The sequence below is a fragment of the Arvicanthis niloticus genome, chromosome X, assembly GCF_011762505.2.
Source record: "Arvicanthis niloticus isolate mArvNil1 chromosome X, mArvNil1.pat.X, whole genome shotgun sequence".
Classification (NCBI taxonomy): Eukaryota; Metazoa; Chordata; class Mammalia; order Rodentia; family Muridae; genus Arvicanthis; species Arvicanthis niloticus.
The window spans coordinates 85,345,890-85,490,068 of record NC_047679.1 but is presented as its reverse complement, the minus strand read 5'-3'; the positions used below and the strand labels follow the sequence as shown (position 1 = coordinate 85,490,068).

The window sequence follows — 144,179 nt, the reverse complement described above, 5'->3', positions numbered from 1 at the left end:
TCATAAAGGCAGGGAGAGGGGGCATGGGATAGGGGGTTTCTGGAGGGGAGACCTTGAGGGAAGATAATGTTTAAAATGTAAATAAAGAAAATATTCAATAAAAGAAAAAATATTCTTGCAAGAAATCAAAATAGATCCAGAAATGGAATGCTATCTTGGGCTCTTAGATAAGAAAAAAAATATATTGTTAAGATGATATTATTCTTCTTATCAATTTGTATACTCATTGCAATTTTTATCAAGATTTTAACAACAACCCTCTCCTTCTATACAAATGAATCCTAAAAGGCATGTTGAATTATAAGGAACGGCAAAGCTGTGAGGCTCATATATCTCCATTTCAGAGCCCATAGAGACCTATCTTGACAACAAACCAGTATGACACTAACACTTACAAGCATGCAGACTAATCACTGGAATAGAAATGAGAATCTAGAAATAGCTCACACTTTTATGGTGAATTGACTTTTTTTTAGCAGGTACTCCATGACCATTAATATACAAATGGTGGTCTGGTTAAGGGAATAGATACTAAGGCAACTAGTTACCATATGAAAAAGAGTAAAGTAGGATTCTGATAGCTAATAAAAAAATCTATCCTTGGTGCAAAAACTTCAGAATTAAAGATTTCCTAACCAACAAAAGACCTATTGAGACCTGTTAGCTAAAATGATTAAATAAATCGTCCAACAAAGATCAAAGGAAGGTTCCTTCTTTCATATTCAACAAAACTGGTTCAGATAGTGCCAGAAGGTACCAAGTAAGCTGCAAAGGGAAGGACACAACCGATAATCTTACCTGACCATAAAATCTATGAACCATAGAAATGACCAGATGACAAGATATTTATATAAAGGTGTAACCAAGCTACTCACAACTTGGTGGCAATCAATCTAATTGGATGTACGACCTACTCAACAAATCATATCTGGTACTAGAAAGTTAGCCAACTACATTGGGATAATGAGATTACAGACCTTAGAGGAGAACCCACTACCAGCATTTTACTGAACTGGCATATTCATATATGTGTGTATAACCTTATACATATACTTTATTACAAAAGTGAAAATAAATAAAAAAATTTGTATATCAAAATTAGCCAGAGTAACCTAATACCACCACCTTACTAAACCAGTATAATTACTAACTGCATTCTAAATTCTTATCCTTCAAAGATAAGTTTAACTCCCACTTTTCATCAAAGAACCTTCTCTTTGCAGCAGATGGAGAGTATTACAGAAAGTCAAAATTGGTCAAAATGGAGAGAGAGCAACTCATATATATATATATATATATATATATATATATATTATATATATATGTAAGATATATATATATATATCTTACATGTTACAACTCCTCAAGTCCTATACTCAAGGACCAAGGAACATCATATAAGGACTTCTGAGAGAAGGAGAATTATTTTTTCCCATAAAAGTTTAAATTAAAATCAATTAAAACTTTAAGGAAAAGTTATAAAATAAATCTGATCCTGAAACTTAAAAAGAAAAAAAAGACAAAGCAGATCATCAAAGATGGTCCTGTGAGTAAAGTGAACTATTGGGTGAATGGAAGGAGAAAAGACATTTGAGCAAATAATAATGGTGAAAACTTGCTGAAATTTTAAAGGATATAATTATACATTTACAAAGCAGAGACGAGCAGGTGGCTCTTTAGGTAAAGTCTTTGTTTTGAAACCACAAGGACCTGAATTTAGATCACTAACAAATACACAAAAGCCTAGTATGGAGGAATACACTTGCAATCCAAGCTTTGGGATTCTCTGGATTGGTAGTCTATCCAATCAGTGAGGACCATGTTCAGTGAGGGACCATGTCTCTACAAGTAACCTTGAGAATGATATAAGAAGGGCCTCCGCTTCTCTGGATCCATCCTGGTAGTTGAGGCAGACTCCCAGCGGGTCTGCATCCTTGGGGATACCATATCATCAGACATCCCTGGGAGGCCAGTGTCCTCAGGGAGACAGGTAAGGCCAGTGGCGCACCGCCCTACGCCCCAGACCCACAGCTGGGGGTAGGAAGCTTGCAGGACCCCCCTACAGGTACCCAACCCCGCCCCTGAGGAACTCCACTCCCCTTCCACTCTTCTCTGGATCCATCCCAGTAGCTGAGGCAGAAACCCAGTGGGGTCTGCACCCTTGTAGAGACTTTATTTATCCTGAGACATCCCTGGGAGGCCAGTGTCCTCAGGGAGGCAGACAACCAGAGGGTCTGCACCCTTGTGGAAACTGTATCCTGAGACATCCCTGAGAGGCCAGTGTCCTCAGGGAGTCAGGTAGGGCCAGTTGTGCACCGCCATATGCACCAGAGCCACAGCTGGGAGTAGGAAGCTCTCAGGACACCCCCCCCCCCAGGTATCCAAACACTGCCCTTGTGGAATTCTACTCCCCCTCGCTCCTCTCTGGATCCCGGGGGCAGGAGCAGGCATCCAGTGGGTCTATACCCTTGTGGAAATGAAAGACCCCCAAAAGGGGACCCTCACCCAAGTCTGGACCTGCACAAACCCAAGGAAACACAAGAGACCTTCTCGATGCATTTGCAGAGGAGGTTTAATGACGAGGGCACTCGGGCCGGAACATATCTCACGCAGGAGATAGAGGTTCCGACCCAGAACCCAGGAATCTTGGGATATTTATGGGTAGGGGTTGGGGAGAGCAGGAAAATTTGGCGCGGTTACATATGATTGGTTGCACTTTCGCTCAGCTACACATGATTGGTTGCACTTTTGTGCGGCTACACATGATTGGTTGTTCTACAAATTTTGAACATAGCACTGGGAAGACCAAGGGAGGGAGGGGTAACCAAGAACAGTGGAACATTTCAGAGGAATCCAGCCCAAATGATCTAGAGTCATGTGAAAATCACTCTGCACACTCATTCTTCTCAAAAATGTGGTTTTTACTATGTCATTGTGTCCTATCCTGCCATTTCAGATTAACTATCTTTACTTTTTGCGGCTATAGCCCCACCTAGGTGGCAGCATCTTTATCTGTAGTCAGGAATGTGTCTTCCTGCCTTGGGCCTCTCTCACCCATAGGTGGGCCTATTGTTTGAGGCTTGATTCAGGGAATAATGTCCTCCCATCTGGAATGTGCTCCGGGGAAGTGAAGGCCTGAAATCTTATTTTCAGTTCCTTGTTCTGGAATCTGCACTTTTATGCCCAAGGTCTAAGGGCAAAAATTCTTCACATATTTCATAAAATGGCCTTTATAATTTTTCACTCTACAGAAACTGCATCCGGAGTCAGCCCAGAGAGGTCAGTGTCCTCAGAGAGGCAGACACCCAGTGGGCCTGCACTCTTGTGGAAACAATATACTGAGATATCCTCAGAGCAGGGGACACCATACCCAGAGTCATCCTAGAGGAACCACGGAACCTAGAGCAGCAGTCACTTTATCCTGAGACATTCTAGACGAACCACTGCACTCAGAGCAGCGAACACCTAGTTGGTCTGCTCTCAAGAAGACACCTTACCCTGAGACATCCTAGAGGAGACACTGCACTCAGAGTTGCTGGAGCTCAGGATCACAGGATCACAGAGACATCTGGACCCTGAGGAGTTCTGACACAAGCAAGATAACTGGAAAGACAGTCCCCAGTCAGATACAGTGAGTGGAGGTAGCTCTAGAGTTAACCAAATGGCAAAAGGCAAGCTCAGCAACTTAAACAACAGAAACCAAAGTTACTTGGCATCACCAGAACCCAGTTCTCCCACCATAGCAAGCCCTGAACACATCACACAGGAAAAACAGGACACAGAATTAAAATCACTTCTCATGATGATGTTAAAGGACTTTAAGAAGGTCATAAATAACACTCTCAAAGAATTTGAGGAGAACACAGGTAAACAGGTAGAAGCCCTTAAAGAAATGCAAGAAAACACAAACAAACAGATGAAGGAATTAAACAAAACTGTCCAGGATCTAAAAATGGAAGTAGAAGCAATAAAGAAATCTCAAAGGGAGACTACCCTAGAGATAGAAAACCTAAGAAAAAGACCAGAGGTCATAGATGCAAGCATTACCAACAGAATACAAGAGATAGAAGAGAGAATCTCATATACAGAAGATACCATGGAAAACATTGACACAACTGTCAAAGAAAACGCAAAATGCAAAAAGCTCCTAACCCAAAACATCCAGGAAATCCAGGACACAATGAGAAGACCAAACCTAAGGATAATAGGTATAGATGAGGGTGAAGACTCCCAACTTAAAGGGCCAGTAAATATCTTCAACAAAATTATAGAGGAAAACTTCCCTAACCTAAAGAAAGAGATGTCCTTAAATATACAAGAAGCCTACAGAACCCCAAATAGACTAGACCAGAAAAGAAATACCTCCCGTCACATAATCAAAACATCAAATATACAAAACAAAGAAAAAAAAATACTAAAAGCAGTAAGGGAAAAAGGTGAAGTAACATATAAAGGCAGACCTATAAGAATTACACCAGACTTCTCACCAGAGACTATAAAAGCCAGAAGATCCTGGACTGATATCATACAGACCCTAAGAGAACACAAATGCCAGACCAAACTACTTTACCCAGCAAAACTCTTAATCAATATTGATGGAGAAACCAAAATATTCCATGACAAATCCAAATTTACACAATATCTTACCACAAATCCAGCCCTTCAAAGGATAATTGGTAGAAAACTCCAACACAAGAAGGGAAACTACAACCTAGAAAAAACAAGAAAGTAATCTTCCAACAATCCTAAAAGAAGGTAGCTATACAAACACAACACCACTGCCAATAACAAAAATAACAGGAAACAACATTCATCTTTCTTTAATATCTCTTAATATCAATGAACTCAATTCTCCAATAAAAAGACATAGACTATCAGATTGGATACATAAACAGGACCCAACATTTTGCTGCATACAGGAAATGCACCTCTGTGAAAAAGACAGACACTACCTCAGAGTAAAAGGTTGGAAAACAATCTTCCAAGCAAATGGCCCCAAGAAAAAAGCTGGAGTAGCGATTCTAATATCAAAAAGAAATTGTTTTCCAACCAAAAGTAATCAAAAAAGATAAAGAAGGACACTTCATATACATCAAAGAAAAAATTTACCAAGATGAACTTGCAATTCTGAACATCTATGCTCCAAATGCAAGGGCACCCACATACATAAAAGAAATTTTACTAAAGATTTAAGCATACTTTGCACCTCATACAATAATAGTGGGAGATTTCAACACCCCACTCTCAGCTATGGACAGATTGTGGAAACAGAAACTAAACCGAGACAGAATGAAACTAACAGAAGTTATGAACCAATTGGACTTAACTGACATCTATAGAACATTTCATCCTAAAACAAAAGAATATACCTTTTTCTCAGCATCTCATGGTACCTTCTCCAAAATAGACCATATAATTGGTCACAAAACAGGCCTTAACAGATACAAAAAACTGAAATAATCCCTTGTACCCTATCAGACCACCATGGACTAAGACTGGTCTTTGATATGGACAAAAACAAGGGAAAGCCCACATACACGTGGAAACTAAACAATACTCTACTCAATGATAACTTGGTCAAGGAAGAAATAAAGAAAGAAATTAAAGACTTTTTAGAGTTAAATGAAAATGAGGACACATCATATCAAAATTTGTGGGACTCCATGAAAGCAGTACTAAGAGGGAAAATCATAGCTCTAAGTGCACACAAAAAGAAAATGGAAAGAGCATACATTAATAACTTGACAGCACACCTGAAAGTGTTAGAACAAAAAGTAGCTAATATATCCAAGAGGATTAGATGGTAGGAAATAAACTCCGGGCTGACATCAACCAAGTTGAAACAAAAAGAACTATACAAAATATCAACAAAACCGGGAGCTGGTTCTTTGAGGAAATCAACAAGATAGACAAACCTTTAGCCAGACTAACCAAAGGGCGCAGAGACAGTACTCAAATTAATAAAATCAGAACTGAAAAGGGAGACATAACAACAGAAACAGAGGAAATTAAAAAAAAAAAATCGACACATCCTATTACAAAGACCTATACTCAACAAAATTGGAAAATCTGGATGAAATGGACAATTTTCTAGATAGATACCAGGTACCAAAGTTAAATGTGGAGCAGCCAAACAATCTAAACAGTCCAATAACCCCTAAAGAAATAGAAGCAGTTATTAAAAATCTCCCCACCAAAAAAGTCTGGGGCCAAATGGTTTTAGTGCAGAATTCTATCAGACCTTCCAGGAAGACCTAATACCAATTCTCTTCAAACTATTCCACAGAATAGAAACAGAAGGAACACTACCCAATTCGTTCTATGAAGCTACAATTATGCTCATACCTAAGCCTCACAAAGACCCAACAAAGACAGAGAACTACAGACCAATCTCTCTCATGAATATTGATGCAAAAATACTCAATAAAATTCTTGCAAACTGAATCCAACAACACATTAAAGCAATCATCCATCATGATCAAGTGGGCTTTATCCCAGGAATGCAGGGATGGTTCAATATTTGGAAATCCATCAATGTAATCCACTACATAAATAAACTCAAAGAAAAAAACCACATGATCATCTCACTAGATGCTGAGAAAGCATTTGACAAAATTCAACATCCCTTCATGTTAAAAGTCTTGGAAAGATTAGGAATTCAAGGTCCATACCTAAACATAGTAAAAGCAATATACAGCAAGCCAGTAGCCAACATCAAACTAAATGGACAGAAACTTGAAGCAATCCCACTAAGATCAGGGACTAGATAAGACTGCCCACTCTCACCTTAACTATTTAATATAGTACTAGAAGTTTTAGCTAGAGCAATTAGACAACAAAAGGCAGTCAAAGGGATACAAATAGGAAAGGAAGAAGTCAAAATTTCACTATTTGCGGATGATATGATAGTATACTTAAGTGACCCTAAAACTTCCACCAGAGAACTCCTAAACCTGATAAACAACTTCAGTAAAGTGGCTGGATATAAAATCAACTCAAACAAATCAGTAACCTTCATATACTCAAAAGATAAACAGACTGAGAAAGAAATTAGGGAAATGACACCCTTCATAATAGTTACAAATAATATAAAATATCTTGGAGTGAATCTAATCAAGCAAGTGAAAGATCTGTATGACAAGAACTTCAAGTCTCTGAAGAAAGAAAGAGAAGAAGATCTCAGAATATGAAAAGATCTCCCATGCTCCTGGATTGGCAGGATTAATTTAGTAAAAATGGCCATCTTGCCAAAAGCAATCTATAGATTCAATGCAATCCCCATCAAAATTCCAAATCAATTCATCATAGAGATAGAAAGAGCAATTTTCAAATTTATTTGGAACAACAAAAAACCCAGGATAGCAAGAACTATTCTCAACAACAAAGAACTTCTGGGGTAATCAACGTCCCTGACCTCAAACTATACTACATGGCAATAGTAATAAAAACTGCATGGTATTGGTGAGACAGGCAGGAAGATCAATGGAATAGAAGTGAAGCCCCAGAAATGAGCCCACATACCTATGGTCACTTGATCTTTGACAAAGGAGCTAAAACCATCCAGTGGAAAAAGGACAGCATTTTCAGCAAATGGTGCTGGTTCAACTCGAGGGCAACATGTAGAAGGATGCAAATCAATCCATACATATCTCCTTGTACAAAGCTCAAATCTAAGTGGATAAAAGACCTTCACTTAAAACCAGATACACTGAAACTAATAGAAGAGAAGGTGGGGAAGACCCTCGAATACCTAGGCACAGGGGAAAAGTTCCTGAACAGAACACCAATGTCTTATGCTCTAAGATCAAGAACTGACAAATAGGACCTCATAAAATAACAAAGCTTCTGTAAGGCAAAGGTCATTGTCAATAAGACAAAATGGCAACCAACATATTGGTAAAAGATCCTAACCAATCCTACATCCGATAGAGGGCTAATATCCAAGATATAAAAAGAACTCAAGAAACTATACTATAGACAACCATATAACCCTATTAAAAATGGGGTACAGAGCTAAACAAAGAATTTTCAGCAGATTAAACTCAAATGGCTGAGAAGCACCTTAAGAAATGCTCAACATCCTTAGTCATCAGGGAAATGCAAATCAAAACAACCCTGAGATACTACCTCACACCAATCAGAATGGCTAAGATAAAAAACTCAGGTGATGGTAGATGCTGGCGAGGATGTGAAGAAAAAGGAACACTCCTCCATTGTTGGTGGGATTGCAAGCTTGTACAACCACTCTGGAAATCAGTCTGTTAGTTCCTCAGAACTGGTCATAGCATTACTGGAGGATCTAGCTAAACCACTCCTGGGCATATACCCAGAAGATGCTCCAACATATAATGAGGACATATGCTCCACTATGTTCATAGCAGCCTTATTTATAATAGCCATAAGCTGGACAGAACCAAAATGTCCCTCAACAGATTAATGGATAAAAAAAATGTGGTACATCTACACAATGGAGTATTATTCAGCTATTAAAAATAATGAATTCAAGAAATTTATAGGCAAATGGATGGATCTAGAAAGTATCATCCTTAGTGAGTTAACCCAATCACAAAAGAACACACATGGTATTTACTCACTGTTAAGCGGATGTTAGCCCAAAAGCTTGAAATAGTGAAGACTCAACCAGCAGACCACATGAAGCACATGAAGAAAGAAGACCAAGAGGGGGTGCCTCAGTTCTACTTAGGATGAGTAACAAAAATACTCAAGGGAGCAAATATGGAAACAAAACATGAGACAGAAACTGAAGGAGGAGCCATCAGGAGACTATTCCACCTGGGTATCCATCCCATGTACAGTCACCTAAGCTAGACACTGATGTGAATGGCTGAAGTGCATGCTGTCAAGAACATGATATAGCTGTCTCCTTAGATGTCTGCCAAAGACTAACACATTCAGAGGACGATGCTCACAGCTAACCACTGATATGATCAAGGGTTTCCCAATGGAGAACTTAGAGAGAAGATTGAAGGAGCAGAAAGAGTTTGTGACCCCAGGAGGAAAGCAACAATACCAAACAACCAGAGCCCCCCAGGGTCTAAACCACCAGCCTGGGAGCACATAGGGATGGACCCATGACTCCAGCGGTTTTATGTAGGGGAGGATGGCCTTGTCGGGCATAGGTGGGAGAGGAATTTCTTGGTCCCATAAAAAATGAACACAGAATGAGGGGGAAGTGACGGTGGGGAGGGGGTAGTGGGGGGTAGGTACAGGCACTGCCTCATAGAAGCATGAGGGGGGATGGGATAGGAGGTTTCTGGGTGGTGGGAGGAAGTGGGGTAAGGGGATAAAATCTGAAAGATAAATATAATACCCAATTTAAAAAAAGAGAGATTAAAAAAAGGAGAAAAAGAGAAAAGAGAGAAAAAAGAAAAAAAATAGGAGATTTAATAACACGAATGGAAGGATTTAGAAATTTAGGAGGCAGTTTATGTTAATGGAAACAACATCACAGAAACTGGAAAATCACACCCTCATTGAAACACGAGGAGGGGGGATGGGATAAGGGGCTCCTGGGTGGTGGGGGGAATGGGATAAGGGGATAGAATTTGAAACATAAATATTATAACCAATCAAAAAAGAAAAAGAAATAAAAGTTGTTAGAACCAACATCTTTAAAAAAATGTCAGCCCTCTAGGAAAAAAATTTTTTTTTCTTGATACTAAAACTTGTTCTGAGAATTGTATATTGCAGAATACACAGCCTTGGTGTATCTACTCATCAAGCAAACTGAGCAGACCCTCTCAAACCTCCCATGTCCTGGAATTCCAACTGGATGCAGTGAAGACACAGTGTCAGAGGCTTATCAATCTACTCTTCCCCCCACCCCTCTTCTAATATCTCAACGCCCATAATCAGCTTGAAGAAGTTAAGGAAGAATCAGCGCCCCTATTCACTGGGCTTGGGGACTAAGGTGGTTAATATTGGACTGTCTTTCTAGGGAAAAGTAGAGGTTTTGTTGGAACAGGGAGGATTAACTAGGATGTATTGCATAGCCACAAGCTATTGATAGAAATCTGTATAATTAGTATCAAGATGAAGTTATAATCTCTTAAATGGTACAAAATTTACTTTGATTTCAAATTTAAGGTTTTCATTGGTAAGGGTTTCTTATTGATATAAAAATGAGATGAATATTGGTACTCGCATAGGCATTGTGCCTGTATAACACATTTAGGAATACAAGGCTTAGACCCAGTCCTTCTTTAACTTTTTAAACAGATTTGAGATGGTTAGCCTGTGAGTTAAGGGACTATAGCAAATTCATGGCTTGGAGTTTATTGTTAGGGTGTTCTTTATGTTTTATTTAGAAATAGCTGAGAGGAGTTAACAGACAGCAGTCCAGTTTATCTTACATGGATAGTTGGTTTTCAATACGTCAGAAGTCCACAGAATTGATATTACAAACATTTCTATATTAATGTTCATTTTGATTAGAGACCTGTCTGCTCCTGACAGCTTCCTGTCTTGGATTCTAAGAAGAAATTGAGCATCCTTGGAGTTACTCCATTTGTGCAGAGACAGCCACAAGGCAAGAATTGCCTCTCTCCATCTACAGACAAATTACTGTCCAGAAAAGAACACTTGCAGAATAGTTGACTGATTATATCTGCCTAGACAGAGTAATCATCCCTTAATAATGCTGCATCACTAAGGTCTGTCAGATGATTCTGGGCCAGAAGGCTAAAGATTTGATGCTCCAATGTTCTGTAGTATAGGGGCTGTCCAGGTGTTCAGCGATCTCTATAAATTGGCTAAGTTTTAGAAGCTATGTTTTATGCTTCCCATAATTTCAGTTAACTCATTCATTCTAGATTTCTGACGGGGTTGAAGACCTATAGTCTCATAGCCAATCCTGGCTATTTACCTTGAGAGAAAAGATCTGAGTGGAAGGTTTTCAGCTGACATTTATTCTAAGCCAAGAAAAAAACCAGGTTCAAAACTCAGTGTTTTAGTTAGGAGAGATGACAGAGGTTCTCATTAGTCAACAAAATGATGGACTGGGTATTAGGATTATCTTGTACCTCACTGGTACAAATAGGAATAATTATGCTCTAATTGTATTTTGAGAGAAAATAATTATGCTCTAATTGTATTTTAACAGGAAGGGTGATATGTAGGAGGAGCTAAGGGGGAAGGAGTACCGAGAGGAAGAGATGGAGTAAGGAGAGGAGAAGATGAAGGAGAAGAGAAGCAAGGTGATGAGAGAGAGAAAGGGAGGGGAGGGCATGGAGGCAGATGTCCATGTGTCTCCACCAGTCAAAGACAGTTTATATATCTAGGTTGGGTATTGGGTTACACTTCTGATTGAGCATTACCAAATGTATAAAGCCTTTGACTAACACTTTAAAAAATTGTATAAAAGCAAAAAGAAAAAGGGGACATGAGATTGGAGTTTTCTAGGGAGGGGAAATGGGGAAAGGGAATGGCATCTGAAATGTAAATAAAATATAAAATAAAAAAATGGAAAAAAAGAAGGGCCTACAAGTTTACCTCTGGCCTCCATGTGAATATATACAGCTGAACATATACCACACACACACACACACACACACACACACTGACACATGCCCATGGAAAAGACAGAGTAGAGAGTTGTAAACAGAGAAAACACCCTTTCAAATATCCAGCCTTCCATTTGGACAAATATATTGTTAACAAACAGTGGCTTATCCATAGTTTGTGTTTCTCAAATTGACTTAAGTCTTGATGGATTTTGTGACTTGTTGTGGAAGGGATTTGTACTACAACTGAGTCAAGAAGATGGAGAGGCAGATAGTCCATCCCATCATCACGTTTCTCAGTTTGTTGGCTTCATGCAGGATATTCCAGAGTGAAAGACCAAAATGAGCCTAGAACTCTGAATTACTATGTACCACAGACACATAAGCCTCTTCACATCATAATGACATCAAGAAGAAAATAAAGAAAAATGGCTGCTTTTACAGTTTTGCCAAACTAGGGAAAGAAATACTCTGAATTTCTTTCCTCCTTTGTGTATAGCAGTGTTATAATTGTATAGAAAAAAGAAGAAGAAACAAAATCCAGGAAATATGTTAATGAAGTTTGTAGGTATTGTGTGAAATAATTTTCTAGAAGACAAATTTCTCCTCTAGCTAGAATGACAGCAGTTTCTGTCTTCCTGGGATAGTATTCCTGGGTAAATTTTAATTCTTTGAGGTTCATAGCTTCAATAGTCTGATAGACAAAGCAAGAGGTACATTTGTCTCTCTTTATAATGTCTTCTCTCTTGTCATGGAACTTACAAAAACATTCATTTGTCATGAACAACTGCATTAGATTCATACACAAGAGTGAAACAAACCACTAATTTATTAAGCCATAGAAACAGTAATAATGTTGATAAAACATTACTCAGAAGTAGAAATGCACCAATATTATCCCCACTATAGAGATAATTCAAAGGCACACAGGTATTTAGTGAGTTTACTATGCAGTCCAACTATCTCATCTGGACTATGGTTTTATCCACCTCCTGGGAAATGCTTGTAACAAGGGCAATGGCAGCAATAGTGACCTCTTTCCAAAGTTACTTCGCGTTGCAGCAGAAAGTCAGCCAGTCACAAGGCAAATAGAAAGCAATAAACAAATGTAGTCAGAAACCTTTACTTAGTTTTGAGAAGGACTCACTAGTTTCCAAGAAGCCAGTTAGGAAGTTGAAATATGATACTAGAATCACAACATCTCCATCAAAAGGAAGGGCTTTAAACATCCTCTAGATGACTCATGCATTGATTATTGCATTTGACAAACATCAGTGGAAGTGCCAGAAGGGCATGTTTTGTATAAGACAGAACAAAACAGACCTCCACATGGATTGGGCATTCTAAGTGTGGCATGAAAAGTAAAGTTCAGCAGTGTGATGAGAACCTATTGAAAATGGATAGCTACTCGGAAAGAAAGAGTCAGTTTTCTACGGGGATGTGGATCTTATGAGACTATGCACGCTTCAGTAGAGGGTTCTACATTCGTGTCTAAACAGACAGTACTAAACGTACTCAGTAAGCTTAAAAATGAGAGCACATGTGGTGTGGGGAGCTAGGGGAGAAGTTGGAGAGGAAGGAATGGGAATAGAATTGATCAAAACAGGTGAAATTTGTTTATAAAACTCTCAATACAAAAATTAAGCAAAAGACCCATGAGAATAATAATGGTCATTCACAGGTAGCTCTGCAAGCTGGAGACACAAAAACTCCTCTCTCTCTCTCTCTCTCTCTCTCTCTCTCTCTCTCTCTCTCTCTCTCTCTCTCTCTCTCTCTCTCTCCCCGTGTGTGTGTGTGTGTGTGTGTGTGTGTGTGTGTGTGTGTGTGTGTTTCTCTTTCTCTCTCTTATCTCTCTGACGTATTACACTTCCCAGAATCTGGATGAAATGCCCAAAAACTATGTAAGTTGATTTTTTGCCTACTCCTATCATGTATTTGTTTTGTGTCTCTGCAAATGATTAACTTCACTGAGAGAGTTTTGCAAGGCCCTGCTTCAGTTTATATCTCCCTTCCTCATGGTATTGTGACAGATGTTATATTTGTTCTCCATTCTGCTACTGATGAACCCAGGGCCTATTTTTTTTTTTTTTTTTTTTTTTTTTTTGCTTTTTGTGAGTTTATTATGCAGTCTACTCTAGGAAAAATCCCCCATGAGGTTGCTTCACTTATTTCCTGACTGCAGACTCAATGTTTGCATCCCCAGCCCCCAGTTCACTGAGAGCAGAGCCAGGATCAGAATGTAGGGATTTTTCTAAGTCAAAGATACATGAGTAAAAATCCTTATTCCACTATTTATTTACTATGGGAATTTAGCAAATCACATAATGGTAGGTAACATGAAATAGATTTAATTCTCAAAAGCCATTCTGGATCATTACCCAGATCCAAATAGGGAGATGGCACTTTTTCAGTTTAACTTTACTCAAGGAGGAGTTTCAAAGTCTCAGAGAATCCAACAATTAATGTTTAGGTGTGTTGCAATACTTCTGATGTTCCTACAAACATACTAGGTAGTTAGCAGCAGTTAGTTAGGCTTGAACAGTATAGGGTGAAAAGTAGAGGTAAAGGTGGAGATAGGGATATAGGGCATTTAAAATTTAATTTTATATGCTTCACTTTTCCAACTAGCACATGTAAAGATTATACAATTTTCAACCTACAGATTTTTCCCTTCCAAAAGCATTTTCTTAGGTGATTCATTTAAATGATCTCTCTCTTTCAACTGGATAAAATCTCCATGATGTGCCCTTCTCTTTCAAATAGTTTGTAATTAGTTTATATTGCATGGACCAGAGATCAATTTCATTACCACTTGAAGCAATCTGAGGACTTCTGTACAAAGACATCAACACAACTTGTATAGCATTATAAAATGAACAAGAAGAAACTAGACCAGGAGTTTGTGGATGTTTATGTGTAGTGGCATATGTGAATGCATTAGCATGTACATAAGTATGCAGATACCATAAGTTAACATCTGATATCTTGCTTCATCACTTCACCATCTAATTAATTAATTAGTTAATTAATTTTGAAACATGCCCTTACTATGAAGCCCCTACCTACCATAATATTTGCTAGGTAGACTAGGCTGCTGGCCTGAAACTCACAGAGATCTGCCTCCCAATCACTAGGACTAAAGGTCTGCATCAACATGTCTGGTTTGGCCACAATTTTTATTGGTTTTGTAGATTGATCTCCCTTTGAATCTGGGGTTTACAGACTCAGTTGGATCCACTGGCCAGCAGAAATTCCCTGAGGTACTTCTTCAGAACAAGAATTACAAATTTATGGTTTCCAGTTCTTTCTGCATGGGTGATGGAAATCTGAACTCAGGTCCTCTTGCTTGTGTGGCAAGCATTTTGTTGACTGAGCTATGTTTCCTGCTCTAAAGATGGAAAAAATAAAAAAGTGGATCACATACTTCCAACATACAATATACATTATACAGAAAATGCATTTTCATTCCTAAAGGGAGGAAACAGAGCATAGTGATATAATATTGAATGAAAATATGACTAAAAAACCAGCAGGGCAAACTCCAAATTCTCTATCTCCATATCTGATGCCAAAATGCTCTTTAGATCTCCAACTCCTATCAACTTTGTTGATTGCAACACATTTCTCCTGAGCTGGTTCCACACTAGGTGTTCCACTTTCCTTGGCAGGTAGTCCAGGATCCTGGTATTCCTAAAATTGGAGTCTTGAAATGCTTCAATTTTGATGCTTCATGCATTGGCCTCTCTGAGCCTTTATGCAGAGGCTGACCTGCCTTATATCTGGCCTCAGCAGTTTTCCTTAACCATGGAGGAAGATTGCACAACCTCTTTTATTTTTTGACTCTCAAGTCAGAGTGGCCCTGAAACTTCCAACTTCTACTGATAGCAAGGGATAAAACCTGGACCTCTGGTTGTAGGAATATAAATATGACCCCATAGACATTGGAAGCTAGAGCATTGATTTGCTTTGCTCTGCCTCCCTATTCTTCACTGATGACAAACGTATGTTGGTTCACCTTACATTGTGTTGCTGAGCTCTGCTTGTGGTGATGCCAAAGAACTTCTCATGAGGTTCTTGTAGCTCCTTGCGGCTTATGTAGCCTCAGGCTGGTTGACAAGCCTTGCGCTTTCTTCAGGATTGAACTGTACCTGCTGGTTCATGCCTGGTGTCTGCCTGCCAAGAAGACTGGACTGCAGCTTCTGAGTTGTATTTGGTGTTTGCTCTGGAACTGAATTTGCTGATATCTTTACAACAAAGATCAGACTTGCCCCAAAAGAACTTTCTCAATAGGTCTTCTTCCCCCCATGTCCTAATAACTTTTCTTTTCCATTACCTGTGGTGGGTGGTGGGGTAGAGGAGTGATTGAATGCTTATTAAAGTAGGATGAGAAAAATGTATGCCTGTACCTGGATGACTTGTATTTGCAGAAGACTTGACTTGTTGATGGTTTCCTTCATGGCTGAAATTTTCCTTAAATTCCTTTTTACAAGATGAAAGTTTATCTGTGTGGGGCCTTGTTCTGAGGTCATTACTCCCTTTATTCCATTTAGTTCAGGCTATTCTTTAAACTTTTTATCTCCTTGAGTACAGAATCTGGCTCCAACATCACCCTTCCTGGTGTTCTTTGTCTCCTCACACTGTACATTTTGTATTTTTCTTGTCCTACTTACAATGAACGTCTCTATTAGATTGATTAATACTAACCATGTGACTCTAGTCAATACTAGACTGTATTGAAATCTCTTCAGCAAATCCCCATTAATCAAAAATTCTACAATTTAGCCTTGGGCAGAAGACAAAGGCAAAAAGCAGCCACATTCTTTACTAAAATATCACAATAATGGTCTCCAGGCCACTTATTAATATTCTTTCCTCTGTGCTGGGCTGTCATTATTTTCATTGTTCTCAGCACCAGTGTCTATGCTCTACTTAGATGGCCCAGCCTAAAGGATTCAATTGTTTTTTCCAGGTCAAAGTCCCTGGGTGAAGGTGGAGAGTAGGGAATCAAATGTGGTAGTTTGAGTGAGATTTACCCGAATAGGTTGTTGGTCTATTTGCATTCTTGGTCCCCAGTTAGTGAGTTATGTTGAAAGACGTGTGTTACTGGGAGTGGGATTTGAGGTTTAAAAAGTCTACATCCAACCCAGGGTTTCTCTCTCTCTCTCTCTCTCTCTCTCTCTCTCTCTCTCTCTCTCTCTCTCTCTCTCTCTCTCTCTCTCTCTCCTGCCAGTGGATCAGGATTTACTTCTCAGCTACTTCTCTAACACAATGCTCATGTGCTGCCATGTGTCCTACCGATATGATCAGGGACTCACCCTCTGAAACTGTAAGAAAAGCCTCAGCTAAATGCTTTCTTTACTAAGAGTTGCTGAGGTCACAGTGTCTCTTCCATGCAATAGAACAGCGACTAACCTAATGTATGTGGGTGTTTTGCCTGCATGTATGTCTATGGACAACATATATGCAATGTCCACAGTGGCCAGAAGTAGCCATGAACCCCACTGGAACTAGAATTACAGATGGCTGTGAGTCATCTTGTGGGTATCAGAAGCAAAACCAGGGACTCTTGCAAGAGCAGCCTGCATTCTTAACTTCTAAGCCATCTTTCCAGCCCCCAAAAATATCTTCATGGAAAAGGAATATTGTCTCTACATAGGCAACCTCTTAGAGAGTGTTGTCAATTTTGGTAGAATTGTTGACACTTAGCTGGCAAGAGGCCTAACTCTTCCAGGGTGAGGGGTTACTTTCCCTTTCCATGCTCCCTTGAACTTCCCAGTGTTTCTATCCTGCTTCAAAGATATCTGACAGAAACATTAAGAATAGAAAATTGTGTTTCAAGGTGTTTTAGACCACCACATGAGGGTATGCCCTTCCCTAATCACTAGATCTGCCAAAGAGGCCTCACCTCCTCAATATCCCATAGCTTCCTAAAATAATGTCACCATCTGGGAACAAGGGTTTAACATGTAAGTATGTTGGGGACATATTAGATTCAAAATAATACTTGCTAACTACTTTGTCCTTTGAACACACTTAAGTGGAAAAGTCTCAACATTTATTTAATTGCACTTTCTTTTATGCCTCTACCTCAAATCATGTTTAGAGAAAATATATAATGAATTGATATTTACGCTAAGCTTTAATTCTGTGAGAATAAGTTTTATTTTACTTACCCATGAAATCTTTCTTACATTTGTCTGTCTTCAAACTTTCAGCAGAATGAAGAATTTTCCGATTTATCTCTATTGCTATCTACTTAGCAACATTGTGCCCATATCATCTAATGCTTATTTGAATATGAACTTCTCTTACTCTGGTCTAAAGCCAATATTGCTTACAACTATTATAGTATGTCCTTTTGTGTACTTCTTACTTGGGCTACATCTATTTTTCTTTTTATTTCTTTCACATATATTTTTTACTTTAGTGGATTGTTCATATGTACATGTCTATGTCTATATCTTATTTTCTTTTATCTTATAGGGAATTATTTCATGATGTCACTTCCTTGATTACTCACTCCACATCCTTGCACTTAACTTGCAAAGCAGAACTTAAAATTTTAACAGCATGAGTTTCCAATTTCTCCATATCCACTAATTTTATCTTACCCCATTTCCTCTTGGCGTTTTATTGTCACCAGAGTTGATAAGTTCAGAGCCTGGGTCTTAATAGACTAGGCTTTGGCCTTCATTCTTCCTAAGCCATGTAAAGATACAAATGTGGATGTTTAAACAAGTGTCCTCATAGGCTCAGATAATTGAAAGCTTGGTCTCCAACTCATGGTACTGTTCAGAGAGGTTATGAGGAAGTGCAGCCTTGTTGGAGAAAGTTCATCATTAGAGTCAGCTTGAAGAGTTCATGGTGTCACCTCTCTTCCAGTTTGTTCTGTTTCCAGCCTGTCAATGAAAAGGTGAGCTCTCAGCTTCCTGCTTCTAGCGCTATGCCTACTCCCTGCTGCCATGCTTCCTTTGCGGTGATGGACTCTTACTCCTCTGAAACCCTAACCTGAACTCTTCTTTTCCATAAGCTGTGGGTTATGGTGGTTTCTTTTTTCACATCAACAGAAGTGTATCTAATACAAGTAATGGTGAAAAGCAAGGAAAGATTTATTTAATGTGATCACAGTGGCAAGAGGAACAAAAAAGTAGTCCAGTAATGTCCCACCTCTCTCAAATCCATCTCTGGGACACTGGCTTGAGGCTCAGGTTTATATAGGGTAGAAGTCTTAAACTTTCCTGGTCATGAAGTGGTTAATACTTACCTGTGAACCATTGTGCATAATCAGTGCATCATCATCCCTCTGCTCCTTGTATTCAGTGTATGTAAAGTTGTCAGTCCTATGTGCGATCATTTGGTAAGTGAAGTAGGCCTTGTGGTGGGCCTCAGAGTATCAGACCTTTTCTTCACTTATGGGAGGCTCCTGAGGAAATCCCAATTTCTTGAGGTCAATTGTCTTAACTGCCTAATAGATGAAGCACAAGTGTCTTTCAAATTATCTTCACTCCTGCAAAGATGTTTCCAATCCCACCTCCTCTTGTCTCATCTCATCGTTATCTTATAGCATTTCTGTATTTTCCCCTACATGAATGTTCATATTTTATTACAATTTACATGAAGAAAAATAATTGTATTGAAAGTATACAGTTATATGAGTTTTCACACATGTATGCAGTCTCAAAATACATCTTCAAGAAATAGTACACATCCCCCAGAGAGTTTCCACATTCCTTTCAACTCAAGCTCAATCAAATGTTGTTTCCATGTTTATAGTTATAAATTAGTTTAATCTATTCTTAAATTCAAATGAATTCAACATCTCATGGGTAAATCCTTTCACATCTAGATTATCAAAATCCTGACATCCTTTATGCTAACTTTGGGTTTGAGCCTCATAGATCCCTTGTTTTAGTGGTGAATTCCCACACTCTTTCCTCAAATGCTCCACTAAAGCTACGGAATGGTCCTTCCAAGCTAGTCTCCCTATTGGCTCAACCAAATGGTATTCAACCTGTTCCTCATTCTCCGTGGTTTGTGAAGCTAATCAAAATAGCCAAAATAGCCTCCTGTGGAAAATAGAAATCATTCCATTCATCTTTCACTAGAGACTTCACCCATCAAAGCTCTGCTAGTCTGCTCTACTCCCTCCCATGTTCAAACGTTGTGCGGTCCCACACAGCACATGATATCTTCTTTCACAAGGTTGTGGGTGTTTATGCCAAATAAACAGCTGTCAAGTCATCTGTTGAGAGTCAGATGTTTTGTATTCATCCATTCCTAGAATCCTTGGCATGATTTGCTCTGTAGTGAACACACTGAGTAGGAGTGGATAAGTCTCAATTTTATTTTTTTAACATTACTATTCTAGCTTTATTTCTGTTGCTGTCATAAATACCCTGAGAAAAAGCAACTTTGATGAGAAAAGGGATTATTTAGCTTACAATTCCAGGTTACAGTCCATTATTGTGATTAGTCAGGACAGGGACTTTAAACATCACATTCACAATTAAGAGCAGATAAAGAATAAACATGTGTGTTTAAAAGTATGTATAAGTATATTACATAAGTATAAACATATGTAAAGAATAACCACAACCTTGTTTTGGTTTCTTTTATTGTGTTGTCTCTCTGCTTAGTATTTAGCTAGCCCTGTCTATTCTAACACAGTCTAGAGCTGGAGAGCAGGGGATGGTGCCACTTACAATAGGCATGATCTCCCTACATCAATTAACATTCAAGTCAATCTCTTCTATAGATGTGCCTATAGGCCAATCTGATCTTTATGGATTTCCTCAATTTAAACTCTTCCCAGGTGTTCTAGATTGTTCCAAGTCAACAGTTACATCTAACAAGTACAGTTACTTACACTGTTGTATGTAGCACCAGCTTACTTCCTGTATTGGTAAAGATCATTCTACTGTACAAAAAACACTAGAGTTTGCTTATTTAATTACCTTTTCATGGACAAGGGGTTAATTTTCACATATGAGGCTAGTATACATGAAAGCTGCTATTAACATTGTTATGAAATCTTTTGTGAGCCCAGGTTTTCCTTTCTCTACAATAAACACAGTGAATAAATTGTTGGATCCTGTGTTAAGAATGTGTCTAACTTCATGGAAAGCTGCTGTTTACTAAAGCAGTTATACTGATTGGTGTATCACTTAACGTCACACTTGCCAACAGTAATGCCAATTAATGCCAATCTTTTTAATTCTAGCTATTATAGAAAGTGTAATTTTTTAAACTTTAATGCTGCTTTTATTTTCAATTTACAAAAATTTGGCTTTATTTTAAGCTTCTCACTATATTGATTACATGTTAACCCTTATTCCTCTGCCACAGGTTTCTTTCTGTTCTTTTTTAATTAAATGTTTTATTTAATGGTCATGCATATATATACATACATATATATATGTATATAAGTACATGTACATGCACACACATATATATGGATACACACACAAACACACACACACCCCACAACACACACACACACACACACCCCACAACACACACACACACACACACACACACACACACACACACACACACACACACACACACATATATATCCATGGAGTTTAATTAATACCCATGGAGTTCACTCAGTGCTTCCACTATGGACATGGGTGCAGAGCCATCTGCTGGAACATGGGGAGCCAATCAGTTGCTTCACCCTTGAAGAAAACTAACTCTCTTCCAGCTGTGCATTGCCAATAGCTTCTCAGATTGAGGTGGGAATTCATGAACCCCTCCTCATCCACGTTGGGATTTGGGTTGGCTCCATTTTATGGAAGGCTTTTACATGAATTAACAGCTGTTGTGAGTTTATGTGTGCAATTGTGCTGTCCAGCAAATACATGTTCCACTAGGGACACCTACTTCCTCTCTCTCTTAACAGTGTTTCTACTCCCTGAACCTTGGGGGAATGAAGTATGTTATAGATGTCACATTTAGAGCAAAGCAGTCCACACAGTCTCGTATTCTGTGCATTAATAGTTAAGAGTTACTTCAGAAAGAAGCTTCTCTGACAAGAGTTGATAGGTACCCTAATCTTAGTAGAAATGTAAGAACTTAGGGGCCAGATTATTATCCATTTAGCAGCATAAAAGAACTAAGTTCTTCCCTAGGGCCTATGACATAACCAGTACATGTTCTGGGCTCCATTAATAGTATTGAGCATAGGAGTCCCTCTTGTGTCAAGGACTTTCAATCCAATCAGAACATGGCTGGTAACACCATAACATTTATACCACTATTGTTTCAGTGTGCATGTCTTGCCAATACAGTTATTATTATAACTCACAGGGTACATGGCTGGCTAAGGTTGATAATGTCTTTTCTCCCCAGGTAGTGTGACTAGAACTGCTGAGCTTTAAGATTGGGAATGACTTGAATTCTTCATGTCCTATGACCCAGGCACATACTATCTTCAACAACCTCAGTCTACTGATGATTTTGGAGATGTTTCACAACTTTCAAAGATTTCATGTTCTAGAGCACCGTTTGCTTTATAAAAGCAACAAAGTGGGGCTGAGGATGGAGTTCAGAGGTACAACAATTTCTTGGAATGAACAAGATCAGGAGTTCAAACCCTAGAGCTGCAAAAAGAAACTGACTAGAAAAGAGTTCCATTCTTTCCATATTCCACCAATAATTAGCATCTTACTTTCATGCTGTACATTTCATATAATTAAGAGAAAAATAGTTTTATATTATTAATAGCTAAAAATAATAGATTACATTAACTTTAATTATAGAGCTTACATAAGTCTAAGGATTTGATATATGTAATTACATGTACCCAGGATATTTTCATCACCATCTAAGTATCCCACCAGCCTCTCCTAAGTCTTTGATAATCACTGACCTCTTACATTTTCTATATTTTTGTCTTGTACATAATTTCATTTATTTTGGTTGTATAGTAATTTGTTTTTGTAAACTGGCTTTATTATTGTAGCAATGTGTAGCTAATTTTCTCCCATTTTATCTTTTCATAGCTTGATAGCTCATTTATTTTTATTGTTAAATAAAGCCCACAATTTGGTTGCTTGTTCACTTCTTGAAGGATAAGTTTTTTTTTTCTTCTAGCTCTGACAGTACTGGATTAAACTGCTAGAAGTAGTGATGTACAGATTTTTGTGTTGACATAGGTGGTTAAATTGTGAGGGTTAAATTAAAAGCATTTTAAGGAAAATTTAAACTGTCTTCCAAAGTGATATACTATTTTATATTTTTACCTGTCCTTAAGAAAAGAGCTTATCATCAGAATTTGTTATTAGCAACTTCAGAAAAAATATTTTGGCATATTCACAAGTTTGAGTTGATATATTTATCTAATTTTAGTTTTCATTTTTCATATGGCATATTATAAAAAGCATCCTTTTATAAACATGTATAAGTCTTTTGCCATTTTAAAATTATTTAATCAAACTAAAATGTGTGTGATACAAAATTTACCATGTTGACTAGTTTTAAATTTATCACTCAGTGTGTCAGTGGATATTGTTTACTTTATGTTTTTGTATAATCAATCTCCAGAATGACATCATCTACACAAAATGAAACTTTAAGCACAGTAAAGAGTATGCTATTTTCTCACCCACCTACATTATCTTCAGTGCTTAGACACCATTAAATTTTCTTTATCTATACATTTGATTACTATAGTTATTTCTCATATATGAGAAATATATATATATGTAAATACATACAAATACATAAAATATAAACATATATTTCTCATATACACACACACATATATGTAGTCCCACAATATTTGTATATAATTTTGTACCTTTAACATTTGATTGTTCTATGAGATTGATGTGATGGCTCAGGTCAATAGTTAAAGACAGCTTGCTGTCCAAGCCTGAAGATCCAGTGAGCAATGGTACTGCACACACCATTACCCCAGAGTTGGATGAAGACAGAAAGATCTCTGGGACTGCTGCTTCTACCTAAGTGTGTGTATGTGTGTGTGTGTGTGTGTGTGTGTGTAGTGGAGGGGGCTGGGTAATATGATCTTAAGATTCAGGATGTATCTTGTCATAAAGAACTAAGGCATAAACTACATACATACAGCACACTCATATGCAAGTGCAAGAATTTATTTATTCTAATGTGAAAAACATGTGCCAACATGAAGATTGGTGTTCAGATCCCAAGCACTCACATAAACAAATAACAGAAATAAAAGAGGTTCTATCATTTCTACAGTATGGGGATGTGCTGGTTAGTTTTCATAAATTTGCACAAGCTAGTCACCTGGGAAGATAAAGCCTTGACTGAGGATTTGCCTACATCAGATCGGCCCATAGGCAAGCCTATAGGTGCATTTTCTTGATTAATGATTGGTATGGGAGGGCACAGGCCATTGTGGGCAGTGCCACTCCTCGGTATGTGGTCCTGGGTTGTATAAGCCTGTAGCCTAAGCAAACCACAGGGAGCAACCAGTAAGCAGCTGTGCTCTGTGGCTTCTACTCTGGTTCCTGCATTTTGTTCCTGCCATGGCTTCCTTTGTTTGTGGATTATGATGTAAAACATCAAGTAAGCAATATATACCTGCTCTCCCAAGTTGCTTTTGATCAAAGTGTCACAATAGAAACCTAACTACAACAGAAGGAAACTCTTACTAAAAGTGACCCATTTGCAAGATGCTTATCCTATTTTGAAAACACAGTAATGCATCAGGGAGCTAGACCTGTGTACTTGTCAATAATCTTGGCATTCTGAGTTAGGTCCCTGGGATTCATGTGGTGGAAGAAGAAAACATGTTGCTCACCTGAAATCAAAGTGCATACCCTCCCTAGGAAAACAAACAAACAAACAAACAAACAAACAAACAAAGGTAAATGAAAGACACATAAAGAAGAACATAAAACTTAGCATCTGAACAATTGGGCACTATAGCCAATCATGGAAAGCTTCTTAGTTACTCTGTTTTATCCAGATGAAATGTTGTAATAGTGTTAGGATTCCCCAGAGGCTCCTGTGATGGCACTTCTCTCTTTTCTATTATCTGCAGTTTCTCCCTTTTCCATAGTTCTAAGGATTTATCAGAGAACTAGCTTTCATTCTCATTGATTGTTCCCACTGTTTCTTAGTTTTCATTTTTATTCATTTCTCCTCTGATCCTCATTAACTTAAATTGGGTTTCACTTTCCTGTAGGTTGAAGTTGGGGTTAGTTTTTAATACTGGAGGCTCCATACTCTTTGTTTCTGACTTCTACCTTTATAGTTAAACACAATCACACAGCACATACATGAACTGGTATGACTTGGGTTTGATAAAAACATCATCTATCAAAATGAGGGTGTTGAATTTGCCTTGGGAATTTCACTTTAGTTTGCTGACTACAGGTTAGGCAAAAGGATAGACATTTCCATTCCTCTTAAAGGAGAGTGGTATGAGGACATAGCTATAGCTTTAATTAAATTTACTGCTCAGCTTATGAGGCTAATTCCCAATTGCACCACTGCTGCTACTATTAATTTGACATTATTCGATTTGGAAGACACTTAGGCTATAGCACCTAATATTTTAGGTTTGTTTGGATTCTTGTTTGCACAGCCTAAAATCCAGGAACATAATTACTGCAGTTTTTCTCTGTCTTCTATCCTATTTTCCACTGATATAATCTGGACAAATATTCAGGATGTATTTGTACAGTGAATCATTGGTCCATGTGAATTCTGTTTGCATCTGGGGCTCATCTAGTTCATATATACAGCCTATTTTTAGCCCAGCACACAGAGTACTCTTTTCATAGTGCACATTACATTGTGTACCTCTCCTGTTTCAACTCCCTTCAATCGAGTAAAATTTCATTTAGAGGCAAAGACAGTGTCTTTATAATTGCTTTCAAGGCCTTCAGCTTCTGTGTGCTGCATTTACTGTTCTCCAGCTAATCTCTGCTCCTAGAATATACCTTTTGCCTTTTTACTCTACCAGCTTCTCCTTATTGATTTTCTGCTGATACACCAAGTACACTCTTATTTGAGGTTCTTTGCTCTGGCTCTAACCCACTTGTTTTTCCCCAGATATCTGCTTGACTATGTTTTCCGCTTCAAATCTCTTCTTAAAAATCAATTTCTCAGTTAAGACTTGCCAACACAAAAGCTACTTAAAATTGCACACAGTTGGTATGTTTTAGCTTTGTATTTTTTCCCTCAGAATCAAGATTTATATATTATGACGTAGATGAACCTTAAAGAGAATATACTAAGTTAAACAAAGCAGCCGCAAAAGAACAATTTCTACATGATTCCATTTCCATGACACGTATAAGGCATTCAAACACTAGAAGCAGAAAGGAGATTGATAGTTGCCAGGTGCTGGAGGAGTGAGGAGAGAGGAGCTGCAGCAGCTAGTCTCAGTTGCTGTGCTTGCAATCTTGCCAGATGGAAAAGCTCCAGAGATCTGCTGGAAGCAATGAACACACACTACTTTATTGTACACTTCAAATTTTATGCTGTGTCTTTCCACACACACACACACACACACACACATACACACACACACGTGCACACACACACACACACACATACACACACACACACACACACAGAGAGAGAGAGAGAGAGAGAGAGAGAGAGAGAGAGAGAGAGAGGAACTGAACAGCCTCAAATTAAATTTAACCAACTAAACAAAAATAAAATAAAAGGAAACAGATCATTTTGACCTTCGGCTTCAATCTTTAACACACAAAAAGCCAAGCACTCACTATTCCAGTGCTCACAAAACCTGAAGTTGAATGAACTCAAAACAAACAATATTTTTTTCCACTCTAACTGTTTGTGTTTCTTTTTTTTTCATCAAATATATAATAATAATAAAAAAAAAAAAACAGAGAGGCTATCAACCTGAGAGGGAGAATAAGAGAAGGTTTTGAAAGTAGGCAGTTCTACAGTCCTGAAAGTAAGAAAGAATTAAAAACATTTAAAACAATTATCAAGCTGAATTTTCAGGGCAAATGCCACACTTCAATATGGAGAGACAGAGAATTCAGAGAGTCCCAGGCAAGTTTTTACCAGGGACAGAAAACAATCAACTGCTGGGAACACATAAGTGCTAACGTGGAATGTTGCGAGAAGGAGAAACCTCTGGAGGAAAAGAATCACAGGGCAAGGCCATTACAGTTTTCTGACTTTTATCTCCAGAAATCTGTCAGCTTTTACATAATGGAAAGCCCAAAAGAAATAACTTTGCTCTGGCGGGAGAAGAAGTAGTCATTGCCAAGACATGCTCTCCATAGGAACAGCTTTTACCAGAGCTTCATGACATCTGAAAATGTATCCCATTGGCTCCAGCATCCTCCAATCTCTCTGTCTGTCTCTGTCTCTGTCTCTGTCTTTCTGTCTCTCTCTCTCTCTAGTTAACTTTTTAACATTTTTATTTAAATTTTTATGTGATATGTTTCTGATCATATACTTTACCTTCTTCCAACTTCTTCCATATCCTCCTTGCCTCTTTAGCCACTCAACCTTATCCTCTCTTCCTCTCCCTCCCCCTCTCCCTATCCCTCTCTCTCTCAAAAGGCCCAAAATAGAAACATTAACAAACCCAAATACAAAAGTCAAAACAGAAAAACTAACAAAAGGCAAAAATCAATAAGACCAAAAAAAAAAAAAAAAAAAGGAGTAGAAGAAGAAAGAAAGAAAGAAAGAAGGAAAGAAAGAAAAAAAAAGAAAAGAAACAAAGATTATGAAGTCTAAAACAGTCTGCCCTGGAATGTGGTTATTATACCTAGTATTATTATTACATTAGAGAAAACTGTATTTTTTTTCCTCTTTTTTCCGGTAGGTATCAATTGTAAATATGTTCTTGGTTAGGCATGGGACTTTACGTCTGTCTTCCTTTCCTTCTCAGTGCTGAGATTTTTTTTGTGGGGGGGGGTCAGGTCTTATATATGCTACCATTTTGCTGGAATGGTGTCCTTTTTTTTTCATGTTTTGCCTACATGCATGTCTGTGTGAGGTGTTGGATCCTCTGGAACTGGAGTTACAACAGTTGTGAGCTGCCACATGGGTGGTGCTCAGAGTTAACCTGGGTTCTCTGGAAGAACAGCCAGAGTACTTTATTTATTTACATCCCAAACACTACCCCCCCCAGTCTCCCCTCACAGAGACCATTCCCCGATGCCCCATTCCATGCTACTCTGAGAGAGTTCCCACCACTATTTAACCCCACCCTGATGCATCAAGTCTCTGCCAGAGTAGGTGTATCCTTTCTCACTGAGGCTAGACAAGGCAACCTTGTTGGGGAATGAATAATGCAGGCAAGCTACTGCTTTAGGGAAAGCCTCTGCTCCACTTGTTGGAGGACCCACATGGAGAGTGAGCTGCATGTCTTCTACGTGTGTACCTGGGACCTCAGTAGTAGCTCAGTCTCTGAGAGCTCCCAGAGGTCCAGGTTATTTGACTCTGTATGTCCTCCTGTGGGGGTCTCATCCCTGCCAGGTCCTTCAATCCTTCCCCCAACCTTTCATAAGCAACACTGACCTCCATCCAATGGTTGACTGTAAGTATTTGCATCTGTCTGAGTCAGCTGCTAGGCAGAGCCTCTCAGAGGACAGTCATGCTAGGTTCCTGTCTGCGAGCACAACAGAGTATCATTAACAATGTCAGTTATTGGTGCTTGCCCATGGGATAGGTTTCAGTTATTGGTTGGCCATTTCTTCAGTCTCTGCTTCATCTTTGTCCCTGCATTTCTTTTATACAGGACAAATTTTGGATAGAATGTTTTCAGAGTGTGTTGGTGTCCTTATCCCTCTACTGGAGGTCCTGCTCAGCCACAATAGGTGACCTTTTCAGGTTCCATGTCCCCACTGTTAGGCATCTTGCTTAAGGTCACCAGCATTGACTCCAGGGAGCCTCCTCCCATATCAGATCTCTGGGACATTCTAAAGATTCCCCTCACCCCTAACCCTAGGCAGCTGCAAATTCCATTCATTCCTGGCCATCTGGGCCTCTCTTCTATCTCTCTGCACATCTGATCCTGCTCCACGCTCCCCTCTTCTATCCACTTCCCCCCCCCCTTTGCCTCTGATGACTATTTTGTTCTCCCTCCCAAGAGTGATTTAAGCATCCTCTCAAGGGCCTTTCTTCTTGTTTAATTTCACTGGGTCTGTGGGGTGTATTACTGCTATTCTGTGCTTTATGGCGAATATTCATTTATCAGTGAGTACATACCATGCACGCGTCCTTTTGGGTCTGGGTTACCTCACTCAGGATATTTTCTAGTTTCATCTATTTGCCTGCAAAATTCATGATGTCCTTGTTTTTAATAGCTGAATTGAATTCCACAAAACTCAAGTTCAAGTGAACTTCGGACATAAAATCAGACGCACTAAATCTCATAGAAGATAAAATGGGAAATGCCCTTGAATGCATTGGTACAGGAGATAATTTCCTGAAAAGTATACCAATGGCTCAGGCTCTAAGATCAAAAATTGATAAATGGGACCTTATAAAAAGGAAAAGTTTCTGTAAGGAAACAGACATTGTCAATAAGACAAAACAGCAGCCTACAGATTGTGAAAAGATCTTCACTAACCCTGCATCCAACTGAGGGCTAATATCCAAAATATATAAAGAACTCAAGAAGTTACACTCCAACAAACCATATAACCCAGTTAAAAGATGGTGTACAGAGCTGAACACAATTCTCAACGGAGCAATCTCAAATGATTAAAAAAACATTAAAAATCCTCGACATTCTTAGCATGAAAATGCAAATCAAAATGACTCTGAGATTCCACCTTCCCCAACCAGAATGGCTAAGATCAAAACTCAAGGGACAGCACTTTCTGGTGAGGATGTCTTTAAATGAGAACATTTCTCCATTGCTGGTGGGATTGCAAACTTGTATAACTACTCTGGAAACCAATCTGGTAGTTTCTCAGAAAATTGGAAATAGTCTACCTTAAGAGCCAGTTGTAGCTCTCCTAGGCATATACCCAAATGATGCTCTACCATACCCCAAGGACTCTGAACTGTGTTCATAGCAGCTTTATTTATAATAGCCAGAATCTGGAAACAACCCAAATGTTCCTCAACTGAAGAATGGATACAGAAAATGTGGTTCATTTACACAGTGTAGGCAGACATAAAAAGATTAACAAGGAAGTTAAGATTGTGAAACCAGTAAAATGAAATTTTGGAAAAGCTCTGCCTGGTGGTACAGGTCTGTACTCCTAATTACTTTGAGGTGAAGGTAGGAAGATTGTAAATCCAAAGCCTGCTGAGGCTACAGAGTGAATTCAAGGCTGCCTAGGAAACTTAATGAAATCCTGTCTCAAATAAGCTAAAAGAAGCTGAGGATTTAGCTCATTTGTATAGTGCTTTCTTACCACGGGCAAGGGCTTCAATCAACCTTGAATATCACAGAATTGAGTAAAACATAAAGACAAAATGAATAATGAAAGTATTCATTGTCTGGCTATTTTACAGTGGTTCTCAACTTGTGGATTGTGACACCTTTAGGGGTGTTGAATTATCCTTTCACAGGAGACACCTAAGATCACCAGAAAACACGGATATTTATATTTTGGTTCACAACAGTGGCAAATTTACAGTTATGTAGTAGCAAGATAAATAATTTTATGGATGGGGGTTACCACAACATGAGGAACTGTATTTAAGGGCTGCAGCACCAGGGAGGTTGCTATGCATTGCTCAAAGAACATAATGATGTTTTTCAGGGAAAATGGATTTCATAAATCAAAACTTGATTTCATATAAAAATTGGAAGAATGCCAGAAAAAAAGATTAAGCAAAGTCAAAATAAAATTTTCAGTTTTCCTTATTCTTAGTAGAAATAAAAGGCAAAAGATTGATTAAAATAATAAGAACAACAATGCCTTGTGGATTTATGGAAATAGGATATGAATGGGAGGTAAAAGCACCATGAATGACAGATATGTGTGTTGCATAAGGAGTGGTAAAGTGTTATTTGAAGAGAAGTTTAGGGCTAATTAAAACTCCTACTGAAATTTAAGATTACCTAAGAAGTTTAAAAGTAAATGAAATGTAGGCTCAAGTAAAACCAGAAGACTACAGAGAGCAAGTCCAATGGATGTAAAAGGCAGACATGCAAGTCACTCTTACTATTCTAAATGTACTAGTTGTCATAAAGGAGATATCCTGAACATACCAATTAAAGCACATAAAGTCAATGCAAAAGAGGGCCTGAGTACATATTGTTTATAAAACTTTAATTAGTCTATTAATCAGGTTTTCACTATGTTGCCTGGACTGGTCACACAATTCTAGGTTCCAGTGATCCTTCTCTTTCAGCATCCTGGGTAGAGACTACAGGGGTTAACTATCAAATCCAGCTAGCAAAACTATCTTAAATAAGGAGACAGCTAAATAAGGGATGACAAATATATATGTGATTTGTTTTTTAAAAAAGAGGTACTTTCTATTAATTTCAGTAAAGCAAATTTCAGGATCAGGATGATTATTACAGATAAGAACAGGCATTACAGATAGTAAATATGTCAACCATCCAGAAATAGTAATCCTTAAATTGTATTCAGTTAACAATACAGCATCAAAGTAGGAGACACAGAACTGCTAAAACTATGAATAGCAATAGATAAATCCACCTTTTGGAGATGTCATAAAACTGTCAGTAGTCAATAGATTAAGCATCCAGAAGGTTGGTAAGAATTCAGTAAATCAGAAATGCACTAGTAAAATCAACTTGATGGAATTGACACTGACAAAATACTCCCTGTATTATCTCATATTATTGGCCACTAATTACATCTTGAACTAGTACTCAGTAAGCAATAGATGGCTGGGAAATTACCCAATCTAAGGAGATTAAAAAACATATTTCTAAATAAAACATGGATCAAAGAACTCCCAATGGAAATCTAAAAATATTTTGAATTACACTGACATGAAAATAAAGGTCCTTCCGGTTTGTGCCTGCACCTTGAGCAGTCATAGGACATCAGCTCTGCACCCAATCTTCCAAAACCCAGAGGAGGCTGGACTCCCAGGAGCTCTAACATGCCCAGGATTGTAGAAAAACAAACAAACAAACAAACAAACAAACAAACAAACACCTACATAATGGAACTAGCTATCTCAGTCAAACAGTTGAGACATTTTGGCAGTAATTTAATATTAACCAAATTACTGAGATTATTTATAATTGTCAAGGACAAGAGACTGTGGAAGGGGCTCATGGAAATTTAAAACAATATCTTCATAAAAAAGGGGGAGGGGAGATGTGTCCCTATATACCACAAATTTATTTAAATCATGTTCTTTTTTATTTTAATTTTTTAAAAAAAATTGGATGTCAAGGAACTTTCTGCTGAGTGTCTATGGCACTCTACAACTAGGCATACTTATGCATAGTTGAAAGGAAAGGATCCACTTACTGGCATATGTCATGATCTCAATGAGGTATTTAATATGGGGAAGAGGGCATGCTTGCGTTTTTTTTTGTTTGTTTGTTTTTTGTTTTGTTTGTTTGTTTGTTTTTTGGGGGGTTTTTTGTTCTTTTTTTTTTTTTTCAGGATACTGAAGGAGCATAGTGGCGTCCTCAGTGACAGGTGAGACATACTTATGTCAGGACAAAGAATGACTCTGACCTATAAACTTGCTGAGTGCCCTGACTATGGTGACTGGGAAGGTGTATTGGACATATGTTTTCAACCCACCATTGCTTACCTATACCCCTTATGAGACAAGCTGCCTTGCCTCAAGTTTTTAGACCTTGTGGAACAGAGAATCAAAAAGAGAAGTTATAATGACTCCTGTATTTTTCTTAAATGTGACCAGTTATTCAGACTCAATCATGGACTGGTCTAGAAATGAATCCAATATTGGAAATAATAGTCTTCATTTGGAAGTCTGGTTCTGGACATTTTCAGAGACATACATGAAAATTAGCTTCAGTTGTCTATGGTGTTATGTTAGCAAAAGATAAAGTTCGGGCAGGATCTGTGTTTCAAACTGGTGTTAGCACACATGTTAAGGCTCCTTTAATTGTCAAGTTAAAATTACTTTTGTTTCTTTTACAGTATTTAATATAAGTTGAATTGATTGTACACCTTCTAATTGTGTTACTGTGATGAAATCCAGCATGTCAGTTATGGAGGTCTATCAACCAGCTTTTGTTTTATTTCCCTGAGTATCACAGAACCTTGCTATTCTAAAAATAGCTTGCAAGTACTGGAAGAAATGAGTCAGGCTTTAAGCAGAAGCAATAGGGTAATGGGCTTGATTATTGCTGGTATAACAGCTTTAATTACATTAATTCCTAGCACCACTGCTTCTGCAATTGCTTTGACACAAGAAGTTAAAACAGCTACTTTTGCTAACCATTTAGCAAAAAATGTTACTAATGTGTTGAGTAAACAAGAGGATTTAGATAGGCATTTGGAACAATAGATTGATATTCTTTATTCTATTCAAATTATTGGAAGGAGGTTCAGTATTTAAGAGTAAGGAGTCATCTCGAGTGTCATGCCAAATACCATCAGATTCATGTTAGTTCTAAAATTTACAGTAGTAGTCAATATAATTAGGAAAAATTTTAAAGACACTTGCAGTGTGTTTGGCATAATTCTAACACCTCTCTGGATGTTTTAACTTTGCATAGTGAACTTATGAATTCAAAGAATGCTGCTCTGCTGAGTGTTTATATACTGCTGATAAAATTACCCATGGCCTGAGGTCAGTATTTCTATTTTGGTCAAGCTTCAGGAATGACATATATAGCTTGATCATGCTACCCCATTTTGTCCTTGGAATACTTTTATTCCTACCCATCATATTAAAGCTTGTGTCTAACAACATCAACATGCTGGCAGCCAAAGTATATGCCTTGAACCTGAAAATGGACCCCCAGACATATTTATTAATTTAACACACTGTCAAGTCAAGGACGGGTAAGATTCTGCACAGAGCCTTACTAACCTAAGACATAAGTGCATTGCTTTTGATAATGCATGTTCCATGATGGGTATTGAAGGCATTCTTGTCAGAATGACCCAAGACAGCCTCTTTCTAGTTAGTGAAATAAAAAAGGAGAAGCTGAGAGCTTTTATAGCTGCTTGGCAAGAATCTGACATGGGCTAAGGACAAGGAAATGGGGTACTTGGCAGGAATATGACACTTGCCAAGGACAGGAAAGTAGGCTTCAGGCAGGAATCTGACATTCGGTTAGAACAAAGAAGTAATTTCAGGCAGGAATCTAAATCTTAGGTAGAACAAGGAGGTACCCTTCAGACATGAAAGTGACTTTGGGCTAGGACACGAAAGTTGGCTCAGATATTTTGGTCATCCTGATAAGCCCTTAGAAATAGTGATCATGGGAGTGTTCGTGGAATTTTGTTTATTGCCTTGCTTGTTCTTTGACTGTTTGTGTTTATTGTATTGCTTGTTCCTTGACTATTTGCATCTATTGTATTGCTAGTTCCTCAACCTAGAACTGACCTTAATACTTGCTTATAAATAAAATGGTATAAAAGCATAAAGAAAGAGGGTATAAGATAGGGGGTTCTAGGGAAGGGAAATGGGGAAAGGGGATGACATCTGTATTGTAAATAAATAAAATATCCAACAAATAAGAAAAGAAAGGTATAAAATTTATTTAAGATTCAGTTCTAATGTTCACATATAAATATATTATATTGCATATAATATATTATATCTGAATATTATTTTATATGATATGTAATATGTATATGTATATGTATATGTATATCTCTATCTCTATCTCTATCTCTATCTCTATCTCTATCTCTATCTATGGACTTGGTAGGAGAAGTGCTCCCCTAATGAAAAATGTATTAAAAGACTTAAGAAAATTCACTAGTTTCTTAGCTAATTTAAAATATCATTTTGCTGGGTGTGTTAGCACAAGTCTTTCATGTCAGCTCTTGGGAAGTAGAAGGGACAGGATCTATGAGTTCATTGCTAGCCTGGTCTACATAGCAATTTTCAGGACTGTGAGTACTATATAGTAAGTTCCTGTCTCAAAAGAAGCAAACAAACAAAAGCAAACAAACAAAAAACCCTGCTAAATTGAAAAGAACAACAAAAAGCAAAACAACACCAAAAATAAAATATAACATATGTAATATAATTAATATAATGTAATATGATAAATATATGATAAATAATTATATGTTTTTGTTTTTATTTTTAAAAAATGTTTAATTTTTAAAAGATTCTTATTTATTATTGTGTGTATCTAAGTACACTTTAGCCATTTTCAGATACACCAGAAGAGGGCACTAGAACCCATCACAGATGGTTGTAAGCCACTAGGTGGCTGCTGGGAATTGAGTTAAGGACCTCTGAATGAACAGTCAAATCTCTTAATCACTGAGCTGTCTCTCCAGCTCCTCTGTATAGGTTTTTATAAGGAGGTTGAATATAGGTACCCTGCATAGGCGGATAATGCTAATCCCAGAAACCACCACAGATTCACTTGGTCTTCTGTAGATCCACAACCCCATCTAAGAATACTGACTTGGCTAATTGCAACTAAGGTTTGGTGCTATTATTTGAATATTAAGGTTGAAATTCAGTGTGGGATTGCGTTCTGCTCTTTTGCTGGGCATGACCACTGGGGAGGCGAAATGTGGGGAGCTTGACTGTGCTTATCCCATACAGCTGCTCAGAGAGTGCTGGGCTTCGGGAACTTGCTGAACACCTCTCCAGAGGTGAGAAAGTGATGTCTGAGATTTGGGAAAGGCTAAGCTGGTATTCCCCAATGCATGGAGCACCCAGTGAACAGCACAAAGGAGTCAGTAACAAAGAGTTGGGGCTCAACAAGTCATGCCAATGCCAGGACTGTTGGAGGCCTGCAGTCTGGGGACAGCATCTAGCCTGGGGCTGAGACTGGGAGTTCCAGTTTAGCTCATTGGTGATTGTCCTTAGCTTGAGAGAGAAAATATGAAATAAGATGGAAGTTAAAAGCATAGGCTTGATTTCATATATTGTTGCTGTGACACTAAAACTCTTCTATACAACATAATCTAGTAATACTTTCGGGGGAGAGAAGCATTTAAAGGTTTACAGTATAGCTCAATGATATGTCTCACAGCTAATATGTGTAAATCCCTTAGTGTAATCTCCAGCACTACAAAAAGGAAAACAGTCCCTGAATTTGAGTCTATATAGTGGTGCATGTTTTTAATCCCAGCACTCTGGAGGGATTGACAAGTGAGTGGATCTCTGAGTTTGAGGCCTACCTGGTCCATAGAGTAAGTTCTAGGACAACCGTGGCTTTTATTCAGAGAAACCTTGTTTCAACAAGAAAACAAAACAAAAAAGACTTAAGAATTAAACTTTAATGCTTCTCGTCAAGTTATTTTACTTTTCCAATCCTTATTTTTCTCTCTATGAAGCTAAAGTAACTGCATAAACTATAGAAATTAATTTGCTATAATTTGGTCACAGCAATGTACATAAATGAATAAATTTAATAATTTTAACAGACAGAAAAGTCTGTGTTATACACATATTTACCTAAAATATACACTAACCCATATGCAATGGTTTGTAGTGAATAAATTCAATATATTTGTAGCACAGTGTATAGCTTTTCAGAAACTTTGACTTTTTAGAGGGACCTTAAAATCAGGAAAATCTATTTTAAATCAATTGACTTTGGGCATCTTTATTAATATTCTTTCTTCACACTAAAAGTATTTTTGAGCAAGGTGTATGGTGTCCAGGCTGGCTTTCAATTGCTATAATGTCTGTATATTATAATTTAATAATGACAGTAGTTATGGAACCACAACCTTCTGAGGAGCTCAGAGGATATGTGTACGTGACCCACTGGCTGAAAACAAAATCAAGCTTTTGGGGTGTAATCACAGGACTCAGAAAGCAGAATCAGGAGGACTAGAAGATCATAGCTATGGCAGGTTCCAATAGCAGGACCCTGTGTAAAGAAGTACCGCCCTCATCCTCACTGCCAAGGCTCCTTCTACTTCTCAGCAATCTTCTTCAGTCGGGTATATGTTGTATAATAAACATGTCTCCTCACCACATTCTCCCCAATCTATCTTTATCACTACTTTCTATTACATTTGTGTCTGTTTTCCCCAATATAATTTTATTTCTCCTTTTCCCTAATATGTTCATTCATGTTTTAGGTGACTAGATGAAATCTATGAATGACACCCAGTTGTGGCAAACAAATTGTCCCTAGATTCTGCTAAATGTTCCCAGAGAGCAAAATTTCTGTGAGACAATACCTCTCTTTGTTATCACTACTCTAGATAACAAGATACTGAAATATTAGACAAAAAAATGGTGTTTTTAATTATAAATGTGAAGTGGCTCACAAAAATATATCAAATATAATATAAATTTCAGGCATTTATCCTTTCAATATTTCTAGTATATCAAGGATTTAGATATGTTTACAATACCCATAGATCATAGGAAACTAAAATGCAATGAGAAAGGTATTTTAACTAAAATGACAACATTCTTTAATGTTGCAGTTATGTGACAATCTTGGAGTTGTTATAAATAATATGATATGCAAAGGGATAATCAAATTAAATGTTCCATATGTCTTTCATCCCTAGGCATTCGACAGTGTCATATCCTCCACCCTATAACACATTAGCTTCTGAATACTCATTTTGAAGAAGATGCTGAAATGTTAGGAGTAAAATAGGCTATATTTTCCTCCTACTCTTAAAAAATTCCATCATTTTATGTAACAATATAAATAAATTCAGGATTCATGTTTCTCAAACATGAGCTTATAGCACCACTTAGTGGTTTGTATGGTTTATAGAAACAGGTGTAAAGATGATTTGAAGAGGTTCAAGTGGTCCTAGGACTACAGGCTCCTTCTGCTTTCTACGTTTGGTCTAATACTTTAAACAAGCTACAGAAGACCTTCCAAATCCAAATATCAAATGGTTGTCCCACGGAAACTCAGGTAAGCACTGTGGTCCCACTCATCTGCTCTAGGTCAGGTGCCTCCTCTGTCTCACCCTATACTATTGTAATCCAGCAACAGGAATTAGACCAGTAGGGGAGTTAGAGAAAGAAACAATGAGAATTAGGATAAAGGAGATTTGAGTAAGGGGACAGTACTCAGTCATGCCTTGTAGAAAACAGAAATAGGACTTTCTCAGGAGAGGGGCTTTCCCAGCATTTTATAGTTAAAATAATACCTATGTTGTAGAAACAATTTGGAAAAATTCTAAAAAATAGGCAATGTAGTTTTCCCTCCATGTTTGTAATTACCTTTATTCATTGGGGATATTTGTCACATTATTTACTTGACAAATAATTTTGCTCTCTGAAACCAGTAAATAAAATTAAAGCAAAGTTTATTCAATGGAAAGAAAATTCAGAGTGGTGAAAAGAGAAATAAAACAGAAAATAAATTATTTTGATTACCAAAAATACATATATAGATCTGAATGATCATTGGGCATACTTAGACTTTTATATGGATACGTGTGTTTCAGTAATTCACTAAATTCTATTTTTACAGTTTGTGTAAGCCATAGACATTGCAATTCAAATGCAAACATAAGCAAAATAGAGTGATAAATGTCTTAAATTCATTCATTTATTTGTTAAATTGTTACCAATTAATCAAAAGTTACTTAATAAAAAGCCCTCTGAGCTGAGCTTGATGGTATATGCCTATAATTCCAGTGCTTGAGAAGTAGAAGGAGGAAGATGAAGAATATTCTAGGTTATATCACAAGTTAGAGGTCATCCCAGGCTCCATAAGTTCTTTCCTAAATAAAACAAGTCAAAAGATAGTATCTACTTATGACTAAGTACTCCAGGAGTCCAAAGGGATTAAAATATGAAAACTGGGTATTTTACTCACCTAGGTAGCATTTCCCTCCTTAAAGGCAACATTTGTTAATGTTAAAAGTTATGTAATAAAATCTACTATATATTTTTCTATTATTTTACATCTATTTTTTCACCTTGCATTAACACTGCTTGGATTGAGTGGTACTTGCAGTTGCACAATGAGAGAGGGCATGACCATGATATCCTTTGGCCCTTGTTAGTCCAAGTAGTAGAAACTAACCACATTGAGCCTGTGTGTGTGTGTGTGTGTGTGTGTGTGAGAGAGAGAGAGAGAGAGAGAGAGAGAGAGAGAGAGAGAGAGAGAGAGAGAGAGAGAGAGATAAGAGAGATGAGAGAGAAGGAGAAGTAGAGGGAGACACAGAGATAACAGGAAAACCAAAACAGAACAGAGAGATGTACACAGAAAACAGAATGGGAACTGTATAAGCTGAAGTCAGGCCTTTTCTCCAGGGCTAAAGGATTTAATAATCTCTGAGGCATACTTTCCTGCCTAATTTAGAGTTGACCAGTTTGAACAAACAGGAAAGCTGATAGGCCCACAACTTTGATGTGAAGAGGTCCTGATCTGGTCCTTGTCAGACTGGACAACCAGCAGTGGGGCCCTGCTGGTAGGAGAAAAGGTTTGCCTGTCCTTCAGACCTTTGTCAGGAGTGTAAGGAAGTTTGTCATCTTTACTATCTACTTATGGCCTCTCTTTTTGTCTGACACATCTGTAATCCTCCTCTTCTGCATATCACCAAAATTGAGGAAGGAGGATGGTTCATGACCTGTGATAGTGAATTACAGAATCAAGTAAGAATGCTTCTCATTCATTCTGCTGCACATCACATCATTCTTTTGACAAAGCAATCAAATCTTTTCATGGACCTTGATCATATATATTAAATCCTGTGAGCTAATAAATCCTAAGATAGCTGGCCCTTGCTGGAATGCATAGACGTTGTTGACCTTTGTAGATCCTGCCCCCTTTCTATAGCATGCTTCCTTCTATAATGCTAAGCTCTGAATATTTCATTGTGGGTCTCTGTTCTGGAGGGCATCCCATGAGGATCTCCAGCCCGGCTCGGTACAGGGTGCGAGCAGGGAGGGTCCACTACTGCTGCTGCCTTTGCCTGCATCTCTGCTGTCTGGCCTGACCTGGTATGGGAGGTCCGGGCCAAGGGGAGAGAGTGCTGCCTCCACCACTGCCTCCGACCACATCTCCACAGTTGCAGCTGCCCAGTTGCTCCCAGGTGCTTCACTCCAAGCCGGTCAGGGGCATGGGGAGGGGAGAATCCCGAAGGCATTTCGGGAGAGCAAACCTGGCATTTCGGGAGAGCAAACCTCTTCCCAAGTGTTACAGCCCTAGTGTTACAACAGCTCTTGCGACAGAAACTCTTGGACTATGGGATGATACTCGAGCACTTTTTACTTCTCCTGAATAGAGTCCTTATATACAGTTTTGGGGTGGGTTAGGGTCTTGCAACAGATAAAGCCTATTGGCTTGGTCTGAAAGCTTGGAGATACCTCATCTACAAGTGAGAGAGCCTGAGGCACTGTTCCTCCTGACTGATGGCCACAGATCTCTCTGTGGGAGGGGCTGTGGAGGGCTGAAGCTAAATGAAAAAAAAACCGGTGCCTGGTAGCAGAACTGAACACCTGCTGTATGATAAAGGTCCAGGGTTCGAGGCCTATGCCCGACCAGGCACCCAGCTGCTTCTCACAGCCCACCGACACACATTTCATAAGCTTACTTACCAAAGCATCTGAAATGTGTGCAAGTGAATCTAAATAAGTTATGATGGGGAAATTAATCCTTACAGGGTGCAATGATAGGGATACATTTAAAAATCTCAGGAATATTCTGGTTGGGTGAGGCACAGATGGTAACTAACAAAATAAATGAGGAAAAATCCTGCAAAAGCTTATACCTATAAACATTAAGATAATTGTTAGAATTTTGAGAGAAGGTACTTTGAATAGGTGGATAATGCTGCTCCTAGAAGCTATAAGGTTAGTATATGACAATCTCAGTGCCACTGGTTACTACCTTTCTGTGAGTTGCTAGCAAGGGAGGTTTCTGGATCCACATAGCATGTTATTATCACTGCTGCTGGTTGTATGATAGAACAAGATAGTAAGTCCTTTTTTGTTGTAGATATGACAATGATGGAATCTCTGGCAGAAGGACATAAAGAAATATAATTTGGATTGAATAGAATGTTTGCTTTCAGCTAGTTATCATTCTCATTATTGGAAGGTGTTATACACGCTGCTAGGAAGAACTGTCATAAAGTTCTGTTCTGGTATGGACGTGACATGTTAAATCCATCAGCATCTCAAAATGTGCTCAATGCTTTAACGATGGTAGTAATGTTATGGGTACAACCATATTTTTCAAATTGAATTTAAGGCTCACTCCAGAAGGGCCCCACAGTTGATATTGTAAGATAAACATCTCTGACTGCCCCAGAGGGAAACTGTTTTGTTCTTACTGTTCTTGTTTTGTTAAATGATATGTATCGGAAGCCATCTAGAAAAGGTCAAGGCATGCAAGTACGTTGTTTGGAGGTGGCCCACAGTTTTGCAGGGTCTGCGATCTGTGAGCTTTGAGACTCAATCCCAGGATTGCTTCTTGCTGCTAATATGCCTTTCCTTCCAGTATTAAATAACCTAATGGTTCTCGGGCAGCAGTCCATTCTATTGGGCAAACTTCCTTCAGATCACCATGAAGATGTAATCTTAGGTAGCAATGCTATATAGACAAATAATGATTCCGCAGTTTCTGATAATGATTTTATAGAACTCTTAAATTGACACAAGTAATCTCAAGCCCCCTATAGATTAAAACTACAAATAGAGCTCTATAAACCTTTACATGGCATGGGATAATTGTACTAAGATAAGAAAGCAGGCTTGGAACAAATTTGTGATTGCGAAAAACATTCATTCTAGGTCAGGTCCAAGGATGAAGCCACAGATGTGCAGTAGACAAAGCAAGGCCATGCGAAACTGTTGCTTTGGATTTATAATGAGCTTATGATTGAAACATTGCTTTGAACTTAATATCCACATACTTCTGTAACTCCTCTTTTATGTAAGATTTTATCTATTAGGTAATTTTATAAAGAACTTTTGTCTAAGATGTTATAAGAAGGTCAGAGAGAAGAAATAGTGTGGGTTTTGGGGGCTCTGAATATGTCTGCTTGTTTGTATGTGCATACATACATACATGTGTAGGTATATGTGTATGTATGTAGGTATGCATGAACACTTATGGAATTCTCGAGACAGGTGGTCAGGTTGGCCAGAATGTGTGTGTCTGTGTGTCTATGCGTGTGCTTGAATTCTCCTTTTCTTTCTCTTCTTTTATCTCTGGCTTTCACAGAGATGTTGAACTCTGAGTCTCTTGACTGATCAGTGAGGGGCCTGTGAGTTGTAGAACAAAGGGCCAGAGTAGTTAGCTTTATACCTTAATTCACTGCTGCTAAGAGTAGGAGTCGATTGCCAGAAACCAGCAGCTTTTAGCCACAAAACAGCAAGAGAGTAAAATTTCTAGAGGCCATCAGCTTTTGACCCCCAGAACAATAAGAATTACAAGGCCAGAGAGTACCAGTTTTTGGCCTTTTACCAACCAAATGTTGTGTCCCATCTCAGTACCTCTCCATGATGGGAAGGTCTTTGGCAGATATGATGTACCTATCAAATTGCATTTTAAAGATTTCTGTTTATGATCCTCAATTATTGCTGCTGTATCTTGTTCCGTGGAGCTTTTTGTGGTGGGCGGTAATTATTGTAGATACTCACAATCAGTTGTACTTTTGATTAGAAAATTTACAATTGCTGTGTCATAGTGACCCAATGATAAGCCCTAAATGGGAGAAAATGATCAAACATCTCTATTGTTCCCATTAAGGTTTTTGGGTCATTGTGGAAGCCAGATGAGAAAAAAGTGTAAAAGCTGAAGGACATGGGAAATATGAAATACTTTCCAGATGACACATGGCTGTTTTACCACTGTGAAATCAGATCAGCTGTGAATACCCACAGGAAACCTTCACAAGACTGGGGCCATTGGTGCTTCCATCTAAAACTGTGGTTCTCAGCCTCATAATGCTGTGACCCTTAAATACAATTGCTCATGTTGTGGTGTCCCCCAACCATAAAATTATTTCTTTGCTATTCCATAACTGTAATTTCACTTCTGCTATGACTTGTAATAAAAATATCTGATATGGGTTGAAGCCTCTGGAGGTTAAGGCCTTCGGGTTGATAGTTGCTATTTTAGAAGGAAGGTCTGGGGGCAGTAATTAAAGCCTCACTGAGATTCCAGCCACTCCAGCTTGCACCCATCTTTTAGGTGTATGCAATTCTGGTTTATCTTCATGAGATCCCATGATGTGCTAGAACACACAGAAAACAGAAAATTAACTAAAGTGGGAAACTCCATCAATGTGACTTTCAGGAAGTTACCAACCTTGTTTGTTTAGTCCTATTTGGGTTTGTTTTTTTGTATCCTACATTGTTATTATTGTTACTGTTACTATTACTACTGTTATTATTATTATAAGATGCTTGTTTCTTCTATTCTAATGAGAGAAAGAAAGGGTATGGGTTTGGTGGGTGGGGGAAGTGGGAAGGATCTAGGAGTAGTTGAGGGAGGGGAACCATAATCAAAATTGTATGACAAAATAATTAACATTTGAAAATTAAAATTAAAAATTAAAAACTGAAAGAAAGAAACAAAATGCCAAAACAAGGCCAGAAATTTTTATGTGTGCCTTTAGTCCTAATACTCTGGAGGCAGAGACAGGATCTATGAGTTTGAGGCCAGCCTGATCTATATAGGTAGTTCCAGATCAGGCCTAGACAATGAGATCATCTCTCAAGAGAAAAACAAAAAGTCAGAGCAAGTTCAACAAGATGAAACACGCATAGAAAGCCTGAGCTCCATCGTTAGAACCCATGTAATGGTGGAAGGAGAGAACTGACCCCACCATATTTTCCTATTATGTCTACAAACCTCATATCAATCACAAATGGCACATCACACATGTGCATTGGCACATCGATGCCACACATATGTAACATCATACATAAAAGTTAACAAAATCTTTTAAAAGGGGAAAAAAGCTCATCAACGAAGCCGCTAACAACTCAGTATCCCCACTCTAGTTCTTGAAATGTGAGCAGAATGAGCAGTGATGTGGCTGAAGGAACTTGGCGCTCAGGACTACAAGAAGCCACTCTTCATTCCATGTACTTAGAATAGGCAAGCATAATAAGGGACAATGTTTTCACCTTGAAACCAAACTCCTTTGATTTACGGTGTTACACAATTAATTTTAAGCAGTTCAGACAGATACTTGCATATACACATAAGCACATTCTTTGAATGGAAGCCCATCATATAACCTATAGCTGATAAACAGCTACAAATACAGATCTAGTTATATGGAGGATTCTCTGTGTGTGCACATATATACAGACCAATAAGAAAAAGACACACTTGTTAGGAAGCTTCCATCCACTTCATTTACCTTTTGAATTATTTCAGCTCTCAACTCTAAGTTGAGAAAAGCAGATCATATTTTCTAATTTGCACTAGCAGGTTAGTACAAGGAGACCTAATATCGTGGCAACTATATAGATATGTGCCATAGGACACATGTGGTCCTGCTGCAGTTGTAGGAGAGTAGATGGCTCTATTTGCTGTCATCTTGTTCCACACTCTATTCAAGACATTCATTCATTCATTCATTCATTCACTCAGCAATTCAGTCCATTGTTTGGGGGTATGTGAATATGTGTGTGGTATATTTACCTGTGTGCATTATTCAATCAAGTGTGTTCACTTACAGGCTTATGGAGATCAGAGGAGGACTATCGGATGTTTTGCTCTAAAATTCCCCACCTTATTTTCTTTATACATGGTCTCTCACTGAACTCTGAGCTAGGATGGTATCCAAGAAACCCTGGAGATCTTCTTGACTCTGTATACCATTGTGTTGGGGTTACAGGCACATAATGCCATACTTGGCTTTTCCCATGAGGGCTTAGCATTTGAACTTCACTCTTCATAATTGCACATTAAATACTCTTATCAACTGTGCCATCTCTTTAACTCTCAACCAACTTTTCAAGGCTCCAATCATATGTATGTTTTGAATATTAACAGTGGGGCAAGTAGCTGAAAAAGTTGGACTTCTCAATGATGTTTCAGAAGAATATAGTTTGAATTGTATTGATTACCATTTCTTCTCAGTTCTAAGAGACATCACAACCTCTAAAGCCAAAATGTGTGGGGCTTAAATCCTAGCTGGGCCATGACAAGTGACACAACCATTGACAGCTGTCTTTGTCTACAAGAAGCCCCATGTTTCTCGCTGAATTTAAATTCCCAAAAGAGCCCACAAACTTGAAGCTGGTTGGGTGGTTATCCACATCCAGTGAGTGACTCATCACTCAGTAAAGTCAATGATTCCTCAAGGTGAACTTGGATATAATCATTCTTCTGGTTTGTCACTGGGGTCTTAGGTGGGCTGACTATATATTTATTAATTTCTCCCTAGGCTACATAACAACACAGCTAATAGAGAGTTTCTTTAAAATCTTAGGAATTTAAAGGATTTATATATTGGAACATGAATGAAATTGGTTTTATGAGTCTAACTTAGTTGACATGATTACATAGATCATTCTTAAAAGTAAATAGAAAAGGGTAATTAATTTTTCATGTGATGGGACAAGATGCAGACAGAATTAAAGGACTTACTGGAGATAGATTCTTCAGGAGTGGGGAAAGGGTAAGAGGAACTACAATTTGCAAAGCAGCAGGAATACATACATTCACACTACCCAGGAGTGTAGTAGGGCAAATTGGAAATGACTCCAGGAATTTGGGCCCACAGCCCAAAGATTCCTACGATATTCATATCCAGAAAACAGAAAGCCACTTTAAGGAACCAAGTATATACTTGAATGGGTGTAGACAATAGACTGCATGGCAATATCAAACATGGCTCATATTTTTCCAGCTTGTAACACAATTTTAATTTCATCCATGGAAATAATTTGATTCAGTCAGTTTAAACTCCATTATATTTATTTCTATTGCAATTCAAGAGACTTGTCTTTCTGGTATGGTGTGCTTGTTTTAATGGCTTCCTTACTGTATAAAAGTTAAATAATTTACATACTGGAAAGGTGCCTTGAATAAATGCATGGAATATATTTGTTTATAGTAACATAACATTTGTGGATGAAAACATAGTCAAAAATATATTTAAAACTTCTGGGAACGCTTGCACATATCTTAGGATGCTATAATATTTGTATAAAAGAACCACATCTAAAACAGATGTTTATATAAAACCAACCTGTAAATGTCTTATTTTTTCTGATGCTTGATGTGAATAAGAAAACTTTGTTATTACTTATGAGCTTTGAATTATGTAAAGATTGCCTCCTTTGTGCTTCTTTCCGAGGTAAATAATAATATTATTATTATGTTGACCTATCTTTAAGTTTCAGGTTTGTGAGTATTTTTTAAATTAACCAAAATGTGTCATGGCCATGCAATCACAGGGAGAGATGATAATTTGATGAAATAACAAGTAAGTCTGAATTTCAAATGGTTTAAAATAATAAAAGCACACAGGATAATCTCTCTCTGAAGTCCCCAGTTTTCCTTTATCTCATGCATTCATTGCATATTTTTTCCATGATAAGTACCAAATGAGGCATTTTAGCATATGAGGCAGTAAAGCCATAAAACAACTCCAAATCTGGTTTTGTATTTACCTATACTATTGACTAGTTTCTAAACACATAAATCCATATAGACCCATTTTATTTCCTCTGGAACTACTATTTGAATCTGGTTGATAAGTTTTTGAATGAATATGCATATACATGACATATGAAAATGCCACATTTATACTCTTTTCTGCATGCTATCAGCTTTTACAAAATCCTTTTTTGATCACTAATAAACTCTAAATATGAACTCTTCTCTTTGGATAAGGTTCCTACTTTTCCTTCTCCAGCAGACATGAAGAGACTGGGTTGGCATAATAGATAAGGAAGTATTGAAACTTGTTTGAGTTTCCCCATACTAAATGACTCTATGCGCATGTGTCTATCATAGTATCTCAAAATGTGTCTCCCTCTGTACTATGTGAGTCTATGCCTGCATGTCCCAAGTATCTAGAAGAAATGTTATTTAGGTGCTTACCAGCTTATTTTTTTAATATTACTGAATCAGAATCCCTGATTTGACTATACTGGCTGGTCATCAAGCTCCAGGGATCCATGTGTTGCCCCTTGCCCCAGTGCTGGGTTTATTAATACCTTTTCCCAGTGCTCTGATGCTTGAAGCAGTTTACTGACATATTCCTCTGCCTACAGAAAGAGTTCTTATTAGATAAATACACCTTTCCTTGGCCAAAACTCTTAACACAGAGACCCTCTAGCTTCCCCTAATCAGTACATTCTTACCTAATTTAAAAAAATTATTATTTCTCAAATGAGCCCAAATTACAAGGCATTATGCTTGTGTATTCCAATAACAACACCAATCAATAACTGCAAATTTTTATTTAAGAAGCCAAACGATGATTCATTACAGAGTTTCTGGTCAAACAATTCATCTCAAAGAGTAGCTCAATACAAGTTGAATATACATGATGCAAACTGGAACATGTCTTGGAACAATCCAAAAGGTACTTAGAAGATCCCATTGAGAGTGTGTGGCATTATTCTGTATCTTACAGAGACTATCTCAGATGAATGAATTACATTTCATGTATATTTGGGCATATGTGTACTTGTGGTTTTGTGGGTATATACTTGGATGTGTGAGAGAGGGAGGGGAGAGGGAGGGAGGGAGAAAGGGAAGAAGGGAGGAGTAAGGGAGAAAGGGTGACCAGAAGATAACAACCAGTGTCATCCTCAAGAGTGCCATCTATCCACCTGTTTGGAGACAGGGTTTTTCATTAGCCAGCAAGCTCCAGAAATCTACTCGTCTACCCTCTTAGCACAGGGATTGAAAGTATCCATCATCAATTGGAATTTGGATGTGATTTCTGGGGATGGAATTTACAGCTATAAGGCATGGGCTTTAGTTACCTAGCTAACGCTCTAGCACTCAAAGTACCCAATCTTTTGTGTGAAGGGACATGAGTGAATGGCTGATGTAGCTTTGCCTGATTTTTTTCTCTTAAGATCTTACTTTGTTTGAATTTATTCATTCATTCAGAAATTTTGTTACCAGCCCTATTCTAGTTTTCAAACATCTCACATAATACGTTTTATTTCCAGTGCTTTGGTAATAAAACTAAACTGCCATGAAATCAAACCATACTCTTTCCAGTGCTGTCCACAACCTGCCAAAATGTTCACACTTCAAACCATGATTCTTGTTAAAACTGGCTTTCTGGGCTGCCTCTCCACACTTCTGTCATGTATTTGGGCCTTGCAGGTCTTGTTACAAGGCATAGGGCATATGTCATTTCTTCTATTACAAAGTATAATGAGAATGAAAAGACATAGTCCCACTTTGTTTTTCCACCTGTCAAAGGCTATAAAACTCCCACTCAGATTTACACTTAAGTTGAAACTATTCATTCGTGACCTTTATGACTAATGAACTACTTCAAATATCTCAATCTTTCGTACTTGTTCACCCAGTGCTCGAATCTCATTTCTTCTTGTTAGGTGCCAAGTTCCATTTCTTCACTAACACTTTAGCCCTCAAAGCCCAGCACTATAGTGATAATCATTCCTGTGTAATTGCTTTGGGACAACATTGTAGATTCTTTGCTATTTCCCGTGCTTGCTGGAATAAATGCCACAGACAACAACGGGAGTTGCTAAAATAGTTTTTTTGGTTTAGAGTCTTACTGCCTTAAAAGTATGATTTTTAAGATAAAACATAAAAGCTTATTTTTGAGTTAATATTATGAAGAAAAAGTTCTTAAAAGGCTTGTTCCTATGTACTACTTAAATGAGAAAAAGTTCTGAACCTCCAACATAGCAAGCTCCATTTCCTCGGCCATGAGGTACTTGCACAGAGTTCCTCATGGCCTCTTGGTGTACAATTTTCTTTCTTTTCTTCTTCTTCTTCTTCTTTTTTTTTTTTTTAAAGAAAACTACTTCTAAGGTATTAATTTGACATTAAAGTTTGCTTATTCAAAATAACTACTGAACTTAAAAAAGTAATTTGAATTGTAAACACTCAAGGATAAGCCAGTTTTAGGATCACATTAGTGTGTCACAGTAACAGAAATGCGAATCACATTTAACGTCTGGATTCAGGTTCTCCTATAATCTGAATACTGAGTTGCTACACTCTTGATAGAAATCATTAGGAAAATCCAAATCTTCATTTCTGGCACAAAGGTGCCAGGAAATGATATACTATCAGGAAATCACACACAGTCAGCTGCTTTTTGTTTTGGTTAATCAGGTAGTTTAAAAATTATTATCCTTCTAGCATAGTCTTCAGATTTGAGAAGAAGAACTAGAGGACTTATTGAGGTATACTTTGTGGTAGGTTCTGTAGCTTTTTCTATTACCCCAGAACTAACCATGTCTTTGAGGATGGATAGGTATAAATCACGCTTTAAAAAAAAAATCAGGTAGCAGTTACCATAGGTGAGCAAATGTCACCTATTTTGGCGTCTATAAAATATTTGGATATGGACTGGCATGAATTTCACTACTTCAATTTTGCAGACTTTGATATATAATGGATGTTATATTTTTTTAAAATTCTTGTAATTTTCATATCTAGAACAAATGACTCTAATTTGGATTATCACCTTGATTATCTTAATTTCTGAATTGATAGTGATAAAAATGTGAAAATATAATTTTTATCTATCAACATTCTTTTCCTTTTGTTGCGTTACTTTGCTTAATAACACTAAGGGCATTTTATATAATTTAATGTATTTAAAATATATTTAAATATTTAAAAATATTTAATGTTGTCTGATGGTCACAGTATTGCTATATAATAAAATTCAAAACTCAGCCAATTTGGGGGACAAAATTTGACGCCTACTTTGATGCATTAAAAAAAAACTTTCTACAGTACATGTGCATTGGAGTTCAGTCCTGTATTCAAGATAGTAAATATATCATTTGGTAGTTTGTAAAAACAGCTATTATACATATTTGGGGCCTTTAGGAGGGCAGAAGCAAGCATCTCATGCTTTTTTTCTCTTTCTTATTTAGAGAAATCTAATTTAACAAGGGGCTGGAAAAAAATCACAATTGGTCTTTAACTGTGGACTTATTGTGATAACGAATTGCGTAGCATGTTCCCCTTGATCAATGTAATTTTCCTTGTGCACACAGGTTGTTCAACCTTCGTCTGGGTTGTAAAATTCATTATGTTTTATCTTTTAATCTAACCTTCGCTTGGAAAAAAATCACGTATATATTTTTTTGGTTTGGAAAAGCTTAATTAGGGCCAATTCCTTTGAAAGTTGCTGGTGATGTAATTTATAACAGGTTTCTTTACTCCATGCTGTAAATCTGAATACAGATACTGTCCAAACTGTCCTAAGAGAAATGTTTAAATTCACAGTAACAACAGTTACAAAGTTTGTGCAAAACAGATTGTACACCACTGGAGTACATAGAGCTTGCTATAGTTTTCTTTATAAAGCTGCATTTCTTATCCAAACTATTCTGTGCTACTTTAAAAGCCTCTGATGAAAGTTTTCCCCTAATGATGAAACTCCAATGTTAGGATGCAATGGAATATATGTGATGGATGTAAATGTTGTAGTTGATCACTGGACCCCTTTAAACTGCATAGCTTCTCTGGAGCTCTTCAAGTTTTCCAAGGCTCATAAAGTAAACACGGCTGCGCCGATTGCTCAGTGTAGAAGCAAAGAACAGCTTTAAAAACACAAGAAAAAAAGCATCAGCAGTGAGTTTCTAATACATTTAAACTAGATACTTAGGAAATACAAGTGGTAAGCACCAGTGTATAACTATAATTTGATGTAATCCAAATATGAAGCCCTCTTGTTTGGTGCAAATTTTCTTCATTTTAAGGGACACACATTTGATTAGTTTGGGATTTAAATTATGTATTTTAAAGTAACCTTTTCACCATCATCTACATAGCTGTAATTTATATACTTCATCATTTTGGCTTTGTTTTCACTTTTAAAATTCGTTCTTGGAGCCTTTCACACATCTACATAATAAATTTTGATCACCTGGTCACTTCCCTTTCAATTAACTATCGACCCCATCAACATGTTTCTTCCCAGATTCCTGCCTGCTTTTGTAAAATTTATAACTTGCTGGGTCCATTCAGTGCTGCCATATGTGCACAGGTATGAGGCCATCCTTTGGATCATGGGAAGATACCAGTGACTACTCCGTTGCATCTTACCAAAGACTAATGATTCTCCTTCCCTTTGCAGCTACCAACTGCCCTATATTTATAGTAGATCATGTTCCTCTCTGGAAGTTTCTTATTAGTTTTGGTTAACAACACTTTTCTTTAGCTGAGCAAGAATGGCAACAATGAACACATTGAACTGGATGGAGAAAAGCCCATGAGACCTCAGCTCTACACAATGACCTACAGGCAACTGACAAGCTAGGAGCAGGAAGTGAGAGAGGTGGTCTTCCCCAGCAAACAGCACAACAATTAGTTGTTCAGTACCAAAAGGTCAGCCCTGGATACATACATACAAGCAACATTCTGTAGACTGAACATGTTATATTTAGGAATATATGTATATATGGATGGATATATGTATGCAATAATAATGAGTGAACTCATTATTATAATAAGGGGACTATGAATTGGAAGACTGGGGAGAGGTATACAGGAAGGGACTGAAGGGAGAAAATGGAAGGGAGGAATGCTGTAATTAAAATTTCTACATTTTTTAGTGTCAGTTCATTTTACAGAAATAGAAAGTCACAAAGAAATTAGAACATTTCAGTAACTTGTTAAACATAAGCACAGGTGGCAAATGACAGAAAAAACCAATTTGTTTCCTCTTATTATTGAATTAAAATAACTTTGTTTTTATTCTTTTGAGATTGTAATTGAGTTACATCTTCTCCTTCCCTTGGTACAGTGAGTTAAACGCAATGTGTTGAGAGAGAACACGTTGTATAAACATGGGTTCTTCCATAATAAAGAAATTCAGAATAGAATCCAGACATAAATCTCAAAGGGAAGGCAAAGGTTTTAAAGTCATCGATGCTATATGTGAGCAGGGTATGAGACCTAATGATGATGAGGGTAAGATCCAGCAGCTATCCTTCACACCTTTGATGTACCAAATATCCTGGAAGATGCTACATGTGCACATGATACATTCGAATTCTACCTTTGTTCCCCCAAACAGTTATTGATAGTTCCATTTTAGTGATAAAGGAATTAAATTTTTAAAGGATCAAACAAGGGTTGGTGAGTGACTCAGTGATATATTTGCCTAGCATGTATAAGACCCTGGGTTCCATGCCCAGCATCCTCCCAACCCCTGACAAAAGAAAAAAAAAAGTAAAGGTCAGTTAAACATTTCTGGTTCTTACATCTTGTTAGGTGACAGAGCCAGAACTGCAATCCAAAGATTCCTGACTTCAAACCCTGCTTCTTCACATTACATCCCCAAAATTGCACACATTTTGTCAACATGCTACAACTTTGTTGTTTTCCCTGATATCAATTTGAATTCTGTGCAGTCCTTGGTAATAATTCTTAATTATACTCAAGGTTATTTTTTCACAGTATTGTTTCTTAAAATAATTAACTTGGGTGATGAACTTTCCCATCTACCTATTTTAATATTTAACACTGATCAAATTTCACAGAATATTTCCAAGTCCCAATTTTAGTTTTCTTCCTTGTAAAATTGTCACCATCATACCTGCTTGGGAGGATAAACTGAGATAAGCTTCTAGAATAGCAAACATATAACCTAACATATAACTGTATATTCAACAAATGTAAGTACTTTTTCTTTTAGTCTTAGAATATGCTGAAAGCTAGAAATGGAAGATTTTCAACAAGCAAATAAATGCTGACAAGGAGATGGCTGGAGAGGACTTCTCCCACACTGTTAGTGGGAGTGGAAATTATTTTAGCCATTTTGGAAAATACTATGAATGAATGTTCCTCAAATGAACAAACAGAAATCCAAACTAATAAACTTGACATGCGATCTGGTTCTCATATATCTTACTATCTGTCCACCAAAATTGTGTACCAGCCTAATAGAGATATTTATATGCCCATGGTTAGAGGAGCATTATCCACAATAATGTTTGAGTCAAACTAGGCACCAATCCACAAATGAATAGATAAAAATAATGAAATCATTAATTTTCAGCAAAAACTAGAGAGCTTAAGTGAAAAATAAGCTAAAAATGAAATGTTAGTGGTTTCTTTTATATATCAAAGCTAAGTAAAAATCAATCTAGGGATTAAGAACAGTATTGGGAGTGGGGCAGATAAAAGGAATGTAGACCTAAGTCGTGCACATGGAGGACTTGCACAGAGATATCACAAAGAATGTCATTCATATGTGTGATTAAATTATGGTAATCCAAATCAAAACACTTAAATCATTCTAAGAAGGCAGATTTGCTCTCATACTTTTTGCTTAAATTTCTTGGCATGAAAATGAAACAGACCATGGATCAAAGCTAATGAAAAAGTTCATGCCAAAGAAAATATCCAAGTTTAATTAGGATATAACTAGAGATTTGTACTTTGAAAATGGGTTCTGGTGAAACAAAATTACGTTATTTACCAAATATGTTTCTACTGTGAAAAAAATTTGTTTCGTTAATAGTGTGCCAATTTAAAAAAAATCCTAAATATGCAAAAGAAAAAGATATAAAGTCTAATTAATTTCAAGGATTAGTTTGCTTTTACTTTACTGAAAGGTGTAAACTATACCTTGTCACCACGAGCACACAGAAATCTCAGTTTCTTGATTGAGCGGCGCTTCAGCTCATTCTCGAGAATAGTTGACTGTAGAGAGCGAGCTTCAATAGCCTTTTGGTCCCATCCAGTGATTCTCTTTGTACACTCAAAAGCTACAATACAATTCAAAATGGCAAAAGAACATTTATTTTTTATCACAGTGATATGAAAACATAACTAAAGTTAACTATTAAGGAGGTCATAGTTCTAGGTTAGGCTAAACCCATCTATTCTTCACCTTATTTTGAAGTCTGCCATTTTGGAGATTTTATTGCTTAGGATTGGTATTCTATAGGTACTGCAGTGATGAACATTGACTTGCTAGATCTTTCTTAATGTTTGTATTCATGCACTGTCAGACCACAGACAAACCCAAGAGGTAATGACTCTGTTTCTAGTTGCTCAGCTCAATCCATGGCTTTACATATTTTTTATGTTGTGGTGAGATACAGTATCACACCAGATACAAAGGGAAGGTGCCTAATGACGAGCTGTGTTGTAGCATAACATAGAAAACTGATTTTTCAACAAATTAAAACAGGGAGTAGGGATTTAGCTAAGTGTACAAGGATTTAAGTTCAGTTCTCAGTCCTGAAAAACTAAATCTGTTAAAAATATCTTATTCAAATAATGACTTTAGTAAACCCAATTTAATTGAATAAATTTTTTCTGCTATAAGCAGAACTGAGGGTAATTTTATACACTTAAGGGGTTTTCCTTCTGGGGAAAATTGTGTTACATTTTAAACTTTTGAGACATGTTTTATAACCCACCATGGCAATATCATTTATGAAAGCATAACCTTAATTATGAAAAGCCTACACACTCCAGTGATTCTGTGAAGTATTTTACAGTATAAAGAGCAATATTAAATGTTTAACTTTCAATTTTTATTCTTTATAAAATTTGCAGGGAAGATTTCCATATATAGAGTAAATTATAACATTTAAAATTACACAAATTTTAACTGAAGTTAAAATACAAAACATGGCACTTTGTTTGAAACCAGAATTGTTAATTAATCTGACTTCCTGTTTTTCTTTATTTTAAAAGAGGGAAAATCAGCATGAGTGTAGTTGTCTTCTTTTTTAAAAAAAATCTCTCATTTTTATCAAATGCTCTCAGGGACTCTTGCTTAAACCAAAATTTACCTGCTGTATGTGTACATTAAATTTACATAAAATAACTTATAGAAGACTTCATACAATCTTAAAAAGTAACTAGCAAATACATTGTGTGAGCAATGTATCTGACCTCAAAGAAAAGTACAAAGTATCTATTATCCTGTTTTTTATTATAAGTCAGACTACCTGTATGAATTTGATATCAAAATTGCAATTAAATTTCTGTCACATTTTGAGTAAGAAAAAAATAGCTGTTCTTAAATAACTTTAATAGTGTAATTTCAGGCCAGAATTAAAGTGGGCACAGGAAGTACAAAGAACCAGTGACCTGACTTACCAAAACTAGTAACAGGTCTAACATCTATGAATTCAATTTTCTTTTTTACTCCTGTGACTACTATATTACAATACTATTCTTCTCAACAACCACATAGAGTAAACTTTTCCAATTTAACAGCCTATCTACTGAGTTCGGCACCCAGTGTATGTCTTTACAGATCTGCCACTACTCACTGAACTGAAAGTGTGCTTTCTGAAATGGGGCTCTGGAATTATGAAGTAGATATTTTGGGCAAAATTATTCGCCATTCTTAAACTCCGATACATTTATTTGGGAGTAAAGGACATTGTCCTTGTTATTGAAAACATTATGGTTTAAAGAAAAGTAAATTTCAGCCTAGGGAAATCTTGTTTTATGGTATTTGTAAACAGCAAGTTGTGTTAAAGTAGAAAACAGATTGAATTATTTCTTTGATATCAGTGCTATATTGTAATATATTCTCAAAATATGCTAAACAAAACAGTAAGTTTGTGCTATGTGTTATTTTATGTACACATATCTTTCAAATTCTACCAAGCTTTTTGATCTAGGTTAGAACTCTTCTTGCCTAAGGACAAGAAATGTTGTAGACACCTTTTAAAATCCCTTTTACAGCTATGATCATCTAGTGGCTTGAATATTAGTGTTCTGCTTACATTCCCCTTTGAACTTAGCTACCTGGTTTTCATTTCTGACTCATGTAATTTCTGTGGTTCTGGAGATGGAAGCCAGACCTTGCACAGCCTAGAAGGCTTTCTTTCACTGGGATGCCTCACTAGGTCCTACTTCATATATCGTTCCTTGATTTTCATTATACAAGATATAACATGACTCCATGTGCTTACTTTCTTTTGCCCTAAATTCATTAATTTGTACTATAAGTGCTAAGTGTCTGTCACCTATAATGGTTTTAAACCCTCTGTGAATTTTTACCTGTTGGAAGAAATTAGAGCAGGTTTTCAGGACAATCTCAACATTGACCATGTAAAAAAATAATTTAAAAATTCTGAAGGTGCAATGCAAAAAAAATAAAAAAAATCCACAAAACCTCATCATCCCATAAAAAAGTTGTTCAAAAGGAGTTCTTTCAAATTGGTCACTAAAACACTGTGCATGTCACTTCTACCCATAGACATTTCCTCTGTTTGGACAAACAGCCTATCTTTCCTTCACTGTCTCTCTTTTTTTCTATAACCCACTCTGTCTCTGCAAACACACACACACACACACACACACACACACACACACACACACACACACAGAGAGAGAGAGAGAGAGAGAGAGAGAGAGAGAGAGAGAGAGAAACAGAGACAAACAGAGACAGAGAGACAGAGAGAGAGACTGAGGCAGAGACAGAGAAACACACAGAGAGACAGAGACAGACAGACACACATATACAAAAGGAGAGAGGATGGGATGAAGGAAGGGAGGGAGGGAGAGACAGAGACACAGAGACAGAGAAACACAAAGAGACAGACAGACATACAAAGAGAAGGAGAGAGGGGGAGGGAGGAAGGGAGTGAGGGATAGACAGAGACAGAGAGAGACAGAGACAGATACAGAGAGAGAGGGAGGGAGGGAGAGAGAAAGAAAGAGAGGCATTGGTCATTTATTTTATCATTCTACCCTTTACCCTCTCTAATACTTTAACTATTTGTATATTTTCTGTCACCTAGTTACCAAACCTTAGGAAGATATAACAGAATCTCAGATTAGTTATTTTAGTTTCCCAGACCAGCAGTACTGTACTGTTTAGGGCTGTAGTCTGAAAAAGTGGGGTTATACCCATATTGCCATCTGGGTGGCAACTTATAGGTATAAATGACTTCACACAAACACCACTCTATAAAGTGACCAGACAAAATAACAGAAGGTTTTTTTTTTTAATGTATAGACTTTAAATTACCCTTTGGTGCTTTAAGAACAAACAACAATCCAGGAAAACTTATTTAGGACATTTTTTAAAATCCTGTTAAAGCTTGTCTAGATCATTTGAGAGCAAAAGAAATTTTGTACGTACCCACAGAAGACGGTATGTCTTTCCACACGTCAAGGATCTTCTTGAGGAGTTGTTCATTTGCCTCTTCAGAGGCAGCTTCAGCATTAAAGGAGAGCATCACGCCAAGTCCCAAGCAATCAGGTAAAATGACGACATTCTGTGGTATAATGATTTCCAGTGACTAGGATTATGCTTCATAAAGACTTTTGTATACAGCATTTTATCGCTATTACATTAATTGAAACAACTATTATTTTATGGAAAACCAGAAGATGTTCGAAGTGCGGGGGGTGGGGGGGAAGGTAACTTTGTGTCTAAAGTCAGCAGCACAAGATAAACAGTTTAGAAGTGTCAGTTTCCTTTATGGCTCAAAAGCATCAATTTTAATATTTTCTCTTGTTTTTTTATTTAGGATAATCATTTGAGGAAAAAAGAGAGATTTATTTCTAACACAGAGAAATTTCCTGAAATGCCACAAAAAATATTGTGTATTATAACGGGGAAAATAATACAATCCTGAATTTCAGATTTATTTCAGAAATTAAGCAATATTTTTATGATGTATGTGTAACCAAGCAATAAATCATATACAAAATTCTTGCTCATCCGCAAATTCATGAAAAAAAACAAGAAAAATAAACCTCAAATAGCTTGAGCTCAAATATTTTAAGGGGTAGCCTTTACTATGTTCATGGCTTATTTTATTATATTTGTCCCTTTTTCAATACAATGTAGATTTTCTCATTCAATTTGCATGCTACAATAGGCTCAATATAGAGTTCAGAAGTATTTGTTGCAGAACAAGGAAATATTAAAAGAAAACTAAGCACTTGTAAATTTCCAGATTCATAAATGGGACAAAATCTGCTTAGAGCACAGATAGTATGACATTGAAGCTATTTCTCTGAGAATTACAAGAAATGTGTTCTTCTGCTGTTTCTGCAAATTAACAAGTTACGGGGGGAGGGGGAGGGAGGGTCAGAAACTATACTTGCCAAAGCCAGCAGCGTACTCAGGCCAAGTGCTTGAGGCCATGTCTCAGCAACAACAATCCTCAAAACTAAAATGGGAATCCAGAGGCGAAACGCAATTTTAATGCGTTCCCTGGGTACTTGCATGAGCAGTTGAATCAGAAAACAGATAAGAAAGAATGAAAGGAAACGCAAGAAATACGGTTTTCTCAAGAAGATCTGTTTGTAATAAACCAGGCCTGCTGCAAATCCGGACAGCATCTGAGGTAATTCCCTTGCTTTTTCAGATGATTTCTGAAGCAACTGGACACTTTTCAGCACATGTAGCTCTCCAGTACCACCAGAGCCTTTGTAATCAAGCACTTCTGAGAGAATAGTATTTTTAGGACATTCTCCTCTCCTTTAGAGTAGAGTCCTTTCTATTTTAGTGGGCCAAGACACTAGGGAATTTGTCTAAAAATATATTTGCATATCTATGAGGTCTCCTAATTAGGTCAGAAAATGATTTGTAACATCTTTTCTCATTCAAGGTTCTATAATTAATTAACTGATTGTTTCCAAAGCAAATGATTTTCATAATTATTATTTAGATTTAAGTTTCTTCAGTGATTTTATTTTTTCAAGCTAGTGAATCATGTATGCCAGACTGGCCTCGAATTTGCTAAAAATCTGCCTCTGGCCATCATTCTCCTATACTTCCTGCCTACACTTCCAAAGTTATGAGATTACATGCATGTGCTAATATGCCTGTTTGGTTTTTCAATAAGTGTAAACTTAAACCAATTTTTGAATATCCGTTATTGCACTGGCTTCTGAGGAAAGGCTATCTGTTCTGATAAATCTAAGAGGGAGGAAGCTTTAAAGGCAATTTAAACTTGAAGAATAATACAGTTATATCACAATTATTTTGTGAGTTTGGCTGAGGTTCTATTTAATATTTTCACAGTACAAACAGGGTAAGCTGTCTATATAGGCAACTACTAGATCATTAGCTAACAATTGTTAGCTTCATCTTTAAAGATGTCTTCACCAATGTTTTGATGCTTGTTTTCTTATAGTCTTTAAAATTGTGTTATTAGAGACATGGGTTATATTACCAAAAAGGTTCAAAATATCACACAAATAGGGTCATTTAAAGTCCATTCATGCTTTCTTCAGGGATTTTACATAATGATAAGCTGCTAAAATTGTAATGTTCAACAAACTGAATATCAAGAAAGAATGAAGGAAAAACCTGCTAGTAAAGGTATTCCTTTTAAATATAAATTTCAATAGGAAAACCATCAACTCCACCCTCAATATTTTGTATTATACATTTGGTGGACTATGATGTTATGGTCAAGATTTTTATATTGATTGTATACATTCATGATTTAAAAATTACTGTGCCTTTTTACTTTAAAAATACCGAATCTTTCCATCAGAAATTCTGGAATATAATGAATATAATAAATGAATTTTCACATAATTTGCTAACATCTAGAGCTAATGCAATAAAGAGGGGAGCACATATAATTATGTAATACTGTTATTGATTTTTTAACAAAATATATTAGTATATTACAGGGCATAGAAATGCTAAAGCCAACTGAAAAGCATCTTAGGGCCAATTAGTATGAATGCACAAAGATGAACAGACAGTGAATGAAGAACACAAAGCCATTAAAAGGAGGCAGGCCTCAATTAATTCTAGCTGATAGTGGCCAGATGGTAGTACGTGCCTGAGATTATCAGATCTGGTTAATCAAGAGAAGTCTGGATTTTAAAGGTCATAAAATCATTATGGCCAAATAAAATCTGTCTGCAGACCACATTTAGATATCTGAAGTATGAAATAACTAGTGACTTTTCCTTATGTGTTAACACTTCTGACATACTCAAGTTACCTGTTAGATCTCTGCTGCAGTATAAATTATTCCTTTTAAACATTTGAGAATTTTGACAATCAGAAAAATTCAAAGTGTTTTACAATAACTTCTAGAGATCTGAAGGTATTATCTTACATTATTTGGCAAGGTCACATCAGACATAACTTCAGATTCTGCATCGATGATATGATATCCATTAGCTGAGCTGAAGAAAATCTTCAGTGTTTTCTCAGAACCAATAGCCAGGTCAACTGTCACTGGCTTAACATCACGAGTTGAAAACACCTGAAAACAGAAAAGCAAATATGGCCCAAAGGCCAAAATGACATTCTGACTAAGGCAAACTTTCCCTTTCTTTTGCTATAATTACAAGTTTATAAAAGTCAGATGACTTCTTTATGATTGGTTGAATGTTTATGATCCTGGGGATTGAACCTAGGGCTTTCATACAACCTACGATGATCAAATTGTTATGACCCTCAGAACCACATATGGCCTTGTTCTCTTGTTAGCTGCCCTTAAATTCTTGCCTTGAGCTTCAGCAAATGAAGGAGCTCATCTGGTCTCTTAAACCGGTTCGCTGGATCAGCTGCCTGTATTTTTGCCAATATTCGTATATAGGCTTCATAGGACATGTAGTCTCCTTCGGAGTCTGCTGATTGATCAATGCATACTTGGTAAGGAATGAAAAAGGCCATATATATTAACCTATGGTAGACAGACTACACTCTAAGACTCCTAATGTCGATAGTCCAAAGAAACAAAAGGCCAAACAGGATTCATTGCTGAGATCAGATGATGGAAAGGACTGAACATCATAGGATTCACAATAACATGGTCGAAGGTGGGCATTAAGGATGGAGTGAGGACTTGGACAGAACAGGCTAAATGTACTGGTGGTACTTCTCTCTTTGTTTTCCAGTTCCATACTAGGTAGCGCTGACAAGTCAGCAGACACCCAAGAATTAATCCATATCCAATGACAGCTGAGCCAAGACCCAATTTAGGTAGACCAGATAAGGGATGCTATATCTGCCGTGGTAGACTGTCTATCTAATAGTCTAGTATCTATACTAGGAGTAGTCATATGCATTGTACCATGATCAATGTATACATGCAATGTTCAGACTCAAAAATGAAAACATATAAACAGATTCTGATGTAATATACAAATGTATTTCATGAATACGTTGATCAGGATATGCTCCTATTAGTGCTCTGTGAAATTTGTATGTTGAGCAAGCAGTTCAGTATCATTGAGACCATTTGTTAAAATCAGATTCTCAGGCCCCACTTCAGACCCACAAACTCAGCCTGGGGTTGGGTCTGAGATCTAAACATTTAACAAAATGGTCCCACTGATTCTGATGCCTGCAATAGTCAAGATCAAAAAGCTATTTGCGTTTTCTAAAAATCTATGCTATTTAAATAGAAAACTGGAGCGTTATAATGTAATTTATCCACAGTCCTCAGTTTATGGGATGTGAACAAAATCAGCAGCAGTTTGTTTGGGCCACTAGATGGTTAGTTTCCATAGCTGATCCATTTAAGTTCAGTTTCATCAAAAGATGCCAAGAACATCTGGTGGGCCTACCCACTATGACCCAGAATAGTTCTACAGAGAAGCGTGTTTAATATTGGAAAAAATATAGACCCCAATTTCCTTCCCCCGCCCATCTACTGTTGTAATGATAGTTGGAATAAAGTTCTTGTCTTCTTTGCTTCTGATGTGGCCTCCTTAGTATTGCTGCATCTCTTCTTACCGTCTCTCTGCTCTCAACCCCCCCACTATGAGAGAACAAGGACTTTCCCCACTGCAAGTCATTGGGGTGGCACCTGAAGCCTGTGTTTGGGCCTCTAGAAGAGAAGATCTTCATGTTGACTACAGGAAATGGGAGTGAGGAGCTGGTGGGAATGTCCTGTAAGGGGAAGGGTTGGGGAATTCCCTCAAACTCTCCCTTGCTGTGGCGCCTGTGGATTGTCTAAAAAAGGGTTAAATGATAATTATTGACATGGTATATTCAAATTGCAATAAATGTAGCCAAATGGCATATATTTCCAAATCTATATTCCAAACTACTATTTTGTTTATAATGTCTTCTTAAGAGAAAAATAGCATGATACAAATAAGATGGCCACTTACTTTAATGGCGGTGCGTGCATCAAATGATTTTGGTGCCCATGCATAGAGGTGAATTGATGATTTCACAGCAACTGCAATGTATGTTGTTTCTTCATGGTGAACTATAATGGCAACATACAAAAAAGTTATTCCTCTGAATTAACAAGAACTGTCAGGTGGTTATATTTATTATCACAAACAAAGAGCACAAAGTTAAGAGCAAAAGCCACACGATTTGCAGACTAGCCATACAAATCAAATATTTTTAAAACAATAGGAATACAAATAAACTGAATACATTTGACATTCACAAAATAAACTCTGCACATATGAGCTCAACAGTTTCAAGACCATTCAATAAAGAAAAAAAAAAAAAAAACAAAAGCAACATAACCACAGTGCCTTAAACACGTGGTGCTGAGACATATGATAAAGTTTATGCAATATTCTCAAGGAGAAAACTACCTCACAGCATACACACAAATAAAGCCAATATGAATCAAAGACCTAAGTGTCAGAGCTTATGGTGTAAAAGTATTAGCAGTAAACAAAACAGGGATAAATCTTAACTTTCTATATGGCAATGGATTCTTATCTTTGACAAAATTTACGTATAAGCAATACAAGAAAAAATAAATTAAGTTTCATCAAAATTTAAAACTTTTGTGCATGTCAGGGCATAAGGAAGTGAAACTGGCCCTGGTAGTGTCCACCTGTACACTAACATATTGGAAGTTTTATGAAAGACTTAGGACTGCCAGAACAAGGCACATCTGTTCAACTTTGTGAGACCCTGTCTCAAAACACAACAATGGCTGGAAATATAGCCCAGTGATAAAATGATAGCCTTGTATGAACAAGGAACTGGAAGTTCTTGTTCTCAGCATTACAAAAAGGGGACAAAATAAAAATTAAAAAATCCAAAAATTGTCATTTATGATAGAAATATTCTCTTGTAATTCCTATAATGTGATTTCAGCAGTCCTTCACCTACACTCCTAATTCTGCCTGAAGGCTCAATTGTTAGAGTAAAAGGCAGCTGAGAGTAGAGTGGATTTGATTCAGAATGGAAGAGAATGGGACAGCATTACTTCATAGACAACAGAATTCAGAGGCCAAAGGAAGTTATTACTGTGTTTACAGAGACATTCATGGAGAGACACAGGATATGAAAACATTCTATAGTGAAACATAAAATATTAGGAGCAAGAGTCAACAGATCACAGAAATCCTCCTTTTCAGATTTACCATAAAATTTCCTGGTCAGTGTTGAACAGGTTCATAGTTTATTGCTATTCAAAGGAAAGACAATACCACACACATCTCTGTAAGTTGCTGAAGATACATCAAGAACATTTATAGTGAGGAAACTATTACTTCAAATAGTAAGAGTGACTAGCAAAGGAAGAAAAGAGTCAATTAAATTTAACTCCCAGAGCAATTTCAGCCAATAGGTCTGATTATCTAGAGAAGGCCTGGGAGACGCCTCCATGACAATCACTCTGTGAATTCTTTCCTCATCTTGTCTTTTGCAATTATGAACCTCTCCACATGAAGGAAAGCAGAAACTATACAGCAATATTAAGTGTGAAATGGACATACGGACACTGAAGTGTTCACAGCCAATCAGCTTATCCATAGCTTTGTAAGTTTCCTCTGTCTTCCGCATTGCCTTCTGCCTTTTCTTACTTTCTGGATCATTATTCAGAATCTTGTTCCTCAGCCAACTCAGATGATACACACGAAGTCTGTTCTTACGGCCTGGTAGGAAAACATGATGGCATTTCAATTCTTTTATTTTCTAGAAATGCAAAGCAGTAGGATGCACTGCTCTTTAAGCAAAATGTTCATCCAATAAGAATCACTTTTAAAAACAGATGCATCACAAGACTTTTCTGTCTCAATTCCATGAACCAGTTGGGTTCTACTGGTCGCCTCTGTGCCTGTATGTAGTGGATCTAAAATAATCCATTAGGATATGTTAAGACTGTCTTTAGGAAACAAACCCAATTACTATTACTATTATTATTATAAAGCTTCTTTTTTATTATTTATGATGTTTTATGTGGTATTTTAATTGACGTAGACATCAGGATACGAGCATATTCGTTATCTTAATTTTAAAATTTTATTTATGGCAAGCACATTTCAATTTCTATCTCCTGACTATTTTGAAATACAGAATGCCCTATTTTTATTATGTTTACCTATTGTGCCATAGAACAACAAAACGTTGTACTGATTTAACCTTTACCTATTAAGTACCTGTTGTTCTGCATCATCTCTTTCCTCCCCCTTTCCGTTAATCCAGCCTCAGGCAACCATCAGTCTATTCTCAGTTTCTCTGAGACAATATTTTAATATTTTATTTTAATTGTTTCTTTTACTCTTTGAGATTATAATATAATTACATCATTTCCTTCTTCCCTTCTCTCCCATGAGCAGCCATGAGCTATTTGTCATTAATTGTTGTCATATACAGATATGTATATACATGGCTATTCCTAAATGTATAAATATAACCTATTGAGAGATTTTTTAATATCCTACTCATGAGTGAGATTGTTTTTAATTTTAATGAAATCTATCAAGTTTTTATAATGCTTCATTGAATTTATTAATTTTTCTAAGCCATTTTTAAGATTGTTATAAAAGTCCCAATAATAAGAATCTATTTTTTTCAGACCATGCTTGCCTCAAACACGGAGATGCGCCTTCCTCTGCCTCCTGAGTGCTAACACTAAAAGCATGTGCCACCACACTCAGTCTACAAAGTAAAATTCTCAATATGATCGATTTTACTGTGTTTTAATAGGGAAATTTTAAAGAAGTCTTAGGGTTCTAAAGTTATACTTACTATTACTTGATACTTAACTGGTAAAATAAACTACTGAATAGCTTCACATTGCATCCTTGAAAGATTTTTTCCGGAGTAGCCTTAGAAGAGTCCCATCTAATGATGATATTTTTATAGTATATGACACAAAAATATTTTGTAAAATGAGGGGTTCTTGTCTACCATTTACGGAGGCTTAGTTTTAAACCCCAGATTAAACAAAATCCAAATCACATTTGGGTTACATTTAAGGACTGTAAAAAGGTATATCTGGGTTTGAGAAAAGAAGATGAAAACTCTCACTCATTCAGATGTGTATTGTCTCTCAGACATCTGATGTTTCCAAATCAAGTGTTGCTTCTGTGTACTTACATATTTGTTCCATATATAACTCGTAGATAACCCAGCCATTTTGGTTACACTGGTCCTTCTACCATTTTGTCTTTTGGCCTCTTGACCTCGTGGCTGCCACTGAAGGTTTCCCTCTCCCATCTCCTCATATGGCCCCACTCAGTCTGCTGGTCATGTTCACATTAGACTTTCCCAGATGCATAAGCTCCTGGCTATGTTCTCTCTTGCATTTACAATAAATCTCTCCCATAGATAAAAACAGTCATGTCCTCTTTTACTTTTCTTTTTCCATTCATTTAGTAGTCACAATTTAACACTGACTTGTTTACATTTTCATTGTCAAAGTTTCAGGTTCTGACTGATCAAGATTATGAAAATCCACTACTGTTTGGGAAAGGTGTAGATTTCTTTAGGGCATCTATTCTTGTACCTAACCTTGTCTGTATGCCTTTGTAATAAGGCAAAGACAGGTACAATTGTCTCTTTTATCCAAATAGTCATCCATTTGGTTCTTTGTTGTTTCAGACACATCAAAAGCTAGTTGGTGGCTATTGGTGTAGTCCCTTGTGCATGTGATTACAGCTCTGAAGTTTTAGAGACAATTCTGAAAGGAGCTTTCAAGGATGCAAGAGTAGGTTTCCTGATCTCCAACCTAGGTTATGTGAATCAAGATCAAAGGGATTTTGTTTAAAGTCCAAATGGATAAGAAAACACAGGTAGGAGATTCTGCTGCCCCAATTAAAGGTTATATTTAAAGTGTTTTCCTATGAACACCTTCACCTAAGAAAGCCTTTAACCTAGTTTGCAGTTCAATTACTCCACATAATTACTCAGTTAATTTTAGGTCTTAAACAAACCAGAGATAGTAATCAGCAAATTGAGCGACTCCACGACTTGAATCTGGCGGAATGGTCTACGCTTTACAAGTTTAATGATGTCTGCCTTTCCACTTCGGTCCATCAGATACAGATGAGATTGGGTGCCCAGCAACAAATTGACTCCTGTTCAGATACAGACAAGAAAAAGTGCTGTATTAGTTGATTGTTTTTATTAGTGTCTATTAATTCTACAGAAAGGGGTTTCACTATGATGTTTTTATACTTATCTCTCACAAAATTTAATCAAAATCACTCTCATTACCCACCTCCCCCAACTTATTTTTTCTTCTCACTCCCTCTGGCCCTCTTCTATTTCCCTAACAGTGTCCATTATACTTGTAGGCCCTTAAAGGAAAAAAAAAACCCTAGATTTTACATACAAGGCAAAATGTGATATTTGTCTTTATACATTTGGCTTATTTCATTAATTAGTTATAACTTATTTTATTACACATGTGATTCTATTCTTTTTCACAGCTGAATAATACTCTACTGTGTACACATGTATTCCATATTTCTTCACCCTTTATTCATTTTCTACCTAAATATAAATAATTACCTTTGTAATTTCACCTTGCTAATCTGTATAAAGATGACTTTTTTCATTTCAGGCAAATGTTTATCTCATATTATCTCACGCCTTATTAATCTCATATTATTCAACTGTGTACATGCTTATCAGTGTCCCCTAAAATGTATAAATAGATGTCTACACACACAAATATTCTATTTTCTTGCCATCTAATGTGCCATCTGACATACAGAATGTTGTATTATTTTTATTACGCATTTTTTGATTGTCATAAACATTTCTAGAACCAGTCAGCCCTTCTGAACGTTACCTTTAAGCAAATGTAGCCTATACATATACAGTTGATTTCAGTTCATTTTCTAGACATGAACTACATTTCTGGGTACTTGCCAGACTGAAGTGGCACATGCAATCTTGCCTAAGCCACTAAAGTAGCAAAACATTGAGGACGAGACTATTTTCTTCTGAGGGCATTGACCACAGAATTAAATTTGCTGGTTTCTATTTTCATTTTAAAAACATGTCTCCTATAATCTCAGCCCTACTAATAAGGTCATGACATTTTAAAAACAAACAGTTGACAAAAACCTGTTAAATTTAAGAATTTATAGAGAAAAATTATACATTCTCCAGACTTAAAAAATTTTAATACCCTACAGAACTCTTTCTTGTAACAAGTATATGTTAAGTTAGAAAAAAATTAAATTCAAGATTTCAAATAATTAGAATGAGGAATAAGTTTGTATTTCACTCCAGTTTACACAAGCTAAAAGAAAAGTATGAAAGTGGAAGACATTATTTCAACAAGCCAAATCAACCCTAAACTAATTACCATAAATTCGGTTTTTTAACAAATTGGCAATGGTAAAATGTTTTACTTCCACTTTGAAAGCTTTGAAAGTTTTCTATCCAAATATGGATTTAAAAAATAATCTGTCCTTGAGCATGTGGTCTGCCTGCCTATGGATCCTGTTCCCCGAATCAGATTGCCTTGTCTGGCCTCAGTGGGAGGGGACATGCTTAGTCCTGCAGCGATATGTATGTGCAGTGTTAGGGGGTGACGATGATACCAAGAAGGTGAAGTTGGAACCCAGGGAAGACTTGCATGAGGGAGCACTAGGAGAAGGGGGATGATATTGGGGTATAAAGTGAATAAATAAATAAATAAATAAATAAAACCTTCAGTTCAAGAAATCAAACTCACCCCACAAAGAACCACAGTAGACCTCAGATGAGAATTCCTTTTCATACACATGCATTAGTGGTGTGTTATATGCTGGAAAAACAGAGGGTGGGTTAACATTGACTCCAGATGGTAGCTCAGGTGCTTTTTCAGGCACCTCAACAAATCCTACATATACTGTAAAGGGGGAAGGTATTGAGACAAATCATTGGTCTATATACTAAATGTGCCAAGTATTTCCACCATGTACATAGCCCTCAAAGTTTGGTTTCCTTATTCCATCTCATCTTTTATATAAGTTTTCGTAAATTCTTAATGCATTGGAAAATACAAATCTTAGTGGTTAAAATACACTGCTGAGTATGAATGTGATTTGTGGCTCTTATAGTAGTGCAAAATGAAGAATTGAGTGAAGGACTAAATTTCTCAATTGCAAGTCAAATCTAATCACCACAAAGATTGAGTGACAGGTGGGAATGATAGCAAGGGTTTGTGATCCCAGGAAGATGAGGAAGTCAGTGCCAGTCACTGCTACAGAATAAGCTCAATGCCATCCAGGTTACACAAGACTCCCAAAAATCTAAGGAAAGAGAAATAAGCATATGTATGTGTATGTGTATATGCAAATGTATATGTATGTTTAATTCACATATTTAGGCACATATGTTAGGTTGGTTCTCTTCTTCTACCATGTGTGTTAAGGAGACTAAACTTAACTTGTTAGACTTGGTGGCAAATGCATTTACCTTCTGAGGAATAATTTTTTTAAAAGCATGCATAAATCTCGATTTATACCAAATGAATATTCAATCCCTTTGATTTGTCACACATCATGAATTATGGTATAAGCAAGTAGAAGCATTCAGCATTGAAAGATAACACCAGAAATACTCACAAATGTCACTCCCAATGTCATTATCAGAGCCTCTGGAAGTTGAGCGCCTGATAGGAAAGCCAGGTGCTGCTGCTGCTGCTGGTATACCGCTGTTTTGCTCACCATCAAGGGATGCGATCTCCAAGGCAATTGAATCTGAGGTCTCAGTTCCACGATCTGATTCCTAAAAGGAGACCAAAGACCCAACATTTAATATGTTTGAAAGAAAATGTTATGGGTGTCTTGAAAGTTTAAATGCAAAATTTGTAATATATACATCCTTAAAAGTCCATTATCCACTAAAAATATTCAGTAGTATAATCTGAGAAGTAAGTTTATTATTGAGGTGGTTTGAAGGGAGAAATAGGAGCATTAAATTGCCAAATGTTCAATTTCTGATGTACTTTTTATTGAAGTAGATCAGGTACTGTGCAAGTAACTTAATAATAAATATAATAATAATATTATTGCTATAAGTAATTATGCATCTCTATGAACAGTTAGCACAACACAATGAAGTAAGTGTCATTGTCTCTGATTCAGTTATAAAGAAATCAGAACTTAAAGAAATCAAAAGTTGTCTGGATCAGAGAGCTGGTGAGTAGAGGATCTAACTAAGGAAGCCTTGAAAGGAATCTGACCCCAAAGTGTATGTGCAAAATAATTATTTTGAAAAAAAAAGCACAAAGGGTATTGCATCCATTAGTTATCTATATTAGATATCTATAGAGCTGGGTCTCATGGCACAGGCAGGAGAATATAATGCTGGCCCATGGAAACTTGTTGTCATGAGTCTTAGGCCAGCCTAAGCTATATAAGTTCCAGGCTAGGGTGGGCCTACAGAGATAAACCCTGATCCTAAAACTGTAACAAAACAAACACAGGAGAAGAAAACACACCAAAAATACATGGCTTAGGAAAACTGATAGTAAGAAAAACCTTTGGAGGTGTGAGGTCAAATGATCAAACAGAAGATGGAAAACAAACAAAGAAACAAAAACCCAAATTATAAAAATCTTAGAGTAAGCATATTTCACTCTAAGTCTTGCATGCTTCCATTAAGGAGTAGACACTTAAGGATAAATGTGGCAATACTATATTATATCTGTGGAAATTTTTGTCAACTCTCTCTTGAGGGGGACTGAATGTCAGGGGAAGAGTTGGGAGTTAATTATTTGAGAAGATAAAAATGTACTGGCCTAGATGTCTAGCAGCAGAAGTGGAAAACAAAAATGTGGTATGCGCATATACACAATAGAATTTTATTCAGCCACAAAGAAAAATAAAATTATGAAAATTTCAATTTATTGCATGTGTGAAGAAATTATTAATGGATACAATTGTACTCAGAAGCACATTTCCCATTCTTTATGATATACACACAGGTCCTGGAATTTAATTTAAACACATACAAATATATACATATATGTTATGTGTATAGTATAGTATAGAAGTGATTATGAATGGGATGGAGAAAGATTTTACAGAACAGTAATGGGGAAAACTGGATCAAGAGAATACATATGACTTGAGACTTAAACGGAGGCAAATAGGATACAACTGAGGGGCAGGGGAAGGGAAAGAAAAGGAAGACCAACAAAGACAAAGGATGTGTGAAAATGCCATAATGAAATCTACCCCTGTATAAATGTGCTATATAAATGCATAATGCTAATGATTGCACAATATTGTACATGTCCAAAACTCTAGTGACTTACAGACTTAACATGAAAAATTCCAGGGTTTGTATTCTACAGCTATAAAGAATCATGCCAGTTCCTTGAACTACTATCGCAAGTGTATACTCTGACATAAGATGACAAAATAAATCAGGTTCTTTCCCTTGGAAGGACACAGGAACCATCAAGTTGTCAGGATCCTATGCACTTATCATTTAAATAATTTCAGGCTTGGAGAAAAATGGTTATAATCAACGTTAAATAGCTGCAATGTTACACATTAATGTAACATTACCTTAAAATGTTGACATACATTTATAAGACAAGTGTGTATTCATTAAATTGCATATTATTATATATTCATTACCTCATGTTCACGCTCAAAATCTGGGAATACATGTTGATCCATTCCACATGCTCCATTCTCTTCATTGCCTCCATTGGCTCCCCTGTATCTGTTACCTCTTCGACTGCGTCTATCAGCTTCATGTCCTTCCTGGCTTCCAAAGGCTGCACTTGCTCCACTGGCAGCTCCACCGTAATTTCTGGCTTCATTGTCTCCATAGGCTCTGAAAGCTCCCCGATTTAGATCATTTCTGTCATTACCAGCGTTCTTCAAGATTCCCCCTCTGCGATAATTTGCCCTGATAACAAGGAGAAATTAATGGAAGAAGGCCATTCAATACATACAGAAATCAAAGGCACAAAAGGAAAGAAAGAGATTTCTCTCTCTCTCTCTCTCTCTCTCTCTCTCTCTCTCTCCTCTCTCTCTCTCTCTCTCTCTCACACACACACACACACACAATGTTCCAGAATGTTTTTGCTTTTTGTAAATGCTTTTGGTGTTATATAGACATAAAAAATTCCCCACTGCTTTGCCTATACTAAATACTAAATAAACCCGGTTAAGTCTGTGTCATCGTTGTGGAGACAGAGCAAAACCAACTACATTTTGTTGTTGTTGTTAGGTACACATAACTGGGCAGCTACAGAAAATACTAATTTTTCTTAAATAGTTAGATAATTTACTAATAAACTTCAGTCACATTTAATGATCAACCTCATAGTAATATTAGATATTTTATATTATGCTAATTTGAACATAAGCTTTCACTCATTTACATATATGCCAACAGCTCTGACACCGTGGTCAACTACTCTCACCAGAAAGTTCATGTAATACAGGCCTCAAATGTTAGAGGATGAGGAAGAGAATCACATAATCAGTGCTTATAAATCATAAAAGAAAAACTGGGTGAGAATGGAACTTTTTATAGATTATTTATTTTGGGAAAAATGTGAAAGATCTTTTGGTAATTCTCCACCAATTAAATGAATAAAGATGTTATTAAGTTGATCATATACATGTCAAAACCTCAACTCTCTGAGAAATGCTTAACTATGCTTATAAATACTAGTAGAATACTTTATTTTTTATGCCATTTCTCATTGAGATTTTATAGAGAAAGGGGATTTAGTGGCATTAATTTTAAGAGAAACCTCAGTCTCTTTTATCAAAAAACCAATAAATAACTGAATTTAAATTGTATATACATTTTATAATTTTTAAATATTAAATTCAGAACTAAGTGTTCTAACTTAGAAAAATTTAAGTTACAATATGGAACATTTACCACTGTGCAAGTACAATTCATTAATTCTCAAATGTTATGCTACATTTTGAAATAAACCAAATATGCCAATAGTTCTGAATTTATAAGCATCTATGGTATAATAAAAGAGATGAACTAACCTTGGCCCATTGGCAGCACCACGATTATCACCATTGTAGTTAGCAGCACCATGGCCTTCATAGCCATTTGCCTGATCAACCCGGTTATTCAAGTCATCATGGCCATTGGCACCTTCATCGGAATCTTCATAAGCATTGTTTGAAGCTGCATCATTAGCGTCAGCATCATAGAGTTCAACGTAATCACCATCTTCTACAGGTGGCTGAGTGGGACGTGAAGGCATTACCCAATCATCCCAGAAGATTTCAGAGAGTGCATTATAGCCTACCCATTCATTTGTCAAGTACACAGGGGGTGATATTTTTCCCACTTTAAATCCATCTGGAACCTGTGTGCACAAGAAAGATTAAGGTAGTCTCTAATAGCTTCTCATTTTTTTTTTTATTTAGATAGCAGAACTTTCCAAAATGACATTTCAAAACATGCTAACATTATATTATTTACTGAAACAGATGTCTAACCCACTACATAGAGAAAATATTTTAGTGAAATGAGTTGCCCAAATAATAACCCAAACATTAGTGGTTATTAGTAGACTTTGTAGATCACACGGTGCAACGTACTCACTGTTTTCTTAACCCTACTTGCCTGCTGAGGAGTAGACATTTGCCTGATGCCAGGCAGTATATTCTAGACAAAGTCAGTTATTTGCTTTTGTTTTATCCTAACACTGAGATTAGGGCATAGCTCTTGAAATATATAGGTTATTTTCCCAGCTTTGTCTGCATAAGCCATACATTATCATAAATTATTTCAAATGCCTCCAAAAAGAAAGCAAATACAAATGCAATTCTGATGGTAGGTATAAACATATGTATGATAGAAGAGGGGTATTATGAAAATTAAATAAGGTGATCTGAAAGCAAATTGAAAATGTTTAGGGAGAGCTTTTACTTATATAATCAGAAGACAATATTTTTCACTAACATTTTATTTGTCTCATCTAAGAAATACTATTAAGCAAAAGTTGAAAATGTGACTTATACCTCTTGGTCATAGATTAGTCTGGATGTATCCATTTGTCAATGTTCTTTCCTTTATATTCTGTTTCTGTTTTGTGTGGTACTGGTATTGAACCTAGAGACCTCAGTAACTAGGCAAGCACTCTACTACCAAGCTATATCTTCAGCACCTCTCATCAACACACTTTAAAAAGTTAAAATACATTATTGTTTGCTCTTTCCCCATTTCAGTTGTTTTTTTTTTTTTTTTTTTTTTTTTGGTTTTTTGAAACAGGGTTTCTCTGTGTAGTCCTGGCTGTCCTGGAACTCACTTTGTAGACTAGGCTGGCCTCGAACTCAGAAATCCGCCTGCCTCTGCCTCCCAAGTGCTGGGATTAAAGGCGTGCACCACCACCGCCCGGCTCCCATTTCAGTTTTAACTTTCAAATTTTGTATCCTGAATATTGCCAAACGATATGATCTTTTTATAAAGACCAATATAACACATTTAAACTCATAATTCCTTATGTGTATGAGTGTTTGCCTCTATGTATGTATGTGTATCTTGAATACGCCAGGCATGTACAAAAGCCAGAGTAGGGTGTTAAGTCTCCTGGAACTGGAGTTACAGATGGTCGTGAGTCATCAGATAAATTCTGGAAAACAAATCCTTGTTGCTGAAAGAGAGACAAGTACTGAACCATCTGTCCAGTCCCTAATCTCAAGGTTGGAAGGTCCGAAAGAATAGGTCGAATCAAATTGATGTTAAAAATAGATATAATTGTATCATGATATAAACTTACATGGATATCAATCAGTAACTTCTGATCAATAGTAGAATAAGGTGGCGATGACTGGGACTTCCTCCTAGTCACAGGACTATCCTCCTCAGAAGATGATTCTATGGAATGCCAAAAGTACATTAGTAACAACAGAGATTTCACAATTGCTTGCATTTGTGTAGTGGATCAATTCAATAGCTCACTGTTTTTCTTTCATCCTTTGTAATTCAATTACAAAAATATCACTTTATATTTAAAACCTCATGTGCCCATGATCCTGAGTTCTGCTTTCAAAGGTAGTAGCAGGCTCAAGTTTTATTTATGATGTAGGCCTACAAGGCATTTTTGTCTTCAATATTTAGTGTACACTTGATAAATCTATTTAAGGGGGTAGACAGTAAGACTAGTAAGCATGTAGATCCATTAGAATCTGTGTTAGAGGATAGAAAGTAAGCGTATTAAGTACATATATCCATTAGAAATCAAAGATTAAGAAGAGGAAAGGCTGAAAGTGCCAGTGTTCATACAAACTAACCAGTAGGAAAGAGGTCCAAGATGTAATTTGAAGATGAAAAACTCTTGAATGTGTACTGCAATATTAAACCTCCCCAGTTTTAACCCAGTTGGTATATTCCCAAATAGTTCAATAAAAATAAAGGTTGAACTAATTAAAATTACAAAATTTAATTATGTTTCATGAAACTGGAAACTTTATAGTAATGATTTGTGAAATAACTTTCTGCAGCAATAGAAATATCCTGTATCTGTTCTATCCTACATGGCCAATGAACATTTTAGAGTACTGAATATTAACCACTGGACTACCAGGGAAACTACTGAGCATTTAAAATGTGGCCAGTGCACCTAAGAAATAGATTGTTAAAACATTTATTTAATTTTTCTTTTAGTTTTCACTTTAATAATCACATATGACATGGCTGTTTACTTTCACACTGGACACCATAATTCTATTATGATGATATTTCTATTTAAAATGCAAATTCTTTCACTTGATCAGTATAGGTTTTGAAAACTATGCTGTAGTAAATAATAAGTTATTTTAAAAATTCAGCACAAGTATTTAATAGATATTAACTCAGATATTAGTGAGGTCTAGGTGAACATACTTATTATAAGAATGCTTCCCAAAGAAAGGCTTATTTCTAGGGATATTAAGGTTTAAACTTACTATACATAGCCAAAGTCTAGACTCTACAAGTAAAACCCTTTGCATTTGTAAATGCTGTTATCTTTTGAAAATGTTATATTCCATATCAGAGAATATGCATTCTTGCCCTCCAGTATTATTGTAACCTTGCTGTTTTTTATTTATTCAGGAGTAATATTTTCAAGTCCTTTAGAGTGGAAGTAGACCAATGATAAAGGTTGAGCGTCCAGTGATTTCTCTGGCATGTCTACAGTGAGATGATTTCCTCTATGGGGAATTCAAACCTGCTGGGGATCTCACATGGCCTGTGTCATATACACAACAGAGTCCCAGACCTCAAAGATTTGACTATTATTTGCAGAGATAGTACAGCTTCCTTCTCCTATCAATGTTGATGATTTTATTTCAAAAAGGCAAGTTAATAAACCATAACATTTATGTGTTTGCCGTGTATTAATAAGTTTATAGCTGACAAAAACAGAACAACATTCCTAAAATTTGGCCTGATCTTTTAAAAAAGATTTCTATGTGAAAACAATTGTTTCATTATGTTACTCTTCTAAGATGGACTAAGGTTTTAAAATTCAGATATTTGAATATTTGATCTTCTATAGCCCTTATAATATAAACATTCAACAAAAAACTGTATGCTAACCTTTTATAAATAATGTGAGGGCTTGTTAAAAAATATTCTTTAGTTAAACATATCTTGTATACTTAAATATGGAAAATGCCAGATTTTATGACCCATTGCACAGTTTTGGGATTTTTCATAGTGTTTACAGATGTATAATAGCTTTAAAGTTCTCTGAAATGAACACCACTATTTGATTGAAAATGATACTGCAGTTTTAGAGGCTATCTTAGTATTACATGATCAATTAATTTTCCATGTATTTTAAATAAAGCCACAAGTCTGTAATATTTCATAAATACATAATGTTGAACGGGTCATATTTTCAAGAGGTGAAATCAAATGAAAAGGAAAAGTTAACCTCACAATTATTTGGCTTAAGGTCATAAAAGTAGCCTAATACACTTTGGTTAGTTGAAAAATGGTCTCTCAAGGTTTCATGCATCATCTCCTGTTGGATTCCATTTCTCAGAGGTCCTCACTGATCACTCAAATACCTAATCAACATTTTGTCTTAATATTACTTGGCCTACCTAACATTTTCATGCATTCCTTCTTGAAATTCTTCTATACTTCTGAAATATAAGCTGTTAATATTAGGTCTACGTTGAAACTTTCAGTTTTTAATCACCTGATTCTGCTTGAAAATTCTGAGGATTTAGGCAATTCCTTGGTCTGATGTCTATGGGCCGAGCTTCTTCCAAAGGAGGCTCCTCACCGACACTAAAAATGACAGAGACCGAAGGATTAAGGAAGGTATGTTTATAATCATGAGAGGCATATTGGCAAGTTTTATCTTCATCTCTTAAAGACTCCATCTGTGACAGAAACTCAAACCAAACCCAAAGAAAGAAAGAAAAAAAAAACCTTTCTCCCACAGGTGTTACGTGAAGATATAAAGTTACAAGATTTAAAAAATTATGTCATAGGGCTATGCTGGTTATATAAGCATTCTCTATCATCTGTCCATAGTTTACAGTATTTACATCTGTACATAGTGTACAGTATCTTTACTTTTGAGTTTTAGTTCATTCATATTGCTTTTTCATGAATATTTTCCTATAATATGCATTTATTATTAGTAAGTCCAAATTAATTTACTTAAAGGCAAAAATAGTTTGGAACACTGATTGAAACATATTTTTGCAGTGTGTGTGTGTACATGCAACTAGAAGTAAAAAAAACGTCGCATTGCATATGTGGAAGTCATAGAGGCAATTTGTGGAAGTTGATTTGCTCTTTTGACTGTGTGCATGTTGGGAACTGAACTCAGGTCAATATTGGGCTTGAAATGATGTGTTCTTACCCACTAAGCCACCTCATGGACCCTGTTTTAATATCTTAATAGAAGGAATGGTCAATAAATATTTACTCAGTGACTGACCTAATGAACATAGACTAAAGTTCTCTCCACTGTGAGTTTGGTCTATTTTAAAAATTACCTTTCAAATAGAAACTTGATTTATGGAACATCATCTTTAAAAAAAAATCACTGAATCCATGAATGTTACAAAGATTAAAACTACAACAAATAGTTTCTATGTTGCATATATCATCTTATTTACATGTTATCTTATTTATAGGACAATGATTCATATATTTGACTGTGACTGCAGAACACTTTTCGGCTTTCTCATCCTGAGACATTAGCTTCTGCATTTATGAATAATTTCTCTTTTGTTATGTTGTTCATGTGAGAAAACTTACCTGACATGTATTAACCCCTACTGCAAAAATAAATCAAATAAATAAATAAATAAATTATTGTGATCACTTCTATTACTATATTGTCAAAACTGTTAGGTAATTATAAAATTGAATCACATGGACCAAATATGAGCACTGTTACAGGAAGATCGTGTTATCGGATCACTGCAGTTAGGTTTTTAAAATAAATAAGCTAATAAGCTAATTAAATAATTATTTAATAAGCTTATTAAATAAGCTAATTTTGCCAAAACTTCACAGAAATTAATGTCAAAGAAACAAAATTTTGGTTTTTCAGTCTCACTGTTACTCACAAATAATTTGAAAACACAAACACTTACCTTGGAGAAAATTTCACACGATGCGCACGATTCCGGTTGCAAGGCATAGGAGCAGATCTCTCTGGGACCTTAGAGATACAATGTAATTGATTGATAAAATTTGTTATCAGAAATTCTTTTGATTTACTGATTTATTAGAAAATTACTTTCTTCACATATATTTTTCAAATATATAACTTAAAAACACAATTTTTATAAACTGAACTTATTTTTATAGTTATAACCTTAGAACTAGTTAACAATGGTTTCTAGTGGTTTCTTAGAACATTAGCATAGGAGTAGACTCTAGAAATTATGTAATCAAAAGTCTTTTTATTACTGAGTAATAATTAGCCCAGAGAAGGATAATGGCTCTTCTAAAATTTTACAAAATGAAATGACCCTGGGTGGTACCACTGCATGACATTAATCCCACAGTCAGGAGAAGGATTTCTGAGTTTGAGAACAGCTTGGTCTATACAGTGATACCCTGTCTCATGAAAGCAAAAACATCACCCCCACCAAAAAAAAAAAAAAAAAGGAATATAAGTTCGAACTAATACCCTTCTAAACCAACCTTACATTTTCTAAGGTTATCATTTACACACAAAAATCAATATAGTTTCTTTGAGAAAGTATGGCATAATTGGTGTTCCAAATAATTTTAGCCTCTAAGTCAATTATACTCACCTGATGTAATAAAATATTCAAGAAAGAACACATACATATGATGTTGACTTATGTCAACAAAATAACATTCCTTTCTGTTAGCAGGGCAGGCAGAGCCACAGAGTGCTGCCTTGTCACATTTTAGTTTTAAAGGATGATTTTACCAACTCTCCCTATATTACAAGGCTGTCCTAAAATTTCTAAGCTAAATGATCCTTCTGCCTCTGCCTCTACTGTAGCTGAGTTTACAGGTATGTACTACCACCACAGCAACATCAAGAAACCAAGTGACACTATTAAATAAAATTACAAAAATCACTACATATCTATAATGGTAAAAGATGAAAGACATAGCTTAATATGAGTTGACATTCTTTGGTACGTAAAAATGGGAGAAGGAAAATAATGAATGAGAATTGCATATATTAAGACACAATACATTCCAACCCAAACATTGCTCATTGAATGTCTTGTTTATTGTCAAACTGAAGGTAATAACTACCATCTGGAAATACAAGCGAAGCCATATGTCAAGGCAACAAAGGAGACACTATTGACCATTTTCATTAATGAACACATCCAACTTACAATCCCTCTGTAAATATTTAGTATTTATAAATCAATAATCTTAGTCACACAACATTTAGTTTCTAAGAAACTATACTGCAAAAGCATTGACAATTTTTTTTCATAGCAGACTTCTGTGAAGTATCTTGTGCTGATTGTGTACAACAAATGTGACTCCTAACCCACCATCACCAGAGGAAAGTCGGGGTTATTTATTTATATACTAAATAATTCCAGTGACCAAGAAGAATTGGGAATGCTGGCTGTTATGAAACAAGTCATGTTAATGCTACCATCTCTGTATAAGAAAGTGAGCTCACTTACAACACATGTCCCTTAGACATGTTATAAATACTGTATTATTTGAAGTGGTCATCAAAACTGAAGTCATCCTGACATCATTTAATTTTTCATGTGTAAGAAAATGAATCATAGACTGGCTTAGATCTGTGATAAACAGTCTATCAGGGACTGAGAAAATCAAGGTAAAAGATGTATGATTATGTTGCACAGTGAACTACTCACATTTTAAGATGAAATATTATATTTAAAAAAATTCCTGAAAATCCTTCTTACATGAACTATGCGCATATGCTAGATATTTTAAATGAAATAAGGTTGCAAAGTGAAGAAAAAAATCAAAGTGAGGCCACTTGCCAGCAATGATAAAAACATGAGCTCTCAAAGGAAAATTAGAAGTGTAAATTAGTATCTGTCACTGAACACTTGACAACTTATGAATACTCAGTTACATTTATGGTAAACATTGGTAATGCTGCTAAAATGCTGCTCTGATATTGTGAAATGGAATGTAAACATTTGGGAGAATCTATATACACAGTGAAGTAATGTTTTCAAATTGATGAATAGATGAATTTAGAAATCATGTATGAGTGGAATCTCTATTCAGAGTACAAGAAAGGACAATGAATTTTTGTAGAAACACAGTATTTTACTAGTAGTATTTTAGATTATATTTGTCTAGTTTGGGCATGTTACCAATGAATATGCACAAGTATTTGAAGGAGACTCTGAAGGAAAATCTACAACAGTCACAATTATCTGAAAAATTTATATCAAATTTCTCTTTTTAGCCGTCTCTGTGTACTAAGCCAGCTCTGACACATATATTTCAAGCAAAACAACATATGGCCACAGATTGAATTATAAAGTAGATATGAATATCCAGCTGTTTTCTATTAAGCAAGACAGATTAAAAGGATCTGAAAATAGGAGACAACGACATCTGTATAATAATGTTTTGGGCAAAATAAATACTTTTCATTTATATTTACTTATTATGTTAAATGTATTTATACCTTTTTGGTTTTAATTTTCAGTAAGTTAGTGAATGACATAATGGAAAAGTTTTACAGAATTCTCAATATTTAAGATTATAAAGGGACCCTGAGACCATTAAGTTTAAGAGGCACTTTTTTAGGTACTTACTAATGTCATAACAACTCATATTGAGATCTTTACCTCATTTCCTGTAGGATTTTGAGCGTGTGGTTCTATTTGGACTTCAGCCTGAATTGAATGAAACACTTCATCATTGTCTGATGAGTCATCTTCTCTATCCTTTGAAACAAAAAATAATATAAATATTTAAGTCATTATGAGTGTGCAAGTGATAAGAACAACAGAATCATCTTATTTTGTAACAATGACGAATAATTTCCAAAGACTTAAAAATTATTTAAACCAGCAGTTTCTAATAATTTTTGGTTAGGGATCCTTTTTAAAATCTAAGGAAACGTACAGATTGTCCACAGAAAACTGAATATAGATACACATTTGCATAAATTTTGGGGTGAACTACTAGTTTCCTGAAGCTTATTTCTGGGATCCAGATTAAGAATTTGATTTAATGCTTGATTAACACATAATCACATCCTAACTTTTCACATTTAGTAAGCTGTTAAAAATCCAACATTTGGTTTTAAGTAGAGGAAGATCTGTGATATAGAGCCCAAACATTCCTCCTAAATTAAGCTCTCAGAGTTCAATCAAATGAATTAGCCACTATTATCTCTTCCACATACAGATTATAATGAAAATATATGCATCTTACGTACTAGTATGGCAAAGCACTCAGACATGTCTATAAATTCTAATTAAATTTTACATATTTCAAAAGAACAGTGAATTTTTTGTAGTATAAATAATTTTATTTCCTTTATGTATTCCATAAAAATACACACACATATATACATATATGTACACACACACACACACACACACACACACACACACACACATATATATATATATATATATATATATATATATATATATATATATATGGATGTCTATATGAGAACCTAGGCTAGTAGGATTGCTAACAATTATTAACTGACTTATTTCTATTTTGAAGTAGCTTCTCACATATATATTAAAAACAATGACAGTAAGTATGTTCTCTGCTGCTAATATTGGGCATATTTCCAGGATAAATACAAGTCTTGTTCACTAATGCAAATCCCATTAGCTCTAATTGGTTTAGAGAGCTCATTGAGAACAGTCATTAGCAAGTTATATGCCTTATTTCTGGCCACAGATCATGGTTTCAGACTCATATGATTTCTATCTCCTTATATTCTGGCAGGAATGTGTCCATTTGCCCTTTTGGCTTACTTTCCTTTCATTTTTTCAAATCCTTTCTTATGTAAATGTGCCAGGAAGTTACCAATCGCTTAATTGGCTTAATGTGCACAAACCCTATCTAGCTATTCGGGAAAGGTTCATTTGTAATTACTACATCAGTTATTATTAAGTGGATGTGGTTAACTAATCAGAATATAACATTTCCTTTTATATAAATGAATACTGAAAATTATTAGAAAACAACTGCCTTCCTGATCTATACTGACCTTACTAGTTTGCTTATTAAACTTATAAACTATTCATTGTCAAATAAATAGTGCCAGATAAAATTCCACAAAGCCTGTCAAATTTTATCCACCTACATATGGGAGCTTTGAAGTTTTATTGACTGTTCTTAAATGTTCTTGTCCCCTGTTCTGTGCAGACACATCATTGAACAATTATGTAAAGGCATGGGAGAATTAAGAAGACAAGTTATAAATATGACAACTATATTACAAAGTGTTTTGGAAATGAGTTTTGTCTTCATTTCAGAAGAGATGTATTTACTTTTATTTTGTTTTATTTGTATGGGTGGTGTACAGTTTTTGTAGAGATCAGAAGAGGGTAATAGATTGTCTAGGACTGGAGTTCTAGATGGTTGTTAGCTGTCATGTGGTACTGGAAACTGAAGCTGAGTCCTGTGAATGTGTGTGCTCATAGCCTCTGAACCATCTCTCTAGTCCTTTTTTTGTTTTTATTTTAACCTCAATTTTAAAATCCCAAAGTACAAACTAGTGCTATTCACACAAATAGTGCAATTCTTCATTCTATGGCAAGAAATAACAAATAAGCAACTTGAAATTGAAAAACTATTTCTATTTATGTGTATTTACCTACTTTAATTCATGTGTACCAAATGTGTGCAGAAAGCCATGGAAGACAGTTTACAGGCTGTTATGCACTGCCATGGAGGATTCTGGGAGCTGAACCCATGTCCTCTGCAAGAGCAGTAAATGTTTTTATCCGCTGATCCATCTCTGTAGCCCCAGAAAGTTACATATTATAGACATAAAAATGGAGGCAACTTTGGAATTTTAAATTAAGAATGTTTCAAGAGTCAAGATAGTTATTTTAAGTGTTTGTATGCTAACCATTTACTGGTTAAAGGAGTAATTTCTAAAGGTAAAACAAAACGAAATAAAACCCAAATAATTAAGCCATGACTCTTATAGAGATACATTAAACTATTAGTTGTATTTTTCTTCTTTTGATCATAATTATCTGGAGATTTCAGAATGAATTATTTGAAGTGCAAATTAGTAAATCTTTGGTACAACATGGAATATTTGTTTCGTTTGGTTTCACAGAGAAAATATGTAAGCAATAACTAGTATATTTTCTCAGTAGTAGTTTTCACTCAGGAAAAATATCAAAAATCTCTTACATTTTCAACTTGTCTCAGTTCCTCTTCGTGCTGATTAAAGATCTCCTCCCATCTACGCTGGCGCCGTCTCCTGCTGGCTTCTAAATCTGAGAATTCAAAATCTTCAAGTCTCCATATTGCCTTTGCCCTGAATCTCTTGGGTCTTAGTCGTTTTACTATTGCTTTCTTTAGACTAGAAACTCTTGACTTTTTCTTCTGTGTCGGTTCTGGTTCAGTGTAAAATCCGTCTGTAGACAAATTTTCCAAGAAGATTTGCAGCGGACCAAGTGGTTTTGAGATATATGCATTTGGTGCTCGGAGCAAGTCCCTGGATAGTCCCTCTATCAGTGCCTGCACTGCGCCAACTGCCCTTGAGGCCTCTAGATTCCAGGCCTGTGCTTGAGGTGCCTCTTCATTTTGTTCCCCTACTGGAATTAGCAACTGTGTATCCATATGAAGAGGCAGGAGCACGTGATGGTTCTGGGACAGTAATGGCAGGAACACCTGGGCATGCACTTGTATTACCTCAGGTTCCTTATCCTCAATCTCAGCTTGTGGAGGCTCAACAGCCTCTTCTTGTACCTCAGCTTGCTCAGGCTCCCTATTCTGCTCTGGATGCTGCTCAGGAACTGGATTCTGCCTCTGCTGTTGTTCAGCAGCCTGGCCCTGCCTTTGCTGTTCAGGCGCCCTGTCTTGCCCCTGAAATTCTTCTGGCACCTGGTCCAAATCTTCAGGCTGTTCTGTTTCTAAGGCCTCCTGCTGTTCTTTGGGTATGGGAGCCTGTGCCTCTGGAGAACTAGGTTGGTTATCTTGAGTAGGCAGTGGCATGCACACCTGGGCTGCTTTGCTTAGTTGGGGAGGTGCCTGAATCTTTGTAACTAGAGATGCAGATGCTGTTGCTTCAACCTGTACCTGTACTGGCATGCACACCTGAACTCCCCCATATAGATACTGTGGAACCTGAGCCTGCTTTTGGAAAGCCTTAGGTGTATTGTCCTGAGAATGTAGAGGCATGAACACATTGGCTGCCTCCTGCAGTTGTTGGAGTTCTTGGTCCTGTGGCTCTTCTTCATCAGGTAACCACCTTGGCTGAGAGGGTTCTCCGTTCAGGATTCTGAGTGGTCTGCATCTGCTGCTGTTTGGCACTCTCAAAAGTTCAGGAGTGCAAGAAGGTCCTCTAAAATAAGCATAGAGAATAATGGCATGTAATGAGTATTTAGGTCATGCTTGAGAATTGCTTTAATTTTTTTCTTTTTTTAAAATTGGATATTTTATTTACATTTCAGATGCCATCCCCTTTCCCTAATTCCCCTCCCTAGAAAACCCCTATCCCATGCCCCCTTTTCCATTTTGCTTTTATACATTTTTTTTAAAAAAATGTTAATCAAAGGCTTTATAAGTTTGGTAATGCTCAATCAGAAGTGTAACCCAATACCCAACCTAGATATATCAACTATCTTTGACTTGTGGAGACACTTGAACATCTGCCTCCATGTCCTCCCCCCCTTTCTCTCTCTTTCTCTCTCTCATCAGGTAACAAATATTTCTGTACTCATCCTTGCAGTGTCTGAAATATTCTGTAGGTGACATGTAATGCTGCTGATGGATTAAATCCTTACTGTAGGTTTATATTCTACTTGATCAATCTATTAATATATGTCATTACAGAATAGTAACAAAAACTTTCAATGTTTTCTGACAATATCTCATAGAAACAGAAATATGGTGCATTTTGTTTGTTTTTGTTTGTTTGTTTGTTTTGTACCAAAGAAGATTAAGTCATCTTGAGTAGAAGTCAATCTATTTTCTTAGGTAACATGCTACCATCTAATTATAAATTGAGTTTTCCCAACACACCTCAATCTCCTTGTGATGTACTGTTCATTAATAGCTTCTTCTCCTTCGAGGACTAGAGGCATTCCTTTTGTGAGAAAAAGAGAAAAGGAAGTAATGCATAAATAGTGTTTGGTTCACCTTAGTGACTACACAACTTTCTAAAGCCCAGGACATAGAGTGAATTACTATGGGTAAGAAAATAAGAAGTAAGAGAGCTCTTCAAACATACTTTGCTGGTGATGTTGACAAATCGCTAGGCATAATTTTGAAACACAGTAGAGATACTTCAGGCAGATTAATTGAACCACTTGATGGTATAGATTTCACCTGTAGAACCATGAATGCTTGAGCTATCCTATATGCTCACTGATGGTCCTGAGTATGCTCCAAGAGAGGCTTAGTTATGTGTAAGATCCCGAGCCTGGAGTGACCTAAACACCTTGGCTTCCCCCTGAAGTTGTTTAAGTGCTTTTCCCTTAGCTAACCCACCTTGACAGAGGCGCAATCTACATGCAGGGTTCTAAGTAGTCTGCCTTTGCTTGTTTTATATTTAATATATTCAATGCATTCAGCTTATTTCCTGTGAACCATGATGTTATTACTGAAATGTGGCATCTTAGAAATGAGAGAGTTCTCTTCTGATTCCCTGTGTTAAATTGCCTAGGACTGCTATAATTGCATTTGTGGAGAAATCGCTAATGAAATGGGACTTTTTCTGTAGGTAACATTATTTTAAAATCTTCCACCTCTAGATTTCAGCAAATTGTGGCTGATGTTCCTCTAGTGATTTGAGAATGGCCTGTATGATGCTGGTCCCCATAACATTATGATCCAAGAGGCACATAAGTGAACCAACTCTCTAATGCTGCCCCTGCAGTCCGAACCTTAACTCTTTAACAAGCACTTTTAAACTCAAAACAATAAATAAATGTAAGATCTCATATCTTATCTGAATAATACAAAGCTTTGTAGTTTCTACCTTTTTTCTCTCTCTTTTGAATGATCCCAGTAAGATGCTTTGTCAAGGACTCCACAACACGTCGTTCATTTTTTATATCATGGACAAATGGGTGATGAAGCATGTTTCCAGATGTAGGACGGAATAGGAAATTTTTTATCATGCAATTTTCCATGAAATTCTGGAACTTACGGGACCTAAAAGAAATAAAGCATAGAAATGAGCGACACCACTTACCTGCTGTGCTGCTCCTACCCACTACAGTGCTGCTTTCAAGGTCATAGATTCCGAAAGACTTGTTAGAACTACAATTGTTTTTTCAATTAGGAAATATCCTATGTCTTAACAATATACATGATACGATGATGTCAATTAAACCTCAGAAATAGAAGTTAACAGACTCTTCACTCAACACTAGAAATGTCCATGGATTCAGCAGCAGGTACATGGTAAAGCTCATATAATCAGATGGCAATTACAAGATTCAGGGTGGCATCTGATTCCAAAAGCAGGTGTTGATAAACAGTACAAAGTAAGCTTGTAAAACAACACAGGCAAAGAGATTCAGCTAAATTCATGTAAACAAAGTGAATTCAAGAAAAGAAATACCAACAAACAACTGCCAACTCTTACTAATCACAGTTAAGCAAGAGTTTAGCTGGATGAAGCTTCATAAAACACAATTCTCCTGGTTTCCAGGTCTGCAGCAATGCAGAGCAGTTTTTCAAGTCTGTGGATGTTTAATTTAATGGGCCAACCAATAGGGCTGTACATCAGAGCTACTGACTGCATGTCTAGGCACCATGACAAACATCACATAATGGGTGTCATTGCTCCCTTCACCTCATTGCTATAGAAGCAGCTGAAAGTGTCCATTAAGAAAAATACTATAAGATCCTCATCGTGTATTATGGAGGATTTCTAGTTAATCACCTATATTTGGATAAAAAAAAATACTGGCAATTTAGATATCCAACATAAGACACTGGATTACAGGAAATATTGTCCAGCAAAAATGTTGAAACAAGAATGATCAAATCAATGAAAACTTCTTTATAAAATCCTAAATCAGTATATTTAAGAAATTCCTGTTTACCATCCACTGGATTTGACTGTGGGAGCAGCTTCCCGTAGAATAACACAAAGGGCTTCCAGAGGCTGAAGATTACACAAAGCTGTGAAGGGAAACAGATACATTTAGGAGGAAAATAACTAATAGCCAACTTTATTTTAAAAGCAACATTACATTAAGTCAGTGTCTTCGTTACCTGGTCTAACAAATTAATAAAAAAATGGAAAAGAAACAGCTATTAGAAAAGTGGCTAACAATATTAAAACTACTTTACATAATATCCAGGGGAATGTGAAAACGGGGAAATATTTGGTGCAGATGAAATTAAATTCTCATGGTGTACAAGAGGAGGTTTTGTCCATATTCTGCTTTGTGTCATAAAAAAAAAGGCAGAGCTTAAGAGAGACATCTCTTCACCTTATGCCCTATGTTACTGTGGTGTTTGAAAGCTGCTATAAATCTTCTAGCCTTGGTGTAAATGCCCCTACATTGCTTAAGTCACCACCTATAACATAAGAACTAAAGAAGGCCCTGATATCCAAAAGGTTCAGTATTGTTAAAGCATCTTCTCCCTGATAAGGTTTTCCTCGGCCTTTTCTCTGTTTCTCTGGGAGACCCTGATGATATACCAAAGCTCAAAGAATGATCATTTTCTCACCTAAATCTTGGAAGACACCATCTGATAATTGTGGTTTTGGAAAACTATCCTCTTTGAGATACTAATTGTGGAAACCTGGAAGATTGCTACAGTTAACTTGACCAGTATTGTTTTCATGCAGAGTTCATACTCCAGGCAAAGAAGGATAGTGGTGAAAGAGCAATATTTGATAGGGAGGAGATCTAGAGCTGCTTAGGACTAAAGCCATTTTTGCTACTTATCTAGGCAGGACGGCCTATCTCCTTGTGAGTTCAGAATCCCCTAGCCCTAACATATATTTCCAAAGAAGCTTGCCATTTGCAATCTCTGTGCAAAACTCTTCTGCCCTCCTACTATGAGTCTGTTATTCATACCTTAAAATCAGATTCATGCCAAGTATCATATTCTGAATTTTAAGAGATGGAAAGAGATGTAGACATCGAAGATAAGATGTAAGAAACATAAAATATTAAGACATATAACATATGTCTTATTTACATAGGACGATTTTTAACAAAAGCATTGGTCATAATTGAAAAACTACCATTTATGGTTTGGTACATAATATGACACAGGGGTAGCCAAATAAAAGCTGGCTGTTGCAAATGGTAGCATCACATTCCAGAGAGACAGATCTGTACAGTATAGCCCCACAAACGTTGAGATACATCAAATATATCAAACATTTGTACTTACGAGGAGCCCCTTCAGCCATTTCAATAGCAGTGATCCCCACAGACCATACATCACTCTAAAAAAAAAGATAGCAATAAAGCTCTTAAAATGGGAAATTAGTATTAGGAGTCTCAAAACCATTTTGGCTGGGATTAGATTAAATTCTAGAGCCATTTGATATGTTTCTATACTGAAGCTTCACTATAGACTAAAGTTACAGGAAGACATTATTTGAGTTTGTGACTAGGCAGCACTTCACTGTACCATAGGTTCTTATGGAATGATGGTCAGTGAAAGCTAAGTGCATCTTGCATACATTTCTAGTCATGCAGAACTTTAAATATAAAAGTAACTTCATAATGAAGTCTTAACATTAAGATCTATAATATGTGCTATAGAGTAAGTGAATTAATTCTGTGTATCTCAAATTCATTTAATGTAGAATGCTTAATAGCACCTTCTTTATAGAATTGATATGTGTATATATATACACATATATACACATATAATATAAATATATTCATATATGTACACATAATAATGTTAGATATACCTAACATTTATAAGTTAAACATTAATATGTAAATTATGCTCCATATAAACTATATTTGTTGAAATATTTCTTATTAACTATTAGACATGCATTTCAATAGTTCCTGAAATATAATCAATGGAGCTTAGAATCACTATGAAGCTCTTATAAACTATCTTCACCATTATTAGCTGTACTTGATTTTTCAAAGTATGGAAAAGGGACTGGTTCAGTGGGTAAAGACATTTGCTGCCAAGCCTATTGATGAGTTCAGTCCTGAGAATCCACATTTTGACAGGAGAGAACAGACTTCTGCAATTTGTCCTTTGAACTCCACATGCGTGCTTTTAGACACACACACAGAGGCAGGTGCATGAGCACATGGACCATACTTAAATAAAATGTAGCTCTAGAAAAGGATAAAAGGCACCTTGTTACTATCGGTGGGTGTCCTGGCTGACTCTTTAAACAGTTTACTCTAGTTTTAGAGCCTCAACTTACAAATACCTTAACTTTGCTTCTTAAGATATTGTAAGCTTTAGGTTTCTTTTAATTATTTTGAGTTTAAATAATAAAAGCAGGGGGTTAAAAATACTTAGAAGATGGTAAAATTTATACAGATATAAAGCATTGTGCCTTGCAGAAAATGAGGTAAAGAACTTTATTCCCATCATCTTCCTAGCTCCCAATGTAATGCCAAAACCGTGATAGGCTCTCAGTAAATAATTCCTTTACATAACAAGAGAAGATGATTGGAAGAGAAGGCAAAGAGATGAAATCTAAACTGATCTGTTTCAGATAGTGAGTTCTGCGTGCTACAAAATGAGATCAGAGTGAATGGACTGAAGATGTCATGGTTGAATGAGGTTTTCTTTTTCTAGTTTTTAGTAGATGGGGAGCTTTGCTCCTTTCCACATTAACTTATTGTAATAAACAGTTGTATACATGTATGTGTATATGTGCATTTCAAATAGAAATTTCAGTAGAAATGTTAATATACAGCACAAATTGGTGTTTTCTATTCCATTGATTTTCTGGGGTTTTGGAGATCAACCAAGTTCCAATGATTATCTCCAGTACACCAAAGAAAGAAATTATTATTTTTATCTTTGAACTTATGAGGATGAATTATTTGTTTTATAGTCATTCTTTATGTGTGGAACTGATGATTAAATTAAATTTAGGGCTTCATGAATGCCAGACTTTCTATTACTGACCTGTATCATCAGCCCTGTTTGTTACTCTTAATTGTGATAAAAACCTGACCTCAAACTCATTTTGTAGCTCAGGCAGGCTTAATACTCCTGTCTTAGCTGCCTAAGTAGTTGAGATTGCAGTCTTGAGGCCCCAGGCCTGGCCTCATTTCAACGAGTTTACAAATTCCTCTGTTCTTGGAAGTTAAAATTCCAATTGAAACCATCTAATATATTTTTATAAAGAAGTTGCCAACAACATGAACTAGATATTCCCTCCTGATTCTGAGACAGTGCCAATGTTCTACTTTGTCTTCATTATTAGAAAATATAATTTTTACTCATATTATGAAATCACATATAGAAATAATTTCTGATTAGTTGTGTTTATTCAAAAGGAAGATCTATTTTTTATTCTTTTATCATTCAAATATGATATAGCTGGGGCTGGAGAGAAGCCTCAGTAAGTAAGAGCAGTTATTGCTTAATCATTAGGATCAGTGTTCAGGTCCAAGCACTCATGGTCACACGGTTGACAAATAATTTTAACTCCAGCTCCATAATGTTTCCTGTCCTCCATGGACACCTGGACATAATGTGTGTGTACATTTGCACAGACACATTAATACACATAAATAAAATAAATCTTAAAATATAAAATAAATGTAGTCATTCCCCCCTCCCCCAAATTCAAGTCCTCCCTGTCTGAATTATCATACTCACTCTGTAATCATAGGAACGTCTTGGGTCTTCATCACAGTGAATCACCTCGGGGGCCATCCAGTACGGTGTACCAATGAAGCTATTTCTCCGTCCATTTGTTCTGCTCACTTGGGCACTCACTCCAAAATCCACTACATATGTCAAAATAATTAATCAGGAACACAAATCTCAATAAGTTATTGCTTTAACTTGGAAAGGCAATACAAAAGCCACAATGGATAACAAATTTTATTTCTGGCCCAGAAAACTTTACCATGAAGTCGTCTCCAGGAATACTGGGAAATGAGCTTTAGCTGCTATTTATGTTGGAATGAGACCCAACAGTACTGTTATAAATTTAATGTAGGTTTGGATAAATGTTTATCATCAATATTAAAAATAAAGTTTCACTGGTTGCTAAGATGTGGCATATGGCATATGCAGAGCTTGGATCTGCCACCAAGCTGGAGGATGAACAGAAAGCACTGAGAGCCACATCTTAGCAGTGCCATTCCTGTTAACAGTTAGCTAGAAAGCCTCCTGCGTGACATCGGAAACTGCATTCCCACTGATAAGGAAAATTGAGCTTCCTGGTAGATGTTCATTTACTGTAGATGTCTCCTGAATTAGGTACAACTATTATCTGGGCTATCTACATCTTAGCTTTATTCGAAAAAAGTTTATTTTCCCATTCTTCTGTGGGATACATTGTAAGAAAATATTTAGTATGGTATCCTGAGAAACAGACAGAAAAAAAATGCTGAAGTAGACTGGGGTTATTGATTCCAAAAACAATAAGACAGGGATGAAATATGAAGTAGATTTTCAAATTTATAATGGTTTCTGGGAATCTGGAAGACGGTGAACAAAATAACTGAAAAGCAGCTTGAATAATTTAGTGGAATCAAAGAAAAATGAAGCAAAAGTAATAGTTTAAGGCAGTCTTTCAGAAAGCATCGAGGAAGAGGAAGAAATATTTCAAATATTTTTGAGGACTTTTCTTTGCTGTAAACTTTCACTATCTAGACTTTACAAAAGTTTATCTTTATATAGTAACTCAACATTCTCACTTCCTCTAATAGCCAAATTTAAGAACCAAGAAATACCTATGAAGGTCATAAACTGTTATAGCCCATACATGCAGGGAAAGCAAATGGATAAAATCTAGAAGAAATAATGGTAAATACAGGTTTTCAAAAGGTAAAGAAAATTATAAGATGAAGAGTTGAAAACTCAACAGTGAAGCTGGGTGTGGTGATTCACATGCCTTTAATCCCAGCACTCGAGAGGCAGAGGCAAGCATATATCTTTGAGTTAGAGGCCAGCCTGGTCTACAGAGCTAGTTCTAGGACAACAGGAGCTATACAAACTTTGTTTCAAAACAACAGCAGCAACAACAAAACACTCAAAACAAAACTCAACAGTAGAGTAATGTATATTTTCATGAATCACCCAGGGAAGAGATTAAGGAGATTATAGTCATTTACAATATCTTTCCTGATGTCACATTTTTTGGCTATCATTATGTTTTTCTTCTGAAATATTCTGTTCATGTATATTGTTTAAAATATGTTAGCTGATAAATCTAAATTAAAATGTGTAAGGATTATGCATCAAACAAGCCTAATTCAGTTCTAAGCTAACACTACAAAAGTTTTTCCTCATGAATTATATTAATTATATTATAAATTATATATATTATATATATATAAAGTATATTAAGTATATTAACATTAAGTGAATGGACTGTGAATCAGATATTTGTTACTCTATACTTGTAATTTTTGTTTCATGTTACAAATGTTTGGGGCTACCAGCAACGTGACTCAAGCTTATGCATATAGGATAGACCTAGCTTGGGAGTTAAGAATCACGCTTGTGTGTTTGAATGTAAGATCTATATCCATTTTATATATTTCAGTACAGCTTCTTAAAATTATATTGCTAGTTTTGTAGATTATGCATGCAAGACATGATGCATTTTCTCAAAACTACTGTTATTTCATAACACACAATTACTGCCTCATTTGTTCCAAATATTGAATAAAAATATAATCAATGACAAAAATCTCTATTCTAGTTCTGCTTATTTACCAAAAAACGGGAAATTCAGAATTTGGTTTGCATACAACAGAAGCATCACTTCTGATCAATAAAATCTCAAGGAATAAATGCAAATAAGCAAATTATGTTTTAGGAATTGAAAGCTATTTCCTATTCTTCAAAACATGGCTCTGTAATGGGCAATCTTTTCAAAACAATTCATACTTACCACGATTCAATCACTGAAATATGTTTGACAGCTATCTCTAACATAGTATAAAGCAATAAGTGACCAAAAGCAAAACTTCCATCATAATTAAGTTGTTTATCTGCAGTTTCATAGAAATAATTAGTCACTTCCTTTTTACTTTCATGCCATCTCCCTGCCAAATAAAGTCTCAAGAAAACCCAAATAACTCTATTGGCACTGATATGTTACAAGGCAGTTGTCTTAGCTCTCGGCTTCCCCTAACCCACTGCAAGAAGGAACTTACCTATTTTGACTTCAGCCTCATGAGTCAGCAGCACATTTTGCCCCTTGATGTCCCGGTGAATTACATGGTGCGCATGAAGGTGAGCTAAGCCCTGTGCATACATACATATTTTAAAAGTTAAGTTAGTATCTAGATACATATTTTTTTCAGTTTTTTTTTTTTGGTAGTGCTTTAAAGTGCTTTAGGTGGGAAAAAACCTTTTGTTATGAAAAATGGTCCACATTTGGTTTTTTAAACAAAATTCTTTAGGCTGGAATGACTACAACCAGTTCCCAGAAATACTGCTTTTGGCTATAAGTAAAGGAAAATATATCAGAATACTCATGAAAGAAAAAGAACACCGAAAAGTAATATTTATATAGATTGGGAAACTTTATCCTCATTTATAGCCTCTATATTTCTGAGTAGGTATGACAGTAAAGACCTGGGCATCTTAACTATTAACTATTTTGTTCTATTTCTTATCCAAATATTTGTTTAGTCCAAAATATTTTCGAGTGAGGCCTGTAGGCCTAGAATCTGAGGCAATATGGAAATTCATTTTAAAGTGTGTACAATTTGTGTTGGCATACTATGTTGGCTCCAGCCCATTCACTACTGAGAACCCCATGACCTGGCTAAACTATGACATGGTATGCAGTATTACGCTTCAGTGAGATCATGCCAGAAACTAGTTGGGCATTAATAATACATTTATCGAGCTTTTATATTCTACCAGACATTGTGCTAAATATTTAGATGGAGTCATTACTAAGTTGTCACAGAATCTGTTTGGGGGATGATATGCCATCATCCCATATTATAGATAAGGAAAATGAGAGCTGGGGAAAGCAAGAAATTGATTATAGGTCATAGAAATTATATATGATAAATTAAAATCCAAATTTGGTGTATGGTTTATACTCTTAAAACAGTTCCATTGTTATTAAAAATACATCCAAAGAAAATGAGAAGAATCACAATCCAACAGTGTTGAGGGTACTCTTCAATTTATTAATATTCTTTTTTGGGGGGTGATCCCAATGACTTACTTATTGAACACCAATCGAATCTGGCTGACCAGGAAGCTCATTGCTTTCATCTAACTATATGTTAGAAGTTAAAGAAAAATTGGGGGCTATATGCAAAGAGGATATGTGTCTTTTTAAAAAGGTGCAAATAGTTTGGGACCACACTGTACACTGTAGAACACTGAGTTTTCCTGACTAGTCCTCATCTTAATCCATGATACTTCAACACTTAAAAAATATAGTTAAGCCATGATGTCACTTCCATGATCTGGTGAACATAATAGTGAGAATAACAAAGAGAGCCATTGAAGGTGTTGATCTCAGTATTTTGGTCTTTAGGTTGCTTAGTCACGGGTTATGTCTAGAATTCTTAGCTATGCAGTATTATAAGGTTATATATTTAGAGTTAGGTTCTTTTAAGAGCAGGAACAAAGATGATTTGAATACTCACCTGAAGGATTTCTCGGCAGATATAAGCGATCCAGTCTTCTTTTAAACTCTGATTTCTTGTCATCCTCACTACGTCAGTGACCGAGCCTGCTGCACATAGCTCCATTACCATCTACAACAGAGCCACAAAAGCATTGGCCATTTCAGAAAACTACAGCAGTGGAATGAGAATGTGTGGATGAATGTAAACCCGAAAACGCATTGGAACGTTTTCACCAGCAGGTGGGATTTCAACTAATACTTCAACCATAGGTTTTTCTAGGTTGTAGTTTGAGATATTTAGAGGGAAGGTCATTCAAGTTTATGCTAAAAAAGTAAGAACAAATATCCTTGGAAAAATTTTGTGAGGAGGAGAAAGCTGAATATGAGAGGGTGGAAAAGAAAGGAACAGATATTTGAGAGACAAGTTTGCCTGGATATGGAAAGCCTTAGAAGAATTCACAGCTTGTGGATATTAGGTTTGTTTTCATTTTTTTAATGGGCTAGAATGACTGAATGAACAGAGTGCTAATATATTTGATAATGGGACTCAATATTTCTAATAACTTTTCATATTGTGTGAAAAGTAAATTTTTTCAATATTTTACAAAAAGATATTATAGATCTAAATAGTAAATAAGTAACGATTAGAGCTGTGGTACCATATTCAATAAAATCTCACATATTATTTTCAGACAATTCTAGTTACCTGGATATTTGAGAAAAACAGAGTTGATTTGGAAACTTCTAAATTTAATGATCCTAAGAATGATATTATTAAACTAGCAGCATCAGTATCATCTATGAAATTACTAGAGGACACAAGTTTCACACACATTCCAGACCTATATGATGTAAATTCCCGTGAAAGAGGGCAATCACTGTGTTATAGAAAATTCTCTAGAAGATTCTGATTTATGCTAAAATATGAATTTCAATGTAATATGTACAATAGAACTTTTAACTAACACTACAAGACCCTAAAACCTCATTATTCCAGTTTATGTGCCAAGAACTCTGTTTTTCAAGGTATTACTGACTGAAATTCATTATCTAAGATAGTAAAGCATGGGAAAATTTCGAGTAACTATGGCTTAGTTATACTAGGCTCCAGTTAGTTACTGGAATTTATGTCTTACTGGTCTGACATTTATAATGGTCCAGGCACAATGACAAATCAGTGATGCAATTAGCTGTATTTATGCACAAGTGCGCATATGTCAAAACACCTAAAACGTTATCTGTCCACATCAAGTGCTAACTCAATCCATGTATTAATTTTTCTAGCCCATCAACCCACTTGGATACCAGCAAAAAGTAAAACCAGCAAAGCTATAATTTAAAATTTGAATCTTAAATTAACAGTGTTCATTTGGGTCTGTCTCCATCCCACATTGCCTGGCAATTAAGTTAGTCTTTCCATTTCTTATATTACACTGTCTCAAGGAGTCAGAATACATTTCACCATACTATCTTGAACAGTCGAGGACTTAAGTTTTCTAGTAGGAAAGCAAATATCACACCTTAGCTCCTTCACGGTGTTTGACTTTTCTTATGGAACAAGACCAGAACAAAGAAACACATACCCAAAGTTGGTGCTGATGGCCAGGTGGATTCAGCTTGAAAAACCCACCATAGAAGGTCACAATGTTTTTGTGGAAAGAGTACTTCCTCAGCAGATTGAGTTCAGTCCTAAGATCCTCTTCTTCATCCTAAAGAGTAAAAGCAAAGCTTTCTTGTGAGCTCAAATCAGTGGCAGTTAGTCTCTAAAGTACAACGTATAAACAAAGGAAAATCTTACAGAATTAACAATTAAAGGAAATCTTTTTATAAAATTCCAATTTAGGAGCAAAGGAAAGAGTAAACTAAAGATCTCTTAATTCAGAAGTTCTTAAAATGTGACCCAAGAATAGCAGCACTGGACGTTAAGAAAGTATTCAATAAATAGTGTATTATTTTTTTTCTAATTTCATCAAGATACAATACATATATTGTATACTTCAGTCACTTAAAACGTAACACCCTACTGTTTAAGTAATATAGCTATATAATATCATCACAGTCAATCACAGAACATATTTTCTCTAAAATGAAACCATAGCCTACCTCCAATTCTACCACACTCATCTTAGGTCTGAGAAACCACTAATTTATATTCTCCCCAAAGTATACAAATTATATTTTATATTTATTCTTTTCAGACTAGTTATTTTTGAGGTTTATGCATGAAATAGCCATTCATAAAATATCAGGGTTTCATTGATTCAGCTTTACCATCAAATGATGGACATTGGGAATAATGTTTCTATAAGCATTCATGTCAACTTTTTAAATGTATGTGTTTGCAGTTCATTTTGATGAATCTGGGATGTTGAATATTGTGATGAAAAGCCAAATTCATTTTCAACACCAGTTGCATCATTTTTTCCTTACTAATATACATATATAGGAAGTTCTGATTACTCCAAATTTATCAGTCAACATTATATTTGTTCTTAGAGAGTGCAGTAGCATATCGTGTTGTTTTGATTTATAATCCCCTGGGAAGAAAGAGTTTTAGATTATTTTATCAATTTCTTATTAACTGGTGTGTGTGTGTGTGTGTGTGTGTGTGTGTGTATTGAAAAATATATTGTACTTTTAAGTATCTTCACTTATTCTGTGAGTTGCCCTAATCTTTTATGTGTTCTTTAGGGCACACACATTTTTACTTTTAATAAAGTCCAACTAATTATCGTTCTATTGTTAGTGCCTTTTGGTTACTGTCTAAGTATTCATCATCAAATCAAAATCACAAACATTTAGCTTTATGTTATTTTCTAAGCATTTTATAGCTTGAGCTCTTATGTTTAGGTATTTGATGAATTTGCAGTCCTTTTTATCTCGTACATTTATGGAGCTGGTAGCAAAATGTTGTGATTAGCCTTTAATACATTTTAAAGGTATGGGCTCATTTGATGTTAATCTTTAAAAGTAAGTTTATAATAAAGTTTTGTTTGCCTAATCATATCAGCTGTACATCATGTCTACGTAGTAAAACACGTAATGATTTATTCTCTCTGATTATTTAACACTCTTTTTAAAAGGTTGTAGTACACATTCTGTGTATGCTAATAAAGTAGCTAGACACTGAAGTGATAAATAGACTACACATATTTAACGTATGATACATACAATAGCTACAGATAGGCATATGTGGCATTTATTTTAATCCAAACAATTGCATATTTTTCTTTCAGATTTTGTATTAGTACATAAAACACATCTACCTATAGCAGTAAATATTTGTGTATCATTTGGTGGCAGCATAAAATTATAAAGAATAGATATATGGGCCTGATGCCTACAGGATGGGGTCAGATGTTGAAGGTTTTTTTTTTTTTTTTTAAGAATTATCAAGTTATTTATCCTTAAATCCTCCTGATTAGAGGAGATCACTGAGGTCAAAAGCAAAGTTTAAAGGGACAACTCTATCAAAAGAGAATTTGAGCTTAGCCAGGAAAGAACACCAACTCTGAGTATTGGTACACTTCTCTTTTTACCATTGACTCCCCATAGTAAGAAACCCACTTCTCTCCCCAGTGTTCCATTTTCATTAAAAATACAGTAGAAGATAGGAACACTGTCTTATCTTTATAGAATATCTATGTATGTGCAGCTAACACATATCCGTCAAGCTGATTTAGAAATGCTAACTGATTAGCTAGCAACGACGTGATGTTCCTTTACTAAATCTTAATCATAGTATTCAAAAGACATGACTTAAAAAAAAAATAAAACTTTCAAGAGTGGGTTTCCCACATAAATGTAAACTCTCCCAAAACAAATAAATGAAGATCAGATATGTTTGGAAAGCATTAGTGTGTTTGCCACTCTCAATTAACAGGAAGTTGAGCTTGTAAGAAACACACAAGTACATAATATCCATCAGGCCAAGTGGGTAATTTAAAACTCTAACACATCTCCCAGTAATATGATGCTACAGTGTTCCCTGGCTCTGTGCCAGTTGATCCCAGACTGGCCCGAATATCCTGCTTTTTGTCAAAAGGCAGCTCAAGGATGCCAGAATTCCCTTTGTAAATCCACCAATGCTACAACCAAAATCCCCCCTTTTTAATATGGAAAGAATATTAGAAAGTTTTGGACACGTTAATTTTTTATTCATATAAACTTTTAAAAAAAAGTGGAATTAGACTAATAATTCTATTTTACATTTCTTCAATTTCTGGTAGATTTTTGATCTTATGAAAGCTGGTTATAGCTGCTTCCTCTGAATAAATTTTTACTATTATGATACATTATAATCTAAAAGAGGCCTGTTGTATAACAGATAAATCATGAAGGTATTTGAAAGTGGTTTTTTTCATATACCTAGAAAGATTCAAACTGTGTTTGTGTTACTAGAAAGGGTTATTTTTAGTGTATATGTCACTATATTTATGAAAGCATAAAGGCTGAAAATAACTGAACCTCATTTATTTGACTGCAGGAGAGAAAACTAGAAAAAAATTGTATCAATGAAATATATTGATATGAACAATTTTTGTTTTAGGCTTATATAATATTTTGATAGAAAACTAAGGTATTTTGAGAAATACAGTTCTGTATGCCTGAACGTATTCCAAAACCAGTGATTACTGAGATAAGAGAGATATCAAAATTCTACCAGGAGAAAGTGGTTCATACTCCTTCCTGTGACCAAGTATTTCGGACAAATATTTGAAGGGTACTTGGTTGGCTTTCTATTATTAGTTTTGCAATATAAAAAGCAGCCATTAATTTGGCTCAAATGTAATGATGTCTGTGATTATCATAACTGGGCAATAGAGACTTGTTCTAAAGAAGGTGTACACCATATAAAAAAGTACTTTGCGAATGAAAGCCAATTTTAAGAAAAACTATTCTTGGCACAGTCAGCTCTTCCTTGTTGCTGACCAATGTGAAGGCTTTATTTACTGTAGACATACTCATTTTCCCCTGCAGCCAAAAATTTACTGTGCAAAGGCCCTCTTCCTTGACAGATGTCAGTGTTCAACTCTGATGAGTAAATCTATATGAATAGTAGAAGAGATACATGTTATCATTTCCACCATGAGCATTTTAGAGGGAGCCCATGTAGAGATAATGCAAAGGATGAATTGAAAGCTAAAATCAAGGGAAAGACTATGGAGGTGTCAAGGAAGACCAAGTACTCACGCTGTATCTCCATCCAACAGACTTTTGGTATTTGTTCACTCTCACGCGCTTTCCTATTTCAGGCAAAGGATTCTGAAAAAAAATGAAAAATATTTTTAGACTTACTAATACACTCATACAATAACTTATGCCAAAGTATTTTGTGCTATTTTAGCACTAAATTGTAAATGAATATAACATCTTTCCTTTCTTGCTTTGCACTAATAGTGTTAATCTAAATTTTCAATTTCTTATAGCATGTGTGAACTGGGAACAAATTTATATTAATGGATGTGACTGACACATTAATGGGAAATGTTGCAATAGCGAAGTGTTATTTTCCTTTTACAAATGCAGATGGTAAATATTAAACATCTATTGTCCTACCATGACTTTTAAATATTCAAAGATTTAATATGGTTCTAGGGCTCCTAAGTTAAAATAAGGAAATAAATTATCTTATACAATCTTACTTTAAAACTCACTGGATTACTTAGGAACTATATTTTATAAATCTACAAAACTCCCAAATCCCCTGAATCTCACATTGGTTTACAACATTTACTAGCCACACAAAAGTACCCTTCAGTTTCTTCACTAATTGCAAATAACAGTTCATTGTAAGGTACAACAGTTCCATAAAGCCACATAGTCTTTCAAGTATTTTCCTTTAGGATATAATGAAATGAAAATGTCTTAATTTCTGTTATGTTTGTGCTCATATTATCTTGAGAAAGTGAAATACTAAAGAAAGTGGGCAGAATTCAGTCTGTCACAAATTCTTTGACAACAGATTATGAACTGTGACACAATTTTATGAATTTTAGCAGGAACAGTGCCAATTAAATGTTCTTTCTTGCTTATCTGTCAGAAAACATATGAAAAATATGCTTCTCTGTCAACTTCTTTCCTTCTACCTGTCATTGGGAATCTAATGGCCTCAACTCTCAAAAGAAATGATTGGAGAAAAAGTACAACAGAGCAGAGCAGTATTAACACAATATTAAAGGAAATATTTCTTTTGCTATCCCCAACAATAGATAATCAACTGGAAATAGAGAGGAAGATACTTTCCCAATTGGTTTATAATATCAAATATTTAGAATTTATGGTATGAGTAATTTATTTTTAATGTGGAAATATAACAAACCAATAACTGTAATATAAAAATTTCTGTGATTACAAACCTATAATTATTCTGGATTGAGTCACTAATGTATAAAATCATGATTTTAAACCAATGACTTTAGAGTTGTTTATCCCCTGTACAGTGTACTAAGTGAGCAGAATACAGCGAGGAGACAGTATTGATTACCTTCCGGGCATTCATTACTTTAATAGCCACAAAAGAACCAGTCTTTTCATGGATTCCCTGAAAGAAAGGAAATTGATATGTGTCAAATGTTTGCTATTTACCCAGCAACCCAGAAACTAATAAAGTGAAATATAATTAAATAATGGCAAGAACATATGTGTTTCTAACAAACATAACTATGTTATCAACATTTTAATAAATCCAAAGCACTTCACTGAAAGTGAAGCAAGTTTATTAAGTAGCTTATATTTTTATGCTTTATATTAAGCCATGGACATAATGGATCATCTAAACTTATTGTTTATTCAATGTAATTAATATTCTCAATTTGTTCTCCATTGAAGAATCCAGATGAACAGTGCAAATTTTCAATTGAAAATAACAAAAACAGAAAGACATTTACTATACTCTTTTTGACCTACATGCATGCAGTACTGTGCAAATATCTTCCTATTGAATATTTCTTCCATAATGATCACTGATAAGACTGATGCATATTTAATCCAACAGACTCTAAATGTTTTAATGTGTCTTGAATCACAGCAACCACAAAACTTACAAAATGGAATATGGAATATTGTTTCTTAGTGGAATCATAATGATTTCTGATAATGTTGTCTTAGCCTAAATGCAAATCATATATTTATAATAATATTAAAATAGATATATAGTTTTTAATTAGAGATTATTTTGTGGCTGTTAATTTTCAAAAATATTTAATGCTGTGGTAATAGAAAAAGTCCTCCCCAGTGTTATTATGTTTAAGTTAAGCAGAATGCCTTATATGATATTTCTCTAGCTGAAAATTATTCTTGGACTATACTAGGTTGAACAGTAGTCTCCGAAATTTGAGTTTCACCTTGTACTCCAGATTGTGACCTTATTTGGTCATCCTTGAATTTCTCTGTAGGCACAGAGAAATTGCAACTTTCCTTTCCTTGATTCTAAGAGGTTATTCATGGGTCAAACTGCTATTCAGTTCATAATACTATTCTGTGCAGTATAAAGCATTTGGCATACTAGCAAAGCTATTAATCATGCATAATCCTCAAAACTTGAGCTGTATCACTTTCATACTTGTGAATATACATTTGTGAAGAAATTGAACATCATTAAATGCTGGTATTCATGATGTAAAGAACTTTTTAAAAATATTCTCTCAATCAATGGTCAGGAATTGACTCTCATTTCAACATTGCACAGCTTTTCGTCAGCCAATTATATACTAACATGGTATTTCAAGAAGTTATTTACTATTCCTGAAGGAAAAATAAACCCTAGGTCTTAGAATCACATAAGTTAAGAATCAACAATTTTGTCTAATGCATACAAAAATACATAATTATAAATTGCTGCCATTAAAATAACATTTCAGAGTTCTCCCTTGTACTCTGATGTTTTTAACATTTATTACCAAGTCATTTTAAATTCAGACAATAATTTCAAAAACAGCATATATAGTATATGATCACAGTATAAAAATTAATTAATATTGACATAATACTCCTTTAAACTGTATTACAGTTTGTGTTCAACCATTTTGTATAATATAGTTCAGTTTGTGTTTATCTGATGCTTTCTTGTAATTATCCTGAGATTACACACTTGCAGGAGAAGAACAAATAAATGGAAGGTTCTCTCTCCCCATATACATCATCACATATCTCACAACAATTATGAGGAAATGACCTTGATCACTCAATGTAAGACCCCTGAAGTTTCTCCGCTACCCATTCATTGTCATATTATAAATCATTGGTAGTTACTGACATCAATTTTGGCGGAGAATACTGTTATTCTTGACTAGCTAGTTAGAGAATCTAACAGGTATCTTTTGGAAATAAACTAATTGTTCAGTAGTGCCATCTTGTGGCTTGCTGGTTATGTTGAAGCTGCTTTCTGCTGAGAGCTGAAGGGCGGATTATAGTGAGGAAGGCACTATTTGTAATGTGGGTTATGTATGGTCTTTTCTTTTCAGGTATGATTTGTATTTTATGAAAAATTAAATAAATGTAGAAAGTACTAAGAAAGCAGAAAGGTTTTGTACTCTAAAGTAATCAGAACTGTCATTGATGTGCTGAGTATTGAAAAGCCCAAAATTATAAATTGGATTTTGTCGTTCACTTTTCCTATAGAAATATCAACAATAAACAGGGACCCACTGGTTGAACTGGAATAATAATGCTTCTTAAAATATAAAATACTCAAAAAGTACTAGAAAGATAAACTGGAGTCATAAGTTTTAAGCTATGTGAATCTATAACAGGGGAAAGAAAATTCAAGGACTTATTACTCATACAGTTTTGAATTTCTAACAGAATTGGTTAAAGGGTTCAGAACAATGAATATAGGCTACCATAAAAATACATTAATAAGATTCTAAATAACTATCCTAATAACGTATAATGCCTTCACAACTAAACATACATTATTTTCACAGATCTGTTTGAAGTAACTCAAGAGAAAAAAATAAATCCCTCAATGTGCTAATTTCAACTTGGCAAAGATTTGTGTTCTTAATTAATTTAGGTAATCAAATAAACAGCATTATTTAGCTTGCTTCCTCCAGGAAAAGCAGAGTTCATTACTGTGCTGTTGGTCTTCATGAGCTTGCAAATTAGTACCAGCATTTTGAATGTATCTTATTAGCAGAAAATTCTACACGATCCTAAATGTAAGACTGATTACATACAAACATACATATATAGTGTCCTTATATACATGTATAAAATATTTCTTTAATTGAAGACTAAACCTTAATATACATAAAAACATGAAGGTAAGATTATAAATACAATTGTGAGGGTTACAAGAAGACATGTATTCCTTCTTAATATCCAGACTCCTTCAATTACTTTGGGAAGTCAAATTACTACACTCAAGACCAATTACACTTTGAGGAAGTATGTTAAAAATAATAAAGTAAGGCTAATTTAAATGCTAAGGTTCCAGAAGTAAGTGAAAGTAAACTTATAACTACAGAAGAAATTTGTGGGTTATCAGAGTCTAGCTCCTAACTGACCAATAAGTCAACCACCTTTCTAAGCTTTTTTTGTTTTTCCTTTCTCTTGACACCATTCTTTTCAATAAGCATTTATTCAGTTGTATTTTATAAGAGTCTCCTACACCTTTGGGCTGTTCGGGTGAAATTATTCTCTGATTTCCATTAGCATAGTTGGGAAAGCTTCATGGAAGAGATAGTACAGATGCCAATTGAAACATGATTCCAGCAGAATATTTGAAAACACTGGAGACTAAATGGTGGTCTTAGTTGCATAGAACTTCACAAGCATGTGCTATCAGGCAATGCTGACTAGAAACACTCAACCATTAAACACATACACACACACACACACACACACACACACACACACACACATTAGGAAACGGGGGATGGCTATACAGCAGAAAACTGAAAACTGAACATGGAATGTCAGGGAGCACCTGCTTTAGTCACAAGCAGAAATGTCAGTGGAAAAAAATAATAAAGCCATGCTGAAAAGGAGAGAAAAGACATCACTGAGAGAGATAAGCCATTAGTTGTGTACTTTATGACTGGCTTTTGTTAGCTAATAGGCTGATGCAAACCTCAAAATTGGTAAGGCACTGAAAAATCAGCATTGAATTGCAGTAATGATCAATTTCTTGGGGATTATACATTTTAAACCATAACAAATGATTTAAAATAGCAGTTGTGACAGCTGTGTTTGTAAAATCCATCATTCTATTCTGCAACAGTTAATTACTATGTTTTCCCCCAGAAAGAATATAGGATAGTTCTTGATGGCCTTGTAATTTTCATTAGACAATTTTTTATATCATGTAGTTAAAGAAATTGTTGTGGAAAAACTGTCTTCTATTCAGCCACTTATTCAGAGTCTCTCTGGCCCATTTATTTAGTTGGCAAACTGAAACCACATAATCTCCATGGCATTCTTTCTTTTTAGTTGGGTTTGTGGTGGAAAAAGACCACTGAGCTACTCATGATACTTGAGTCCACTCTATAAGTGCATGGCTTGCTTTGACTACATAGTTTTGTTCTTCATCATCTGTTTTGGTCACTAGCAAGAGATCCAACTGATCCATGACAGCTACCATATGCAGTATCTAGGGGTCGTTGTTGAGATACCCATGGCTAACAGAATAGCTTCTACAGACAGGTTTGTCCAGAAACATAAGAGAAAGTGGCTGGCTGAGGGTTTTCCTTCTAAGCATGTTTTCTCCTTAACCATCATTTTAGACTGGTAACAAGGGTGCTGTTTCTTGCATGGATGTGTTCTATTGTTTCCTTCTTATCTTTCCTTCATCACAAAACAGCTCAGGAAGCCCCAAATGACAGATGTGTTGAGAGCAATCAGTGGAGGTATGATCAAAACCAGTCATGATATGGTGAAGATAAAGGGGGAGAACTGAGGACTTAAATGAAATGCCAATCACTCTCCAAGAAGGAGCTGTAGTATATTTGGGAAGAAAGGGGAATTTATGAGCTTCAATTTTTTTTAAAAAAAATAAGTTTTAAGAAACTCAGATATGCAGCTATTAGATAGGTGATAATTAGTACATGACAAAATTATCAAGACACACCCAATTTCATTCTTACAAACCTTAGTATCCTGCATGAACACACACTGTGATCATTACATTAGACTGAAGGGCGGCCAAAGATACAAGATACAAGATCTCTTATTCAATATTTGCATGAGCATCTCATTGCTACAAAGATTTTGATAGAGTCATGTGTCTTCCTAGATAGAAATGTCTTCCTAGGTGTGATCTCTCTTCCCCACCTCTCTGTCTATCTCTCTCTGTCTCTGTCTCCCTCCCTCCCTCCCTCCCTCCCTCCCTCTCCCCCCTCACCCCACCGACCCTGTTCATGAAAACTCAAAATAGTCAAATGCAAATAATTGTGGCTAGAAATAGTTGGAAACTGAAACTAAATAAATAGTATTTTAAATTTGGGGCCTTAAAACTACATTGCGTTGCAAGTTAAAGGTGAGGATAATTAGGAATCACGTTTCTGTTAAAAACTCTAACAGATTTCTTAAAGACATTATAAATATTATTTATAAAACAGTTGTTACTTACTATGAAGATATGTTATATCTTTGCGTAAAATGTGGGTAACACTCAAGTTAATTAAGTAACATAAATGTAAGTTACAGAATCACTTGATAGTCTTTATCTTAGGTCTCATATATTACTCAAATGAATCATTTACCTAGATGACAGCTTTTTAAAGGAAGTTTTTATTTTTATTTAGTTTTAGGGTTACAGGCATTCAGCAAAGGTGTATTGGGCTAAGTCAACCTAATTGCAATATGATTCTAAAACAGAAGAGGATGGGCCGAGTGGTGAGTGTAGACACGTGAGTGATGGTGGGGCACAAGATAATTTTTATGCCATACAAATTAGTAGAAACTTTAGAGAGATCATAACACCTAATAAGCACTATAACACACTGAGACTTCAGACAAAGCCCGTTAACTGCTGCCTTGTTGCTGGGTACTCCAGGAATCCAAAGAACATTAATTATCAGTAGGTGAATTTCCCTTCTTCAACCCTGTAATCATCTCTGTGGTTACACTGTGAGGCCACTCAAAGTTCCAAGCAATTCTCTTCAGTTAGAAAGCCTCAAGGCTTGGAAAGATACGTGCTCATCCATGTCAGAGGGCAGGGGCTTAAGGAATTGGTGCCGAGGCTCTTGCCAAACCGACACAAGGTTAGTCTGTCAGGGAATATTGCCTAATCCTCAGTGGTGCTACTACACTGAAACCTCCACTAAATATCAGTGATATATACCTCCTGTGGTTCTATTGAGCTCAGAGGTGTGAAGTGCCGAGAACACCAAGTGTTCTCTTCATCTGTTTCTTCAGTAGCAAACCATCCAATTACTAAAACCTTGGCTAGCTTAGTAAATGGATTCAGAGTGAACCAGATTTTGCAAGTAAAAAGCTACAGAAGCACCAGAATAACCAGACAGACTAATGTTTTTCCTCTTCCAAAAATCTGGGACAGTCATGGTCATGCTTTAGTACAACTGTGAAATAGTCGGAAGAGGGCCTTGGTGGTTTCAGTGGCTTTGTAGCTTAGGATCTGCCCTGCAATTTGAGGCAGTTATGTGTGCTTATACAGCAACTTCAACTGACTTTTATTACCCTTGTTATTACTCCTGCAGGAAAAAAATAGGTCAAAATAGGAAGTAACATCATTTGCAAATGGGGCTGCTTTCTCTGACACTCCAACACTCCAACAGAGAATTGCATAAAATGGACAATAAAGTTCAAAATCCATGGCTAGAAGTATATGGACAGTGGCTACCAGGTAACTAAGAGGTGTCCTCAATAGACTGCTACACCATAAGCCAGGTCTAGAGGTGACAAAAATACAAAACCATTGAAGTTCATTCTTACTAGTAGGTGGCATCATAAAAGTTTCAATGTTGGCCATTAATACAAATTATAACTCATAGCCTGCAGGCATGAAAAGTTGGTTCAGAGGCTAAGAACACTGGCTGCTCTTTCAGAAGACCTGAGCTTGGTTTCTAGCACCCATATCTGGTGGCTGACAATCACCTGTAACTCTAGCTCCAGGGGATCCAACACCATCTTTTGTTCTATGTTAGCATCTGCATATTTATGGCATATTCACACCCCCACAAACAGAGACACACAAGTCTTTAAAAATAGTCACACTCTATAAAGTAGAATGTCATGAGGAAATGATGACATACACAAGAAGGTCCTACATACTCTCAAACCCACTGCTCACACTTCCAAGCATCATTAATCACTAATGTACAGTGAAAAGATGATAAAATAAAAGACACTGACAGAACTCTGTGTGTGTCCGTTTAAGCCTATGACTTTTTTCCTCTCGGAAGAACTATACATTACAATTATAAGAGGGAATTCAGATCCCAGAAGCTACTTTCCTTTTCACATTCTTTTCTTCCCCAGCCTTCTCTGTCACTGTTTTTTTTCTCATTCTCACGATCATGGGGTTTTTTTTTGTTGTTGTTGTTGTTGTTGTTTTGTATGATATCTTTTGATTTAACCATGGGACAGTGTATCAAGGCATGGGCAAACATCTTTTGTAAGCAAACAGGTTCTAACCAGAATGGATAATGCTTCACCACAATGTCACAATGTTTTAACATAAACTGCTTTCTTTATGCAATGCATGAATCAGTTAACACTCACACAGAATGTATTCCATCTGTTCTGACAGATGTGAGGGGCAGTGTCTCCAATTCTATCAAGCAGCGCAACCAGTGTAAGGAAAGCATTGAAACAGCTGGCTGATGGGGGAGGGGAGGGCCACAGCAGCCCAAAGCATCAGCTTTGCCTTCAAAATCTACCCACTCCAAAGGAGATTCCTAACTCTCCCAGCTCTACCAGTAGAGGCTTAAACACAAAAGACCTGCATATGACTCTAACATGGACAGGGTGTTTATGACTTCAAGAAAAGTTTTTATGTGTGCTGTGCAGGATATTTATTTAAGGGTACTCCAAACAAGAAAATCCCTGAGAAAAATTAGTTAAATTTAGTAAGGTAATCTGAAAAAGTAATATAATCTGAGAGACTAAGACAGTCATCTAAAGGAGAAACATATTGATGTGAAAATATTCTCAGATTGGAAATGAAGAAAAAAAGATATACATATCATGGCCTTGTTAAAAAGTTTGACTCTTTTCTTTCCTACTTCAAAGCATTTCATAATTTTTTCAATTATATTCTCCACTACTAATCCCTAAATTTGTTAATCCACCTGGTCAGTGACAAAAACACCAGGAGCCAAAGCACAGTCCTGGAATCCCTGCCTATTCTGGTGTTGCTTTTAGTCTTTCAAACTGTCACTGTGAGTTTTTTCTTTTCTTTTCTTATTATCACTTATAACCTTTAAACTATTCATCAAACCAGATACATGACATATAACTTAAAAGTGCCAAAAATCTGAACAAAACCATTTTTGCAAGTAGACTAGATAATCTCCCTATAAGTAAGTTAATTATATCAGTGATTTTAGCAATACTTTGTCCAGGCCTTAAGCAAATATTTATGAATTATTCTAAGAATGTATTATTATTTGATATGCATTAAATGTCACAAGCAAAAAGCACTACTGGATTAGGTGAGGATCTCAGACAAGATGCGTTTGAGTTTATATTTAAGTAGTCCTTTGCCTACAAATTATAGAGAGAGAGGCATGTGTTCCATTTCCAAACACATCATAAACAGTTTTGTTGCATTTTGTCATTGCTTTGTAAATTTTCTTGAATTTAGCCAGAGTATGTTCTGTATGATATGGATCCCTGAAATATAATATTTTCTTTATACTTAAGCATACAATTATGTTTTTAAAGTGTCCCTCCTGTGCCTGACAAAATGGCTATTCTTTACTTGTTGATAGCAGAACTCATCATAGTTCAAAGAGACCAATGTCCTAATTGTATTGTTAGCAATGTTCCCAACTTGGTGTATAAAAATTCTGATACAGAGTTAAAAGATTTCCATTGTAACTTTGGATGTACTACATTCATACCTCCTTGTAATTTTATGAATTTATGTTCACTTATTTTAGAACATATTTTTCATTCCTTTGAATGAAAGTTCTTATATTTTAATAATAGAACAATAAACTTTAAAAATGATGAACATATTCAACCTCGTATTGCTTATAGAAAAAAATGTGAGACACAAAAGCAAGTCCATTTGAGACTTCACAACAGAGATAAAAACCTACCATCAAAATGTCTTCTGATTGTTTTTTTCTTTTTCTAAAAATGCACCTGACTTTCACTGTTAGAAAGCTGGACCACCTAGAATACTCACAAGGCTAAGAATTCTTTGAGCCTAAGTTTTTTGGGGCGGTGGGATATGACCGAAGTGTTTTTTTTTCCCACAAATTTTCTCAAAATGTCAGTACTGGCAAGATATAAATAAAGGAAAGAGTCTGCCATGGACAAGGCTGCAAGATAATTATTTTCTTCCGTCTTGTAAAGAAAGGTGGCAAAGTTAGGATGGTTTATTTTACTTCTGTGCTCCGGTTCTTCTTTATTAATATACTAAATTCATTAACATCTGGGCCAGCTTTCTCATAAACTGCAGGTCATAGGGCTTCACCTCTTGTGTGGGCTTAAGCATTTGTATTTGTTGCATGTCTGAAGAGCTATTGGAACATGCTCCTGTATTTCTACTTCAAGAGACAAAAAAAAAAAAAAAAAAAAAAAAAAAACACTCTCAACTAAATCTACATCTGGGATTTAACTCAAAAGTATTTTGTCTCCAAGGGTCTTTGCTGTATTAGAGTCATGAGTCACTGTCAACACTATAGTGTAGACGTTGTTCTTACTGTCATGTATTGTATACCTTTATTTAATTGTGAACTATGACAAGTCAAATAATACATACAGGCTTCATGGGGAAATACGTAAAAGATTGAGCTCAAGGGCCTCCTTAATGACCCTCTTTTCTCACAATAATAAATCTTCTCTCCTCAGAATGTGCTTCTACTTCACATTTCCTCCAAATCACTATTCTCATCCTACAGTTACAGGTAATGAGTTAGATACAATGTTTTATTGTTACTTTGCTTTAGTTGAATTCTTGCAAAAGCATTTCATTGTGTAGGTGCAAAAAGTACAAGAAGCAGTTTCAAAACTGGAGATGGGAAGGGGGCAGGAAACATCTCAGGAGAGGAGACTGAAACTTCTTTATGGGAGTTCTGTATGGGAGAGTCAAAGGGGACAGCTCTATCCTCTTGCTGGGTAATTTAGGAGGGCAAGAGTGTCAAACATCTGTAAGCTGCCTACTTGGGATGCGAAATGAAAAAAGGAAGAAGAGAGGAGAAAGAATGAAATGCTTTAGTCTTGTAAAATGAACAAAATTGGACAGGATTGTGGTTTTAATGTTAACTAATATTTGATGAATTTCGGGAAACTAAGTAACGTGTAGAGCCAGGTAGCCCATGTAAGTGGCTCATTTTGCTTCAAATTTGTGAAATGTATCTACTATATTTTTAAACAAAATCTATGTTACATAAATGGCTTAATGAGCTAAATTAGTTCTGTTATGACCAATCTTCCCTTACTGAAAGTCAATCAGAATCTAATTGTTTGCTTTTAGCAAGTTTAACCACCAAACTGAAACAGCAGAATTATTCAATGGCTGGAGAGATTGCTCAGCCATTAAAGGCTAGGCTCACAACCAGAACTATAAAAGAAATATAAATATGTTTCCCTTTATATGCATACACTAATTTAATTTTTTATACTTTGCACCTAACAATTGTCTCTGCCACCAGTTAAAACAAATGGTGATTAATTTTTCTCTAAACCTTTGATATCTTTGTATAACTATTACACATGATGGTTTCAGATATTCTGTTTCAATATTTTATTTAATTTTCAAGGATCTAGGAACTTGAATCTCAAGTACCTGATGACTTGCCTAAGAAACAGACTGACTTAATTTGCAAAACTGCCAAGTCAGAATGGACAGTGACTCAAGAGCTCCATGTTTAGGAGGTAACTAAATGTACTATGCAGATTTACATGATAAATGATGTTTTTGTGCTTTACTTAGATTCCTTATTATTAACTATCACTGGGAACTGTGGTATCTTTTGTATTGTAGTGATAATTGTATGTTCTATCCTTTTATGAAGAAATTAAGTTTACAACATCTCTGAGGTGTGTAATCTAAATAAAATAATAATAATATATAAAAACTTGAAGATCCAAATTTTGATTTTCAAACAAAGGACAAGTGTGTTCACACAATAGAATGTCCATGTATAGGGAGAACCATAGAGCATCATCGTCTTGCAAAAAGAGGCCCATGCATTCATGAAAAAATTGACTTCAATAGTAAAAGTGACAAGAAAATGCTTTGACAAATGTTTTGCTTGTATAATTTGTATAAATCACTATGTAAGATGGTGAGAGATGACACTGTGAAAAAATTCTGGTACAAAAGGAAAATCACCTAGATGCAATTCTCAGATTGCCAGGCTCCCTCTCACTCTGAAAAATTATAAAAACTGAGACTTTCTTGAGTAGACCTCACTTCAGCTAATTATTATTAAATGTGTTTTACTGGCTGAAATTACTGAATTGGACTGAATCTTTCTAAGAAAATTTGCAGGCAATAGAGTTGCTATATTGAGAGGAAAAAAGTTGAAAGATAACTTCGAAGATCAACTCCAATTACATAAAATCTCATGGCTGCTGCAACCTGATAAAAATGAGATAGATTTATTAAAATATGAAATACTTTGAATAAACGTCAGAAAGACAATATAGAAAATGACGATTTGCATATATGTATATGTCCTTGCTCGGCTTACCCAGTAGTCTGAGGTATAGTTAGTTTGAATAGAGTGCTGCAACTGAACAATTTTCCAATAGAATTTATTCAACACAGTTGCCCTCTTGACTTCTGTAACTTTAGCATCCTTGAAAATATCCCTGCTATTTTCACAATGACTTCTTTTCATGCTTTTTCACAAGCGGAATTAATGTGATGCAATGACTTGTGTTGGATTTCATTAAATTTCTCTATTTTACCATCCCACAATATACGTATTTTTCCTTGTCCACCATCTATACAATATTATTTTCCCCACAGGCCTATCCCGAAAACAAATGGGCTATAACTTCTCTTGCTACATTCTATCTTTTTAATAGTGAAAAACTTTACTTTCAAACCAACCACATAAGACTTCAAAACAAAGTATAAGCCTGCTGTCTATGTACTATATAGTACCACTCTGCCAAAAATATATTGCCTACTAGAAATAAGCTTAGAAAATTTGCTGAGAAGCATTAAAGACACCGTAAATACAACTCTCCCTACCCTAGTTCTAACATCTGCCACTAATTGTGTTCATCATAAATGTTGACTTAGGAAAGTTAAAGCCACAAATACATCCATTTTGGAGCCAACTTCTTCTCTATATAGTTTGTTTGTACATCAAATGATCCATATCCTGGTACCAAAATATTCTGTCACCCACCACTATCCTTTGAAACACATCTCTGGATAATCTCAGTCAAAGTAAAATCATGAGGAAGAAAGTATGTCTGAGACTTTAAAATACTTTTTTTCTTCCTTTAGCTATGGGTGATGACTTTCCTGTACTTCTTGTTTTGTGAAATGTCTTATGATTAGGTTTAATTAGTACAGGATAATTATCTCTCTTCCTTTTCTTTTCCTGTTTGAAGTTTTAGTGGCTAATCGGTGAGAAAAACTTGGATTTTAAAGAAGGGCCCAACGATGACATTTATACAGTTTTTCAAACTAGTTCCTGATTAAATCCAAATTCACAGTTAAACTGTTGTCAAGAAAAAAATAATTTATTTTTAACAAATTTTAACGAAGACCCAATTAGATTTTCATTCTTGTTGTTGTCTGCATTGTTTTGTTTCATTTCATTTATTTGTTTTGAGACAGAGTTTCACTATATGGCCCCAATTAGCCTGAAACCAACTGTGTTAGCCTCATTCTGATGGCAATACTGATTTTGCCTTCAAAGTAGTAGTACTGCCACAGTAAAAGTCCACATCTCTCCCTATTTACATTCAGTGTTAAAAGTCCCTTTTCCCTTGAGTATAAAACTGTTTCAATAATTATTTCACAGCAAATAAGCCCACTTTGTATGTTTCTATCTTATATTGTATGGTGGCTAAACGCCTAAACCAAATTCATAACATGCATGATTACTAACACTAACAATTACACAAAGTAAGTTTAAAATCTTTATATTTACAGTGCATTATTCTTTGACAAGAGCAGCAGCATGAGTCAATGGAAATGGTTAAATTGGTTTAACAAATACTGATTTTTTAAAAAAAAATTCATTTCTTTCTATATACAGACAGTATTTCAAAATAAATAAACTGCCTAAATACAAAAGATAAAAAAAAAAAACACAATAGAGGAAAGCCTGTTGTTTATCCATGTCTTAGTCTGGGTTTCTATTCCTGCACAAACATCATGACCAAGAAGCAAGTTGTAGAGGAGAGGGTTTATTCAGCTTATACTTCCACGTTGCTGTTCATAACCAAAGGAAATCAGGACTGGAACTCAAGCAGGGTAGGAACCTGGAGGCAGGAGCTGCTGCAGAGGCCATGAAGGGATGTTGCTTACTGGCTTGCTTCCCCTGGCTTGCTCAGCTTACTTTCTCATAGAACCCAGGACCACCAGCCCATGGATGGCACCATCCACAATGGGCATCACATTAATTACGTTTGTGAAAAGGCATGGAAAGAAATCATTGTGAAGATAGCAGGAATGTTTTTAAGATGTTAAAGTTACAGAAGTTAAGAGGGCAACTGTTGTTGAGAATACCTGAAGCACTTTAAGATCTATGTGATTGGCCATATATGATTTGTAAAGTCACTGAAATATGGGTATTCATCACTAGAAAACTTTCCTGCAAGGTACGTATAGGTACTCCTTGTATGTTTAGAAAGGGAACCCAAGGTCAACAAGAAAATGTGCTTGGCCATGTTTCTCATTATTTCCTTTTCTGACATCATTTTTACCACAGTTTGTATTTTGTATATGCTTATGTTATGCTTAGGAAGGTGAATCCAGCTCTGTAAAACATAATTAAGAAAATTACATAAACGCATTAAGCATTCACCTTTCACATTGGATGTAATCAGTGATCTCTTTCCCCTAGATGAAATTTGATCTAGATCAAATTGATCTAGATCAATTTGAGCAAGCCAATGTAAGAAAGGAAGAAAGTAAAGGATTCAGAATACAGCGCTTAGTCATTTTAGCTGCAATCCCTTTTCTTGAGCATAATCCTCAAAATGATAGTGACTTTACTTTTCTTCTTCCCCTGCTAGCATGGGAACTAACGCCCAGAAAGTAAAGTAAAACAATCTTTAAAAATATAAACCTGATAAGTCTTTTTTTCTTCACACTGCCCAAAATGTCCTGGGTCAGCCGAATTCTGACTTTTGCAACTTGATACATCATTTCAACCAGGTGGCTCCATCTTGACCCAGGCACTGTTATATAGGCAAACAGATGTTTCTCAAATTTCACATGACATTATCCATTCCACCTGTTTTGTGACAGATGATTTACTTTCTGACACTTAAACAGTTCTATTCCCCCATCACCCTGCAAATCAGTTCACCTCAATGGAGCACTGCCTTAGCTTAATGAGATTCTAATCCACCCCTTCAGTTTACACACACATAAACAAACTACAGAACAAGAAAGTAACCTTATGGTGCCACTTGGAGGAAGTCTGTTACTGGTCAAGCATGATATTATGCCTGTGGAATTTCAGTATCAATTCTTTTCTTTATCAAATTATATTTCTTATTTTTGTGAGATGGGACTTTCTATGTTGTCCAAGAGGGTCTTAAACTCCTGGACACAAGCAATCCTCCTTTCCAGCCTTCCTATTTGCTACCTAAGAAAAAGTGTGAACACTACCATGACTGACTTTAGATTTTTACATTTTTAGCATTTTGGCTGTCTACTCTTAATTAATCTACACATTTGTCTCATGTCGTCACTTTTCTTAATTTTGTAATAAGTTCATATATGAGTACATTATTTTCCCCTCCCTCTTCTCTCTTCAAGTTCTTTTATGTTCTTGTACCTTCCCCTAAAAATTCATGGTCTCTTATTCTTTAGTTATTAATGTTCTATAAATATACATGCATATACAACTTTATGATTATAGCCAGCTGAATTGCTTTAGTGTTGCTTGTATGCACATATGTTTGGGCTGACCACTGCAATTGGATAACTCATACAAGGAGAAGACTAAATCCCCCTCTCCCTCTCCCCGTAGCCATTAATTGCCTGTAGCTCTAGGGCTGGAGCACTGTAGAATTTCCCCCATCCATATTGATATGTCAACTGGTATTATCGTATTTCAGGTCAAGTTTAGGCAACTGTATTGTTGAGATTTCATGGATGCAATTTCCCTGTCATATATAGAAGATACTATCTCATAGCAAATCTCTGAGTTATCTGACTCCTCTGCAGGATCTCCTGTAACCTAGACTGTCTTTGAAACCACCCCCATTCCCCCCCCCACGCTGTCTTCCTCCTTTTGCAGCTTGCCTATCCATAAATACATGGAAATAGTTTTTAAAACTTGTTTTGCTGGAGTTCTACTTGTTTCGAAAGTTATCTGTGTAATAAAACCCTTACACCCAGCCAATGACGAGTCCTCCTGATTAAGCTTAACTAATTATGATTTACTAAAAACAATTAGCAGTTCTCTGTAAATCGATATAATGTCATCAGGGTTTTAATTTGCTTCATGATAATGCTTCTGTCAATGTTGGATGACATATATGAAAGTGACCCCATAAAATTATAATATAGCTGAGGTGCATATTAATTATTAGTATATATAATATATCTAGTATGTATTATATATATTGTGTATAATGTATATAATATATGTATATATTATGTGGAGTTCTTACACGGAAAAGATTCACTAAGGGCTTTCCTCTCAGAACGAATCACCATCATTAAGTCATGCCTGATTACAGATATTCGTCCACTCACTCAGAAGACCAGAAAGCCCGTTCTACTCTACTCTGCTCATTATCTTAGGTTCTTAGACTGATTTTCTTCATTCTTCTATTTTGTTTGTCATTTCTTGCCTTGATGTTGTATATATTAATATCATAAATTACTTCCAATTCTCAGCAATTCTCAGACAAACAGTAAGAGTTGAACTTCTGAGTTGCTTACATCCAGCTGCTTGATCGCTGGCTAACGAGGAGTATTCTGAAGCATAGGATCTGTATTAAGCTTCTGTTTCTTCCCCAACTGCCTGCACTTTTAGAGGATTAAGACACCAACCAATACCACTTTCATTTTTATTCCTGGTTTAAGTCAGTTATACCAAATAATTGGTTTCATTATAGCAGTTTCATGCATACTTTTGCTTTCCTCTCCCCACTCCCTCCCCTACCAACTTGCTCTCCTGTTATTGGAATTTTTCACTCTGTAACAGCCTCTCTCTGCATTCATTGCACATGCATTCTGTTACCTTCTCTCTTTTCTTTTCCCTTCTCTCAAGGTCTGTTTTCCAAAGAGTAGAACAGAACAACAAAATAATGACTGTCCACTATAATTACTGAAAGCCAGCCTCTGAGAGAACCTAAGAACCTTTATCACATGGCACATCCATTTAAAGTACTATGTACCAGAATGTAGTGAACCTGATCTCAGTCAATGTGGGTGAAGGTTAAGAGAAACAGAAGTGACATATGCTAGGATACATGTGGATTGGTGCTTTCTGTGACGTGAATATGTTTCATCTGAAGCTCATTAACTAAATATAATATTATATTCATGTGGCTTACAGATGTTAATATTGCCTCAGTTTCTTACTAGGAATATATAAAATTTCAGTAGTAGCTTGAGGCTATGTGTTTTGAATGATATATTCAGCCAGCATAAGCTAACCAAGAATTAATTTAGCCAAACACGTGGTTTGACAAACATTGTTTCTCTTATTACCTTATTTGCTCTTAAATGGAGTCACAAAGTTGACTGGAACACTGGATGAATATATTTGACAAGAAAATAACAAAAGTCTTCGAATCACCTCCAAATTATCTCTTTGTAAATCTTACCACGAGAGCTTACAGCTTTTTCTATCACAACTGTCAACTTCTGCCCTTTCTGAAAAACCCTCCCAGGTTTCCAGATCTGAAAGTTCTGCAGAAACATTTAGTACATTCTAAGCCATCATCACAGAGAAATTTACTGCAGAATGCTGCTACACTACTCCAAACCAGTGCATTAAGCTGCCATCACTAACTTGCCAAGAAAGAACTTTGTGAAGACTGTCCCAAAATGCTACTCGACTGTGTATTAAGATGTAAGGAACAAATTGCTTAAGTTTCCAATTCACTAACAGAATACATATGCCACGCAGAGAAAAGTAACTAATTCTATAATCAAAACCAGGGCTGTGTGTATTTCTAAACTTCCAGGGATTTGTGGGAGCAGGAAAGTCAGGGTGTTTGCTTTTATCCATGCCCAAAGACATACTTTCATGGTTTATAATTTATTTTTATTGTGAAGGGGAGTTTTATATTTCTTCATCAAATCTATATGTTCTAAGAACTTAACTTGAAAACTTTAATGCTTGACATGGGTGAAATTTTGCCTAGTTCATCCTTTTCTTTAGATTTTCCAAGTAAAAAGAAGACAATATACTTTTCCTTTCATGAGATGTTGGAATGTCTAAATAATGACAAATATTATTGATATCTAACTGCATCTCTACATACATAAATGTGTGTGTGTGTGTGTGTGTGTGTTGTGCATGTGTATTTGAGTATACATCTCATATACTCATGAGACTGGGATGGAGATTAAGTAAATTTTGCCAAATGATCATGAAATTCCAAGAAAAAAATGTGCTTTTCTTCCATTTAGTAGCTGATTCTAACTGTAGGTTATGTGTACAATGGGAGGATACTAGCAACTTCAAGGATGAAATACAACTAAGAAATGTTTTTCAGCAATGACTTTCCCACTTAGATGTAAGCCCAGAATGACAGCATCTGTTAAAGCAAGCTTCCTGTTTCACCCAGTTGGCAATCCCAGCTGTGTTTGTTTCAATATTACTGGAATGGACCAATGCTTTGTCATTTCTAACAAGTTTCTGGATGATCAAGAAGCCTGACTTTGAGAATGACAACATAAAAAGAATTAATATATGAAAGTAGAATCTACAAATCTGGCTTAGCCAGAAGAGAAGGAGCAGAAACACAGGTGAATAACCACTTCTGTGATTCCATTAGTTGGATGGTAGATTTCCAAAGGATGTAACAGGGTATTTGAAAAACATTGTGGCCCTCCTTCCTTTACCATCAGGGGAGGGCGGCTGTTAACATCTTGGGGTTTCATAGAAGTTTCAGCAGATTCCCAGTAAATCTGAAGTGACTAGATTTGAATTTTGCCTTTATTATCTGCCAAGACTTTAGCACTGGCTTCTGGGCTTCCCTTTAGAAAGTGGTCCACATGCCACTTAAACTGGCTTCCTTAATTGAAAACATTGGTGATGCTGTAGAGACTAGATGTCTAACATCGGAAGGGAGGAGTAAGAACAAGAGTTCATGAGTCTGGCTTGGTTTAAATCCTGCTGCTTAGATTTGATATGTGCTTTAATCCTCCTTTTACATGGCCAAATATGAAAAAGCAAAAGTATTAAAGTCCAAGGCTCAAGTTAACTGACCAAAAACCAACTAGATGATCCAAGAATGGATTAATCAAAACCACATTTTAAAGGGAACATAGTCTCTGAACTATATGTACTCTGAAGACATCTAGACAAGCAGTCTTTATTGATAACTGGAAAGGGATTTCAAAGGGGATAGAAAAAGCCATGGTTACCAACATCAGGAGACTCCCAGTTCTGTTTCTATTGACAACCAGAACGTTACCATTTCTCTCTTCATCAGTCAATTTAAAACAGCCTCATCTACATGACCATGTCCCCATTTTTTCTGTTCTTTAGCTTAAGTTCTTAGTCTATGACCACTTCAACATTTTTCACCATATCAATGAAGTCTCACAATATTTGACCCAAAGGTCAATTCCCTTTCCACTAGAGAACTTAAAAGGTCTCATAACTCTAGATGAGGTTCAGGTAAGCAAATAAAATAGAGTGTACAAAGAGGTTGAGAAAGTTGTTTCTCCCTTGACTTAATACAGTCTGTTTTTCTGAACTGACAAATAAATTTAAACCATTGCTTTGAATATACAGTGTGTGGTGTGTTGTCTCTTCTCTCAATTGGTCATATTAATCAGCTGTTCAATACTCTAACTTAAGGGGTAGGATTATGTCCTTCAGTCTTTCTTTGTTTCTTTGCATTTAAATGAAGTTGGGTCAGTGGAGGGTCATTCTAAGTAAAGAGAATTGAGCTTGTAAATGTGAGAGAACCAGGCTCCCTCCATCAAGGGCAATTGGATAACCTCTCTCAAAGTGTACTTTGCCTTCATCCCCCACCCCTCCCACACAGCCCTTAAGGCTCTTTCCTTTTACAGAGGTGCTACATCTGGCTTTGCTTTTCTTGGGAGCAACTCTCCTTGTTGTGGAATCCTCCCTCTTAACTCTCACACAACCATCGGAAATAATTTACCTGCCTTAGACCTGTTTCCCTTGAGATTAAGGTGAGAAATAATCCCATTCTTTAAACTGTTAATCAGTGGCTTAATGCATTTCTTAATTTATAAAATGCATATAAAAATGTGATTCCTTGTAAGAAGACCTAAAATGCATTAAGTGTCCAGTAATGTAAATATGGAAGGATGCAGCAAAATGTTTTGCAGGAAATAATTTTGGTTTATCTTTTTAGCAAACCATAACATATTGAGTCAAATGTCTGTGTTCTCGAAACTTACGCTTAAGGTTTTCTAGCTTCTGAATAAATCAGTAAGCCTCCCCTGAGATTTCTAGTTCATATCTGAAGTTCAACTTAGCAGTAGTTCCCAATGGAAACATTTTCATGTAGACCTTGGGCATGTGTTTGTACAAATTATTCCTCCAGAGAATTTTGGTGTGCACTCCAATTGAAGAACTTGTGCAGTATAAAAATAAGGGTATTATACTCCATCAGAGCCATCCAAGTCCAAGGCCTGCTACTGGCTCTGATTACAATATTGCTCAAAGAGTTTCTTAGTTCATATCAAATTGTGGGTTACTCTAGAAGGAATGAAATACTGAAACCTAGTCCATTTTACATCATTCATTCTCCCACTATTACTACCTCCAGTCCCAGGCATATCTGGCATTACAACGTAAACAGATATTTTAAACCAAGGCAGGTCAGACTACCCTACATTCAAATCATCATCATCTAATAAACCTAGGACAAATTACCTAAAATTTTACATAATAATACATAACATATGGAAATAAACGTGGTGGAAAATGGCTATAGAAAGCCAGGAACAAATTTCCTTCCTGTATCTTTAGTTTCTTTCCAAAAAAAATGTGAAGAAATTCGTGGCAGTTGAAGTTTTTTTTTTTTTTTTTTTTTTTCTGCACTAAGCACTGTTAGTATCTAAATAAGAAAGAGTCAGGAGAGAAGATTCAAAAGAACAACAAAAATGTATCAAGGGAAAAATTCAGGAAATGGGAATAATGTGGCAAAGATGGAAGACTCTTTTGCTTTTTCTTTGAATTGGTGTGAATGTCAATAAGACTCCTTTTATTAAACTGCTTAATATTGTTTACTCATGGTGATCCTTCAAAAGATCTCAGAGAAACATTCAAATCACATCTAATTTCTGAAAAATTATACTTCCCTGGTGTACTGACAAGAGTTAGTGCCGTCAACACTGCATTAATATTTTAACCATTGGCAGTTTGGTATAGAAGCAGGGGGAAAGTGACATATTTCTAGATCACAGCTACCTGAAAATCAGAGTATTAATCAATATCTGGATGTCTTGAAGGTGTGTAAGTTATCAAAGGATAGGAACATGCGTTTATCTAAAACATGACGGTTTACATCCTTATATATTTGACCTTAAACATGCAATTTCCCTGCTGAGGACTTGAGTTTTTTATTTCTAATTTAATGATAGACCACTCTGACCTGCAGTAGAGTTTGATTCTTCCCCAACTACTTCACCTTTCTGGACAGTAATTTTTAATTTTACTTTTTGGATTATGGTGTAATTACATTACTTCTTCCCCTTTCCTCTCTCCAAACCCTCCCACATGTCCCTCTGGCTCTTCCCTAAATCCATGGCCACCCTTTTCATTAATTGTTGTTAGATGCATATACATATGTATCCCTAAACATACTCTGTTCAGTGTATATACTGTTACTTGTATGTTTGTTTAGGGGAATGACCTATTGAATACCCATTTACTTTGTTCTTCCTTGGGGAAAACTATTTCTCCCATTCTGAGCATCCCTTAGTTGCCTGTACCTCTAAAATAAGCTTGATATCAAAGAAAGTAATTCTTTGATCATTTCCCCCATTTTCAGTGATAATTACATTTTGTACAATCTCTAGGATTGGTAAAAAGTTTTTACAAGTTCTTTCAGGGATAATAATAACTACGTTACACAGTGATTTTGTCTGTCCTCATTGTTTTGTAAAGCTGGCCCTAAAGGAGGTTAAGTGATCAACCCCCTAAGCATTCCACTCATGAAGCTATTTAACTCAAAAAAGTTAAATTCAGACCTGTGCAAAACCTAAGTGTGTGCTTCCACTGTAGTATGCAGAGTAGAATAAATTTGATTACAGAAAGATGAGTCAAAATTAGCGTTTGCATTATCTTATAGTTAGTGACATGGAATTAAATTCCTGAAACAGTTATCTTCCTAAGGAGAACTCTTATTCTTATTAAATTCATTCTTCTCTCTTAAGTATATATATACTGTCTAGTAATTTGGAAGAAAGCTTTCCTTTTTGAAACTGCATAGTGCAATATCAAGCACGTCTAATTTATTTTTGCTCTGGTTGCTTTCAAAACATACTGTGTACTGGTTGAAATATTTTACATAAAATCTATAAATTTATTCTTTAGAAAAAAAGCTTGTTCTTTGTGACAAAATGTAATCCTTAAATATTGACCATTCTGAACAAGCATGTCATAAACAACTAAATAATTTCTCACATAGCTCCCCGTGTTCCCCATAAAACATACCATAAAATTTGGCTTCATCAAGTGGCTAAAAAGATAATTCTTTAATTCTCCATCTTTATCTGAAAGGTCCAAATTTTTGAAACTTACCAAATTAAAGGGGAAAAAAGAATCCTACAAAGGCTGTGAATTGTATACAAAGGAGCCTTATCATAAACACCTTCTGAGAAGCCAGGACAGAACCTGCCTTTTGTCACTCACCTGCCAAGCAGGAAGAGGCTCCCTTTTTGTATTTAACAAGTGCCTGATAATTTGACACTACATAGTTAAAAGTGAGGGCTTTTGTATGCCAAAGAAGTCTTGTTTCAAATCTGGCGTAGCAACTTACTGCATGACTTTAGGTACATTATTTCATTTTGCCAGCCCTCCATTTCATAGATAAAGAATCACAAGTTACAGGGCTGAAAAAGTGGCTCAGTGGGTAACTGTGCTTGCTGTGGAGACTAAAGAGCTGAATTCTAGCCCTACTTGGTAGAGAGAGAACCTATTTTAGCAGGTCATCCTCTGACCACCATACATGTAACTGTGTATATACACAAATATCACAACAAATTTTTTTTTTTTAAAAAGCAAGTAACATTTATAAAACTACTTAATGGTGCTGCTATGAAAAAGTAAAGGGTTTAATTTCCACACAGTATACAGAATGTCTGGTATACAGTCCTCAATTAAGGCTATTATGATTTTTGTTACATAGAAACCAAAACCTTATTTTATCTCAATAGTACAGTGATGAATTCTCAACTTAAATTAAGAACCAAGTTTTAGGAAGCACTAGAGAAAGAACTGATGGTGGTAGGAGGGCCAGCCAACGATGCTGAGATAATGACACTGCTCGGGGTCCTTTTTTCTGGGTCTCAGCAATTCCCTACATAACTAGCGATACCACATCAACTTGAGACTTCCTTTTGAAATCTTCATAAAATTTGTGGGTACACTTTTTTTTTTTTTCTGGAGACTGTGAGTTGCACTTGACGGAGCATCTCTGGACCATGCTAGTGGCATATTAAAATGGGTGATGTAATGGCTAGAAGCAAGCAGTATTGCTAATAGTCTACCTTCATTTGGCACTATATACAAACTAATGGCATCTATGTGTGTGTTATTAAGTTGAAGGTTCTAGTACCATGTGTACACTAAGAGTGATATATCACGATGGAAAGGAATGTACTATGTCAGATTGAGTTCTAAACACTAATCTTTCTGGAGCTAGTCTTCCTCATCTCTGTTTTAGAATATATCATCTTTCAGCAGCAGAAAAAAAAATCAACATTATTTAGTTTTAGTTGTTGCAATCACACTAAGTGACTGGATTCACATCTATCGGGTGCATTTAAGCTGGACAAAGACCAGTGAGTTCAAGAGTCTAGAGCCCTCTACTTGTACAGTAAGAAAAAAAGAAAACCATAGAGTAACTTAGAGTGACTTTGTCTTTTCTAGTCTAGGAGAATGAGCAAGCAAGTGTTCTCCTTAGCATGCAGAGGTGAAAGAAAACTCTTCCTTTGCTTGACTCAGACCTTCAGAGGAAAGAATTACTCACCTGGACTTAGTGAACCCTAACAGCTGCCAGCAAAGTAGGTTTGCTATGGAGCTCCAAAAGAAGCACAGGACAACATTTGCTATATGCAGGGAGGAATAGCAGCTGTTTTAGGACTAGAAGACCAAGCCTCTGCACCCTTTGGCAGCAGTTTTAGTTAAGCTGATTCAGCATTCCTTACCATATCATAGCAGGTGGGTAAGACAAGGCCCCTCTTATTTCTTAATGTAGAGCTAACAGACATGAAATTTGTGACTAGGTAAATAAAGCTGGTTCTGTATAAAGCTGGCAGGTAAAATGCAGGACTTGCCCAGCTGAATTCTAATTTCAGATGGACAACTGTGCTTGTAGTTTAAGTATGCACCTTTGGGGCACACTTGTGCTCAAAATTATTCTCTGTTCAATGAGATTGAAATTTAAGTGAATATTTTGCATTTGGGAGCCAAATTGGCAATTCTATTTCTTAAAGTCTTAAGTCCTTCTATTTCTGTTCTCTTAACACACATGCCTTTGTTTGGTTTTTTTTTTCATTCATTTCTTTTACTCCCTACCTGATCAATGAGGTCTTGAAATATAATACTTATATATAATAAAAAACAGAAAATACATGATTAAGCAACAAATTTGATTTGGCATAATGCTTCTGCAGAGACGACTTAAAAGTGATGTCTGTTATCTAGCCCTTATGGATGCTCGTCAATAGGAGACTCAATTAGGAATCAGCAAAGCTGTTTAGTTTACCTCTTATTCTGCTTATTTTAATGCAAACAGAAGACAAGTTCTACAAACCTACAAGCACATGCTCAGGGAATGCTTGATTGCTATATCTCATGCATCTATCAAGTGTGAAGCAGTCTAGTAAAATAAAACAACAGAATTCCAAAGAAACTAGTATTTGCAGAGTTGAACATATATGTGTATATATATATATATGTGTGTGTGTGTGTGTGTGTGTAGTGAGAGAGAGAGAAAGAAATGTGGTGTAGAAAAGCACATCTTTTGCTTTTTATAATGCTGAAATACAAACAAGTAACATTATCCAGACTGAGCAAGTTATCTTCAGAAGTATACATGTGCATACATATACATATATGCATGTAACAACAATCAAAAGCAAAGGAGCCACAAATTTGAAAGAGGGCAAGAGGGTTGTATGGGAGCATGTGAAGGACAAAAGGGAAGGGAGAATTGTTGTAATTATATTATAATCTCAAAATTAAAAATATACATATTGTCCTATTTTATAGTGCCTGAAAGGCCTTATAACTGTTCTAATAAAATTATGGATATAATTACTTTGTTCTTGTTTTATGAGCATTATCTTACATGTTTTATGAACATTTTATCTTTTATCTTTGGTTGTGAGCCAAGCCTTTAACAGCTGAGCCATCTCTCCAGCCTATGAACATTATCTTGTATAGATGCACTGACCATATTTCAACAGAATACTATTATCTGTCTCCCAACTTCACATATCCACACATGTCATTGGAGGGACTTGAGGAAGGTTTAGGTTAAGCTGGATAGTTCTGGCCTCATATCCCATCTGAAGGGCCTTAGGGCAGGAAGTTGACAGTGAGTTATTCTTCTGTAATCTCTTTCTCTTGAGTCTTGGCATTCAGATTTGGATGCAATAGAAAACATCTATGTTCCATTTTAGTAGTACTGTATATACCAGGCCAACAAATATTTTTAATAATTTCCTTCAAAAACAGCCATAAAATTAATTCTATTTGTGTATTTTCAGAGGTAGTAGTGATTTGTTGAAGACATCTGGAAACTTGTTTCCACAATGCCCTAGTTGGAGTAAACACAGGCTCCGCACTCTACAGATATCATTACTATATTTTATGCTTCAACTAGTTCTCATCTTTTTGTTCATGCTGACTATTTCTGGCACTAGTGCAGCTGAGGACTGAATATATCTACCTAATGCCAAGTATGATATGTTTAAAAAGTATTAAAGGGTCATAAATCAAGCACACACACACACACACACACACACACACACACACACACACACACGGATAGGAGAGGAAGGGAGGGAAGCAGAAGGGGAACGGGAGGGGAGGGGGGAAGAGAAGAGAGGCAGAGAGAGAGAGAGAGAGAGAGAGAGAAATTGAGAGAGTCTTTGACTTAATAGTATCATTTCAGGACCTTGGGCTGGTAAAGCACCCAGTAAATCAGGACAAATTTGTTATCAATGAGGAGAGAGGAAGTGGGAAAGAGATGGAGGAGGGAGAGGGAGGAAAGAGAGAATGCAGGAGAGAGACAGAAACAGAGCTGGTATGGAGGAAGGAGGAGAGCTGCTGAAAAAAATTTATGCTACTAAATCTTTTAAAGTTTACTATTTTGGGCCATTTAATTTCTTTTAAAGCATAATAAAATTTAGGATAGTTCAGAAACTGGCGAGCATGTGTAGAAGGTGAAGGGAAGCAAGAACTTGTATGTTCTTATTTATATGTGTTTTTCTTTCTAATGGCTGCCAATTTTCCAAGTCAGGAAATATTTGTACATGTTCTAGACATCTTCCTGAAGGTATGAAAAGCCCTTGAAACCATCTTATTCGGCCATGCCAACAACAAACTACAGTACCATGAGAAAAAAATATACTCTTTCAAGCGTCCTAAATGACGCATTCAGAAGAGAGTAATAAAAAGAAGGGCTAATATTTCCATCCTTTGGAAATATTTATCTCTACACAATACCATCTTTTGAAATAAAAATCAGAATAGAAAGTTACTTAGGTGGTATAATTTAAATAACTAAGCTGTCTTTAGTAATGGCTTTGCAGGGTGTCATTAGGCTTTTCCATCAAGGTACATCTTCAGAGAGCTACCAATAAAGTGTCATTTCAGAGAATGTCACTTCTGCACATGTCGTTTTAGTTCCAATAGAAAATGTGCTAAACACTATGTGTATAAGGAAGGTACCATGCTTGTTCCAAAGAGAGTACAAAAGTGATAAAAATAGATTTTCTGGATGCACAGTGTTTTTCTTTAAATTATCTCTTTGTTAAACAATAATATTTAAGATAAAGGGAAACATAAATGTGGGCAATAGAAAATGGAAACAGGAAACTTTCCTGGTTTATTTATCCCTGATGTCTTTCTATTCCAGCCATATCCAATTCACTTCATTAGGCACTCCAGGATAGTCAAAATAAAGAAAAAAAATACACTTGGATCCCTACTGCCAATAGAAGTTGTATAACAATTTTAGAGACTAATTGCTCTTTAGACATTTACTCCAAGCCTTCTGGCTGGTTTTCAATGTCATCACAATACTATTTTGTGTCAAGGTGGGACGAATTTGGCTGACTACAAAACTCTTGTAGAGGTTAACCACTAGGGAAACCTCAAGCAGGAAGTTCTATAAGAAACCTGTAAGCAGTAAGAAACCTGCACCTCTATCTGATGGGAACAATATAAGGACATTTTAAAACAGCACACCTGGTTCTCACCTCCACATCTGCAATGCCAACACCTTACTCTCTACTTCCATGTGTTTCACCTCTGCCACTGTCTAACCCTTCCAATTTTTTTCCTGTCTTTTCTGGGAGAAGGTATGTTGTTAATCAGAGAAAAGGGATTCCTTAAGTTTTGTGCATTCTAATGTTTATATGTGCTACTAGAAACATATTATGAATGCATACATTTAAATATGTTTATTTTAGTTTTGCTAGTTTTGATCATATTCACTCCCTCTCCCAACTCCTTCTGTGCCTATTCCTCCTTTACCTACTTCCCTGCCAATCATCATGCTCCTTTAAAAACAACTCAAGTCAAATTTGTCTTGGCCATGTACTCTTGGATATGTGCCCTTCCACTGGGACATGAGTCTACTCGGGGTTATACTCAAATTAACTGTCCCCCTCCCAGCAGCTATCAACTGCTAATAGCTCCCCAGCTAGAGGTGGGGCTTCATGGTTACCTCCTCTGAATTTTCTTACTGAAAATTCTCATTAATAAGAAATCAGTTCTCAGAAATGGGGGAATGGACCACATCAAGAGCACTGGATTCTCTTTCAGAGGTCCCGAGTTCGATTCCCAACAACTAGATAGTGGCACAGCCATCTGTAATAGGATCTGATGCCTTCTACTGGTGTGTCTGAATAAATCTTTAAAACAAACATTGAAAACACTTAAAAAGAAATCAGTTATTGGGCTGGAGAGATTACTCAGGTTAAGAGTACTTTGTCGGCTCTTCCAGAGATTCTAAGTTAAATTCCCAGCAATCACATGGTGGCTCATGACTATCTATAATGAGATCTGGTGCCCTCTTCTGGTCTGAAGGAATACATACATGCAGATAGAACACTATACAGAATAAATAATTCTTTAAAAAGAAAGAAAAAAGAAATCAGTTATCCACAAGGCCTGAACTCTACATGATTCTTTAGTGTTTTCCTTTTTCCTGGGGGTGACCAGTAGGAACATAATTGAGGAAAGTGTCCCTGGACTCATAAGTAGAACCTTGAGCACTAGACATTAGGGAATGTAAACAGCAAGCATTGTTCTACCATTCAGTGATTTCTAGGAGTCTGAGGAGGAGAGCAGTTATGAACTCGAGCACCCTTTAAAGCCTATCTATTTGTGCCCATCCAGTTCTAAAATTCAGAAAAGGGCTCTAAGACTTTCTGTCTTAGTGCTCATCAGGAAGGAAACAGTGTGTCCCAGGGACACATTGCTAATGATCTTCATCGTGACCTGAACTTAATTTGTTTGTTTTATTTTTTTGGTTTGTTTTGTAAATATGGTTATTTTTGTGCTTGGGGAAACAAATACTTATTTTCATTTGATATCTAATAGAATGCTTTTATTCTGATTCAGGCATGCTAAGATGAATATAATGTAGTATGGCTAAGAGCACACACCTAGGGACTGGGGGAATGTGGGGTTTCCTAAGAAATGTCTAATTTACTACTTCTGTCAGTCTGTTCCTTATCCATGTTCACTTCCCTCGTGTGTGGACAGGTAAGATACATATGTCACAGTGCTCTTATAATATGCCAAGGCAATAATGACAAGTAAAAGCCAGGGACAATGCAAGAACTAAGGAAATGTTTAGATCTTGAGGTCATGGTCTCTAAAAGTGGGTAATGTTTAAATCATAAATTACAATATTTTTCTCAAAGCCAAGAAAAGCTGACTCCAAGAACTCATAGACCTGTGCTTTTTGATCATGGTGGTGCTTTTACTGTTCTTCTGTTTGTTGTTTGTTTGTTTTGTGTTTTTGGACTTTAATGATTTACACAAAATGTTGTTGGCAGTGCTTAGAATATAATCAACCTTTTTCCCACCTCAGGGGACTCTGAATAATCTTTTCTTAGTCATGAAGGGACTGTGCCTAAAAAGACCAACTTAAAGAAGCTTTCTTATCTTATAATAAAAATGACCCATAAGCCACCATGTTGCCATTATTTCTCCTACTTAATAGCACAAAATTCACATCTAATTTCCCTTTCCTTTCCCCATGCTTTTGTAGAGGGGCAATTTATTATAACATTGCGTAGATAAACAGAGAAAAATAAACACTTTAGCATAAAGATCTGTTTGTATATTTCATTTGCTTTTTATATTTTCATTTGATTTTGCTAATAGGATTCTTTGTAAATTTTTACCATTGCAGCCACTGTGTAAAATACATTTCTAAGAACTTCAGCTTTTTGGCTTACAGTGCTCAGAGAATCACAGTTAACTTCTGAACACATTTGGCACCACTCGCAATAGTATCTTAGACATGCATATACAAGTATGATAGAATATTGAGAAGCCCTAAAACCAATTCTAATTCCTTGTTCCAATAAAGCAAGGGCTAGTTTATAAAGTGTCTAATGGCATGTGATGGAAACTACTAAAGGCTAAAACAAAGCAGAAACTCTTGATACTTAAACAAGTTTAACTGAATTTGCTCTGTGAATATGAGTATGATTTTATACATGTGCTTAAGACTTACATATCTATATATTATATTGACTGCATTAATGATCCTAGAGGAAAAAATCATAAATGACTTTTTTCTCTAACTATAATACTAATTACTTCTTTCATCAAGATTAATTGAGATACATAAGTTTTGATAAACCAGAAAAAAACATGCAGCCTTAAAATTAAGAGGCCTGCCTCCATTTCCATGGTTTGAGAAGTACCAAGATAGAAACCTATTCTTTACTCCAAGGCCTTTAAGACTTAGTGCTTTCCATTAATTTGGCCTGGGTCTCAATTTATTTAGCCTATGCTGGTTCTTTTCACCATTCTCACTACAAATATTCAACCTCTGTTCTCTTAGTGATGATAAAACTCTTCTTGGAATCTCTTTGATTCATTATAATAATTTCTATAGCTGGTATAATACATACATACATATACATACATATACATATACATACATACACACCATTTTTATTTTCTCCCCTCTTGCCCAGTCTCATTCATCCCTCTTTTTTCTTCTTCTTAGCATCATTCCTTCCTCTAATGTGGGGTCTCAGCTAAGTAATACAAGAAAATTATCTCCCAATAGGTTTTGGTTATCTTACCACATTCTATTGAACACAGTATATGATATATTTTGTATGTATTCAACAAATTTGGAAAGGTCTATCCTGGATGTTTTAAACATTTAAACCAATGCTTTTATATAGTAGACACTTTTAACATTACTTATGCTAGGGCAGTCTCATGTTACTTGAGAAAGACTAATCCTTATACCAGAGGCATATTATCAAAAAGGAACCATGGCACAGGAAGGAGGTGGTATCATGGCCAGGTTCTGGAATTGGGATGTTGTATTAGGAAGACACAATAGCTTGGTATGCTTATGGCTTTAATTTATCTTCAGCTTCGGCTCCTGCTTCAGAGGCTTGCAATGTATGATAAAATACCCAGTGTTGTGTTCTCTGTGGGCACTCAAGTAATATTTGTTGGCTGACTTAATTGAGCTATATTTGCAAAATGGCAAGGATGTGAGGAAACTTTCCTACCTAAAAAGAAAGCATTCACAGTGCTAGACATTTGGTAGGCAAATAAACAGTATAATTTCAGCCTAAAAGGAAAAATATTCACTCTCCCATCCAATAGACCTAGTGGCTAGGCAACTTAAATGTCAGCACCATATTTTTGGAAATTAATTTTAAATATCATAAATTGTATGTCATCAACTTTGAAGACATTTCTTTCCTTCCTGTCTTTTCCCATTCCTTGCTCCAAATTCAAATGCAGAAAATGCAACTAATAAACCTAAATCTCACCTGTCTGGTAAGGTTTGCAAATAGAAGCAGTGTGTCCAGCAGTGTGCAAAAAAAAAGGTCAAATTTAAGAGCCCATAAGTTAGACAGCTTTTAAATACAAGTTTTCCACAATTACTGTTGCACTTCCAGAGTAAAAACAGGTCAGGAATATGCTCAGGACTATAATGCCACATTATTATTTACCTGAATTAACTTTCTGATTACCAAGGGGCAGATTTCTCCACTCAGGTCTCCCAAGAATCACCATCCAAGGTCACTTTCAGTTTCAGAACTATCTACATATCACACCATACATTTTTACTGTGTTTCAGATGAGTCTGCCTTTGCTTGAAATGGCTACCTTGTCCCATTCAGTTCCTTTTCCTGACTTCATCATGTTAGCAGTTCAGGCGAGAGTTCGTGAAGTCTGTGGTCATTTTGTTCTTTCAGAAGGTCCTGTTGCCTGCTTCACTTTGCTAATATCATGTTTAGTTGAGTTGTGCTACATACTAATGCATTTTTGCATTCTTAGCATCCCTGGTGCCAACTTTTACCTTTGAAAGGGATATTACAATAATAACTCAGCTAATTCTCAAGCCTATCTCAGATGGTGAAATAGAGGAGGAAACAGAAAAATATGCTGAAGAATATTTTATTTGGTGAACTAAAACATGGAAATGCTCCAAGTAATTGCAATCAACTAGAATGCAAGTGCAAGAAGGTCCTGAAACTATAAGATTATTGTCATTATTACTCTGAGAGTAGGACTTGCTTACATAATATGTGGTGTCAGGCATTCAGTGAGGTGCTGTATCTCAAAGCCACAAGAAACTTTGGCAATTCTCGTGTCTAGTTTATTGATGTTATTGTTGAACAAATAAGCTCAGAAAATTTAAATAACATGCTTAGTGTAAGTTAAGAGTGTCAGCTTGCCAGTTTTCACCCTTCCTCTCTAAAGAATCTCAGTCTGTTACTTCATATTTCATGAAATTACTATAGTGCTTCTGTGTACATTTCTCCTTGAGAAATTTGAGTTTTAGCTTGTGTTGTTTGAAGAATGAGTTGCAATCTATTTTCTGAAACACTGATTTGCTGTTATATTCTCTCTCTCTCTCTCTCTCTCTCTCTCTCTCTCTCTCTCTCTCTCTCTCTCTCCTTTCTCTCTCTCTCTCTCCCTCTCTCTCTGGGATGGGGCATCATTCATGTACCATGGTGTAGATATGAAGATTGGAGAACACCTTTGTAGATTCATTCTCTTCTACCTTCCTGAGGGCTCTGATGATTGAACTCAGATCACCAGGTTATCAGGCTTATACTGACAGCTCCTGTAACCACTAAGCCAACTTACTAGCCCATAACCTATTTTCAGTTTTGTGCCTATGTCATTCCATGGTCCAACATTAAGTATTCTTCCAATTGAAATTACTAATCACAAGCTATGAACCTACTAGCTAAAGGTAAAGTGAAATCTACCATTTCTAACCCTACTTGGGGGAAAATGGAAGAGCAGTACTCTCCAAGAATGAGGAAGGAAAAAGAAGCCCACAATTTTAAGTCAGGTTTGTAGCGGCAGGAAGGGGGATAAGGTGGAAAGATGATAGGCATCTAATTAGAAGAAGGAAAGGAAAAAGACTTAGAAGGTAGAGTGAGACTCAGTCTTTATTTTAATGTGCACAGACCTCAGCAGACAGCTGGAAACCTGCCAGAGAAGGAGACCTTGGAACCAAGCTGGAAGACATCGGAGAGACTTTAACCAAAACAAACAACAGCAAGGGATGTGGTTGGCAGCACTGAAAAAGCAAAAGGCTCTGTGAGTCACTCTCACATTAACTTTGAATGCTTTCCTATCTCCATTTTGTTGTATACGTTAGTTATGCAATGTCTAATATATAATAGGTGTATATATCTATATAAGACTCAGACATGTTTTTGTAACATCACAGACTGGAATGACAATCTAGCAAAAACTACGGACTAGAAAATTATCTTAAGTCTAATAATTTAGTTAAATATTTTTCATCTGCATATTTAGGCATAACTATAATGATGATGTAAGAGTAATAATACATTACTTAGCACACTGAGTATACTTCTGTCCTTTTACCAAATACTGCTTTACAAAATAGTGAAATATCAAGTATAAGGTATCTCCTTTTTTTTAAATCAGTTCGTGTTAGTTCATTTGTTTGTGAAAATGATACTAAAAATAATGACAGTAATAGATGTCTTAACGGAAACCTACTATATGTCAAACATTTTATGAATACTGTTTTTTATAAAGTTCCTTCAAAACTTACAAGGTAAGTATGGTGAATTCTATCTTATAAACAAAAAAATATAGTCATAGGTAAAATAACTGATTCAAGGTCATAGCTCTAAGTACAAAATTAGGTCTGCCTGGTTTAAAAGAGCTATGTCCTCACCAAAATATACTAATTTTACACTGCAAGGAGTGTTTCTATACTTCTAATCTGAAGTATTTATCATAAACTTCTAAAGGTAGAATTATTAAGGTAAAAAAGGATGCTCAGTTTAAAATTAATGACAACTTACTCCATGTTGTTTTCTATGGGAATAATAATAATATATGCTTTTTGAAAAAGGAAGTTAATTTGTGGTATAATAAAAATGGGCCATGAATGACAGAGAGGAATCTTTATGTTGTACATAGAGCTTTAGTCATCAATATCCTGAGACGAGCTTTTCCTTAGAAAACTCTGACAGTGAAAAGCATTTTCTATCTCTGGATCTGAATAGGTTCATATAAAATTCTTGGAAGCTGATGTATCTTACCATTCAATGAATGGTTGCTTCACAAACACTCATTTAAAAGAAATATACAGAGACTTCTCACGTTGGATGAGGGTATGAAATCAAGAAAGAGAACCACTCCTAGTCTAATAGCAAGAAAAAGCTAAACGATATACAAAATCACACTTTTAAATCTAGAGAGAAGTTTCAAAGCCACCAGCAAGCCTTAAGGATGAAGAATGGTACCACCTGCAAGGAAAAATTAGTCCTGAGCATGGGCTCACATATGGCCACAATGGGAATAAACACACATACGAGCACACATGAAGAAAGCATGTATTTTTAAGTGATTTACAAAAAACCAGGCATGAATATGCATGAGAGTGCAAAAGTCTTGAGGAGCAGCCATACAGGCATCTCTATGTGTATTCATGGCACAGAGTTAATGAAGAGACACCAACACAATGAGAAGCACTAGAAAGTACACCAATTCCTTTATACATAAGGAATAAACCCTCTACCTGGATGAAAGGCAGATGACTCTATTCATTCCTGAGTACAGATAAAGATCCATTGCAATGAGAAAAAGGTAAGAATTGCAGTCTTCTATGGAGAGAAGTCAAAACTAGTTTGGAACCCAAATGATGTGGAATATGTCTGAGGCAGAGAAAGGATCTGCTAAGAGTGAGAAAAGTAGGGAGCTCCCCCACCCCCTACCCTCAGCACTGGGTTAACAAGCACTTAGTAAGAAGTAATGCTACTGAGGTGGGGCAAGAAAGAGAGGAGCATCTCTGAAGTACACACACATACACACACAGACACACACACATACGCATGCACACATGCAAATGCACACACATATGCAAATGTACACACACACATTCAACTTCAGAATCTATGTAACATGTTTATATTGCTGAGAGAGGGAAAAAAAGAAAATATCAATATCTGTAAATATCTTTCAGAAGTAACAGAGAAGTCATGCATTTCACTAGTAGAAGCCTCAAACCACAAGGAACATGAAGGTCTTCAGGCTTAAGCTCTTCCTATCAGATATAAAATTACATCTTCATAAAGATAATTCTAGAAATGGCTAAAGTAAAAGTTGATATAAAAAGCATTTATTTTAATCAGTCTAAGGGAGTTGACAATGCAAGCTGCCCCCCACAAAAGTGACTATAGAAACAATGAGTGTATTCAATATAAATAAACTTAAAACACAATTGCAGGTTATGTAAAGGCAAAGTTGAACATCATCTAGTATATCACACAACTAAATGTAAAGACATTCATTGACTTACACCAACATAAAATCTATATTTAAATTTTCATTGTAAGTGAAATTTATTAATTAAATACTAGAGCCCAAGTTTATAAAAAAAATAAATTTTCATGCATAACATACCTTTTTCTTTTTTGTTCTTCTGGCAAGGGCATGACACGTCTGATGAATGTTTAATTCTTACCTTATTTCCAATTGGTGATGGAGAAGGCTTTATACTTCTTAGAAGAATTATACATACATACATATTTATACACACCAACCCAGGTATTGAAATATTTATAGACTATACACATATTCTAAATGTGTCTATTATAAAATGGTATTTTCCTACCCATATACAAGGTGCTTTATATCGTTGGATCGAGAGGCAAAACAGAGAATGTTAACAAATAGGAAATAAAACATAGCATAAGCTCTGTGCCATCATTAGTTTGTAGCTAATCAATTCTGCTTATGTGTAAGATCAAAATTATTTGAAGGAAAGAAAAATGTTTGTCCTTTTTATGGCCACTCACTTTCTCTCTGTGCTCCCTGTACTCACTAAGCTTTCTACACCCAGGGCCTACATTGCTATTGCTGCTATGTGGACTGTGCTTTGAAATGAAATTTTAAAAGCATATTTTACACCGGTGTTGGCAGATACATTAGAGAAAAAGCTCTACTTGGAAGATGTTGCTCCAGACAAGTCCTGATAGAGTGTACCCTTGTCTGAATAACAAAGATTTTTTCCTTTACGCCTACATCAGGGCATTGCTACACTTTCAGTATAAACATGACCTGTGATCAGCGGGCAGTAACAATTAGCCTAGGGACAGTGATGTTGGTTTTAAGGAACAGGCCTTGGAGTAAGAATTACTTCCTTGTATAGAAACTTTTATTTTATAATATTACAAGATAGAGGAAACAAGTTTATCCTATTTTAGATTACAAGTGGGCTTGATTAAATACATGACAGCCCTTAATGCTGTCATAGTCCCTAAAATGTATCAATATCCTCCACAACACTTAATATGTCCCCCTGATATCAGTTTTTAACTTTCCAGGAAGTAGGCCAATGATCCTCTCATCTAAATAAACTTACTTGTCCTTATTTTATTCATCTATATTGCTATGAATTTCCTCAGAGTTAATATATAACAACTAAAATAATATGGTTGTGTGTTTACTTACATAACATATGTTGTTGTTTCAAACACGCCCCCATACACACACATATATGTGTTTGTGCGTGTGTATATATTATATAATGTAATGTTCCAATGTTATAACTCCCAGAAAAGTAGGAACTATGTTTGGTTTAATCTTTAGCTCATCCCAAAAGATTTTCACAATTCTTGGGATATCCTTAATGTTTAATGTATAATTATTAAATAAATGTATCATTTCTTGAGAAATTATTCAGCAAACTTTATACATTTATAGAATCATGTGCACTAAAATGGAAAATTACAAACTTTGACTATCAATAATAAAACATTCAACTTAAGGTTCAATATGGACAACTAAAATATTGATATGTATTATAAAATAGGTGACATTATTATTTTGGTACATTCTATTTTCTTCTTTCAATTGAAGAATATAATTTTTGCTATGTATTTTACAACTTATCTTCATTAGTTCAACAGATTTTATAATGCTTTTCTTTTGCATTAATAAGCAATAAATTTAAAATGTCAATTATATATTTTATCATGATTCACCTCTCAGATTGATGCATTGCATTTAACAGTATTTTATTTGCTTTGTTGGTATTTGACTCACAATTGTTGCTGTTATTATAAAATCAAGCATGAATAAATAAATAACCTATATCTACTTACCAAATAGATTCTTCCGTAAGTACCAAATCCAATGATTTTATCAAGTGAGAATATTCCAGTTGGATCCTACAAAAATTAGAACAAAAATTATCAGTTTTCTTGAAAAAATTAAAATCTGCAGTGTTCCTTTAGAATTTACATAACAAAAGGCACCAGGTAAACACATTCTGTGAATAGATAACAATGTCCTTAGATTAAGTAGAGTCCTTCATAAAAAATTCTATTATCACATGTGTAAAATGAGGGCATTATGCTCAGTGATTTCTGAGCTCTAATATTTTATAGGGAAAATATTAGATTCTCTCATCCTAAAATCTGGATGTTTCCACAGGATTGACAAAACGATTGTCAAGGCAGCAATCCAGAATCCTGTATTAAAATAATCACACAATGAAGTGTTGATTATAAGCAAGTAGATCAAGGCATATCTTCCTATTCAAAATAAAAATCTTTTTTAAGTGACAGCTTTTAGAAGTTGAGAAGCAGACTATATTTACTGTCTAGTATATGACTTTTTCTATGACTCTCTGAAAGATTTATGGGGAAAAGGTAAGCAACAAAGGCATTACTAAGAACCAGCTTTTTGGTTATATTATTTTAGCACAGTTCTTTTGAAGAATCATTGAGAAATATATTTACCACACTAGCAATTCAAGAGAAATAACCGATAAAAATGCACTGATTTATTCATCCTGTACATGTATGGATGCATGTATTCATTCATTTTGTACATGTGTGGACATATTCATGTATGCCATGGTGTACATCTGGAGGTCAGAGGACATCTTGCAGGAGTCCATTGTCTTCTTTTACCATTCTGGGGATTGAACTCCAGTCTTCAGGTTTGTCAGCAAGCACGTTTACCGGCTGAGCCATCTTGCAGAACCCGGTTACTTCTTTAAACAATTAAACAAGTTAGCTAACTATTACTGGTGAGCAATTATAAGTAAGTCTGTGTTTAATGTGATAAAGATACCATATGTTAGGGAATTCATATTTTCTATACAGCCTTAATCTCTGAAACTTCAAAAAGATGAAAAATTTCTTTGATCCTATTTCTGTCCTTCAACAATAAGCATATCTTATAATCAGATTTTAAGTGAGAAAATGGGCTGTAGAAATCACAGAGCCCTTATTTAAGTTTCATTAAAATTGTTATAAATCTTGTTGCTTTCTATTCAAAACCCATCTTAATGGCCTTAATGCTCACTTTAAATAAAAAGAAAAATTTACATTTCATGTTTTAAAAGTATATTGAACTTAGTTTTGATGTTATTGTTAATCTTTATCATTTGTAATATATTTTACAACTAAATTAAGATAAAGGAGGGAAAAACTGCTGATCTGTAAATCAATATACAGATTTAATATCTCATTTTCGATTTTCCTTCAGCAGACATCTATTCTGGACTGTAATATAAGAAACCCAATCTCAAAAAAGTGAGAAACAAGAAAAGTCAAACTTATTTCTGAACCAGAACCCGTCGAGCAATTTTTAAAAATATTTGTCAGATAGTTCTATATATCCAAATTATCTTTCGCAAACTAGAAGCCCTAATTGAATTGCCCTTGCAAACTGGAATTTAAGAGTTGTTTTTTTTTTTTTTTTTTTTCTTTCTAAGGAGAAGTCAAGCGTGAGCCCTCCACTGGCTAATTTCCTTAAGGGTGTGGAAGAAGGAAGCAAAAGAACCACTAGGAGGCAGTGTTTGCTGGTCAAGGAAGACCATTGGACGTCTGATCGATAAACATGAATATGCCTACATAAAGGAGGAAGAAAAGCAAACACGTGGTCAAACATAGCAAGAAGTTCCAGGTGTGCTTAAATTTACTTAAATGTGAGGGAATGTGCTCCCCTGGTTATAGAGCAAAGAAAGAAATAAACACTGAAAATACACAAAGGGAGATGGCACAGGATGTTCTTTCCCTATTTTTAATCTTACAAATATTAATCTATAAGAAAGAACTTATAGGTAGAGTCTCTAAAATGTTGGCTCTAATGGAATAAGTTCTAGAGTGAAAGTCAGTCAGTGGCCAGGATGAGCTTCACAATAGGATCTGAGCTTAAAAAGGAAAAATTGTTGTAGATCACTATTTCATAATCCATGCAAAGGTTTTTCCATCCATGAGACTTATTTAGCAATCCTGTTAAAAAAATAATCTTTAAGGCTAATATAAAATTATAAAATCAGAATTTCCTTAGATGATTCTTCTAAAATACCCAAGTGATTCTCAGTCCATATACCCTATTGTCTCTGTGCACAAACCTATGGAAAAACACTGTCTAAGAGACAGGGAAAGTGGCTCAGTAAAAATAAATTGAATTATAATTTTAATCTGAGGCACTATTCTACTTGTAATGGATAGTGGTGTGCTGGATACTTCAAAGCCTGGGCACTTGAAGGCAAAATTGCTACCACACAGCAGCTAAGGGACTTGGTAAAGTGGGAAGCTCCTCATGGCTAAATGCTGAATTCAGGGTTTGCCTTCTTTGTGAAGACTGGGAAAACTGGAAGGTATATTTAAATATAAACTTAATATAATTCAAAGATAGTGCTTGGATCATGTACTATTTCAGATCACCTCGGCCACTACTATTCTCAAAGACTGTCTAATCCTGACCCCAATATAGATTAGGAGTACACATGGCAGTGTCAAATACCAAGACTGAAGCCACAAGGAATGTTATTACCATACTGGGTATAGAAGGCGTAGTGGACAATCATAGTGAATGACAAGCTAGATTTGGAGATAAAAAAGATTGAGTTTTGCAAGCTTACTAGTTAGACATGGATATATATAATAAATAAATCATAAATTAATAGAATAAATAAATAATACATTATAAGTGCATCCCTTATATGGGGTAATAAGGTGTGAACACATACAACATTGCAATTCTCTTTTCCAAGAAAGGAAGCATATACCACAAATCTCTGTATTTCTTCTTCTATAGAAAGTTTATATCTACCTAAAAATTGGGAAAAGTTACAGCTGGTCATTAACAAATATGGTTTATAATTACATCACAATACCATCTACAACTGCGAACATTATGTCATTTTCTTCTCCTCTGTGTAATGGTTTGGGAATAAAATATTATCAAATTCTACCTAATATTATATTAATAACTATTAATATTAGCAAATATTAAAATTAATGATATTAATTTATTTATAGTATTAATAAATTTAAGTATTAATAAATATTAAAAATTAATAAATATAATAATAAAATATTATCTAATACCACAGAAATTTTTTAGCACTGTGTTGTTACTCTGTGCTATAAAAGAGGGTCTTCTTTGAAGTCCAGGTTATTCGTAGCTCCCACTGGCTTCAAACCCATGATCCTTCTACCTCTATGACTCAAATCTCCACCCCTTTCTTTAAATTCCAATTCATACTCTTGTACAAGCTTGTACTCCCAAGGGTTTCCGGTTTCTGGTCATTAAATTGCACAATCACAAAAAGTACATAATATTCAAATCTCAAATCTATATTTAACGCCCGCAGAGGGCGCACTGTCTCTTGGTGAGTGTTCGAGTCCCGCTCTCCCGATTCCCACGTCTTGTGGGAAAAAAAAATCTATATTTAATTATATTTCTATAATCTGAAAAAATGTGTTTCTATGTTGACGTGTGCCTGTATAGTATGGTAACTGAACCTAGGGACTCTGCATGGTAGCACTCAGTCTACTGCTCGGGCAGGCCACACCCAGGCCTCCAAGATACTTTTCATCAATATGATGATTCAAGGTTTGAATCTCTTCTCATTATCTAGCTGTTCTCAAACTTTTACACTTATCAGGGACATATGCCATATTCTGTCCTTCATATGTGTCCTGTTGAGAATAATTATTACAAGGGACACTGCCTAGGCCATTTTCTTTACTTGACCATCTCTCCCTGTCATGAAAATGCAAACTAAATTAACTATCAATTCCTCTATTTCTCTTTTTCAATGTTGTCAGGATATGCTAAATGTCAACAAAACAAAAACCCTCCGATACCTCAGAGACTACAGAAACCATGACTTTAAATCTGAGCATTTGATATAAAGAAAGTATTGAAGAGCATGCTGCTCTGCAGCCATATTTATTTTCCTGGAATTGAAATCTGGGAAAGGAGAGAATTACCTACGATTTGCTCAGATAGTACATAAAATGAATCGATTATAAAATTCTGAAATATAAGAATTTCCCTAAATTGAACCTTTCACAATTTAAAATGAGGTAAAAGGCCATTGGCACCCTGTTTTTGAGTCTTTTCCATATGCCTCAACATTAAAAGGCAATCTCATCTTGCTCTTTTGTAAGCAGTACCACCCTCACCCAATCTGGAGAACACTAATGTTCTACTGAACTATAATATAAAGACCATGCTTATCTCATGGACTCGCCTCAGATCAGAATATCCCAAAGCCAGGGCCACGTCAGCTAATCCAGGGAATTTAGACCCATTCTTTGGCTTAATCACACTTTTACTTTTTTCCTTTGTTGTTCCTTGGGGGGTTGGAATTCCCCATGCTATCATTTCTATAAGGTCTTTTTCATCCCTCAACTTGGTCACTTTTAAAAAGCAGTTGATTTCAGTTTGCTCACGTGTGCTTGCACCACTCCTCACCCTTCCCCCAGAGCAGGCTGAGAGCTCACACACTGGCTTTACGGTCTTATTTAGGATCAAATCAATGCTAATCTGAATAGGAAAAATTCTGCTCCTGTGGAAGGGAATCCAATTGAGGTCTCCATAGTCCAGAAAGCTCGTGTACACCTCCTGGAAAAGAAGTGATTTCAGGTGTATCTGGGAAGAAAAAGAGTTTAATTTTTTAAAATTCTTTGGCCTTATTTTGTGAAGTTGCAATAACAGTAATTCTAATACTTGCTATTCAAAGATTTTGTATTGAAATATGTTCTTTTAATGACTGATAACAGTTTGCTAAAATATTACCCTTGTACTTCACCTCCCCTCACCACATACCATTCTAATGTAAAATATAAAGGGAGGCTTTGGGAGTGTCCCACTTTTAGGGAGGCAAGTATCTGCCATCATTAACAACACATATCTTTAAATGCCAAGCATACATAAAATTAATTAAGGCAAGATCACTTTGAGTAGTCCTATAACCTCAAGGTTAATATTTAGCTTTTCTCAAGGCAAGGAGGCCACTGCCCTGAACTACACATGCTTGGTGATCATTCTAGCCCAGTGCCTACTCATTTCTCCTTTGGAGAGTCCAGGGGCCCTTTGCATTCAAGAGAGGGTGCAAGTGAAATGCCAATCTAAAAAGGGAACTTGAAAAATGAATTTGGGTGGGATCCAGTATCAGCGAGAAACCAGATGCCATTGAAATAAACGGTGGTGCTACAGTAGTGTGTCTGTTGTTTACGATGGCTTTAATAGCCCACCAATCAATTTCAACTGGACACTGAGAACAAGGAGACCCCGCACATGATAACCACGAACAAAGTTATATTTCATTATCTAAGAGAGATAATACACTTTTAAAAGTTAATAGGCATGTACAGAATTCCGTTCCTTTCCAAGAGGCGTCGAGTTCTTTTCACTCCGCAATACTTAATCCAGAACCTTCTCCTGGTGAGAATAAAGTTTTAGAAACTGCAATTACAAAGTGAGAGCCCCGTGATACCTATGCTTCTATTCTCTGTGCTCATTACATTTTTTTATGGTGGGGTGGTGGGGGAGGGGAGGGCTCCGCCCATAGGTAGAGATCTCTGCTAGCAGAAGGAGGAAAGTGGGGTGGTCCGCCACTTGTCCTTTCCGGGAATGCTTCTATTACAGGTACCCATGCGCTGCTAGACAGCTGCTAGACAAAGCGGGCTCTATTTAGAAAAGGCCCCACCCTTTTTAGGACCCACTTCTTTCTCCCCAACCTCACCCCGTTCCTTTGAGTTTTGTGGCCTTCACCTCAGCCAGGAGCTCAGGGATGATGATTCTGCACAGCAGCTTCCCTGGCCCATCCTAAGCCACAGCCCGTCGAAGTCCTGGCCTAGGCTGCTGGAGGGTGTAGGCTCTATTCCCCGGGCTTTCAAAGCCACAGAAAAAAAGCTCACAAGGGGGGCGATGTCCCGGAGTCCTTTACTTACCGGCAACTGGCCCAGATCTGTCACCTCCTTGTCCCTCCAACTCCCGGGTCCTGCCATGGCTTCGAGAATAACCGAGCAGGAGACCGCGTCCAGCAGGCGCGCTGGGACTGGGTCTGGGGTGAAGGAGGAAGAGGAGTTTAGGGGGTCCCGGGAAGGGAGTAAGGGATGGGAGAGAGGAATGGGGAGGTGGGTTTGTGGTTCGGGGCGAGGAGAGGGAAGTGGAGAGGAAAAGAGCCAAGAGCCGAGCGGGAGGAGGAAGAGGGAAGCTGAAGTTTTTCGGGAGGCGGGAAAGTAAGTTTGGCTAAGGGGAAGAGAAGAGAGCTCTAGCGTCCGTCCGTCCAAGAGACGAAGAAGCCAGAAGGGTGCTCCGCTGCGAGAGCGCAGAGCGGCCGGGGCAGGGTGCGCCTTTGAGGGTGAGGAGGGGGGCGGTGCAAGGCGAAGGGGCCCGGAGGAGCTCGAAGGGGATTGGTGGAGCGTCACGTCGCCAGGTGGGCAGCCGCGCAGGAGGGAGGCGAGCCAGGGGGGCCCCGGGGCAGAGGGAGTCTCTAACGGTCTTCAGGCCAGCCTCCAGCCGCCCGCACCCCGCCCCCGGGTCTTGGGCTGAGCCCGCAGCCCGCGCCCCCGCCCCCGCCGGCCACTGTTCCACAGGAAACTTTTTTGCTAGGCAGCTGCCAGCCCCGGAAAACCGGTCCCGCTCTGCGCCGCTCCCAGCCTGGGCCCCCACGGCTCTGCCACAGTCCAAACAACCCGCACCGTCATCCCACCCACCCACCCCAACCCCCCACCCCTCAAGAAACACTGTAACTTTCCTAGTGATCTGCGCTCTCTTTCCCATCCCCTGTCATTTAATTGCGCCATTGATTGGAGACGAAGGAAAAGCAGGAAAGCGAGTGAAATGATTTACCCACAGGATTAGGGATCAGACTTGGGTGTGCCCCTAATGCAAACGGTGAAACAGAGACCCCAGGGCTGCAGTAACTCCCACCTTCCCAGTCGTTAGGAGCCGGGGACAAGGCAAAGAGGACAAAGTTCTTTGGATCCCCAGGAGGCATCTGCAGCCCTCCTCTAGCCCAGGGGCTATTTGGCAT

At 36.1% G+C, this 144,179-nt stretch overlaps 1 protein-coding gene and 1 long non-coding RNA gene across 3 annotated transcripts; one reads left to right on the top strand and one right to left on the bottom strand.

The window, feature by feature from the left end:
• Positions 1–46,949: 46,949 nt before the first annotated feature.
• Nrk (Nik related kinase) lies at positions 46,950–143,206 on the bottom strand. 2 transcript variants are annotated; one of them, XM_076918353.1, is made up of 29 exons: positions 143,092–143,206; positions 136,990–137,055; positions 100,690–100,746; positions 99,396–99,467; positions 95,786–95,911; positions 94,222–94,332; positions 92,761–92,851; positions 90,245–90,375; positions 87,818–87,872; positions 86,509–86,587; positions 85,434–85,609; positions 84,476–84,539; positions 82,640–83,795; positions 80,089–80,187; positions 77,392–77,459; positions 75,975–76,066; positions 73,563–73,660; positions 71,818–72,146; positions 70,432–70,708; positions 68,407–68,569; positions 67,533–67,604; positions 65,776–65,919; positions 63,334–63,492; positions 61,749–61,853; positions 60,140–60,282; positions 59,745–59,894; positions 56,792–56,951; positions 53,302–53,441; positions 46,950–50,267 (listed from the first exon to the last, which is right to left on the bottom strand). In XM_076918353.1, exons 1-29 carry the CDS (start codon positions 143,146–143,148, stop codon positions 50,172–50,174), a joined length of 4,536 nt encoding a protein of 1,511 aa, XP_076774468.1. In that variant the 5' UTR covers positions 143,149–143,206; the 3' UTR covers positions 46,950–50,171. The 2 variants fall into 2 exon arrangements, with proteins under 2 accessions (XP_076774468.1, XP_034341504.1); XM_034485613.2 differs by lacking the exon at positions 60,140–60,282 and having other exon boundaries at positions 56,792–56,927; positions 61,753–61,853; positions 82,640–83,488; positions 83,525–83,795.
• Positions 56,824–138,874, top strand: LOC143435482 (uncharacterized). Its single transcript, XR_013105824.1, has 3 exons — positions 56,824–56,911; positions 132,808–132,940; positions 138,612–138,874. It is a non-coding gene; the product is annotated as an uncharacterized LOC143435482 (long non-coding RNA).
• Positions 143,207–144,179: the final 973 nt, after the last annotated feature.

Bases quoted from the DNA above. Each gene is read 5' to 3' on its own strand.
- Nrk (XM_076918353.1), bottom strand. From the start codon at position 143,148: ATGGCAGGACCCGGGAGTTGGAGGGACAAGGAGGTGACAGATCTGGGC. The intron at 84,540-85,433 runs GTAGAAACTACA...TTCTCACAAAAG, and splicing joins TCAAAAGAGAGAGAAAAAAG to GAATGCCTCTAGTCCTCGAA. The intron at 63,493-65,775 runs GTTTGTTTAAGA...TTTTCCTACCAG, and splicing joins TTTGCTGATTACTATCTCTG to GCCGTAAGAACAGACTTCGT.